This window comes from Ictidomys tridecemlineatus, chromosome 8 (genome assembly GCF_052094955.1).
Source record: "Ictidomys tridecemlineatus isolate mIctTri1 chromosome 8, mIctTri1.hap1, whole genome shotgun sequence".
Taxonomy (NCBI): domain Eukaryota; kingdom Metazoa; phylum Chordata; class Mammalia; order Rodentia; family Sciuridae; genus Ictidomys; species Ictidomys tridecemlineatus.
In genome coordinates, this window is record NC_135484.1 from 31,129,741 (window position 1) to 31,251,852 (window position 122,112).

The 122,112-nt window shown below is 35.9% G+C and overlaps 3 protein-coding genes and 1 long non-coding RNA gene across 5 annotated transcripts; 2 read left to right on the top strand and 2 right to left on the bottom strand.

Annotated features, from left to right (window-relative positions):
• Positions 1 to 12,399: 12,399 nt before the first annotated feature.
• LOC101959252 (trace amine-associated receptor 8b) lies at positions 12,400 to 13,434 on the bottom strand. The gene has a single exon (XM_005329763.2). It carries the CDS (start codon positions 13,432 to 13,434, stop codon positions 12,400 to 12,402), a length of 1,035 nt encoding a protein of 344 aa, XP_005329820.2.
• Positions 13,435 to 31,917: 18,483 nt separating this feature from the next.
• On the bottom strand, positions 31,918 to 32,886 carry LOC101974009 (trace amine-associated receptor 9). Its single transcript, XM_005343080.4, has one exon. The coding sequence runs from the start codon at positions 32,884 to 32,886 to the stop codon at positions 31,918 to 31,920; it is 969 nt and encodes a 322-aa protein (XP_005343137.3).
• Positions 32,887 to 61,838: 28,952 nt separating this feature from the next.
• Positions 61,839 to 109,415, top strand: Stx7 (syntaxin 7). Of its 2 annotated transcripts, none has more exons than XM_005329762.4 (10): positions 61,839 to 61,967; positions 68,987 to 69,137; positions 98,243 to 98,312; positions 100,352 to 100,445; positions 101,267 to 101,404; positions 102,221 to 102,273; positions 102,807 to 102,903; positions 103,790 to 103,862; positions 105,518 to 105,600; positions 108,091 to 109,415. In XM_005329762.4, exons 2-10 carry the CDS (start codon positions 69,053 to 69,055, stop codon positions 108,181 to 108,183), a joined length of 786 nt encoding a protein of 261 aa, XP_005329819.1. In that variant the 5' UTR covers positions 61,839 to 61,967; positions 68,987 to 69,052; the 3' UTR covers positions 108,184 to 109,415. The 2 variants fall into 2 exon arrangements, with proteins under 2 accessions (XP_005329819.1, XP_013215980.1); XM_013360526.4 differs by having other exon boundaries at positions 107,439 to 108,192.
• On the top strand, positions 69,144 to 82,823 carry LOC144366033 (uncharacterized). Its single transcript, XR_013424849.1, has 2 exons — positions 69,144 to 70,930; positions 81,832 to 82,823. It is a non-coding gene; the product is annotated as an uncharacterized LOC144366033 (long non-coding RNA).
• Positions 109,416 to 122,112: the final 12,697 nt, after the last annotated feature.

A 122,112-nucleotide genomic window follows, 5' to 3' on the forward strand; every position in this document is an offset into this window, starting at 1 on the left:
TCTCAGACAAGATAAAGATTTTATTAGGACTTTCAGTCCAGAAGATCCAAATCATTCATTTGTCAATTCCTGTGCTTCAAAAATATGGGAAGGGCTGGCACATGGGAAGTGAAAGAATACAGTAGAGTTCATTAGTAAGATGCTCTTCTCGTGTGCAAGAAAACGAACAAACACAACATGTGAACCGAATTGAAAACAAGGACATATTGGTGTACAGGTTCAGAAGCCACAGTGAAACCCAGGGGTCTGAGTCCTTTAAAGGGTTCTAAAAGTGCTCTATAATTGGGATTCATTTTGATATCTTCATTGGACCTAGCATAATTTGGTAGAGCTCATTCCCCAGTACTTTTTCATACTTCCTGCTCCTCCATCTTGATCCCCTTCCTCTACTCTGTAGGTCTCTCTTGTATTTTTGTGAGATCCTTTTTTAAAAATTCCTTTTCTTTTTCTCACTGTAACTTCCACATCTAAGAGAAAACATTTAATCTTTAACTTTCTGGGTCTGGTTTATTTCACCCACCATAATGTTCTCTAGTTCCATCCATTTGCCAGCAAATGACATAATTACATTCTTCTTTACAGCTGAATAAAACTCCATTGTGTATTTACACCACTTTTTCTTTATACATCTGTCTGTTTATGAGCACCTAGATGGATTTCATAACTTGAATATTGTGTGTTGTGCTGCTATAAATATCAGTATGCATGTATCACTGTAAATATACTAATATTAGTTCTTTTGGTTAAATGCTAAGGAGTGAGATAGCTGGGTCACATGGTGGTTACATTCCTAGTGTTTTGAGGAAATTCCATACGGCTTTCCAAAGTGGTTGTAACAATTTGCATTCCTGCCACATTCTAACCAAAAATTATTGTTATTTGTATTACTGAGATTGCCATTCTAACTGGAGTGAATCCCAATGATGTATGTAATTATAATGCTCTAATTAAAAAATAATAATAGAATGGAGATATGTAGAATAGAGCAAGTGGGTTAGTGGAGAAAGAATTGGAGAGAAAGGAAATGTATTTGGGAAAGAGACTTATAAAATCACATTTTGTGCATTTTAAATATGGCTTAATGAATCCCACTCTAATTCATAATTATGATGCATCAATAAAAAGTTTAAGATAAAACAATAAATTAAAATACCCTATGCGCACAGGAAATAGTACATGGTAACTGTGCATAGTCACTGCATGAATCTTCTCACCTCACAGTGCACATCAAAGGATTATGAAGCAATATGACTTGTCCCAAACTCCACTTATGAATTTTGTTTACAGAAAGTTATTCATCTAGAGACATCTAAGGACACAGATGTACTTCCACAACCAAGAACTGGGCTGAGCTGCCCCATGACTGAATTGTGTGTCCGTGACATTTCTAGTATGACAACAGAATAAAAACCAAAAAATTTATTGTAGAAGATGATTATAATATGGGGGCATTCATGGCTCATAGGAGACAATTTTAAAAGTATCAAGCATCAAATGTGTGCTTTATGTGGAGGGAGACTAAACTAAAATAAACTCACAAATTCAAAATTCACCAAGTCACAACACAATTACAACACATGAAGAAATATAAAGCTTATAAAGAATTAAATCATGTCTTGTGCAGAAAAATGGATTGAACTAGAGGACCTCTTTCTACGTGAAATAATTCAGACACAGAAAGTCAATTTTGCATGTTTTCTCTCATATATGGAAACAAGAAGAGGGTGGAGAAGCAGAAGGTGGAGGAGGAGGGGGACGAGAGAAGGAGAAGGAGAAGAAGAATGACCAGAAAGCAGAAAAAGGATGATCAGGGAAGGGGAAGAGGACCAGGGTGGGGAAAAAAGTGAGAAGTAGGGAGGGTGGATTTGATTAAAGCACAACAAAGGCATGTATAGAATGTCATAGTGAAACCAATTAATTTGCACAATTAATATACAGATATTGACCTGTTGTTTATAATAAAAATATATAATGCTAAAATAAAATAAAAACTAAAAAAACTGAAACATAAAACTTTCCAGAATAAATTGATTTTGCACAAACTTTGACAGAGACAAGTATAACTCCTTGCAAATGTTTTTGAGTAAATCCTTTATTCAAATGCAAATTCCTTGGCACTCAGTGATTGGGATGCCCTGGGTGGAAGCTTGAAGTCTCTATTTTTAATAAGTACTCCCAGAAAATGGAATCCATTCTGATGCTAATAACAGCAGAGGATACTGTGGGGGTGAATAACTTAACTTCTTTGAATTTCCTATTAGAATACTCAATTCAATGTAAAATGCAGCATAGTCCATCACTTGAAATTGATCTGTTTAAATTGTGTATGTCATCATAATTCAATTTGGGCAAATCATATGACTCTAGGAATTTGTGGATGCCTTCAATATTTTCTATTTTATTGGAGTACACATTTTCAAAATAATTTCTAATTATCTTCAGCATTTCTGTAGTGTCTATTGTGATATTTCCTTCTTCATCACAGATATTAGCAATTTGAGTTTTCTCTCTCCTTTTTTTCCTTAACATGGCCACCTGTTTGTCAATTTTATTTATTTTTTCAAGGAATCAACTTTTTATTCTGTCAATTTTTTCAATTGTTTCTTTTGTTTCAATTTCATTGATTTCAGCTCTGATTTTAATTATTTCCAGTCTTCTACTGCTGTTGGTGTTGATTGATTGTTCTTCTTTGTCTAGGGCTTTGAGATGTAATGTTAAGTCATTAATTTGTTGACTTTTTCTTCTTTTGAAGAATGAACTCCATACAATGAATTTTCCTCTTAGTACTGCTTTCACGTGTCCCAGAGAATTTTATACATTATATCTGTGTTTTCATTCACCTCTAAGAATTTTTTAATCTCTTCCTTGATGTCTTTTGCCACCCATTGTTCATTCAGTAGCATGTTATTTAATTGCCAGATGTTGGAGTAGCTTTTATGTTTTATTTTATCATTGATTTCTAATTTCATCCCATTATGATTTGATAGAATGCAAGGTAGTATCTCTACTTTTTAAATATATTCTAAGAGTTGCTTTGTGGCATAATATGTGGTCTATTTTAGAGAAGGATCCATGTGCTGCTGAGAAGAAAGTATATTTGCTTATTGCAGAATGAAATATTCTATATATGTCAGTTAAGTCTAAGTTAGTGATTGTATTATTGAGTTCTATAGCTTCTTTGTTCAGCTTTTGTTTGGAAGATCTATCCAGTGGTGAAAGAAGTGTGTAAAGTCACCCAGAATTGTTGTATTGTGGTCTGTTTGAATCTTGAACTTGAGAATAGTTTGTTTGATGAATGTAGATGCTCCTTTGTTTGCGTAATACCTTCCTTTGCTGATTTTCATTGTTGTTTTTCAATTCTTCTTCATTGCCAAGAATGTTCTATAGAGCAGGCTTTATAGATGTAAATTCTTTTAACTTTTATCATGGTCATCATCAAAACTAAAGCTTAATTTTGCTGGATATAAGATTTTTGGTTGGAATCCATTTTCTTTCAGAGTTTAGTATATGCTGTTCCAGGGTCTTCTGGCTTTGAGGGTCTGGGTTGAAAAATCTCCTGAGATACAAATAGGTTTCCCACTATATATGATTTGATTCCTCTCTTGTGGCCTTTAAGATTCTGTGTGCTAGGCTTTTCATTACAATGTGCTTTGGTGTAGATCTGTTGTAACTTTGTGCATTTGGTGTCCTGTAAGTGTCATGTATTTGATTTTCCAATTTTTTGATTTTCCAATTCATTCTTCATGTTTGGGAAATTATCTCATTGACGAGTTTGTACATTGCTTTGGTTTGAAACTTTGTGCCTTTCTCTATCCCAATAACTCTTAGATTTATTTTGATGCTATCCAATAATTCTTGGATGTTCTGCTCATGGTTTCTTACCATCCTCACTGTGTGATCAACTTTATTTTCCAGATGTTATACTTTTGTCTTCATTATCTGACCTTCTGCCTGTTGAGTGATTTAGTCTGTTGGTGATGCTTTCTATTGAGTTTTTTATTTGGTTCATCATTTCTTTCATTTCAAGTATTTTCTGATTTTTTTTTCAGAATCTCTATCTCTTTTGTGAAGTAATCTTTTGCTACCTGTGTTTGCTCCCTTATTTCTTTGTTGGTATGATTAATGGATGCCTGTATTTGCTCCCTTATTTGTTTATTGGTGTCATCAATTTCGTTGCCTGTATTTTCTCTTTATCTCTTTGTTGGAGTGACCAATTTTTGCCTGTATTTGCTCATTTAGGTCATTCTTTAATTCACAGATCATTTTACTTATGAACATTCTGAACACCTTCTCTGACATTTCATCAACTGCACTGTCCATGGGCTCTATTATTGTAGTATCATGGTTTGTTTGGGACATTTTCCTCCCTTGTTTTTTCATGTTGTCTATGTGATTTCCTTTCTTGCAGAGTGAATCTAAGGTATTACAGTTTCCATCCTATAATCTTGTAATATCTGCACAGATTATCTGTATCTTACCTGCTATTGTGCTTCCAGACCCTGCTGGTGTCCCAAGATGGATGCTACTGCAAACAAATATAGGTGATGGCAGCGAAAGCAGGAGGTAACTTGAGATAGCAGTAGAGGTGCCCCAGGATTGATGCTATGTCTTTCAGAGATGGGACTGATAGGGTGTGCCTTACACTGGCTTGGGGATGCATGCTCCAAGATGCAGCTGCTTCTAAGCCCTGTCTGTTGTCCCAAGGCAGAGGCTACTGTATGGGGAAGGCTATGCAGATGGCTGCAGTGTCTCAAGATCAAAATGGGTTAGACCTGGGCTCCCAGATGTCGGTGAGGTGGGAGGATCCAAACCTACCCTGGGCCCTAGTTCTAATGCAGGTCTGCCAGGCGGGTCTGGATGGGCCTCACACTATGTTCCTACTAAATCAATTCCTAACTCTTCTCAATTTTTCCCTGCTATAAATTGTGGTCAGAAATGAGTTCATACATAAAGGAAAAAGAAGTTCTCTCTACTGAGCAGCTCAGTGAGAAAGTGCCAGTTGTTGATTGCAGAAGCATACCTAAGCTCTACTGCCAGCCTCACCACAAAAGAAGGGGTAAGCCTTCAGATCCCCCATGGAATGTGCAGACACCTCCAAAACCAGAGTCTGCCTCCTTCGAGATAGCAATGTGTTCACTGGCTCTGAGTCTCTGCTCCCCCTGTTCTCACTTCATTGTACCTGGTAACATACATTCCTCAAATAGGGTAAGCGAGGGGATGTGGGGTATCAATATAAGACCTCCTGGAAAATGAGGCATTTCCTTTATATTACAGGATTATTATAAATGAACACAATAGCTTTAATGTTCCCTTCAGCTCAACAAAATTTAAAACAGTGTTCCTCCTGACTCAAGGCCTGTGACCTCTCTTAGAACATTTTGAAAATTTGAAATTCTAAATTCTTTCTCAGCCCCTTTCAGATGTAAAACACTGTAAAAATTTTTTGAAAGATTTACAACCCAGGAATATCTTTCTTGAGGACCTGGAAGCCACTTATCTTATCGAAATGTAAATATCAAGGAAGACATTATCCCTATCTCTCAGTCTCTGTGTAATGAAGGGAAGGAGCTTAACTTCAGAAAGTGCCTCACCCCAAGTTGGAAAGTTACCTCTTATTGTCAAGACAGGAGAAAGCTTACTTTCCTTTTGGTAAGGCCAATCAGCAAACACAGGTGTTCTCACTTCCTCACCCTTAGTTCTCAAAACTCTTCAGCTCTTGGTTTTTGTGAAGTTGAGTTTTTTAGACTGAAATCTGGACTCTCTCCCCTACTGCAATGGTCTTCGATAAAGTGTTTTTAACTTTGTCCAGTGAAGTTTTTTGCTTTGACATAATAAAGATACACTACAATGTTCATCAGCTGGCAATTGCATGCAACAAACACCAGTTCTTAAGATCATTTAACATTAGCATTTGTTTCTTACACATTTAACTAAGATTGAACTGGATTGACACTACTTTAGGCTTCAGTAACTAGTAAAAGGGAGGAGGGTTTCTGTCAGTGTGTTTCATATATCTCATCCTCGTCAGATCTGAGAGAAACCAGAGCATGTGTTAGTGGTGAATGAAGAGATTCAAGCAAGGGAAAAATAATAATAACAAGGTCTTATACACCTGGGCTCAGAACCTGCACACAGTCACTCTTCACTTGGGAAGCTGCAGAGTTATATGACAAAGGGCATATTATAGTTACGGGTGAATAATCCAAAAATTAAAGCAACTACAAAATATTAAGGATTGTGTCCTTTCCTATAATATGCCATAGAAAAATAGGAATCAATGAATGTTTCCCACCTTGCTTGTCACCTGCAGAAAAGACATCACAGTGCCAGATCCTGCCTGCACATTGGGCAAAACAGAGACACTCAGTGAAGCTCATTGTGTCCTGAGTCTTCTGGCCTAAAAGCAGTGGCCAAATTTGACTGCCCTGAGTAGTGAGTGGATCGGTATCTCTTGGTTACCTATAAACTATTGTCAGCAGGTCATTATGCTATTGGTTGAGAAACTCTGCTTTATATATCTAACAGCCTGATGACCCATCAGATTTGGACCAACATTTCCAATAAATTTTATATTTTCTCAACCTATATCTGTTGTTAGCCTTGATATGATGCATTACCATCTTCAAAATGATGTTATTATTTTCTGTATCTTTGTGTATACTCAGAGAGACACTGCTAGAATTAATTGCCCAGAACCCTTTTTAAGAAAGCAGTCTAAACTGCTTAAGCATCCTAGTTTAAGTCACTTTGATCTGGAACATTGATGATATATTCATCAGACAGTTTGAGCAATGGTACCTAGCACATAAGAGGCCTTGATAAGATGTGTGCTTACTACAAGTTTGGAAATAGGCCATATGAAGATTCAGGGGCATCTACTTCAATATAGTTGACAAAGATGTCCTATCCAAATTAAAGGACAAATGATAACATCTTGTATCTCCTCCAGCAAAGAAGGAAGCACAATGCCTAGTAGAACTCTTTAGGATTAGGAAGCAGCATATTCCATACTTAGGAATACCACTCTGGGCTGGGGATGTAGCTCAGTGGTAGAATGCTTGCTTAACATGAGCAAGGCTCTGGAATCAATTCCCCAAACTGGAAAATTTTAGAAAAAGAAGGAGAAGGAGAAGGAGAAGGAAGAAGAAGAAGGAGAAGGAGAAGGAGAAGAAGAAGAAGGAGGAGAAGGAGAAGGAGAAGGAGAAGGAGAAGGAGAAGAAGAAGACCACTCTGTTTCATGCACTGAGTAACAAAATTGTCTGCCAGATTGACGGTGGGGGTTGCGGGGGCGGGGGTGCATTGCTAGAGCAGAAGATGACTCTGCAGTGGAATGAGACTACATATAAAAGGTATGCAAATTGATAATTTTGTGGTGCAATAGTTGTTAGTTGCAGAAAAAGTTGCAGTGTAGTTGTTATGGGAGGCTCCACTGGCAAAACCTAATGCCATTTTCTAGAGTTCTAGAACAAGGCCAGGCTATTTGCAGTGAAGGATAAAACATCTTTTTGAAAGGTGATTCTTGGTGTGCTACTAACCCCAGGTGTGATTGAATACTTGACCATATGACATCAAGTGATTGTGTCTGAAACTGCCCATTTTCAGTGAAATCTTCTCGGATCCTCTCATGGAAATGATACAACTGAGACCAAATGTGAGCAAAGATAGGAAACACACAAAAGCTACATGAGCCCAGATATCATGTTATCTATCACAACTGCACCAACGCTCCTCCATCACACTTTACCTAACCAAAGAGCTTAGTTCAGAAGTGAACTGTCTCATTCTGTGTATGCAAGCCAAAAATGGACAGCAATTTCTTTGCAAATATGCTCAGCATTGGCCTTGAAACAGTGTAGAGAGGGAAAATTTTCCTAGAGATGGAACTTCACTTTCACTATTGGTATTAATGAAAAGTACTAGGAAGTTGTCCCATGAGAATAAATCTTGCCTTCCTAATATTTCACTCCTAGTATTTTATTCTCTATATTAATTCTCTTTGAATGTCTCCTACAATTTCTCTTCTAGTTTTATCCATTACCAATTCAGGAGAGAAACCCTCTGAGAATGGTACATCTTATCGGAATATTTTATTCTTTTTTTTGTTAATTTTATTCATGTAGAAAATTAGCAGCTCATATCACTGGTGAGAAAGGATATAGTACAAACAGGTTGCTCACTACCTGGAATGAAGGGAAGCTCCTAGGAGAGAGTAGAATGTAAAGAATGGACAGGTAGAAGACTTCCAAGTGGCTTGGCCTACTTCACAAATTTAACTAGCATGAATTCTTAGAGGGACCTTATATATTCTTATCTTTGATATGGGCTATAATGCTTAGCTTAGTATTATCCTTGGGAAATTATGATATACTGCCATATGGAGCTCATCCACATGAGCTGTGTGGATGTGGTGTGTGTGTGTGTGTGTGTGTGTGTGTGTGTGTGTCTATACATAGTGTGTGTTTGAACAGAATAAAGCATAAATGTCAATTCCTATGAAGAATAGTCTATTTTATTTTTCTGGAAATATTGGTTTTTCTAACTGGTTCACAATGTCAGTAACACATTGATTTTGAATACAGACTTAGGTCTCAATATCTCAGCTCCAAAATTTAGTACACGAAATCTCTTCAAAGTTTAACTCCTCATTAACAATTTCTTTAGTTGAGCTGGGCATGTAGTTGCATACCTATAATCCCAGCAATTTGGGAAAATTAGGCAGCCTCTCAAAGCCAGCCTCAATAATTTAGCAAGATCCTGTCTTGAAAAAAAAAGGGGCGGGGGGCTGCAGCTGTAGCTTGGTGGTAGAGAGCCACGAGGTTCAATTCCTACTAGTGCAAATAGTAATGATAAAAATAAATAACTCTTTAAATTAATATTAATAAGAAAAACAAGATGTTAATTTTAAGAACAACATAATAGAAATGTATAATAGCCAATTTATACAAATATCATTTCATTTATGTAGATACATATTATCTTTAATATGTATATTTGGATTTATGCTATCTCTCATGGAATTTGTAGTTACATTTTACTTCTCTATGAATTCTGAACTCATCATTGTCTGAATCAGTCAAGAGGCTTTTCAACAGAACCTTGTAGCTTATCCTCTTCAGCTCTGATTACTTTTTAAATTTCTTTTTAGTTGTCAATAGACTTTTATTTTATATATTTATATGTGGTGCTGAGAATTGAACCCAGTAACTCACACTAGGTAGACAATCACTCTACCATTGAATTGTAACCCCAGCCTAGTTTTTATTTCTTATTATCAAAGAAAATATTTTTTATTATCAAAGAAAATATTCTCCAACATTGTATACAATACTCACATTGTCCATTTGACTAACAGAATTACATAACTATGAAAATCAATCTTAACAAGGTAATGTTTTGAAAGTTTCTCAAATAAAACATCCTTATAAAAGTATTTTCACTGAAAACATTTATAAATCATGAAATAAAGAGCATGTAGTAGTGGTTTGTCTATTGGCACTTTGGTCTTCAGCCAAAATTTATGGCTTCATTTTGCATTATAGTAATTGTTACATTAAAACCTCAAAGAGAATGTTTCATTATCATCTCCATCTTATGGGTGAGCAACTAAAATACACAAAAGGTAAGTAACTTTCCAAGGTAGAAGCTAGTGGATGGTGGAGATGGGACTCAAATCCAGGTAGCCTGCTTTTGGATGGTCACTGTGAATCTTTCCATCACGCACAGCCCTTGCAGATGAAAGAAGGTGCTGCTTTTCAAAAAGCCTAGTTTTTTGAAGCTTTCCATGTATAATCCTCACAGTAAATCTCTGAGGGTTCCCTCATGTATTCACACTTCAAATAAGGAGACCCAACATTAGAAAAGTTTATGTGATCTAACATTTTTTTCTTAGAAAGTAAAAAATTACCTTAAATAAAACCTATCAGTAAGCTACAGCTGGAATTTTTATAAGAATTGACTATTAAACATTTTATAATTTAGGAAACCAAATAAAGAATAAATTGGTAGAGTTTTTTTCATGTACAAGTCTAATAGATCATTATTTGACAGGTGCATATAAAGCACTGATACTTAATTTAATTTAAACATAGCCTTATAGACTTAAAAAGTGCAAGGTACTATGCTAGGCATTGAAATAATGAACAAAGACATTCTGGGAATAAAAATACAATAATGCAGCATTTTCAGTTAACCTCAGATTATGATTTATAAAGTACAGAAATGTACCTGTGTATAAGTAAAAATGTTTCCAAATTGTTGCTTATGTACTGCAACATAATTAATTTTTAAATTCAGTATATGGAGAGGGGAAGTAATGAGAAATGTAGGACAAGTAATGCAAAGAAGAAAAACCATAGCATAAACAAGTCCAGAGATCTACCTTGCAAGAGAAGCATCATTCATCAAATTCTATTATAATAGAGTCTTCTGTTAAAATTCATAAATTTTAGTGGTTCTTGTAACAACAAAGTAGCTATGTAACATAATTTATATCACTTCAATAACAATGTCACTATGCTTATAGATCCCATATCATTATAACATCTACTTCAAATATCCACAATAAAATTTATTTTAAAATAGATCATAAAATTAAAGGAAAATATTACTGTAAAAGAAAAGATTTTCTAGGCATCCATAGGCATAAAATTTTCATTTAATACTCATGTCAAATAATTTGATTTTTAAAAAGCATATTACTAACGTGTCTCTGCTTTTTTTGAATACAAATGCAAAGCTGAAATGTCATTCTTTAAGACTGACCTTTAAATTTAAATGGGCTACAGTGGGTCAACAATGAAGAATGAGATATAAGTCAAAAGCCTGATAGCTAAATCAAAACAAGTACAGTATGTTCACAGGTTGTCAAAACATCCTGAGCTCATAAAATCCGATTAATCACCTACTAGGTCATCAGTAATACAATAATACCAAATCAGGAGTGGTATTGAGGAAAAAAAGTGGCTAATTTATATTGTTAAATTGTATGTCTACAAATTTGTAAGGACGAATCTAACTGCAATGTATAATTATAATGCACCAAAAAAATGGTATTTTGAAACAAACAAAGAACAGCCACCTTGGTAGCTCTCTGAAAGAACCTAGATTTTAATGATGATTTAAGAGTATTTTTGTTGTTGTTGTTGCGTTGTTTCTGTTTTTATTTTTTACTATGCAAGGGTTGGCATCCAAGGCCTCATATAAACTAAGCAAACATTCCACCACTTAGGTAAATACCCAGCCCCTTATTCTGTATTTATAACTTGTCATTGATGGGTTATTCACACCTTTACCACTAAATAATTGGTAAAGTTGTCCTAATCCTTAGGGGCAAACTATAGTAATTACTCTGTAACTCCAGTACTTCATTTCAAAAGTTTATAAAAACACACAGAGTTCCACATGGTGTACTAGTTGTTCTTTTAGTACCAACTAATTAAAAAAAACACTGGGATAAAACCTGTTATGAATTAAGAAAGGCTTTAAATAGATTTATCTTTTATTAACCACAACAATCTTGTATTTTTAATAATAGTACATATATGTGAGAGGCACGGCATTTCTATAGCTTCACCACAGACAAAAGAGGATTAATTAATTACCTCTTTGCAACAGTTCTGCAGTCCCCCATTGGCTGAGGCAAACAACTTGGGAACCAAAGCTCACCAAGATTGAGATACCTAGCTCAGTAATTTGTCTCAAGGTCAGATGTTATTTTGAAGAGTCTTGCAGAGTGAAGTTGCTTTCCATCTTTAGCGTGTCCATGGCTGTGCAGTAACTTGATTTGCAGTTGTCAAAGACGTTTACAGCTCATTTGTGTGAATAAATGAGGTTCAGAAGAGAGGAGTGGGACTGTACTAATAGTGCATTTCATTTTGAGGAAAACAGACAAGGACTTTTGACAAAAGACTTCCTTTATAATTAAAACTAACATCCTGCAGGAATACTCACATACCAATGTTTATATTAGAGCAACTCACAATCACCATGTTATGGAACCAACCTAGGTCTCCATCAACAGACGAATGGATAAAGAAAATGTGGTATATATGCATAATGTTGTACTTTATTAAGCCATAAAGTACAACAAAATTATGTCATTTGCTGGGGAAAAGATGAAACTAGAGAGCATCCTCTTAAGCTAAATAAGCCAGACTGCAGAGTCCTATTTTGATCTCCTACCTAGAAGCTAGAGAGACAAATGGAAAAAAGTATCTCATGAAATCTAAGGGAGACCAGTAAGGTAGAGGAAGAAGATCAAGGAGAGAGAGGATGGAAGGAAAAGTTGAAGTACTAGAGACTGAAACTGATCAAATTGTGTTTATTCATGTTGTACATTTAATTTCATCATAAGCACATAATTTTGAAATATCCTTAGCTTTCCTCACTTAGTGCTTAAACTTATTCTGAAAATACACTTATGGTTGATGAACTACCCTTTAAAATTTCTCCACTTAAAATAAGTTTTACGGCTTTTCTAAACCAAGGGTAAAATAAAGCATAAATCAGAGGGTTCATGGCTGAGTTATAATAAGCACACCAACCGCAAATTTCGTAAATGTAGGCCGGAGTGATAAAGCCCATAAAAGCATCAATTAATGCGTCTATTGTGTATGGTAACCATGAGATCAGAAATGCGACCACCGTGACCCCCAGGGTTTTGGCTGCTTTTCTCTCTCTCCTGGCCACTCTGGCTTTGTAACTCTCTGAAGATGATTCTGTTTCGCTACTACCCATACTGGTTTCAATTTTTATAGCTTGCTGTTTAGCTACCACAAAAATCTTACTATATAGAATGACCATAACAAGGGTAGGTATAAAGAATAACAGAAAATCTATCAAAACCCAATCTTGATTGACAACATTTTGACAGCCACCTACACAGTTAAGTGCACTTACTAAGTTTTCCAGACCATCATCACTGATACCTGTGTAAAACACGGCACCACTGTACACCAGGGGTAGGATCCAGGAGATGCAGATGCAAATCCCTGACATAGAAACTGAGAACTTGAAGGGATAGACCAGAGGGTCGGTAACAGCAATGTACCTGTCGATGGAGATGAAGCACAGGTGGAAGAGAGAAGAGTAGCAAAATGCCGCATCACAGCAAGTGTGAAAGGTACAAAATTTGGCTCCAAAGTACCAGCAGCTCTCCACGGACCTGACCATGCTGAAGGGCATCACAGTCACTCCCACCAAAAAGTCAGCACAGGCCAGAGAGGCGATGAGGAAATTGGTTGGAGAGTGCAGCTGCTTGAAGTAGAGAACAGAAGTCATCACTAGCAGGTTTCCCAGCACAGCCAGCACAGCCCCAAAGCCAAACACTGCATAGAGAATCACCCGGGGCCCTGGCGAGTAGGAAGTTTTAATACAGGACCCATTCACATTCTCATAGCAAAGCTGCAAAACTGGTTGGGAAAAGTTGCTGGTCATGTTCTGAAATTTGATGCTTGTGGTATTTCTGCCCTTCTGTGGTAGGAAATATTACTTTTGAGTTGTGAAAACTAAAAAAAAAAAAATACTGCATATCTGAACAACTGCTGGAAATCTTGCCTCAGACTGTATCATTTTTCCATTTTAATTATGAATAAAATTAAAATAAATATTAATATTCACAAAACCATTCTATTTTTATTATACAGTTATTTATCTGTTTCTGTATAAACTTTATGGTTAACCCCAATTCTAGTATAAGTTGCATCAGCCTAGGAATCACATTAAGTGAATAATTGAAGAAATTTTGCTACTCAAATACCTGGTTCTTTATACCTTTGAAGCTCTTACTTCCAAATGTAATTACATGTAATTAAATATTTGAGAAGTTACCCTTTATTAGGCTTCCACCTCCAGGATGTTTTAAGAAATGAGCCAATCAGGTTTACTGATCTTAAATCCCCCATCAAGAAATCCCTACAGTGTAAGGTGTGAATCATGAATGGAAACTTACTGTTGATGGCTATAATTAACAAATTCTTTTGTAAAACATTTTTTACTGTGCTCTGCTACTTTCTAGAAACACTTCTGACTTTCAAAACCAAGAGATTTCACTAAATCCATCTGCCCCAACAAAGCCTAGCTGAATATTTCAAATATTATCTATTTCTTATTTGCAAGACTGTCGCATACTTTGCAAGGCCCCACAAAAAACAAGAATTAATCAGTGAAATATCTCTTTTTCAAAAATGTGGAAAAAAATTTGCCATGAAAATTTGTGAAGTATAAACCCTTTTCTTTTCTTTTATAACCTCTCTTACTTAACCTGCCATGGGGTTAGATATTTGCTATGTAAAGTCCCAACTCCTTGAGTACAAAAGTTTGTGTGGGGCAAGTAAGGACCATCACAGTTGTCTGAATGCCCTACCCTCAGCATGCATGTGACCCACCCACTGCCAGGTTTACCTTTTTTCAGCTGCTGAGCCAATATACCATGGCCAGGATCAGGGGAAAGAAGATGACTCAGGCATCTGCCTTACTCATGGACTTGTCACTAAACCAAAAACAGACAGGTGACCCCCAAGAAACTGCAATCTCCAAACCAGGAAGCACTTGATCCCTGCATTGTGGTGGTAAGAAAATTAGCCTTTGTGCCTAACTGCACCTCTACTAGGGTTTCTAACAGTTATCCTGTTGCTGAGGTAACAGGCATGGGGTTTCCTCACTCTTGTTTCTTCTACTAACAGCCAACTTCTTATGATTACCCTCAAACTTGTCATATAATCTAATACTTCTGAATTTTCACATCCTACCTCATAAACACCTCAGCCAACACCCCCAGATTCCTTTCTACCATTAGAAACTGAAACCAGTACTCGAACCTATTGAATATAAGGTAGAAAATAACCAAACTCATCATTTCTGAGTATAGTGACAAAACTGTAAATGTAAAAATAGAAGGTAACTGATCTTTGGCTGCATGTTGGGTACATTGAGTGCTGTAATATTGATCTCCCCCTTAAAGGGAAGGTATTGGTAACCTGTAGAGACACTAAAGACAATAGGCCAGAAGCTGTAATAACTCATATCTCCACTTGCAAGAGAGGAAGACACATAGACATCATGAAAAAAACAATACAACAATACAATCCATAGATAGTGCAGTAGATGAAATGTCAGAGAAGGAGTTCAGAATATACATAACTAAAATGATTTAGGAATTAAAGAACCACCTAAGTGAGCAGATACAGGCAAAAATTGATCACACCAACAAAGAAATAAGAGAGCAAATACAGGTAGCAAGATATTACTTCAAGAAAAAGAGAGATTCTCAAAAACAAAACAAAACAGAAATCCTTGAAATGAAAGAAACAATAAGCCAAATAAAAAACTCAATAGAAAGCATCACCAATGGACTAGATCACTTGGAAGACAGGATCTCAGACAATGAAGACAAAATATATATTCTTGAAAATAAAGTTGACCTCACAGGGAAGATAGTAAGAACCATGATCAGAATATGCAAGAATAATGGAATAACATCAAAAGTTCAAATTTAAGATTTATTGGGATAGAGAAAGTTTCAGAGATTCAAACCAAAGGAATACACAATATCTTCAATAAAATAGTATAAGAAAATTTCCCAAGCATGAAGAATGAATTGGAAAATCAAATACAAGAGGCCTATAGGAAACCAAATGTACAAAATTACAACAGATCCACACATTATGATGAAAATGCATAGCAAACAGAATAAGGGTAGAATTTTAAAGGCTGCAAGAGAGAAAAATCAGATTACATAAAAGGGAAAACCAATTCAGATCTCAGCAGATTTTTTTAACCTAGACCCTCAAAGCCAGGATATCCTAGAACAACATATATCAAGCTCTAAAAGAAAAAGGATGCCAACAAGGAATCTTATATCCAACAAAATTAAGCCTCAGATTTGATGACAAAATAAAAATCTTCCATGATAAACAAAAGCTAAAAGAATTTGCAACAAGATAGCCTGCATTACAGAATGTTCTTGGCAAAATGTTCCATGAAGAGAAGATTAAAAAAAAATGAAAAATCAACAAAGGGAGGTATTACACTAAAGGAAAAAGTAATCAAAGGAGAAACCAAGTCAAGTTAAATAAAAATAAAAAATAAAAAATGGCTGGAAATATAAATCATGTCTCAATAATAACCCTGAATGTTAATGGTCTAAACTCTCCAATCAAAATACATAGACTAGTCTTTTTTTTAAAAAAAAGACCCAACAATATGCTGCCTCCAAGAGACTCACCTCATAGGAAAAGACATCCACAGACTGATGGTGAAAGGTTAGAAAAATGTCACTCACATGGGCTGCGGAAGCAAGCAGAGGGCTTCAGGCTCATACCAAATAAAGTAGACTTTAAGCTAAAGTTAATCAAAAGAGACTTTTTTAAAAAAGGAAATTTTACACTTCTTAAAGGAACCATACACCAACAAGGCATAACAATAATAAATATACATGCCCCCCAAAATGGAGCATCTACATTCATCAAACAAAATCCTCTCAAGTTCAAGAGTTAAATAGTACACAACACAATAATTCTGTGTGACTTTAACACAATCTTTCACCACTGGATAGATCTTCCAAACAAAAACTGAACAAAGAAATTATAGAACTCAAAAATACAACAATAACTAAGACTTAACAGACATATGTAGAGTATTTCATTCTTCAATGAACAAATAAAGATTGGAGGAAAGATAGGCTTTTCAATAAATGGTGCTGGGAAAACTAGAAATCCACATGTAACAAAATGAAATTAAACCTCTATCTCTTACCATGCACAAAACTCAACTCAAAGTGGATCAAGGACCTAGGAATTAAACAGAGATACTGTGCTGAATGAAAGAAAAAGTAGACTCAAATCTTTATCACTTCAGATTAGGCCCCAACTTCCTTAACAAGACTCTTATATTGCAAGAATTAAAATCAAGAATCAGAAAATAGGATGGATTCAAACTAAAAAGCTTCTTCTCAGCAAAAGAAACAATCAGTGAGGTGAACAGAGAGCCTATAGAATGGGAGCAAATCTTTACCACAAGCACATCAGATAGAGCACTAATCTCTAAGATACATAAATAATTCAAAACCTTTAACATTAAAAAATAAATAAATAACCCAATCAATAAATGGGCCAAGGAACTGAACAGACACTTCTCAGAAGAGGATATATAATCAATCAACCAATATATGAAAAAATGTTCATCATCTCTAGCAATTAGAGAAATGCAAATCACAACTACTCTAAGATTTCATCTCACTCCAGTCAGTATGGCAGCTATTAAGAATACAAACAACAGTAAGTGTTGGAGGGGATATGAGGGAAAGGTACACTCATACCTTGCTGGTGGGACTGCAAATTGGTGCAGCCAATACGGAAAGCAGTATGGAGATTACTTGGAAAACTTGGAATGGAACCACCTTTTGACCAAGCTATCCCACTCCTCGGTTTATACCTGAAGGACTTAAAAACAGCATACTACAGGGACACAGCCCTATCAATGTTTATAGTAGCACAATTCACAATAGCTAAACTGTGGAACCAAACTAGATGCTCTTCAGTAGATGAATGAATAGGGAAATTTTGGTGTGTATACAATGGAATATTACTCAGCATTAAAAGACAATAAAATCATAGCTTTTGCAGGTAAATGGATGGAGTTGGAGAATACAATGCTAACTGAGGTAAGCCAATCCCAAAAAAACAAAGGCCAAATGTTTTCTTTGATATAAGGATTCTGTATCATAATGGTAATGGGGGAAGCATGGGAGGAATGGAAGAACTTCAGATAGGGCAAATGGGAGGGAAAGGAAGGGAGAGAGCATGGGGGAAGAAAAGACAATGTGAATGAGTTAGACATCATTACCCTAAGTACATGTATGAAAACACAAATGGTGTGAAAATACCTTGGTATACAACCAGTGACTTGAAAAATTGTGCCCTATGTGTGTAATATGAAATGAATTGCATTCTGCCATCACATATATCAAATTAGAATAAGTAAATAATTTAATAAAAATAAAATTAAAAAGAAGGAATTTGGGACAGAGGTAGTCAAGTTAGATTTTTTACATTCTGTGGCTTTTGAAATGAGAGGAGTGAATGCAACTGCCTGGTGCACACCTGCTACAGCACTGCAGATGCTAAGACACTTGGTGTTTGTTGACGGGAGCAGAGTGTGCACAGGGAGAACAGAGGGAACTAGAGGAGCACCAACTTCTAAGTTATGCCTGAAAAAGAAAGAGGAGCAAAGAATATATATGGAAAAACAGGAAGTAGACTTCATGGGATGAAAGATACTCTGAAAAATGGAATTGCAAAGAGTATAAAATGTTGTACATGTGTCAAGTTAAATAAAAACAGAGAACCATTGGTTGCCATTCACAATTATATTACTGATGAGACTAATTAAAATTCTATTTACAGAAGGATAGAGGAAGAATCTAGATTGTATTGAGAATGAATGGGTAGAGGTGGAGAGGTGAAGGCAAGTGTTACAGTAGTATATTGTATCCCCCAAAAGTTCATGTGTGATATAATGCAAGAATGTTCAGGGCTGGGGCTGGGGCTAAGTGGTAGAGCAGTTGCCTAGCATGTGTGAGGCACTGGATTTGATTCTCACACTGCATATAAATAAAATAAAGGTTTATTGACACCAATTTTTTTTAAATTAAATGTTCAGAGCCTCGTGCAGTGGTGCATTCCTGTAATCCCAGTGGCTGGGGAGACTAAGGCAAGAGGATCATGAGTTCAAACCCAGCCTCAGTAACTTACCAAGCTCCTAAGCCGCTCAGCAACTCTCAAAATAAAATATAAAAAGGGCTGATGATGTGGCTCAGTGGTTAATGTCCCTGGGTTCAATCCCCAGTACCCCACTCCAAAAAAAAAAACATTCTGAAGTAAAATGATTAGATCATAAGAGCTGTAACCTAATCAGGGAATTAATCCACTTGAATGAATTCACTCGGTGATAACTGTAAGCATGTAGGGTGTGGCTGGAAAATGGGTCAAAGGGGGTGTGCTTTGAGGGTGTGTATTTTGCCCCTATCACCTTGCCCACTGTTTTGTGTGTGCTTGCTTGATATTCTCTCTCTCTCTCTCTCTCTCTCTCTCTCTCTCTCTCTCTCTCATCTGGCTTTCATGTCCTGAGCTGATTTCCTCTGCCACACACTTCTGCCATGACCTTCTGACTCACCTTGGGCCCAGAGTTATGAAGTAGCCCAACCTATCATGGACTAAACCTCTGAAACCATGAATCAAAATAAGCTTTCTTTCTCTGTGTTGTTTTTGTGACGTTTTTTGGGGTTACACCAGAGCCAAACTGACTAAATCAAAAAGTTAGATAATGAACAGAGGCTGATAGTGTTCAACTGTAAGGAGGAAAAAATGTACATAGTACATAGCAAGTGACAAACATTCAGAGAGTTAGTTGCTATGTTTAATTTGTTTTGATTAATTTACCTGTTATTTTATTTTGGGGTGATAAAAAACTAATGGAGAATATGGAATACTGAACTATAATTGAAAATTTTTTTACTTTCAAGCAGAAAACCATTCAGGCACAGATCTAGGCTTTGGGAGACAGTGTATGAGGGAGGAGAAACAGGACAGTTTCTTAAAGCCAAGGAGCCAAGAACTGCCCTTGTCCTATATCAGGAAAGTGAAGTCTCCGAGTGGTGCTGATGGCACTGATAGTTGGGCTTATTGGTTAGGTGAGCATGGAATCCACAGGAGGTTTCTGAAGCTGCCTTGGAACTGTAGCACTGTATTAGTTTCCTATTGCTGCAGTAATAAATGATAGCAAATATAGTGGCCTAAGACAACACAGATGTCTTATGGTCTTACTTGAACAGAGATCTGGAGGTAGGATATTCAAAATGGGTTTCTTGGGACTCAAATCAAAGTGTCAGCATTGCTGCAGTCCTGAGGGAGAACCCGTGTCCTGCCTTTCCTGGCTTCTTGACATTCCTTAACTTGTCATCCCTTCCTTAATCCCAAACTCCAGCTTTAAGTCTCTCTCTGACTCTCATACTCTCTTTTCCAGCCTCAGTAACTTACCATACATTTAGTGACCCTTGTGATGCCACTGGACACACCTGGACAATCTGGGATAATCTCCTTAAATCCTCAACATCATCACATCTGCACTGTCTCCTTTGCCATGTAAGGTAACATATTCACAGGTTCTGTAGACTATGACACCTGGTGTCCTATGGACATTTTCTGGCTACCTCAGGTATCACCTGCCCTGCACTGACATGACATGCACTCCATGGATAATGGTGTCCTACTGCTCCTGCTGTATGCTCCAGCATCTAGGTTGAAGCATCCTATCAGGTAGAGAAGTAAGAAAATTTAGAAGGAGGAACACATCTTATCTCAAGCAAAATTGAAAAACTAAACCTCCATGTTCCTATCTTTTAAGACCAAAATCCCAGTTCAAATGAAAAAGTAAAGATTAGAAAATATATGCAACCAAGTAACAGATGTTTTTCTCTTCTACTTTTACTTCTCAGACAAGATAAAGGTTTTATTAGGACTTTCATTCCTGAAGTTCCAATTCATTCATATGTCAACACCTGTGCTTCAAATATATGGAAAAGGTTGGCATATGAGATGAGGAATAATACAGTAGAGTTCATAAGTAAGATGCTCTTCTCATGTGCAAGAAAACGAACAAACACAACATGTGAGCAGAACTGAAAACAAGGACATTTTGGTGTACAGGTTCAGAAGCAACAGTGAAATCTAGGGTCATCATTCCTTTACTGGGATCTGAAAGTGTCCATAATTAGGATGCTTTATGATATATTCTCTGGACTTAGCATAATTTGGTAGAATTCATTCCCCAGTATTTCTCCATACCCTTCTGCTTCTCTATCTTCATCCCCTTCCTCTACTCTATTGGCCTTCCTTCTTTTTTTGTGAAATTCTTTTTTTTTTAAATTATTTCCCCTCTTTTTTTCTCACTGTAACTTCCACATGTAAGGGAAATCATTTGAACTCTGACTTTCTGGGTCTGGCTTATTTCACTTAGCATAATATTGTCCAGTTCCATCCATTTGCCAGCAAATGACATAATTTTACTCTCCTATATGGCTGAGTAAAAGTCCATTATGTATTCACAACACTGCTTTTTATTCATCTAACTGTTCATGAGTACCTAGATGTGTTCTATAACTTGGCTACTCTGAATTATGCTGCTATAAACATCAGCATGCATGTATAACAAGGATTGAGATAGCTGGGTCATTATGGTGATTCCACTCCTAGTTTTTTGAGGAATCTCCCTACTGCTTTCCAAAGTATTTGTACCAGTTTGAAGTCCCATCACATCCTAACCAGAAATTCCAATGATGTATGTAATTATAATGCAATAATTAAATAATAATGATAGAAGGGAGATATATAGAATATGTAAAATAGAGCAAGCAGATTAGGGGGAGAGAAGAAGGAAGGGAAGATACTGGGTTAGGAGACTTATAAAATCACATTATGTGTATGTTTGAATATAGTATAATGAATGCCACTGTAATGCATAATTATGATGTACCAATAAAAAATTTAAGATAAAATTAAAAAGTTAAAATACCCTGTGCAGACAGGAAATAGTACATGGTGACTGTGCACAGTCAGGCCATGATGCTCCTCACTCACAGCACACATCAAAGGATCCTGAAGCAATATGAATTGTCCCAATTCCACTTATCAATTTGTCTTTCAGAATGCTACTCATCTAGAGACATCTGAGGACACAGATATAACTCCACAACCAGGAACTGGGATGAGCTGCTCCATGACTGAATTGTATATCAGTGGAATTTGCAATATGACAGCAGGACAAGGACCCAAAGCACTATTGTAGAGTACGATTATGATTTGGGGGCATTCACAGCTTATGGGAGACAATTTTGAAACTATCAGGCATCAAATGTGTACTTCATGTGGAGGGAGAATAAAATAAAAATAAAATAAACCCACCGATTCAAAATAAGAAGGCACAACACAATTTCAAAGCACATGAAGTGATATAAAGCTGATAAAGAATTAAATCATGTCAAGTGGAGAAAAATGGATGGAAGTAGGAGACATCTTAATTGAAAGAAGCCAGATGCAGAAAGTCAAGTATTGCATGTTTTCTCATATATATGGAGACAAGACAAAGGAGGTGGAGGAGGAGAAGGACAAGGAGAAGGAGAGGATAAGGATGACGAAAGATGACCTGAAAGTAGAAGGTAGAACAAGAATGATTAGGGGAGGGGAAGAGGACCCAGGAGGGAAAAGAGTGAGAAGCAGGGAAGGATGATTTGATTAAAGCACAACTTACACATGTATATAATGTCATAGTGAAACCTATTAACTTGTGCAATAAATGCACATATATTGAGCTGATTTTTATAATAAAAGAGAAATAAAATGCTAAAATACAGCCAAAAAAATCAATGGTTAAACACAAAAAGAAGAAATTGGTTTTTTTTTTTCAGAAACTTTTACATTGACAAGAGCAACACTTTGGCAATGTTTTTGAGCAAGCCCTTTGTTCAAATGTAGATTCCTTGGCACACAGTGATTGGGGAGGCCTGGGTGGATGCTTGAAATCTCTATTTTTAATAAGTACTTATAGGCAATCTGGTGTTAATAACAGCAGATGACAGTGTAGGGAGAACACTTCATTTGTACTTTCTATTAGAATACTCAATTCGGTGTAAAATGCAGAGTAGCCCAAAAACAAACATTTTCTAAGTTGGGATTTAGTCAAAGACTGCACACATTATTTACTTTTTTTATATTGCACACTATGTTCTTTCTAAATCACTTCCTGTTGTAGTCAGCCTTTTCGTTGTTGTGACTAAAGGATTCGACCAACACGTATGTAGGGGAGGCAAAGTTTATTTGAGGGCTCATAGTTTCAGAGGTCTCAGTCTAGAGAAGGCTGACTCTATTCCTCAGGGCTCCAGGTGAGGCAGAACATCATGGTGGAGTGTGTAGCAGAGGGAAGCAGCTCACATCATGGTGGTCAAGAAGCAGAGAGGTCCCACTTTCCAGATACAATGTGTGTACCCCATAGCCACTCCCCAATTCCCATCCCCTCCAGCCACGCTCTACTATTATAGTAACTCACTGATTAAGCTAAGCCTATAACTCAATCTTTTCTGTTCCAAACCTTCTTGCCTTGTCTCACATGTGAGCTTTTGGGGGATACCACATATAAACCATAATACTTCCTAACTCTTGTCATTTTTTTCCTGCTATAATTTATGTCAAGAAATGAGTCCATGCATAAAGGAAAAAGAAAATTTCTCTAATGAGCAGCTCAGTGAGAAAGTGCCAGTTGTTGATTGCAGAAGCATACCTAAGCTCTACCGCCAGCCTCACCAGAAAAGAAGGGGTAAGCCTTCAGATCCCCCATGGAATGTGCAGACACCTCCATAGCCAGAGTCTGCCTCCTTCGAGATAGCAATGTGTTCACTGGCTCTGAGTCTCTGCTCCCCCTGTTCTCACTTCATTGTACCTGGTAGGATACATTCCTCAGAATAGGGTAAGCGAGGGCACGAGGGCACGTGGGGTATCAATATAAGATCTCCGGGAAAATGAGACATTTCCTTTATATTACAGGATTATTATAAATGAACACAATAGCTTTAATGTTCCCTTCAGCTCAACAAAATTCAAAACAGCATTCCTACTGACTCAAGGCCTGTGACCCTTCTTTTCTTAGAACATTTTGCAAATTTGAAATTCTAAATTCTTTCTCAGCCCCTTTCAGATGGAAAACACTGTAAAAGTTTTTTGAAAGATTTACAATCCAGGAATGTCTTTCTTGAAGACCTAGAAGCCACTTATCTCCCAGTCTCTGTGTAATGAAGGGAAGGAGCCTAACTTCAGAAAGTGCCTCACCCCAAGTTGGAAAGCTACTCCTGTTCTCAAGGTAGGAGAAAGCTTACTTTCCTTTTGGTAAGGCCAATCAGCAAACATAAGTGGCCACAGCCTCCTCACTCTTAGTTCTCAAAAACTTTCCAGCCCTTCATTTTTAATGAGGTTGAGTTCATTAGATGGAGTCTGGCTTCTCTCCCCTACTGCAGTGGTCTTGGATAAGGTGTTCTTTGTCTTTAATTTTGTCCACTGAAATTTTTGCTTTGACATAATAAAAATATACTGCAATGTCCATCAGTTGGTGATTGCATGCAACAAACACCAATTCTTAAGTTCATTTAGCTTTAAGCATTCGTTCCTTGTACATTTAACTAAGACTGAGCTGGATTCATACTACTTTAGGCTTCAGCAACTAGGGAAAAGGAGGAGGAGTTCTGTCAGTGCTACAGTGTGTTTCCTGTATCTCTCATCCTCCTCATATCTGAAAGCAATAAAAACATGTGCTAGAGATAAAGGGAGAGGTTCAAGAAAGCAAACAAAAACAGAAAGGTCTAAACTGGGAATATAGCTCAGTTGATAGAGTGCTTGCCTCATATGCACAAGGCTCTGGGTTCAATCCCCAGCACCATCAAAAAAATAAAAAATAAATAAGGCCTCATAAACCTGGGCTCAGAACCAGCACACAGTCACTATTGTCTTCACTCTTCACTTGGGAAGCTGCAGAGTTATATGACAAAGGGTGTAATTAGAGGGAGTGGTGAATAATCCAAAAATTAAAGCAACTACAAAGTATTAAGAATGTGTCCTTTCCTATAGTATGCTGTAGAAAAGTAGCAAGTAGCAAGCAATGAATGTTGTCCACCTTGCTTGTCACCCGAAGAAGATTCATTGCATTGCCAGATATTGCCTGTACATTGTGCAATCTCAGAAGATACTCAATGAAACTCGTTGTGTCCTGAGTCTTCTGGCCTAAAAGCAGTGGCAAATTTGGCTGCCTTGTGTGGATTAGTATCTCCTGGTTACATGTAAACCATTGTCAGCACGTCATTATGCCATTGGTTGAGAAACTTTGCTTTATATATCTAACAGCCTGATGACCCATCAGATTTGGACCAACATTTCCAAAAAAAAAAAAAAGTTTTATATTTTCTAAACCCATATCCGTTATCAACCTTGATATGATGCATCACCATCCTCAAAATGATGTTATTATTTGCTGCATCTTTGTTCCATACTCAGAGTGACACTGCTAGAATTAATTGCTCAGAGCCCTTTTTAAGAAGGAAGTCTGAACTGCTTAAGCAACCTAGTTTAAATCATATTGATCTGGAACATTGATGACATATTCATCAGGCAGTCTGAGCAAGTGGTACTTAGCACGTAAGAGGCCTTGATAAGATGTGTGCTTACTACAAGTTTGGAAATAGGCCATATGAAGATCCAGGGGCATCTAATTCAATATAGTTGACAAAGATGTCCTATCCCAATTAAAGGACAAATGATAACATCTTGTACTACTAACCCCAGGCGTAGTTGAAGACTTGACCATATGACATCAAGTGATTGTGTCTGAAACTGCCCATTTTTAGTAAATCTTCTCATGGAAATGATACAACTGAGACCAAATGTGAACAAGGCTAGGAGACACACAGGAGCTGCTTGAGACCAGAGGTCATATTATCTACCACTACTGCACAAATGCCCCCCCATCACAATTCAGATATCTGAAGAGCTTTGTTTTCAGATGGGCTGTCTCAATTCTGTGAGTGCAAGCCAAAAATAGACAACAGTTGTACTTCAAACTTGCTGAGCATTGGCCTTGGAAGAGTGAAGATGAAGAAAATTTCCACAGAGCTGGAATTTTGCTTTTTCCTGAGTGATATTAATGAACGACACCAGCAACTTGTCCCATGTGAATAAATCTTCCCTTCCTAAAAGTTCATTCCCAGTTTTTTTATCTTCATATAAATTATATCACTTCTGAATGTCTCCTACAATTTCTCTTCTATTTTCATCCATTACGAACTTAGAAGAAAACCCCTCTGAGAATGGTACATTTTATTGTTAATATTTTCTCTCTTTTTGTTTTGGTTAATTTTATTCATGTAGAAAATTAGAAGCTTATATTACTGGTGAGAAAGGATGTAGCACAAACAGGTTGCTCATGACCTGGAAGGTAGGGGAATAGAAAGTAGAGAATGGGCAGGCAGGGGACTCCCAAATGTGGTTGGCCCGCTTCACATGCTTAACTAGCATGAATCATTAGAGGGACCTTATATATTCTTCTTATCTTTGATATGAGTTATAATGCTTAGCTTAGTATTGTCATTAGGAAATGATGAAATATTTCCCTGTGGCATTAGGCTTGCGCGTGCATGTGTGTGGTATACGTGAGTGTGTAAGTGTGTGTGTGTGTGTGTGTGTGTGTGTGTGTGTGTGTGTGTGTGTGTATGGTGTGTTTGAACAGAATAAGGTATAAATGTCAACTCATATGTAATGTTTGGGAGAGTAGTTTATTACTTCTTCTTTCTGGAAGTACTGGTTTTTCTAACTGTTTCACAATGTTAGTAAAAACATTCATTTTGAGGATAGACATAGATCTCTATATCTCAGCTCCAAAATTTAGTACATGGAATCTCTTCAAAATTTAACTCCTCATTATTAATCACTTTAACTAAGTTGAGTGTGTAGTTGCATGCCTATAATCCCAACGATTTGGGAGACTCAGGAAGGAATATTGCAAGTTCAAGGCCAGCCTCAATAATTTAGCATGATCCTGTTTCAAATAAAAAATAAGCTTGGTGGTAAAGAGCCACTAGCTTCAGTCCCCAGTACTGTAAATAGTAAAGATATTAATAAATAATTACTTTATTAACATTAACAATAAGAAAAACAAGATGCTAATTCTAAGAACCAACATAATAGGAACATAATTTAGGCATTATATACAAATATCCTTTTATATGTATAGATATATGTTAACATTACTATGTATATTTGGATTTATGCTATGTCTCATGGAGATGTATTTATCACTTCCCTATGAAGGATTTATCTTTGAACTCATATCACTGTCTGAATCAGTCAAAAATCTCCTTCAATAGAACCCTGTGGTTTCTCCTTAGCTCTGATTTCTTATTATAAAAGAATATACTCTCCAGTGATGTGTATAATACTCAAATTGTCTATTTGGCTAACAGAATTATGTGATTTCTGAAATTCAATCTTAACAAAGGTATGTTTTGAAAGTTTCTTGAATAAAATATCCTTATAAGAGTCTTTTCACTGAGAATATCTATAAGACATGAAACAAGGAATATGTAGTAGTGGTTTGTTTATTGGTACTTCGGTCTTCAAATTTTATGGTGTCATTTGTATTATGGTCATTGTTACATTAAAATCTCAAAGAGAATTTTCCATTATCATCTCCATCTTATGTGTGAGTAACTCAAATACACATAGGGTAAGTAACTTTCTAAGGTGGAAGCTAGTGGATGGTGGAGGTGGGACTCAAATCCTGGTAGCCTGCTTTTGGATGGTCACTCTGGAACTTTCCATTGTGCACAGCCCTTGCAGATAAAAGAAGATGTTGCTTTTCAAAAATAAACTTGCCAGATATAATCCTCACAGTAAATCTCTGAGGGCTCACTTATGTATTGACACTTCAAATAAGGAGACCCAACATTAAAAATTGTTTATGTGATCTAACACTTTTTCTTAGTAAGTAAAAAATTACATTAGACAAAAGCTATGAGTAAGATAAAGCTGGGCTTTCTCCAAATACTGACTATTAAACATTTTCTACTTTAGAAAACCAAATAAAGAATAAATTAGTAGAGTCTTTTAAATGTAAAAGACTAATAGACCTTTATTTGACAGGTGAAAATAAAGAAGTGATCCTTAATTTAATTAAAAAAATATCCTTATAGACTTAAAAAGTGCAAGGCACAGTGCTAGGTATTGAAATAATGAACAAAGACTTTCTGAGAATAAAAATACAATACATTGTTTTCAATCAACCTCAAATTATGATTTATTAAGTACAGAAGTGTATCTGTTTATAGGTGAACATGTTTCAAAATTGTTAGTTAACTTTTGAATTTAGTCAATGGAGAGGGGAAGTAATGAGGAAATGTAGATCAAAGGATGCAAAAAAGCAAAATCATAGTATAAACAAGGCAGGGGAACTAGTGTGCATGAGGAGTACCATTCATTGAATTCTATTATATTAGTGACTTCTATTAACATTGGCACATTTTAGCGGGTTTTGTAACAACAAAGTAGCTATGTAGCACAATTTACTTCGCTTCAGTAACAATTTCACTATGCTTACGTATCCCATATCGTTATCTCATCAACTTCAAATATACACAATGAAATTTACTTCATAATGAATCATAAAAATAAAAGGAAAAAGTGCTGTAAAAGAACACATTTTCTAGGCACCCAAGGGCATGAAGGTTTCATTTAATGCTCATGTTAAATAATTTGATCTTTAAATTAATATTACTAATGTATCTCTGCTTTTTTGAATACAAATGCAAAGCTGAAATGTCATTCTTTAAGACTGACCTTTAAATGGGCTGCAGTGGGTCAACAATGAAGAATGAGATATAAGTCAAAAGCATGATAGCTAAATAAAAACAAGTACAGTATGTTGACAAGTTGTGAAAACATCCTGAACTCACCAATCCAGTTAGGTCATCAGTAATAATGAACTCTATTATAATAATACCCAATCAGGAGTGCTACTGGGGATCAAAAGTAACAAATTTATATTGTTAAATCGTGTGTACAAATTTGTAATGACAAATCCCACTGTGAAGCATAATTATAATGCACCAACAAAAGTAATGATATTTTGAAACAAACAAACAAAAAATAGTAATGTCCAACCACCTTGGAAGCTCTCTGAGAGAACCTGAAAGTTAGTGATGGTCTATGGTATAGTTTTTGTTTGTTTCTGTTTTTGTTTTTCACTATGCTGGGTTGGCACCCAGGGCCTCACACATGCCAAGCAAACACTCCACCACTGAGCTACACTCCCAGCCCCCTATTCTGTCTTATAAATTGTCATTGATGGTGTATTCACAGCCCTACCACAAAATAATTGGGTAAGTTATCCTAATCCTGACTGAAACTGAGATAAGCCATAGTAATTATACACAGATTTCCACATGATATAGTAGTTGTTCTTTTATTACCTAATTGATAAAACACACATGAACAAAAACTATTATGAGTTAAGAAAGGCTTTAAATAGATTTGTCTTTTATTAATCACAACAATCTTGTATTTTTAATAATAGTACATATATGTGAGAGGCACAGCATCTCCATAGCTAAACCCTGGGCATAAGGTTATTAATGACCTCTTTGCAACAGTTCTGCAGCTTCCCATTGGCTGAGGCAAACATCTTGGGAACCAAAGCTCACCAAGATTGAAATACCTAGCTCAGCAATTTGTCTCAGGTCAGATGTTATTTTGCAGAGTCCTGCAGAGTGAAGTTGCTTTCTATCTTCAGTGTGTCCATGGCTATGCAGGATCTTGGTATGCGACTGGCAAAGATGTTTACAGTTTATTTGTGTGAATAAATGAGGTACAAAAGAGAGGAGTGGTGTTGTACCAATAGTCCAGTCCATTTTGAGGAAAACAGACAAGAACTTTTGACAAAAGACTTCCTTTTATAATTAAAACTAACATACTACAGCAATACATGCATACCAATGTTTATATGAGAGCAACTCACAATCATCAAGTTATAGAACCAACCTAAGTGTCCATCGACAGATGGAAGGGACAGAGAAAACATGGTATATATGCATAATGAAGTATTATTAAGCCACGAAGAAGAACAAAATTATGTGTGGCTTTTTTTGCAGGGAAAATGATGGAACTGGAGAGAATCCTGTTAAGCTAAATAACCCAGGCTGCAAAGTCAAGGGTCTTATTTTTATCTCATATGTAGAAGCTAGAGTGACAAAAGGAAAAAAAATCTCATGAAATTATAAAGGAGCCTAATAGGGTAGAGGAGGAAGATCAAGGAGAGAGAGGAGGGAAGAACAAGGTAAAATACTAGAGACTGAAACTGATCAAATTATGTTTTGTGCATGTGTGAATATGTCACAATGAATCCCAGTACTATGTATCATTATTATGCACCAATAAAAAAATTAAAAAATGACTTACTTCCTTTATGATTGTCTACAAGAACAATACAAAAATAATCAAGAAATTCTAGGCTGGAGAAATGTATTCATTGCTAACTGATACTGATATGATCCTGAAAACATCACTGGTCAGGATTTATTCTCCAGTCAGTTCATCTAAAGATTATATTCCACATAATACAGGTGAACAGAAAACTATATATGTTTAAATTTCTTCAAGTTGCTTTCCCTATTACTTATAAGTGCCAATATAAATTTGTATTTACATTGATGAAAGGAACAGGTATCTTTCAAAGACATTAAAGGGGACAAAATCTTTGAAGGGCTTCTTATGACTCAAGGGGACAAAAGCTTTGAGGGGCTTCTTATGAACTGAGATTAAAATTCTATGATCATTTCAAAGTGGTCATTACACCTGTTCCTGGATGTTATGTTCCGACCACAACAGGTATTCTGCTATGAAAATTTCCATCTTTTATCATATTTTGCTTTTGACTTTTTTTCTCCAAAATATTCTCAGCTCCACTTAAAATATATTAGTGAACAAGTATGAAACAGTGTAATCTTATATAAAGTATTTACAATCTGATTCATCTATAAAATATATAGCATAAAATGTTTGTAGAAGTATTTACTTAGTTACTTTTTCTTCTCATTTCATAAATTAAGCTTGTTACAGAATGGTCTGTGAAAATCATCTATTAAAGAAAGATTTAAGGCAATGATGCAAAGACATAAAATTTGAGCCAGTGATTCAAAGACTTGAGAAGGAAAATCATTGGATTATTAGTTTTCTTTTTCAAAAATTTGCATCTTGAAACATGAAACATATGTTTCTCAACAAAATGAATTAAAATTCTTGTTGATTGGGAGATATATATCTGGTAAGAGAATTGAAACTATTCCTAGAGTGAATGATACCAGTTTGAGCTTTTGCTATCTCAAAACAATCCATTTTTATTTTTGGATCACTTGGTTTTATATGTTTCCAATGCCAAATACAGTGTCTAGTTCAAAGTAAGAACTCACAGGTGAAAATATCATAATTTAAATTGTCCTTGTTAATACAGTTCTGATTTTACTTCTAATTACTAAAAATGAAGTACCGAGATCATCTTTTTATTCATATGTGTCTTTTACAATAATAAATCATGTTCTCCAAAATAATATATTCAATCATAGTAATCACTAAACATGTTCTTTGTGAATGCAGTACCTATAAAATGAGAGGAAGAGCTGCCAAAGTCAGAAAACACAAGGGTGCAAATGCTTTTCAGATGACCTTCAGTTACTAGAAATTTCTACATTCCAGGTCTCCATGAAGTCCTTTTAAGAGTCTCATGCTCTATCAACTGAGCTATCTGGGCACTACAAAGTCTCTTTAGAATAAAAAATGTTTCAAGAATTTATAAACTTGTTACTTACTGTGCACTATATGCTTTAAAGAAGAATTTTGTTCCCAGAAAACTAACTTTCATGTTAAGCAAGAGCTTTTCCCCCCTCTGTGTATTTTGGAAAACTGAACACTGATCATGCAAAGAAGAAATATTACAATGTTTCAAACTATTTGAAGAAACATGTAAGAATTTCAGAGAAGAAAGTGGAAGATCAGTAATCCATAAAAAATACTAAATTAGAAGAAACTTACAATCTTATTCATCTGTCACTAAATTCTACTTGAAGACGACAAACATCTTAGAACAACTGTCAAATGTAAGACCCTCCTACTTGGTCAATAATTACACTTGCCTCTCAAAATCCAAGTATTTATTTTTGCACTTGATCTTAGTTATCTTCGAAATCCCTGTGGTGATCTTTTCAATCTATATCTGCTTCTCCAGAAAATAAGTTAGTTGTTGATGAATCACTCCTTAAGACTCTGCCACTTACAATAAGTTTTATCGCTTTCCTAAACCAGGGGTAAAAAAAAAAGCATATATCAAGGGATTCATAGCTGAATTATAATAAACACACCACACTAGTATCTCATAAACATAGGGGGGAGTTATGAAATTCATATAAGCATCAATCACAGCATCAATAATGTATGGTAGCCAAGAGATAAGAAAGGCTGCCACAGCGATCCCCAATGTTTTAGCAGCCCTTCTTTCTCTTCTCGCTACTCTCTCCTTGTAACTCTCTGAGGATGATTGAGCTTGGCTACCTGTACTTTCTATCTTCCTAGCCTGATGCTTAGCCACCAAAAATATCTTACCATATATAAACACCATGGCAACAGTGGGTAGAAAGAATAGGAGGAAACAAAGCAGAACCCAATTTTGATTCAATGGAGCCTCACAGCCTCCTACACAGGTGAGAGCAACTACTAACTCCTCAATTCCTTCTTCATTGGCTCCAGTATAGAAGATAGAAAAACTATATATGACTGAAAAGAACCAACAGAGAACAATGCATATTGCTGAAACCGACACCGTGAACTTGGTTGGATAGGTCAGAGGATCAGTGACAGCAATATATCTATCAATAGAGATACAGCATAAGTGAAATAAAGAGGCAAAACAGAAAGATGCATCGAAACACGTGTGAAGCTTACAATAGCTCTCCCCAGAGTACCAGCAGCTCTCCACAGACCTCACAGTGCTGAAGGGCATCACCGTCACTCCCACCAAGACGTCCGCACAGGCCAAGGATGCGATCAGGAAGTTGGTGGGTGTATGCAGCTGTTTGAAGTGAAGGATGGCAACAATGACCAGTAAGTTTCCAAACGCAGCCAGTACAGCCACCAAACCCAGGACCGCATACAGGATCACTCGAGGGCCTGGTGAATAAGGGGTCTTAATGTAGGATCCATTCGCATGCTCGTAACAGAGCTCCACAGCTTCATCTTGGGAGAAATTGTTCACCATTGCCTTCTTGCTTGAATTATTTTCAAGTTCCCAAATTCCCAATTTTTTTCAACTTAAAAAAAGAAAGAGATGGCAATTTCCTGGGCTTCTGGGAGGGAAAAATATCTCTAGTTACAGTGAGAACAATTTTATAACAATATTTTTTTTTTGCACATTATCTATAAACTCTTGGCCTTTCTGAAAAGTATTGCTAAGGTTTTAATGCATTCAGAGCAGGAACTTTTTGCAGAAAACCATTAAAGATACAGTCAAAGCATATTGCTAAATAAATGGCTGACAACACACTCAGTCTGTTGTCTATATTACAAAATTTAATTTGTGAATTATCTAAAAAGTTATTTTCTGCCTGTGTCACTTTACCTTTTGAAAAATCTCATCTGTAGCCACCAGAGTTGAAAATAATTAGGCCACCAAACACTGACTTTTATTTCCTGAGCTAGCTCCTCTGAGCAGCCACTTTGGCAGTGACAAATTAGAGTTCTTTTTTTTTTTTTCCTCAAGAAGGAAGAAATTACACCTCCTTCAAATTATAATCTCAAAATCCCTACAGAGCAAGAGTTTACTCATAATCACTTTAAACATAATTTGGGAAACATTTTTTATTGCTTGTAATTTTAGAATTTTGGATTTTTAAATTTCGTTTTTGTTTATTTTTGCTTTGGACAGCTTGAACTGACTTGGAGAAATCTCTTTTTCAAATTGACATTAATCAGTGTTAAAGTATTTCCCAAGCTAATAGCCAGTTTTCAGTGTCCAAAATCGGTAAGAATTTATTAAAACAAGCAATAACTTACACAGTACATCACCTTGGGTCCTTAAAAAGCAGTATAGTTTTAAACCTACTACAGAGTAGTGGGCAGCGATTGGAGTGGGCTGGAGTGGTATTTTAAATTAGCCATGTCCCTGGAAGTGTAGATTCATGCTGTCATCTAAAGTTCAAATAGAGAAATAGGGGCCAAGCTGGTTTCTTTAGACATTTGGTGCTTTTTTTTTTTTTTTAATGAGGTATATAGTCTAAAGAAGATTTTCAGAATCCACCTGACCTGACAGGTGAATAATTTTTACTTTATTTAACTATGAATAAGTGCAACATTGCATCTGAATCTTCAAGCTAGAGACTGGACTACTTTTACTTTTATTTACCCATACCTTGTCTGGAGTCTGCTGAAAGTGCAGGGTACTTGGAAAAGTAATATGTATACACGTAGGTGTGTGAATCTTTATCTCTATCTGTACACTTTTTGGTCATAAATCTATATAGTCTGTGAGTTTTAAATGGTGTGTGTGTGTGTGTGTGTGTGTGTGTGTGTGTGTGTAACATCCCTGGTATCGCAGGCTTCACTAGTCTGTGAGTTTTAAATCAATTCATTTTGACTTGATTTCCTAGTTCATGTTCAAGCTCTCACTGATACGATGGCTCAGAAGTAAGTCTTGTTGCAGTGTCTCCAGGTTGCTCCTGGGGTTCCCCACATGGTGCACCTATGTGTTTCCAAGTTGGTAATGGAATAAAAACATGCTGGTGCCCACATATTCTCTTCTCCTGCATCAGCTTTCCTGATGAGGTCCTCCACATCTCTTGCTTTATTCTCAAGATGACTAAAGGGATCTTACCACTGCCACCATCGGAAGTGCTGGGTTTGAGAGTTTGTGTAAAGGATATTGTCTTCATAAGTCTTGGAAATCCCTGTTTTGCCAGCACCCAATAATAATGCTGTTGCATAAAAGAAAATGACCCCCTCCCTCAGTTCCTTAACACACACACAAACACACACACACACACACACACACACACACCATTTAAAACTTATAGACTATATAAATTTATTACCAAGAAAGTGTACAGATAGAGATACACACCTATGTGTATACATATAACTTTTCCAAGTACCTTGCACTTTCAGCAGGAAAATACCAGCTTTTCATTTCATCAAGTATTCTATAATTTGCCTTTTCATAGAAGCAAAGATAGTTGAGTAGCAATGAGCACTCCTATGATCCATATCTTATTGTTTAATAGTTCTCACCAATGAGAGGAACTAGGGCTTCTCAAAGAAATTATTTGATCCAATGACAGGACAGAAAGGGAGTACATGGAGAAACAAACCATTTTTATGCCTAAAACTTAGAAATATATTCTTTTAAATGTCAGAGCATTTCATAAGGACAATATTGCCAGTGTGAACTTGTAAATCTGGCATAATTTGAGTGCCAAAATAATTGTGGAAAATTTTAAAAATTATAAGCCTTTGGAAAAATGGGAATCAATTAGGCTACACTAATGAGATAGAGAGAGGGAGAGAGAGAGAGAGAGGACAGAGAGAGAGATGGGCATTATAATTTTGGAACAGCACATCAATATTGGTTCAGGCAAAAATCATTAATGAATATTAACTTTGACAAGAATCAGGTATTTGAATGTTAAAGTGTTTCCCAAAGATTGCTTATTTGTTGCAAAAGTAAAAATAGTACCTGCACAGTGGAGAAATAATACCTAGTCTAGAAGACCACAATTAGCATCACTAATGAAGGGTAGATTGGCAAGCATGCCAAGAAGCACATAATATAATGAACATGGTATTCCAGGTAGGTAGGAATAACTTATATCTAATCATAAAGAAATTTCAGACAAAACCCAAGTTGAGAAACTTTCTATTTTTAGAAGTAAGAGAATGGAAGACTGAGGAAATGCTCTTCAAAAATGCCAATGTTATAAAAACTGAAGAACTTTCCCAGAATAAAGGAGACTAAAGGCAAGACAACCAAAAGACATATGTGACCCTAGAATATTACTGGGCCAACTGACCACACCAGAATAGGGATGGTAATTGATGAGGGTATGTATCAATGTTAAGTTACTGAAATATTTGTCTCAACTTACTCCCAGATAATTAAAAAAAAAAAGGTTAAACACACAGACAAAAACAGATACAGAAAACAAATGTTCAAGCACATGGAACTAAATTTTAATAGATGAATCTGGGTAAAGGGAATTTTTAAGTGTGTTTTGTAGGCCTTTGTACATATTGCAGTACGTTTAAAATTATTTCCAAATAAAAACTCCCTTTTCCACGCATCTCATCATCTTCCACTTGTCATTTTGTGCAAGCCACTTTTAACACCACCACCTCATCCCAATAAAACCTTCCCATGAGCAAAAGCTTATTTTCTCTGCCTCATGAACCTCTTCTCTCCCTCATCATTCTAAAGGCAAAAACCCTTAAGATGCAGTGGTGTTTCAATATAACCTACAATTTACATCGCTAAAGCATAAAACTTAATGTCTATATTTGTGGTTTTTCATGTCTTTATGATTTCCATGAAAGCAAAACAAAAAGGACATAAAATTATAGTATATTTGAGTGGCTATCACTACTATTCTACTGATTTTTTCTTCAAAAGCAAGACCCAGTGTGTCCAAAGTAGAATTGTTTCCCTATTTTGTGTGTGAGAGAAAGAATTCTATATTTTAAACAAGTATTTGCTTTCTGTATCCAAGCCCTTCTACTTATCAAACTACAAACAAATAAGTAGATAAATTAAACAATCCACCTGCAAAGTAGGGTTATTCATTAAACATCTGCATATATACTTATTTCTGTTTGTTTTTATCACTATTCCCACACAACTCCAGCCCTCTCTCTACTTAACAAAAAGGAACAGTTGTTAAAAACATTTCTTTCCTACTAGGAACATCTCCATGAATCCCTGAAAGAAAAAGAGGATGTAAACAAATCTGAGGACACCAATCTAGTAAAATAATAAACAAATGGGATGAGGCATTTTCTATTACATTTGTGACTAGGGAAATCATTTTAAAATATAGTGTAAGCTTTGCAACAGAATTCTTTTCTACAGTGTAATTGATTAACTTGAAACACACAAACACAGGAAAATGACCAGCTTTTGTTGAAAAGTTGTTAATAATAATAAATGTCTCCTTTAATTTTTTTTCTTTCTTTTTTAACCTTGATTGATGCTGGAAGTTCTTAGGAAATTGTCCCTCTTAGAGAGCTCTCTGAAAAGTGTACTTCAACTGTGAGAGAAATGTAGTAGATTGTAACGTTACACATAGTATCACATTATAACCATAAACAATCCATTCTTGCCTAGCATAGACCACAGGAATGAGTAAATTGTACAAAAAAAGATTCAGAAAAATCTGTGTAAAATGAAGTAGCTCTGATGGAGCAGTCAAAAGCCTGCACAAGAATACTGTGAATACCTAAGAGGAGGTTGCCCCTCTCCAAAAAATGTTTTAAGTTCATATTGTTGAATTTTTTAAACCTATATTTACCGATCTTAATGATTCCCTACAATTTTCTTGAACAAATTTTGAAGCTTAAGAGAAAAAAATTTAGTGTTCTCAATGAATCCATGCTTTTGAAGAGAAAATAAATTTGAACTCCAAATAGTTTAGAACAGAACTAGCCAATAAAAATTCTGTGATGAAAGAAATGTTCTGTGTTCTGCACTGTTCCAATGTTATTAAGCATGCCTGAGAAACTAAAGCCTTAATTTTAATTAAATTAATTTAAATTTAAATAGTCACGTGGAGCTAGTTGCTACTATATTGGACAGAATAATCTGTGACAAAGGGATTAAAAAATTGCCGAAGTCCGGCTGGGTAAAATAACCTGGAGGTGATAAGCAACTTGAAGGTTGAATCAGGAACTGCTTTATTGCGGAGAAGCAGCGGGTATATATCCCTAACTGATTACACATAGCTTGACTCAATTAGCATCATCCAGTTACAGCAATCAGCCAATAAGGAATCCCCACCATCTTAATGGCGGTGGCGTTGCTTCACAAACCACTCCTCCTGGCAAACTGCCAGGTGCCATCTTGACTTGATTTACCGTCCCCAACAAAAAATAATGAAACTGTCACAATACTTTGACTTAATTTTAAGTTCAGTATAATGGCATAAACTTTGCATAGGTGATTTTGCCTAGCAAAACTTAAATCACTTGCACTGAAAATATCATTTATTACTTTTCAAGGTTTATTTTTTATTTAATAAACACCTTATTATTAAGCAAAATAGTGGTGGGGTGCTTAGTAATACTGATCTCAGAATTGAGAGACCTCATACTCAAATCCTAGTTCGGCAACTTGCATAACTAAATACTTACTCAAAATTCTAAGTTTTAAACATTTGTTCTTGGGTGTGGCAAGGGAAAAATATTTCACAATTGTTTGTTCACACATTATCTTTCTTCTCTCTTTCTAGGGCTGAAATTACATAATGGTAAGCCATTGGCTATTATCTGAATGTTCTCTGAGATGGTTTATTCTTGTTTCAATCATTTTTCTTTCTGTGTCCTTAATATTTGATAATTTGTAGTGATCTGTTGTTAAATTCACTTACCATTTTCTAGGTAGCTTCCATTGGGCTAAATACATCCACAGTATTTCATTTCACATGCTACTAGTTTTCAGTTCCAGAGTTTTATTTGGTGTTTTTATTTCTCTGTTGAAATTTCCTGTATTTGTTCATTGGTAGCTTATTTTGTCTTACCTTATCACAGATGGATAAAATGGCTGCTTTAAAACCTTTTTCTGCTAGTTCCAATGTGTGTGTGACCTTAAGAATGGTCTCAATTGATTTTTTTTTTTCTTGAGAGAGATACCAGAATTCCCTCACCCACTTCACCATGTGAGGACTCACGGACAAGAAAACTGTCTATGAACCATGAAGTGACCCCTCACTAGAACCAGTGGACTTCTCAGAATCCAGAACTGTGAGAAATAAAATTTGAAAGGAAAGTGACCACAACACCCACAACACTCAGAGTAACCAAGAGATCTGTATTGCAGCAGTGCAAAAGAGGAGAGGGGGGGGAGGGGGGAAGAAGAAAGAGAGAGAGCAAGAGAGAGTGGCCTGGCAGAAGGGAGTTTTTAGCACAGTGATTTGATCATACAGTAATTGCTAAGGGTGTCATTGTCTGCCTTCAGGCAGATGGGGCAGGGGTCAGATGTGGGTTTCCGTTGCACCAGATGGGTGGGGGTTGAGTGTTCAGACTTGCCACAAACAGGTGATAAAGGACCAGACATAGGGGGGTTTGAGTACCCGGGTTATCCTGAAGCTAACATTAGTTCAGCCTGCGCATGCTGCAGTCCGGCTGCAGCAAAATAACCTGGGGGGTGACGAAAAACTTGTATAGATTGATACAGCAGGAGTGGGAGCCGTTTAGTGTAGGACAGGAGTGGTATTTATACATTCCACACAGCTTATCTTAATTGACATAAACTAGATACAGCAGTCAACCAATAAGAAATCTCCACACTTAATGGCTCGCTGCCCTGGCGTTACTTCACAAACCACTCCCTCTGGCATTTTGCCAGGCGCCATCCAGACTTGTTTATGGACTTTAACATTTCTCTGGCAAAATGCCAGGTGCCATCCTGACTTGTTTACAAACCCTAACACCTGCAGACAACTTAGTTCAGCCTGACCTGCACCTAACAAAATTCTGTTGTTTGTAAGCCACCCAGACTTTGGTATTCTGTGATAGCCGTTCAAATAGACTAGGATAAAATCCATTTCCTACCCCCTTTGGATTTGTGGATCCCAAGCAAATTTCTTGTCACTGCCTCTAGTTTCTTTCTTTTGGCTAAAAAAAAGAGTGACACAGTGAAGTGATCAGGAGAAATTTTGGAACATATCAAAAGAAATTCCTCACAGTAAATGCATTGGCCCCTCCTCTTGTGCAATCTGTAGCTCATATTGCCCAGCCAACTTGGAGCAGGAAGGAATTCACAAAAGTAGTGAGCAGAAATAGCCTGAAGGACGAGTAGAATGTCCCAGATGAGAGTGAATAAGAAAAGCGGGGAAAGATCTACAGCATCAAGACCAAACTGCAGGCTAAAAATGAAATTAAAGCAGGGTGGGATAGAATTCACCAGAGGTAAGAATATGAGGTAAATGAAAAGTGATCAGTCAAGAGTAATGTGGAAGCCAGAGAGGTCAGTGCTGAGAAGCTTATAAAGTATGACTAATGTGCAGTGTTATCATACTATGACTAAGAGATTGAGCTGGGAATCCTGGAACAAGCCAGAAAAAGTGAAATAATGATTCTGTCCTCACCCCAAATTAATTAACTCTGAAGTGATTTTGGAGGTGCTCAGAATATAATCCTATGTCTATAGAATCAGAATCTCTTATTGTTGGCTTGTTTAGTGACCACACAGACAAAAGGCATCAGAAAATTGCCAGAATTCAATCAAAGTCATTTTAATATTTTTAAAAGTTTAAACACAACCAGATAAGAATATGTAAAGAAGGAAGAAATCAGATTTAAAGGTGTAAAGAGCTAATGATAATGATGATGGTGCATGGCAAGATCTTCCTTTAGAAATGGAATATAAAATTACAAAAAAAACCCCACAAAATTTGGCATGCACATGAAGGCAGAAACAGAAATTACTACTGCCTCTTAGTTTCTACCTAAGTGGAATTTGAATCTGAAAAACTACCTTATTATCAAGCAGCATAGGTGATTCCAATGTATTCAAAAAGTAGGAGCCATTGGTCTAGAACTTCTTAATCCAAATTTATATCTACTTAGTAGGTCAAGAAGATGAAAAGGGAGCACAAAATATTTATTTTTGAATTAGGACCAAAAATTCCATGAGACATATCTGAGTATGTCTGTCGTAGTCTATTCTGGCTGCTGTAACAAAACACCTTAGACTGGGTAATTAAGAAGTAACAGAGATTATTGTTCATATTCTGAAGGCTGGGGAGGCAAAAGCAGATTCAGTGTGTGATGGGGGCTTGTATTTTCATGTATAATGCCTCTGCATCCTCACATGATGGAAAGGGCAAGGATGCTCCCTCAGACTTCTATTATATGGCACTAATTCCATTTATAAGAGAAGAGTTTCTCATGACATAATCATCCCCAAGTCTCCTCCTCTTAGTGCCATCATCTTGGGGTTAGGTTTCAACATGTAAATTTGGGGGAGAAACATACATTTAAACAACAGCAATATCAGGCAATGGCAAATTGTCCAGTGGATTCAGATTTTCAATTTATGTAACAATTGTGCTTTGTAGGTAAAGTAAATGAACACAGATTTATGTTTTCCAATATCTGTTAAAGCAAGCATTAAAATAGAAAATTTGGGGAAATGAAGTATTTCCTAAAATATTACTAAAAAATTACTCCCTAACTTATAAGTCTCTATTTTCAAGCTTTGAGCTTACTATAAAATCAAATTGAGTTTTGTTCACATCTAAAGCTCCAGCCAATGTTGGGAATAGATCTATAATAAATAGTTCTGTAACATATGTCAAGGTAAACAGTGTTTAAAATGTGTATGACAGATTAGGTGTTTTTTTTGTTTTTGGTTCAGGGAGAAAATACCTTCCCTCTTCTCTACTATTCTTTGTCAGGATCAGGAAAATAAGTCCATACTGAATTTAACCCTGGTCTCTTCCAGAATTATTTCATCCAAGGTACTGTCAACTACTAGTTAATACCCTGGCTCCATAGCTAAATGACTTAAATATAAGTTCTGGCTTTGCCATTTATTTGGTAACTTTATGTGGGTCTCTTTACAAATATAATTCAAATAATAATGCCTATTATTTAGTATTTTGTGAGGATGATTCATATTAATGAGTATACTGGTAAATGTAAATAAAGCATTTAATTGACAATCTGGTACAAAGAAAGTTTCTAGAAATAAATTTACTGTTATTCTAAAGGACAACATGCTGGTAAAAAAAATAACATTGATAATATATGCTAAAATAACATGGTTATCAGAAAGTAGGAGGCACCCCAGTTACTTTGGTAGGTACACATATTACAGAGGATGAATGGTAAAATTGAAAAATACAAGAATGTGTCAATTAAAGTCTAGGGGGACTTAGGAGTCTGAGACATATCACAACTCACTCCTAACTGTAAGGACAAATGACTTCAACTGATGTGTACCACCAAAAAATGTCACAACATTTCTCCTCTGCTGCTTTGTCTCTCTGGTGTTGATAGCCTCTTTGGGTGTTCCTGATCACTTGACAATCTAGAAAGAACAATGTATATCAAAACTGATTTATGAATATGCCCACACCTCCCACAAGATGACATCTCTGGCATTATCCTCATTCTCAGAGATTGTCCTGAAGAACTGTGCGGATGGGAAATTCTTCCAGAAAACAGAATTTTTAGTAGTATGGTAGATTTCAACCTACGCTTTGCTTGAAATAAGAGATGTCTTCAGGCATGGATCTGTACAGATGGCCTTTATTGATTTGTCTGGATGATCAGAGTCTTGGAAGGATTCAGACGGAAGTACTGGTGACAAGGAGCAATAACTGGGAGAATTGAGTTGCCACTTGGATAGGAACTGGTATATTTTGGGTAATATAAGAAATTATGTGAAGAGAAAAAGAAGCAATTTTAAATGTAAGTATGGAGGGGGGTAAATATGCTATTTGTAACCAACCTATGTTAATTTAAGTACCCAATATTCAAATATTCTTCCTGTGCATGAAAAAATACCAAGCGAGGGGACATTAGGACCCACATTATAACACTTAGTCTGCTTCTGACATCTTTGCCCCACAAAATGTGTAAATCGTGTAAGGAACTATTCAGAAGCTACAGGCATGATGCCAGCACAGACTGAGTTAGAGATTCTTCACAGCAGCTGTGATGATGCTGTCCCTAGCCCTCGGTGCTAGAGTAGAGCTAAGGTGGAAAGTTCCTGTGGTGGTTTTATAAGAAGATCACTCAGTGATGGTGTTTCCACTTGGTTCCTCTCTGAACCTGGTTATCCTGTCTTTATTTTGAAAATTTGAGGATCTTTCCTACATCTTTCTAATGAGTTAAATTGCTGTCTAAAAAAAAATTGAAAGATGGATTTAATGATGTGAATGGGAAATAATAAAAATTCTAGGATGATTCCTTACAGTCTAGCCTAGATAACCTGGTGGAAGAGACAGTTCGGAAAGGTGGTGGAAAAGGGAAAGGATTTCCAGCTGGAACATGTTAAAGTTGGGATGCCTTTGGGCAATGAAGTGGAGACTGACTAATAAACAAATAGATGTATCTATGTAGAGCTCAAGAAGATTGCAGAGATCGATTTGGAGGCTATAATCTTATATCCATAACTAAATGCCTGAGAATTAAGGGCATTAAGGAATTGGTCATTTATTTTGAACCTACTGTGTTTTAGGCATCTACTAAATGTTGCTACAAAAAATCACTTTTCTCAAGTCACATGTAAATGGATTAAAGTGCTTAAAATTCTACACTATAGTCTAAAAAAATGTTGTGCAAGATTTTGTGTTTATTTTAAGAGACATGAAATAAGTTAGGTATAATAATGGTTTTGGAATTTCTATCATTAGATTCTTTCTTGATCAAAATTTATTGATACAGTATTCTAAAGCACATAGTTCAAATGATGTAGTAGGGTTTTTGTTTGTTTCTTTTGTTTTTTCAACAATTTTAAGTTTTCACTTCCTGACAATGTTCCTTAGTCTTCAGCTAAGACTTGTTTCCTTGATTGAAGAAGATTCCTGTAATAGAAGGTAAAAGTGCAAAGGGGATTGAAATATAGTACAAAAAAATTTTTTTTGGCATTTCTTTAATGTTGTATTATATGGAAGGGTATCTCTATTCTGTTGTGGCCCTCTTCTTTTCCCGTACTCTGCTGTCCCTTAGTGGTCAATCTGAGCAACACTATTCTGAGTTATCAAGAGGACTCCAAAGCTAAACAGGAAAGCCTCTTTAAAATAAGTCCTAAACACTTTGAAAGCGTGCCAGCTGGCTGGCTCGCTCCCTTCCAAGCCACACTTTTATAAAAATCACTCAAAGGAAGGTTTCTGAGCTGTCAATTTTATTGGAGTCACATGAGGCACTAAAGATTTCCTGGTCCCCTACACAGAACATCTCATCTCTAGGTCTGAAGTAAAACTTAAATGCAATTTCCAAATCAAGTACCCCCAATGATTCTAGCATTCCACAGACCACTTTGGGGGCAATATAGTCTCAGGAGAAGTAGTACATTCTAAGAAAGAGGAAGATCTCTAAATTTGGAGTTAGATAAGTCACATGGGTTCATTGCAGTCGCACTTGCTAAACCCCTTCCAGGTGTTTAGATAATCCAGGCATCTAAGCCAGGTGCTAAGAACACAAATAAAAGGGACAGTCCCTGGCCTGAATAAGTTCATAGTCTATTTAGGAGAGGCCAAGTAAATAATTGTAATGCCTTGAGATAAGGGTTCTGAAAAGAGAGGCAGAGCTCTTCTGGGAAGGGGAAGGGAAGGAAGGACCTTGGAAAAACCAAGTTGAAGACATTCATTACCAAACATGTGCCAGTCAGAGAGACTCTGAACTGAGTTAAAACAAATGGCATTCAGGTTTTAAGTTTGTGTGACCTTGCACATATCCCCAAAGTCTCTGAGCTTCGATTTGTCATTTATATAAGGTTATATGAATTCCTTAATCATTTAGTTTTTTTCAAGCATTCTTTACTTTTACCTGATGATGTGTTCCCAGCTTCCAGTCATCACAGTGTGTGTGTGTAATAGGTAAGATGTCAACTGTCAGTTCCAAAGAGTGCTGTTTCATGTTCTTATTCAGCAACATGATCCACATATCTTACACAGAGCAGTTTGCTCTTGGTCCACTACAACATGTTAAGATCTTAAGTGCTCATTAAATTTCAGTGTTTCATTTCAGAACAGATCTCTATAATGATTTTTTGTTTGGTCCTGGCATTGACCATGGAACCTCATTTGAACCTGATTAACATCCAAAGGAAAAAACATGAAATAATGTGAGACCAGGGAAGAAGAGATCCACAGACAGAAAGAGATTGTTGGGAAAAAAAGGATAGAAAACAAAGAAAGGGACAGAGAGGACCAGAGAAAGTGATTCCCCACCACTGCCACCTTCATCTGTCAGTATTTTCCTGCCTTGATAGCCTAGCAACTTAAATGCCCCCTTTCTGTGGGGCTTCCTGAAGTAATGGCACAGTCCATGCCTGGTGTTTGTGTCTTTCCCCGAGGGCTTGCCTGGTGCTAGGTGCTCTTACAAACGGTCTTCATTGTTAACTGAATGAATTGCCATGACTGTGAGAGGCACTAGTATAATTTCTCATTGACATGTGAAAACAGAGTTTCACAAATTTGGAGAAAAAGGGGCAGAATTAGAATTCAAATCTTTTACTCAGCTTCTACACTTATTTGAAGGGAAGGATTTTTTTAAATTCCATTTTTCTTTCTTTTTTAAAATTTTTATTATTGGTTGTTCAAAACATTACATAGGTCTTGACATGTCATATTTCATACACTTGATTCGAGTGGGTTATGAACTCCCATTTTTACCCTGTATACAGATTGCAGAATCACATCGGTTACACATCCACTGTTTTACATATTCCCATACTAGTGACTGTTGTATTCTGCTGCCTTTCCTGTTCTCTAGTATCCCCCTCCCCTTCCCTCCCCTCCCATCTTCTCTCTCTACCCCATCTACTGTAATTCATTTCTCCCCCTTGTTTTTTCCCTTTCCTCTCACTTCCTTTTATATGTAATTTTGTATAACAAATTTCCATGCAATTTGCATGCAATTTCCCTTCTCTCTCCCTTTCCCTCCCACCTTTCGTCCCTGTTTAATGTTAATCTTCTTCTCATGCTCTTCCTCCCTGCTCTGTTCCTAGTTGTTCTCCTTATATCAAAGAAGACATTTGGCATTTGTTTTTTAAGGATTGGCTAGCTTCACTTAGCATAATCTGGTCTAATGCCATCCATTTCCCTGCAAATTCCATGATTTTGTCAATTTTTCGTGCAGAGTAATACTCCATTGTGTATAAATGCCACATTTTTTTATCCATTCATCTATTTAAGGGCATGTAGGTTGGTTCCACAGTCTAGCTATTGTGAATTGTGCTGCTATGAACATCGATGTAGCAGTATCCCTATAGTACGATTTTTAAGGTCTTTAGGGAATAGTCCGAGAAGGGGAATAGCTAGGTCAAATGGTGGTTCCATTCCCAGCTTTCCAAGGAATCTCCATACTGCTTTCCATATTGGCCGCCCCAATTTGCAGTCCCACCAGCAATGTACAAGTGTACCCTTTCCCCCATATCCTCGCCAGCACTTGTTGTTGTTTGACTTCATAATGGCTGCCAATCTTACTGGAGTGAGATGGTATCTTAGGGTGGTTTTGATTTGAATTTCTCTGACTGCTGGAGATGGTGAGCATTTTTCCATGTACTTGTTGATTGATTGTATGTCCTCCTCTGAGAAGTGTCTGTTCAGGTCCTTGGCCCATTTGTTGATTGGGTTATTTGTTATCTTATTGTTTAATTTTTTGAGTTCTTTGTATACTCTGGATATTAGGGCTCTATCTGAAGTGTGAGGAGTAAAAATTTGTTCCCAGGATGTAGGCTCCCTATTTACCTCTCTTATTGTTTCTCTTGCTGAGAAAAAAAACTTTAGTTTGAGTAAGTCTCGTTTGTTGATTCTTGTTATTAATTCTTGTGCTATGGGTGTCCTATTTAGGAATTTGGAGCCTGACCCCAAAATATGTAGATTGGAACCAACTTTTTCTCCTATCAGATGTAGAGTCTCTGATTTGATATCAAGCTCCTTGATCCATTTTGAGTTAACTTTTGTGCATGGCGAGAGAAAGGGATTCAGTTTCATTTTGTTGCATATGGATTTCCAGTTTTCCCAGCACCATTTGTTGAAGATGCTATCCTTCCTCCATTGCATGCTTTTAGCACCTTTATCAAATATAGGATAGTTGTAACTTTGTGAATTGGTCTCTGTGTCCTCTATTCTGTACCATTGGTCCACCTGCCTGTTTTGGTACCAGTACCATGCTGTTTTTGTTACTATTGCTCTGTAGTATAGTTTGAAGTCTGGTATCACTATACCGCCTGATTCACACTTCCTGCTTAGAATTGTTTTTGCTATTCTGGGTCTTCAGTGACTTGTGAATATTAGTAAGACACCAAAAAATTATCACTGATTTAAAGAAGGAAAAAAATAAAGAACTTGAAGGAAGAGTGGTTTAGCAGATTTTGAGGAGAATGTGAATTGATGTTCATCATAACTAGGATTATTTCACGCCTAGTTTCCGATGGTTATCTCCTAAGCTTTAATATGTGTAGTAGTTGATTAACTATTGCAGGAAGCACTTGCATATTTTCAGTATTTTTGCCTTTAAGGATTAAAATAACCTCACCACAAATTGAATCCATGAAAATCAACCTCTGTTCAACTCAAAGAATTACTACTCCAGAGCCAACTATAGCACTGAGCTATGATATTCCCACTCTACCCAACTCCCTGACTCTCCACCTCTCTCTTATTTGCTTTCAATTAGGAGATTAACATCAAAAGGAAAATAACGTGCCTTATATGTTTTCCCCATGTATTTTTTGGAAAGAAAAAAATTGAATGTTCTGGTCTCTGTCTTGTCTCTCTGTCTCTACCAACCTCCCTCCCCCCCCCTCTCTCTATATATATACACACACGTGTATACTTGTGTATTTCAAAAATGGCATCATAATATGTACTTCACATTGTAATTGGATTTTCATGTTTAATATATGGTAGACACATTTGTATATCAATAATACGTTATTTGTTAATATGTAATATTGTATTATACATTTTTATACAATGTGCCAAATAATACACGATTTCACAGATTCCCTCATTTAAACCTCTATTGAGCCTGTAAATTTCAACTTCCCAAGTGAGGAAACTGAGGCACAGAGTAGTTAAGTTATTTGCCCAAGATCACATTTATGATCACTAGAACTGGGTTTAAACCCAGGCAGTCTGACTTAGAGAACACATTCTTCATTACCATACTGTGTTCTATTAACTTTGTTAAATGGCCACATGATATTCCATTGTTATATGTGTGTAAATGTCCTTAATAGGTCTCCTTGGCAGATGTTTATGTTGTTCCCAAATATTGGTTATTTCAAACAATAGTGTGATATGTCATCTCAACACCCTTGACCAAGCATTTTGTCCCTACAATTTTCTAAAGGTGGAGTTGATGGGCTAAGGGTTAGTTTATAACATTTATGAGTTTGCATTAAGGCTATATCAACTTACAGAGCTGCCACAATATAAGAGTATGTTCATTCCCCAACTACCCCTTGTCAACACTAAATATTATCATTCTTTCTCATATTGTCATCTTCTAAACTGACAATGCTAAATTTCACCTGAGCCTCCTTAGAAAATAGTGATGGCTAAAGAAATCCGTCCATGTTTTGTGTCCTCAGAAATGATAATAGCAAAAAACAACCCTTCTTCTAATGACTCAGATAAGACTCACAGAACCCCTTGTTTCCCTATGACAAGACCAAATACAGACCTTCCAAATTCCCTTTCTTTGCTGCATAAATGATTAACTGATTCTGATCTCTTAGTCAATATGAACAAAATGCTTACTAACAAAACTTCAGTAGAGACTGTCTTTGAATTCTGGTCTAACTTCAGCCCAAACCAACAAACAGCCAGCCCCCTGTTAGCCCTTTCTGAGAATAGGGGCTTAGGGGTACAATGTTCTCTGATTTACTGGATGATCTTGTCATGGGTGTGACATCCCACTTCTTGTTTACCCTTCTCAGTAAAAGGAAAATCTTTTGCCTAATCCATAGGACTCTTGCAGATTTTATGATCAAAGTGTTCTCCATATTGCAATAGTCTCTTTCCCCACTGCAAGAACTTTTCAATTAAGAGCTTCTTTACTAAGTCCAGATTTTTTTTTATTTGATAAATCAAATAACAGCATTGAAACAGCTTGTTTTATTTGTATTTAGCTTTTTCTTATTTTCTCCTATTTGCTATTCGAATTAAATCTTTGGTTATGTAAGTTATTTCTTTGTAAAACTTCTTAGATGTGCTCAGTCCCAGGTGCCTCCAAGACTTCAGCCATTTATTCTGAGGAGATTCTAGTTACCAAGGATATTGCCTTATGAAACTTGTGGACCTTTGGCCTCCCTGACACTGAGGCTAGTTTCCACAAAACCTCCATCATGTGCTCTTAGTGAGTCAGAGCAGCGCCAGCACATAGTTCCAAACCAATCAGACCCATAAATGCCATGGCTCCTCTCCCACTATGCACAGTTCTCTTTTTTGGATCTGACTTTCCAGAAACCTGGGAAACACAATTCATCTAAGTCTAGAGCTTTCGATTTGAAAAGGTGTTGTTCTCTTATAGTAAACTCAGTGCTTAAAATAGAGATTCACAAGATAAGAAAAATAAGGGAATATTTAAATGCTTAAAATGCTTTATTTTTCAACTTTTTCTAGAAGTGTAGGGAACTTAATGCCCATTGGAATGCACTTAGATTCCTGAGAATCAAGTAAAGAAAGGAGGCAATGGGTAAATACCTCTCCCTATTCCCCCTTCCCTCACATACCTCTAAATTTTATCCCAAGGCAAAGGGCTTCAGTAAGGCTTGTGTGGAAGATGCCCCAAGTCACTGGTACCAAGTGACTAGACCATAGTTTCTTAAACATATGCCACTGTGTATTTGCTCTTTCTTCTGGTTTCACCTGCCTTTAACCTTGATCTTGCTGTCTTAGGTTTCCTGCAAAATGTTAGTATGTAAAGTGTGTCTTAGGCTTTTATACAAATTGTTTAGTATATTAATTGTTAGTATGTAAAGTGTGCCCTGGCCTACAATTTATGCGAGTTGTTTAGTCTGAGATTTTACTAAATTTACTAGTGTGGTGTTAGTTTTTCTAGAAATAAAGACTAAGGTGAGGAATAAGAGAATTTATAGAATGCACTCAGGATAAGGAAAATAAGGAAAGATCTATCTTATGGGTGGGATGAGGAGAGCTAAGGATGTGATCTAGTGTGGAGACCAGCTTCAGTGAGACCTGTGGGGATGTTCTGGAGAACATTTGTCACCTCAGAATTAGTTCTACTATAAGTCCAGGGGCTGATGTAAATTAATCCTGATTAAGGGATCAATTTACCAAGAAGACGTTACCATCTTAAATGTGTGTACACTTTACAAATGAGCTTTAAAACGTGAAACATTTTTGGCTTATTAAAAAAATTTCCATTTCGTAAACAAACAAACAAACAAAAAAAACATGTGAACCAAATTCCTGATAGAACTAGAAAGAAAAATTCAGCGACATTTCGAGACTTCCTAGTACTAAAGACTCTCTTAGAACTTAAGAGATTCAGAAATGGAATATAAGGGTAAAATCAAGTTATTGTCTCTTAATTACTCTAAAAAGTGAAGGCCTTCAACAAAATAACAAAAATAGAAAAATATATTGTGTTCTTATAGCATATGAGAACACATAATATATACCTAATATGAAGAAAGATGCATATCAATTTTAAAAAGTGGAATAAATTGTTTTTAAAAGAAGTACAGACAACAGTGATGATAAAACACAATGATTTAAAGATTCTTAAGTCCAGGAAATAAAGAAAAAGGAAAAACAAAGAAAAAAATGGAACAAATAGATAATCAGCAGAATGATATACCTTAATTTACACATATCAATAATTCAAATGTGAGTGATCTAAACTAGTTAAAAGATAAAGATTTTAAGATGGAATAAAAAAACAAGACCTGTTCTATTCTGTATATACAGTACCACTGTAAATTCAAAGATGAAGGATAACCATAAAAAGATGAACAAAAAAATATACCTTGAGAACCTTCATCATATGAGAGCTAAAGAGACCAAAATAATACCAAAGTAGGCCTCAGAATGAAGATTATTGTTAGGGATAAAGAGGGACAGATAATGACAAAAGAGTCAATTCTCTGTGAAGATAACAATCCTAAAAATATATACACATAACAAGAGAATTTCAGAACAAGTAAGGCAGAGAGTAGATAAATTCACAGTTACAGTTGAAGATATCAACCCTCTTTTTTGGTAAGTGATGAAGTAAGTAGACAGAAAATTAGTAATATCCCCCAAACACTGTCAACCAACTAACTGCCATTTAAAAAATATTCCATCTAACGCAAAACTCATTCTTTTCTAGTGCACATGAATTATCGTAATTCATATTCTGGGCCTCCAAACAAAACATAACAAATTTAAAAGAATAGAAATTGTTAGGGTCTGGTTGTGAGGTGCCCCACCAAAAGCTCATCTGTGAGATAATGCCAGAAGGTTCAGAGAAGACATGATTGGGTTGTGAGAGTCTTAATCCAAACAGTGAATTAATCCCCTGATAGGGGTTAATTGAATGGTAACTGAAGTGGTAGGGTGTGGCTGGAGGAGGTGGGAATTGGGGTAATGGCTTTGGGGTATATATTTATATCTAGCAAGTGCAGACTTCTCTCTTTGCTTCCCGATCATCGCATGAACTGCTTTCCTCTGCCATACTTTTTGCCATACTCAGCCTCACCTGGAGCCCTGAGGAATGGATCTGGCTTGTCTATGGACTAAGACCTCTGAACTGTGAGCTGTTAAACTTTTCCTTCTCTATAATCTATAATTGTTCTCATTGGGTCTTTTAGTCACAGCAGAACAGAAATCATACAAGTCTCTGACCATACAGAAATGAAATTAAAAATTAAGAAAAAAAAAAGTAACTGAAACACCATGAATATTTGGGAATTAAATGAGACACTTCTTTAAAAAGTTCATGGATCAAAAACACCTCAAGAAATATTTATAAACAGATAGTAAACTAAATGGAAGTGAAAATACAAACGTGTGTAATGCAGCTAAACTATTACTTACATGGAAATACATGGCAATAAATGCTAATATTAGCAAAGAAAGATCTCAAATTAATACCTAAACTTCCAACTGAAGAAACTAGAGAGGGAAAAATGAGCAAGTTAAACTCAACGAAAGAAAAGGAAGGAAGTGATAATAAAGATTACAGTAGAAATCAATATATAATACTTTCAAGGCAGGAAAATAACAGGAAAAAAAATGAAACCGAAAGCTTTAAAAAATAACCAGTCATTCTGATAAATGTCTATGTAGGCTTACCAAGAAAAGAAGGAAAAGAGAGAGAATATGTAAACTACAATATCTAGAATAAAAGAAGAGATAGTGCTATTAATCCCTGAGACTTTAATGGACAAATGAGGGAATACTAGAGATAACATTACACATAAATTCAAAGAATTAAATGAAAAGGACCAATCTTTAAAAGAAGCAAACTACCAAAGCTCACTCAAGAAGAAATAGATGATCTGAATGTTTCCACATTCATTAAAGTGTTTGAATGTGTGGTTAAAAGTCTTCAAAATTTGGGGCTGGGGATGTGGCTCCAGCGGTAACGTAGTCGCCTGGCCTGCTCAGGGCATGGGGTTTGATCCTCAGAACCTCATAAAAATAAAATAAAAATGTTGTGTCCACCAAAAATTGAAAAATAAATATTAAAAATAAAAATTCTCTCTCTCTCTCTCTCTCTCTCTCTCTCTCTCTCTCTCTCTCTCTCTCTTTAAAAAAAGAAAAAGTCTTCAAAATTAAACAAAACAAAAATCCAGGCCCATCTGGTTTTACTGATGAATTCTACCAAACATTTTAGGGAGAAATAATGCCAATTCTACAAAGTATTTTCTAGAAAAGTCCTCAAAAATACAAACACAAAAATTCTTAACCAAGCATTAAATCAAATCCAAAAGCATGTAAGAACCAAGTAGGATTCATCCTAGGAATGTAAGGCTGGCTCAGTATTGGAAAGTTAATATAAATTCACCATATTAGTAGATGAAAAAAAAAACAAACTATACAATCATCTTAATAGATGAAGAAAAAGAATTTTACAAAACTCAGCATAGACTAATGATAAAAATTCTCAGCCAAATCAGGAAAAGGAAACTCCCTTAATAGAGGGAATGTTAAAAATACTATAGCAGACATTCACCTTAGAGGTGAGAAAGGGAATGCTTTCTTCCTAACCCTAGAAACACAGCACAGATGTCCTCTCTCTCTATTACTATTAAGCAACATACTGAAAGTTCTAACTAGATGGACAGCGCAAGAAATCAAAAAAACGCATGTAAATAGAAAAAGAAAAAAACTGTCTTGATTTACAGATTAGTTTTAGATTTTGAGATAGAAGGAAAAAATTCAAGAAACAATTGCAAAAAAAAGTCTCAAGAGATTTGTGAGAAAGCTAGTAGTGTTACTAGATTAGTTTACTAAGATCATGAGACAGATGGACAATATATAAAAGCCAATCATATTCCTGGATATCAGGAATGACCAAGGGGAAGCTTAAGCAAAAACAAGCTACATTTGGGTAGCACGAAAACAAATGAGTAAATTACATATGCCTTTCAAAATATGTGTAGGATCTGTATATTGAGATTTACAAAACACTGAAGAATAAAAAAAGGAAATCTAAATAAATGTAAAGATATACTGTTCATAAATTAAGATTAAATAGTGTTATGGATCAATTCTACCCAGTGGATTCTATAGAGTCAATGCTATCTCAATCAAAATTCCACCAAAATTGTATAGATAGTGACTACCTTTTTCTAAAATTAATGTAGAAAGGACAAGAAACTGAAATAGCAATTCTGAGGTGTGTGTGTGGCAGAATGGTATGAAAACATATTACCTAATTTCAAAATTTACACTAAGGCTTCAGAAATCAAAACAGCATATGTTATAGAAAATACAGACACATGGATGAATTGAACAGAATATAAGGAGTAGAAATAAACACACTATAGAGAAATATAGTCAACAGAGTTTGACAAGAAGTACAAATTTAATGAAGAAAAAATAGTATTTTCAGGAAAGTTGTTGGAATAATTATATATCCACCTGCAAAAAATGATCTTGACACATAGATAACATATTATACAAAAATTAACTCAAAATGAATTGTAGATCTAAGTTTAAAATGCAATACTATAAAACTTTTAGAATAAAATTTAAGAGAAAATCTGAGTTAACTTTGGGTTTGATAATATACAAAATATCATCAAAGGCATGATCCATAGAAGAAAGATTTGGTAAACTGAAGTTTATTCAAATAAAAAAATTATAAGAATGACAAACAGTTCTTGGTTTAAATACAATTTCCTAACAAAAGGAAAAAGAGAACTGTAGTAAAAGGACTTGATTATAAGAATGAAAAGAAAACAATTGGGAGAAAATATTTTCAGATGATACTATTTGATAACAACCCAGAATTATTAAAATTCAACAAAAGGAAGACAATCTAATATTTTTTAAAAAGTGAAAATATCATAATAAACGCTTCAGTAAAGTCACTATGGAAATAAAACTAAAATCACAATGAGATAACACTACACTACATAAAAATGAGAATGAATATTTTAAAAATGATTATATCAAACTGACAAAGATGTAGAGTAACAGAGATCCTCATTCATTGCTGGTAGAAGTACAAAATGATACAGCCACTTTGGAAAACAATGCAGCGGCTTCTTGTAAAATTAAATGCACATTTATGCAAACTAATAACCTCATTTCTAGATATTTATGGAGATGCATTAACAACATATTTTCACCAAAACCTATATAAAGTAATTTATAAAAGTTTTATTCATAATTGCAAAAATTATAAACAACCAATAAGTGAACAGAAAAAATAAGTGGTATTATATTTAAACAATGGAAATACTAATCAGACATAAAAATAACAAACTATTGATTCATACAAAAATGTAGATATATCTTAAATGCATTCTGCTAAGTAAAAGAAGGCAGACTCAAAAGACTATATATTTTAAAGACAGGGGAAAGATTAGAATGTACCTGTGGTACTGGATCAGAGTTAGAAACATCTATATGAACTCATGTTTATTCTCTGTACACAGAATCAAATAAAATTATGGATGTGTGTATACATGAATCTATAAATATACATTTATTTCCTAGCTTTGTCCACTAGGAGATCATAGAAGCAATAATATCCCAGTAATAATAGGAAGGTTAACAACCAGATCTTGGTATAAATATAATTTCCTAACCAAAGCAACAAGGAATCGGTAGTAAAATGACTTGATTCTAGAGCTGAAGCAGGAAAAATAAGGGTAGAAGATAAGCGTAGATCATCTGCTCCAACAAGTAAGGAGTGGAAAATATGGGGTCTGTCTAAAGGACACAGGAATGAACCTGAAAAGAAATCCCAATGACAGAATAATTAGGAAGCAAATTAATTGTAATCTAATGAATAAAATATCTGTAAATCTATGCTGATATAAATAAATGATAGAAAAATAAATTTGGGAGAAGTGACAAATTCTTATAGAATAAAATAGAAAAGCAGCCTTAGAACACAAATGTTAAAATGTGCTGAAGAATGTGAAAATTGGTAGGCAGAACTTTAATGAAAAAAAAGAGTATGTTTATAGTTTCAAAATCTCTCTCCCAAAGTATTGATTTTACTACACTGGTTTCAACATGTGCCCATAAATTTTTAATATTCTTACCAACTTTGTAGGGCTTGCCTCTTCTCCTTTCGATTGTAGATGGAACTTGGTGATTTTGTTTGTTTGTATTTCACTGAGGCTTGAACCCATGGGTTCTTTACCACTAGGTATATCCCCAGTACTTCTTCTTAACTTTTATTTTGAGATAGGGTCTCACTGTTACTAAGGGTTTTGCTAAATTGCTGAGCCTGGCCTGGAACTTCTGACCCTCCTGTCTTAGCTTCCCAAGTTGCTGGTATCATTTTTTTGAATACAGTATGGAAATGGAAAAAAAAACAAAACAGTAAGTTGGTTTTGAAGAAAACTCCATAGACACCACCTTGACTCTATTGATGATGGAGGCTAACATTACCAATAATAGATCATGCTGATACCATGTCCAGGATATAGTGATAAGGGTGAGAACAATTCATCTCTGTGATTTTTTTTTTCCAAAAATCTACAACCCAGCCTAAACATGTGAACACAGACAAGTAATTTTTCAGGGACACCCTGACAAATAAGGAAAGATTAGAAAACCAACATGGTTTGGGAGAAGACAAAGGAAACTACTCTATAAAATGCAATATGTTACGCTGTATTGCAACCCAAATCAGAAAATGGGTATTAGTGAAAAATGAAGGAAGTTCAAGTAAAGTCAGTAGTTCAGTTGATATTACTGTAGCAATGTTAATTGCTTTGTTTTGACAAATGTGCAAATGGTTATATAAGATGTTTACCTTCAGGGTATATGAATGAGATGCAGGAGATAGAACATGCTCATATACAGGATGCTGGGACAGCAAACATAAACTGGGACTGTCTTAGGCAAACTGGACACATAGTCACTCTATTTCACCAGTATAGAGAACTTGGACTTGATTTTGAGAGCGTGTTTCCCATAATGCACATTCCAAAGTCTTCACAGATATGAAATGTAGAAAAGTTCCACTGTCAAATGCATTCAGAAGTTCTGGGTAAAAGAAAGATACAATTGTTTCTTGACTGAACCACTTCTGAAAGCCTTTAATTTATAAACATGATTCCATGAATCTTCACAAATGTCATATGTTTCTCAAACATTTCTTCATTTAAAAAAATCCCCTGATTCCTTATCCCAGCCCACAAAATTTTCCCCACACCAAGCTTTTTTATTTTTTTTTTAATTTTAATTTTTTTCTGGGTATTTTTTTTAATTTTTAAATTTGTTTTAATTAGTAATACATGACAGTAGAATGCGTTTATGCACTTTGATATATCATACATAGGTGGGATATAATTTCTCATTTTTCTGAGCAAACGTTGTAGAATAATAATATCATAATGATCATGCAGTCATATATATATATATATATATATATATTATTACTTTATATATATAAAGTAATAAGGTCTGTTCTGTTCTACTATCCTTCTTATCCCAGCATCACCTCCCCTCCCCTCCCTTCCCTTCCCTCTACCTAATCTAAGGTAATGCTATTCTTCTGTAGTGCCCCCTGCCTTATTGTGAGTTAGCATCTGCATTAGCATCTGCATTTGGTCTTTGGTTTTCTGGGATTGGTTTATTTTGCTTAGCATGATATTCCCTAACTCCATCCATTTACTGGCAAATGCCATAATTTTCATTCTTATGAGTAATAGCTCATTGAAAAAAAAAAATATATATATATATATATACCATATTTTGTTTATCCATTCATCTAAGCTCTTTTATTTTTAAGCAATATATTTTAGGGCATGGTGTGATTGTGGGGATGGTATAAAGCCTGGAGTGCTGGCTTCATATTCATGCTTCAAGCAGTTCAGTAACAACTTTGAGTGAGGATGGTGAAGTAGAGTAGAATTAGATGTACCAGTCACAATGTCTATGGCAGTGGGTCAGGAGACAGACAATGTGGGACAAAGAGGGCTCATATAAACAGCATTTAGGAGGTAAAATTAGAAAAAAAAACTGCTGTGGTTTGAATGTGTCCCCCTAATTTATGAGTTAGAAATCTAATCCTCCAATTTATATGCTAATATATTTGGAGGTGAGGCCTTCAGGAGGAACAGATGAGGCCATGAGGGTGGTGCCCCATGATGGCATTAGTGGCTTTGCAGGAAGAGCTAATGTTTTTTCCATGTGTGGTAGCCTGAGGCCCTGACCAGAAGCCAAGAAGAGGCTGGTGCCACACTCTTGGTCTTCCCAACCTCCAGAATCATAAGCCATAATAAACTTCTCTTCTTTATAAATTACTCAGTCTCATATTTCATTATGGCTACAGAAAATGGACTAAGACACAAAAATACCACTCTGCTATCAACATAGGCTTTCTATGGAATGTCTATGTCTTACCCCATGTTTAAAGGTTAGAGCAAAATCTATCCTAGGCTTAGTGGTTTTTTTTGTTTTTTTTTTTTTTTTGGCACTTGTGTGGTCTTGGAAAACAAGAGACTGCAGAGACATGCAAGGTGCTTAAAATTAAGTTGTAATAAAATTAATTCTTGTCTAGAATTTATGAGCAAATTCCCTGCTTCATTTACTTCTTTTGTGTCACTTATTTCTCTAGTTTCCCACAAAATCACACAGTGATCACTGAAAAAAAAGCTGCTTCTGCTGTTTCCTCCTCCTCCTCCCCTTCCCCCCTTCTCCTTTGACTTCTTCTGATTCAATGACTATTAAATAAATAGGGAATTATTCCCTTCTGCTCACTAGAGTTGATATTCCAGACACAGGTGATACTGCAGCAGGAAGTTCGCCATCATACAGGGAAGAAGTTATATATGAAAATTTTATCTTAGCAGGGTGTGGTGATGCATGCCTGTAATCCCAGCAGCTGGGGAGGCTGAGACAGGAGGATCCAGAGTTCAAAGCCAGACTCAGCAAGAGCGAGGCACTAAGCAACTCAGTGAGACTCTTGTCTCTAAATAAAATACAAAATAGGGCTGGGGATGTGGCTCAGTGGTTGAGTCTCCTTGAGTTCAATCCCCAGTACCTCCTCCCCTACCCCCCAAAACAAAAGCTTTATTTTAGTAAGAAAACAAATATTCTAATAACAATTCACACTCAATGATTTACTTTTGATTGCTCCTTAAAATCTTCCCAAGGAGGCCCATAACCCCCAAATGACTAAATCTGAAGTGCTTTAACCATAGATAATTCACTTCTGCAATTGTAAAAGGATTTGCTTTGCAATAGGTGAATTTATCACTTGTTGATTTAACAACAAATAGACTTAATCACTTGCTGGTAATTATTGAACTCCACTTGGCTCAAGAAATCTTTCTTTATTCCAATGACAGGAAAATACTAAAATGGAATACTATAAATGTTAGAAATGCTTTTGAAATTCACTGATCCTCTGTGTTTCTAAATTTTGCAGGGTTATCTAAACAAAACTTTTTTATTCCATGTGAAAATAAAAGGGAGAAATCATATTCCTAAGTTTTAAAAAGACCAGGAAGGAATTCATTCATGACATGTTGTAAAATAACGACAAATTGGGACAAGCCCAAGGAGCGGGATTAGGACTGCTAGCTTTGGTCCTAGTATAGTCAGTAACTAGCTGGACAACCTGAAGAAGACACCTAGCTTCAGGGTCTTCCATAAGGCATTGTACCTTCCCCTCCTGTAGTCCAGCAGTCCAGCAAAGGTAACACGATGTTTAAAAGTAGCCTAGAGCTCACATAGATGTAAGTTCCTTTTGTGATAGTTACTTGAATGGCTGAGACAGTCTTCCTGAGTTCACCAATATATTCTAATTCTCACATCCAAAGCACAACTTTGTTCTTAAATTACTTTATTTTTTGATAACTGACATTATAGACCATTAATTCCTCTTGAAAAGTTTTTCTTCATTCTCTAATTCACCTTTTCCTGGCTTGTTTTATATTTGTCTGATTCTTCCTATTCATGGTTTTCCTTTCACTGCCCATTTCTTTTTTTTTTAAAGAGAGAATGAGAGAGAGAGAGAGAGAGAGAGAGAGAGAGAGAGAGAATTTTAATATTCATTTATTTTTTTTTTAGTTTTCGGCTGACAACATCTTTGTTTGTATGTGGTGCTGAGGATCGAATCCAGGTCGCACACATGCCAGGCGAGCGCGCTACCGCTTGAGCCACATCCCTAGCCCCACTGCCCATTTCTTAAACACAGATAGTCTGCGACATTCCATACTGAGTTAGTGAGCTCATTTCTTCCCAGAGCTTTAGGCAGGACTCTATCCTGAACTCCAGCTCACATTTTCAAGTGCCAGGAAGACAATTACATGGATCTTTAACATGGATATTTAACATATCTGGTTTCTTAACAATATGTCAAAAGCTAAGTTTATTTTCACTATGTTCTCTCACCTTATCACTACTATACTCATACACAATTGTTGTATTAGCAACTTTAGATCTCAGAAAGCCAGCTACATCATGTTCAGCTCAGTTCCATAAGTCATAAGATTAGGAAATATCTCTTTCATTCACATATCTAGTAGATTTCCAAGTCTTCTTAATGATTTCTCAAGTCAATCTCCACCTTTTCTTCTACAGTGTTTACCTTAGTTCAGTCCATCAAAATCTCTGATGTCGGTTTTTTTTTTAATTGAGGAATGCTATCATTTCAGTGACTTCCTAAGTAGTCTTTCTGCCTTTATCCTCAAATGTTTTTTTCCCTTTAATTTTCCCAACCTCCCCACAGTTTTCTTCATGGTATAGAATTATGAGTACCTCGTACCTTTGCTCAAAATTCTTTAATAGCTCGACTTCTGTAAGGTAGTCATTGAACATGAATAGAGGTTTTTCATTTTAAAAACACTATTTGCCTTTCCAGTCTCCCGTGTCTCTAATCCATATACTATGCTTTATTTAAATAACTTACATAGGAATCCCTAAAAGTTTACACTTGCCTATTGCATTACAACATTTTACATATTGTTTTTTTTTTTTGCCTGAAATATCCTTTTCCATCTTGTATTCAAGTGAAATCTTATACATGTTTAAAAATCCTGTGATACTTCCTCTTCGAAATTGGCCCTGCCCCAAAGTAAGGCATACCCATCTCTAGGTTTCTACTGTGCTTTATCCAAATCTCTATTAGCACATATTACAGTGCCCTAGGAAAGCAACCACTCCTTGAGATCCTTGATGGAAAATACTATAGCCTATTTGTCTTGAAATCTCTGTGCAATGGCAAAGAACCTAGAACATGGAAGGATCCTATTGAGCATTTCCTGAATGAATAATATGGAAGAAAATACTCTAGATTCTGAATTAGTGTATTTGTACCTGTGCTGTTCATAATGATCTGTGTGACCTTGATGTGCTTTGAGGTTTCAGTTTCTTTAATATGTGAAATGAAGAAGTAAACCTAGATTTTCCATTAGGGACTCTCCACCTTTAATTCCTATTATAGAGGTTCAAATATATATAGTGTCTAATCACAGAATTTTTTTAAAATACAAGAATATAAAAAAAGAAACTTCACACAAAAATCTGACTTCTTGTATGTCTTGAAAAAGCAATAAATTTAACTGTATTGGGCCAATATTTCTGTAAGTCCCCAACAGGGACTGGGATATAGCTCAATTATACAGCACTTACCCATCAGGCCCTAGGTTTGGTCCCCAGCACTGGAAACAAAGAAAACCAAACAAACTAAAACAAAAAACAAAAATCCACAATGTTTTTAGTTGAATCACACTGCCTTTAAGGGTGTATGTGCTCTGAATGACCAACATGCCCACTTCTCTCTAGAAGAGGAGCATTTACAGGAGCCAGAGAGTAATTTAGAAGAGCCAGAGAGTAACCCTGACCTTATTAATTTAACTATATGTGTATGCATAAGAGCAAACAATCTATAATTTGCTCATGTAGTACTAAAATATTCTGGTTTTGTTTTTTGTCTAAGTGCATCCGGACTTTTGATATCACATATCATGGTGTTCTTTCAGAAAATATTACCTTAATATAGGCAAAGGCTAAGCCAATACATCTTCTATTTGATTTGTTGGAGTATTTTGTTTCCTTGAAGCAATTGCTGCTTTTCAATTAACAATTACATTATGTTTGAATAATTATCAGTGGAACATTTCTGATCGTTTTCAAACTCCGTGAAAACTATACCCTGCGTTTCAAAGATGACTTGAAATGTACTGGGATGACTTGCATGCACTACGAAAATCTGTCTACCAAGTGAGCACTCGGAGGGGACTCCTCATTTATTCCTTCATAGTTCTTGCTTGGATTCCATATTTGTGTTCGCATTTTAAAATGGAGCTGTGAATACAACCTACTGAGAGTTAAAGGTTAGCAAACAGGATAGGAATGAACTTAAGGGGGGGGGGTGAAGACACGAGTCCAGGGGTTAGCTTCACCGAATAAAGAACGCCACCGCCCTCCATTTCCTCCGCTTCGGTTCTGGTTCTGCACGCAGGCCTTCATCATCTGTACTTCAGGCTTCAAAGAACAGCTGTCTTGGAATTTTGCTGGTACCTCCATTCCTTAGCTTGAAAAGAAGGGGTGGGAAGGGCCGCTGTCACTCAGCCCCACAGGCCAATGGGAGAGAAGTGAGCCCCGCCTCCTTTCCTGGGCTCGACTCCGAGCCTGCGCGCAGGGCGCCCTCTCGCCACCGCCCATCAGCTGAGAATTGTTGCTGGGGGCTCTGGGACTCGGCGGATGACAGTCGCCGCAGGTGGAGGAGGAAGCGGAGGAGGTCGGGGTAAGCCTGGAGAGCGGGCAGAGGTTTTTCATGGCTAGGTTTCCGGGGCACGCAGTGTTCCTGCAGCTGTCGCGCGTTTGTGAGCGTTGCCTGGTGGCCGCCGCCCTGCGGCAGGCTCCCGAGAGGCGAAGGGCCGCGCTGCGGGGGCCCTGGGAGCGCCCGCAGCTGTCCACGCCCCCCACTCGGCGCGGCTGCGCGGCGCGTTCTGTTTTCCCCACACGCTCCGTGGGGCTCAGCAGGGCCGGGCTGGGCGGGTCAGCACGACTGACCGGGTCAGCTCCTCCAGCCCCACAGGCTTCCCCAGCCTGGTCCGCCCCGCCTTCCTCATCGGTCCAGCCTTCACCTTCCCGCCGACACCCTGGTCGCGCAGCAGAGGCCTCTAGGTCCAACCAGTTGCCCTGTTCCTCATTTTAACTCAGGAATTGAAAAAAAAAAAAAAAAAAAAAGCCACTTGTGTTATAGAGGAACCGAAACGCTTATGTAGCAAACGAGCTATTTGCATTTTTTCCGAGGCTCATCGTGTTTGATTTTGTTTGGCTTGATGAATGACAAGCTAACTTTTATTATTATTATTACCTTCTCAGTACATGTCTTTAATAGGTATATAGGTAAAGATCTTTAAAACAAATTCTTTCAAGGATTCCCACCTTCCCACCTTGTTTTCAAGATTACTTAAATTCAGACAAAAAGGAAACAAAAAGAATACCCTTCTGGTCAAATGCTGTCATTTTTTATTTCCTCTCAAATTTCTTATATTTGTTTGGAGACGTGTGTGTGTGTGTGTGTGTGTGTGTGTGTGTGTGTGTGTAAATATGTATATGTGTATTATGTGTATATATATATATACACACATACATATATGAAAATATATACATGTGTGTAAATATATGTATCATTTTGATCACTTCAGATCCTTGTATTCTGATTATGATTTACAGCTTGGCCAGAATTTGAAGGAAAGGAAGTAATCATGAAATGCTGTGCTGTTTGGTAATGTTGGAGGTGGTTCTTTCTTTTGCTCATGTGTGCTCAGTGCCAAATCTGGCAAAGATAGATGCGAATGTTAAATTGTGTCTTGTGATGTGAATGAGCCTTTGGTTTGCAGGCACCTTTGAGAAGCTGGCCTCAGACTTGTGACCAGTTAAGAATTAGGCTGTAGTTCAAAATTTCTGTGGAAATTAATGTGACACTATATTAGTTCATTAAAGTCTGCCTCATTATTCTTTAGATATTTTATTTGTGCTGCTCCTAATTTTGGTTATGATCCCTTACTTAATCTTAGTGCTGGTGACTGAGAAATGAATTATATAAGGATCTGCAGTAAATGTGGGTAAAATTGGCTGTAGTCCCATATAATTTGAAACTTTAATATGTAAAAGTGAAGAAAAATTCTTGGTGCAGTGAACTAAAATCAAATACTGTAGTATGATAGTTCAACCAATTAAAGAACTGAGCTAAAGAATGTACTTCATGTAGTTTGTGTAGAGAATACTCAGTTTGGAGACTGAGCACCCTCATATTCACTGAGCATCCACTATTTACTGGGCTATGGGCCATCTCTCCCCTGTTTGTATTCCAGAGGTAAGAATAGATAATGAACAACATATTAATTGGATCATTTCAAATAGCAATGAGTGTTTTGAGGCAGTAAGTTAGATTGGTGGAGAGTGTGAGGAGTAGTGACTTCTTTTTTCATATCAGGCATCTCTAGCATGTGATCCCACCTTGCTGGGAAAAGGAGCCAGTCACATGGAGATCATGGGATTCGAGCCTTCTAGAGAGAGAATGGCACTCAGAAAGGTTCAGGGCTGCAATAAACCTTTATCATTCAGGTCTAAAAGAAAGCAGTTGATTTCATTGTTTTAGAAATGATATTATTTACCATCAGACTGGGTGTGTGCTTTGAGGAAGTAAGTACATTTGTTTATTCATTCTACAAACATTTATTCAGCATGTACTGTGTAGCTAAATACTGAGAATAGAGCAGGTCCACAAACAGATAAAAACAAAACAACAACAAAAAAAACCTACTTACAAACACACACACACACACACATTTGGGGGCACAGGTGGAGGAAAGTACAGTATTTTATGTCAGTGCTCTTATTGACAAAGTGAAACTAACCACTTCTTTGCCTAGGCCAGATTTTAAAAAAACATGAAGCTTGTGCTTAATGGAAATCTTAAGGATGTTGCAATATGTCCAGTACTAACTGAGGATAGTGTTTGACATTCAAAATTCTGTATTAAAGTTCCCTTTGTTCATTATTGTTCCTTAGAAGCAGTCTTGAGAAACCTCTCTTTATGAGTGTTGTACTTTGATCTTCCCTTCCCCCTTTTCTCTTTATAGTGCTTTTATATCTTCATAGAAAGATAATTATTGAGATGATGAGTTGACCACTGTCCAGCAGAATTTTCTGCAGAAATGGAAATGAAGAATAAATGAGCTATCCAAGCTGCTGGTCACTAGCCACATGAAATTTTTGAACATTTGAAAGGTGGCTGATATGACTTGCATTTGTCTCTTAATTTTCATTTTAACAGTCCACTGACACCAGGAATTCTTAATGGGCTTTCAAAGAGTGCTGTAGTGCATAGCATCTTGGACTGGGACTGGAGATAGTGATGAAATTTGAAAACTAGCATTGACTTAGCCTATATGCAAAGATCGTAAACTTTATATTATAGTTATTTCTGTATCCATTTGTGTGTATTTTTTCACAGTAAAGTTAGTTATTTGGTCTTTTTATTTCTCTTGTCTCATATCTCACATCTCAACAGAGGAGCCTTTTAGGTATCACTTGTTAGTAGAAAAGGAATGTGATGTTCAATTGTTACCTTGATCAACTCATGTTGTCCTAATTTTAGGAGTGAAGATAGCAAAAGTTCATATGGGGCCTACAGAAAGGTGGTAAATTGGCTAATTCAAATTTAATGGGTGCAACTGTCCTTAATTTTGTTATACAGAAAGGTTTATTGTTTTAAGAAAATGAGCTCTAAGATTTAGTCCAAATTTTAGTTTTCTTGTTTATCCTCAACAATTACTTGCTCTCATTATGCTTCAGTTTCTTCATGTGAAAAACCACAATAATTATATATCCTTCATAGACTTGCTATAGGAATTAATGGAAAATGTTAAAAGCATAATGGGTAAGAAATAGGCCTCTTGCAAATTGCTTTTTATTCTTCATTCAAGACTTATCTGGGGTGGTCACGTTTGTATTCTTTGTCTAAGAAGCTCTGGACAATGGAAGAGTAGCAGCTCTTTGGATAAATGAGCCCAGATTGCTCACTAACAGGAACTTTTTAAAATTTAGTTGCAAATTTATTTAGAATTTCAGTTGGGATGATGACAACTGGTTGTCTTGTGTCTAATTGATTCTTTGGAAAGAAGATAGCTACTCTTGAAACACTGAGAATCAAACTGTGAAATATGATGTATTAAGAACTGTGTAATGTTTTGAACGACCAACAATAAAAAAAAATAAAACAGCAAAAAAAAATAAAATAAAATACATTGAAGCACTCAAAAAAAAATAAAAAATAAAGATGTTTTGTCCACCGAAAACTAAAAAAATAAATATTGAAAAATTAAAAAAAAAAAAGACTTAGGCTAGATGTGCATGAGTTTTGACGGTTGAGGAAAATACTACATGAATTAACAGGACTCTGATAATACTCTGTCTGTGGAGAGAGGTAGGTCACAGTTGACTGTGTGGTTGAAGAGTTAAGAGGCAGGCCCTGCACATACATAAGCACATCACACCTTTCCTCTGTGTAGGCTTTAAGGGCATTTCATTCCTGGACATACATTATCTCATTTTGGTCCTGGCAGAAGACCTAGATGATAAGTATCTTGCCCAAGGTCAAATTTCCCATTGCCAATTGCATTGGCAGCTGTACAGGCACTAGGTGAGTTCACTTAGTTTCAAAGACATGTCAACTCTAAACTAAGACAAAGTTAAGAGTATGACTTGGAGATGTGGATGTGATACTCATTCTGTCCATGGTTAAAGTGGGTGGAGGACCTCCCCAAAAGAACACATTAATAACAAATACAACATTTTCTTATTCACAATGTATTTGTGTTAGCTATAAGCCAGTTTTTCTAGAGATTTAGTTGATAAAAGGCAAGGAAGAAAGATGTAATTGAGCGAAAAGAAAATTGTCTTTATCCACATAGTAGAATATTATTTGTCAATTAAAAAAATGAAGTATTGATACATTTCTGCAACATAAATAGCCCTTGAAAACATTGAGAGAAAAAAATCCAGTCACAAGGAACACATATTGTACTATTCCATTAATATGAAATCTCCAGTATAAGCAAAAGACAGAAAATAAATTAGCAATTGCTACTGGTGGGAGCTGTTGGGTAAAATGAGAATAACTACTAGTGGGTGTGAGCTTTCTTTTTAGATTAGTGGAAATATTTGAAAAGTAATATGGTGATGGTTATACAACTTTATATTTTAAAAAAATTAGGTTGTATACTTTAAATGAGTGAATTGTGTGTGAATTATATATTAATAAAGCTCTTATTTTTTAAAAAATGCAGAATCAAGAGATCCATTTGGTAGGATGCTCAGAATAATGTTGGTCTGATTGAATCTGCACATCTGGTCTGTTCTGTAATGGCCCCCAGCTCCTCAGGAGGCTACAGGCACAAGTCCTGAAAGGAAGTTTAATTCTTCTCACCCTGCTGCAGTGGCTCAGGTGTCTGAGTCGAGATTTGAATTCGCCCTTTAATGAAATTGGTTTCAGTTCTACATGTAGGACTTGGTTCAGAAGAGACAAACTGAACCTGTGAAACAAGGAGAATAAAAAGCATCTTGAAGCTCCCAGAACATCAGGTGGCCCAGCACATTCCACAATGCAACAGAAATGCAGGCATGTTCTGCCATGCCATGGATTGGGCAGATCCCTGCTGTTCTACCAGCTCATTCAGTGTTCAGCGCTGTCCCTCAAGACAAAGGCACATGCAGTCCGTCCTCTGTACCCTTGAGCTCCACATCTGTAGATTGAACCAACTGTGTGTAAAAATTATATTGTTTGAATCACATCTGTATAGAACATTTACAGACCTTTCCCCCACCCCATTATTCCTTACACAGTGCAGTATAGCAACTATCTACAGTGCATTTACATTGCATTGGGCATTATAAGTAATCTAGAGATGATTTAAAGTCCAAGAGAAGGTATATATGAGTAATTGCAAATAAACTTTTTTCATAGAAGGGACTTCAGCATCCTCAAAATTTGGCTATCTTTGTAACCTCTTCTCCTCTATTCAAAATCTCCAGTGGTCTTTTTATTGCAATACATTTTGACCAAGCCTGGCATCCAGGGCCCTTCCTATTCTGTGGCATTTGTTCTGTGTGGTAACTTTTAATATGAATCCTGGATTGAATTCCCTCTCCACGAGTGGAAGGGTTTTGTTACCTTGGACCAACTGGTGAATCTTTAAAAGCCACAGATTGCTTACCAATCATTAGACAATCTCTGTGAAAGTCTTCTCATTTCAGATATGTGGTAGATGTTAGGTAGTTCTTCTCTTTTCCTTTCTATCCTGCCTCCCTTTTGTCCAGCCATGAATCATCAGATCCAGGACTGGGCAAGAGCCTCCCCTTCCTTTGGCAAATACTTGAGTCCTTTTCACATGTTGTGGGTCTATCAGCCCTGGTCTTCATGTTCTCACCTTTGTTCTCCATACTAGTAATACCCAACTCTCCGGATCTCATGTTTCTCTTTCATGGATGCTTTCGGAACAAGGGCAATAATAATTTTTCCTTTCTGTGGCCTTTGTCACTTTTGCCGAGCACATGACTTTTTATTGAATTGCATTGTTTTTTGTTGGTTTACCTTAATAATTTTATCCTTTCTCCTAATTGACAAGCTGGATTTGAGTTTTGTATAGGCATTTTTTTTTTTTAGTTTAACTCTTCCTTTGAGGAAGGCCTAAAAGGCTTATATACTTTAATGATTTTAAGTACTCAAATACAGCTGATTTGGATTTAGTATATTATGGTGAAAATATATTCCTAAAGTAGTAATTTCTTGCAACATCAATTAGAAATTCAAATATAATTTACATTTTAAGTATATACAACACATAAACATATGGGTATTAATTTTGGGGGAGTACACAAAGCTTAAATAAAAATAGATAATACCTTGGCTTACTAGTATCTGATGACTTTGCAGTGTTCTGAGGCACACGTAGTGGGGAGATGGATGTAATAGTTGAAATTCTTTGTTTTCACAGTGCTGTGCTCTGTGAATACCCCTTTGCAACTTCCTTTCTAAACCCAGAATGGCATGGTGTGGATTGAAGACAAGAAAGAAGTTCATCTTCCTTTCCTGCTGTAGCAACCTCTTGCTTTGCCTTATATTTTGAGATGCTGACTGCTGGAAGAGAAGAGGAATTCATTCTCCTTGCTGTCAAGAACATGATGAGAAAATTATAGGATATCTTTTCTCTTCTCAGTTGTGTCTCTGCCCTTTCAAAATTTAGTCTTTCCCATGAAAATTGGAAACCCATTAATTATGTGTCCCTGAGCTGCCCCTGTGTATGTTGCATTAGATGCAATGAAGTTTCTGGGAATAGTCCAAAGTCTTGTTTTCTGTTAATAATTACATGCCTAATCCATGCTGAGAGTTGTTTTGAATGTTGGAGAAAGATTAATAGCATGTGGGTCCTGCTTTAGAGTTGCTTGCATTTTCTTTAAGAAGAAATTATACCCAGAAAATACACTTAATCTTTCTTAGATCAAAGAAATTTTCAAAGAGTATGTCCAGTTAGAACCTATTTTAATTGTTAAGCACGTTGAATACAACTTTGTCCCTAAAATTCCAGCCTTGTTTTTTTTGTTTTTTGTTTGTTTGTTCGATAGGCATGAGGGTTTTGCTAATGATGTATCGTGTTGCCAGATTTCAACCCTATAATCTCCCAGATTGATGACTTGGAAAGTGTAAACAAATCACTTTTAAAATACAATTATGTGACTGTGTCTTTCTAGATGACCGATTAGAAAACTGAACAACCAGTCAACATCTGATGAATTTAGTGAGTCAACAAATCAGCCATGTCTTACACTCCAGGAATTGGTGGAGACCCTGCCCAGCTGGCTCAGCGAATCTCTTCCAACATCCAGAAGATCACACAGTGTTGTGAGTTGAGTTTCAAATTGACTTCACTATTTGTTTTCAATTCTTAACTGAACTTAGTGGAGGTTCTTAAAAGGATAATTTCAGCAGTTGTTGGAAGGTGGAGCATTCTTCTAAGGACAGAGTTTAAAGTAATAGAACTCTTTAGAATGAATATAAGAGTTAAGTATAATAGAAGAGATGATACTGCATTTTTCTGAAGAATGCCAGAGCATTCATGATACATTATTTCATTAATGAAATAAAGACTTAAAAGAATGAGAGATACTTGTATTTGTTCTAAAACCATTGGTTCTGTATTAGATTTGAGACTTGCTGACTCAGTTCCATAGATTTGGAATTGAAGAACACTACCAAGAACTCAAGGGATACATATTAAGAATAAGATCTGACTAGCTATTGATTAGGTTAGTTTTATAAAGGCAAATACATGGTGTATAATTAAGAAACAAGGAAGAATTAAGCAGAGTAATCCTTTTTGTGTTGCTATAACAAAATACTGGGAGGGGTAGGTTATTAAGCAAAAAATATTTTTTTGTCTTTTGGTACTGGGCATTGAACCTAGGAATTCTTGACCGCTGAGCTACATCCCTAACCCTTTTTTTTAATCTTTTTTGTATCTTGAACAGTGTCTCACTATGTTACTTAGGGCTTTACTAAACGGCTGAGGCTGGTCTTGAACTTCCAATCCTCTTCTTCTCAATACCCTGGAGCTGCTGCGCCTAGCACACATTAATTATTTAACTCACAGTTTTGTACTTCTAAGAGCATAATATCCACATCTGCTCAGCTTCGGGTGAGATCCATATGGCAGAACGCATCACATGGCAAGAGAGCAAGCCGAGGAAGCCAGTCTTGCTTTAGGAAAGCCCACTGTCATGATGACTACTTTAGTTCCAAGAGAGAAAATAATTAATTCCTCCTAGCAACATAATCACTTCTCAAAGGCACCTCCCAACATTTTGGGGACCAAGCCTCAGCATGCATTTTAGTAGGGATGGACCATGTTCAATCCATAGTACAAAGGATGTTTTAATCTGTTGAGACAGATATTATAGAAGACTCCCCCAAAATTATCCCTTGCTACACTGCTCAGACACTGATTCAATGTGATGTTTTATTAGAAATTATTACTTCTCAGAGTATATGTACAAATTAAAGGAAATCATCTGGTTTGATCCAACAAGATTTTATTTTGTTTTTTTTTTTCCTAAATCACAGCTAAATCATACATTGTGAGTTATTCTAGTCATCTTGCTATCATTGATTTTCCATCAGGGCATTGCCAGAATTCTTTGAGAGTAGGTATTCTTCAGCCTACATCCTTAAGACTACTTCTTATTATCAGAATTTTAACACTGCTGAAATATAAATTCTGTAAATGACTCCATTGTTACTTTATCTAATCATTAACTTCCCAACAGTTAACACTTTACCTGTATGGTTTAAATGAGATGCCAGTATTTTGGAGGCAAAAGGTGTAATTAGATTATGGATGGTTCTACAAAAGTGCCACTGTGTACAGCCATGTAAAATAACCCTTATTCTGACTGGGATTTTTCTTTGCTATTCTTAGAGGAACAAGGAAGTGAATATCCTCGAGTATCATGCTGCCCAGAACAGGCAGTGTAGAAAGGGTCCATTGAGGACTGTTCAGTTTTTCCCAGGGTATCATCACTGATTCTGCCTTCCTCTTCCAGCCTCAGATCTGTTCTGATGGTGGCTACGGAGCCACTCCTTTTTGTGACTTCTCCTGCTGGTTAGAAATGTTGCTGATCTGCATCCAGTGAATCTAGGTACCTGTGTGAAAATTAAGAAAGTTCATAATTTTAATTTATACATGTGGAAAATCAAGACATTTGTGAAGAAAGGAGACCAAAGGCCTCCTTCCAAAAAAATAGGGTATGTCTCCTCTGCTGGCAACACTAAATGTTGTCAGGAATTTGAGGAAGATAATGAGGAGTGACTACAGTGTTCTCAGATTGTAGAAGTAATAAGCACTAGGTGGTGTGAAAGTACATGGATTGGAGACTGTGTGTGAACTGGAACTGCAAGGAGATAAGGGAATCAGGCCACAGTCACTAAGAGCTCAGTTAACATTCATGGCCGGGTTGCTAGCTCTGTGTATGGTTTTACTGTGACCCCCCTCCCCCACCAACTATCCCATGTTTAGAACTGTTAAGAAGACTGGGACCATTAAGTCAAGAGAAAGTACAGTCACCATCCTCGATAAGCAAAGCAATGTCCTGTGTGGAAGCTGTGTGTTCTGTAGGAACATGGGCCTCCACACCTGTTCAGAAGATGCAGGTAGCCAGGACTCAACTGAGAAGGGCTTTCATATAATACACGTTGTTAAGGGATGGGATCACCTCCCTCAGGAAGAGTGAAAGCACTGTTGCTAAGTGAACAGAAACTGTGGCCAGATGCTTCTCAGGTCTGTTAATCAGAGTTTTAAATGCTGGAATAATGGTTCAGACTACATAATTTTTAATTTTGATATTGTCCCCTTTTGTTCAGCAAATAATTCTTTTGACACCTCATACTTGCTAGAAAACTATTTCATACCATTGCAATTTAACAATAAGTAAAATCTATAAGGTCCGATTCTCATGTCGTTTACAGTGGAGTAAGTAGGAACAGGTGATATAAAAAAAATAATGAACAGTTCAATTTCCTATGAAGAAAATATAGTAAAGTAAAAGTGATATGAGAGCAAGTACCTGGCAGAAGCTGCCTTCACTTAGGTAGTCCCTAAATAAGGACAAGGAAGGGCTTGCAGAGAAAAGATATAGGGAAAGAACATTGCAGATGGAGGGAATGGCTAGTATTAAAAACAATAGTGTATTACTCAAATGTTAAGAGTGACTTTATGATACTTGCCAGTAAATGGATGGATCATGCCAAATTAAATAAGCCAGCCCCCCAAAACTAAAGGTTGAATGTTTTCACTGATACGTGGAAATTAACTCTCAATAAGTGGGGAGAGGAGAGGAGTAGATAAGAAATGGGGATGTAGCTCCATGGTAGGATCAAGAGAAGGAAGGGGGAATAAGAAAAGGAAAGACAGTGAAATGAATCTGAAATAATTTCCCTGTATACTATATGAATACACCATAGTGAATCCCACCATTGTGGACATCCACAAGAATGGAGACCTAATCCGAATAAAATACATTCCATGCTTATATAATTATATCAAAATGAATCCTTCTGTCATGTATAACTAAAAATAACCAATTTTTTAAAAAAGAAAATGACCTTTTGATGCTTTTTAAAAAATTCTAAAGCAGTCCAGAGCCTGAGATAGTCAGAACAATGGAGCGAGGGGCAGGGGCAAGGGGAAGATCCAAGCCATGATGTCCAAAGCACAGCACCTGAGGCAAGAGTGGCTGGCTTAGTGGCATACAGTGAGAATTCTAGTGACTTAGGAGGCCAAGGCAGGAGGATCACAAGTTGGGCAAGTCAACAAGGTCCTGTCTTAAAATAAAAAGGATTGGGGATGTAGCTCCATGGTAAAGTGCCCTTGGGTTCAATCCCCAGTACCACAGAAACAGAGTAGCTGGAGAGGAATCAGAGAGGAGGCTGTGTGACTCATGTAGGGCTTTGTAGGCTGTGTGGGGAGTTTAGATTTCATTCTACGAGGGAGTAGAAATTAATTGAAAACTTTTAAGCAGGGGGAAATACAATCAATCTGTGCTTTGGAACTATTACTTTGACTGCTACTTAGGGAGAATAGCCAGAGGATATAGTGGTCATTGTAGAGGTCTGTAGAGAGAGAGAGATGCTGGCTTGTACCAGAGTGATAAAAAGGATGGAAAGAAGCAATGGGTGTATTTTGGAAGCAGAGCCAGTAGGACTTGCTTATGAAAGGGAGTGGTGCTGAGAGAGAGGAGTCAGAGGTGACTCTGTAAGTTCTGCATCGAGCAACTGAGTGAATGGTAGTAAGAATATGTGAAATGGAAGGGACTCATCAAGGAGAGTTCTGTTCTGACCTAGCAAATTTTGAGATGTCTTATGGACATCTTAAGTGATTTATTAGATGTAGTTGAGTGGTAGAGTGCTTGCCTAACATGTGAAAAAAAAGGTCAGTAAGGGAGATAACAAATGGTTTAGGTATATGCCTTTGGAAATCAGAGTGTCATCAGGCATAAGTGGTTATTAAAACCATAAATCTGAAGTAATCCTTAAAGTATGAGTTAAGAGTAAAGGGCTAGAGAACTAACAACTAACAACTGTTAAAGCAGGAGGACAGGGAAAAGCAACACGGGGAATCTGAGAAGACATAACCAGGGAATTAAGAACAAAAAAGAGCATACGGTAGATTACTAGAAATTAAGGAATGTTCAAGAGTGAGGCATCATCTGTGGCTAATGCTACTGAGAAACTAAGATAAAAGCAGAGAATTGGATTCAGCAAACTGCTAACTTTGAAAAGAGTGTTCTCATGTCTATTTTCTAAGTGTAGATTTGCAGAGTTCTGCACACCTCAGCTTTATTGATCTCAAGGTTACACATAGCCACTAGGGAGGCTACAAACCTCTTTAAGCTGTTGTTCACCAAAATTGGGGCTTGCTTTCATTAGAGAGAAAAGGGATGGCTCAATATTTAGTAGCTAGCAGACTCTGCCGTGGGAGTAGAATGAGGGTCAGGGAAGGTGTTACATTTTTCCACCAGAAAAGGAAGATTCTAATGAGAGTATAAGTATAAAACAAATGTATTTGAAGGCCAGAGGGGATTGGGAATGTACTGCTAGTGAGAGATTTGTTTTTATCCACTGTACAAGGCATGGCTGATCTGGATGGAAATGGGTTAAGCAAAGATAGGAGAACTCTCCGGCTGGCCTGTTTTTAAGTGAAATATGAGGGAAAGTCATCAAAAAATTAGAGGGAAAACAGAATTTTATGCAATGGAATGAAAGTTTATAAAATGGAATGTTTTGGAAAGAAAAGAGAGTGCACTGCTTATGGTTGGGAAAGTTGAGACATTGAACATACCAGAGGGAGTGGAAGAGGAGGATTTGACAGACTGAGTACACATTTGAGATTTTTGGGTCATGAATTTAGTGAAACCAGTCACCACTGTGTAATTGTTCTAATTTCTGAGATTCAAAAATATTTAAATGAAGAGAGGTTTAGATTTAGACAGAGCAAACCACTGTTAAAAATCTAGCCCATCATCCAGTACACCTTCCTGGTGAGGACTATGCAAAAACCATGGGGAAGTGAGAAGCAGAAGTGAGAAACTTTAGTTCATTCCCTCCACCCCCAATCTGGTGATGCTAATAATACTGGATGGATGTGATGAATAAAAAGTACTCAGCACCCTGTTTAGACTCTTTTCTTCACGCTAGCATTTTCATCTTCTGAATTCATGTTAGTGCAAATTATTTATTTTGTAGGAGAATCTAAAGATAGGGCATTGTAAGTATAGTAGTTAGTGTGTCAGCATCTGCTCAGCCAAAGCTAAAGGGCTGTAATGAGGAAGTTCACTTTCATCTTGGACTCAATCAGATATATGACAGCTTGTAAAACATCTGAGTTGTATCATTTAGTTTATACCAGAAAACAAAACAGCAGTCAAAAGATTTTTGGTTCTTAGAGAAACCCCTCAAAAACAGTAAGATTGGAATTTTGTTTTCTTTTACCAGTATTGTAATCTGGCAATTCTGTTTGTTCAAGAACAGGATAGAAGAAACAAAGTGGTTTTAAACATAAAAGTTTTTGTTGTTGTTGTTGTTTTTTGCTATATCTGTCTCTTTTTTTTTAATTATCAACTGAGGTGATTTTATTTTTTTTCCATTTTTTTTATTGATTGTTCAAAACATTACAGAGCTCATGATATATCATCTTTCATACATTTGACTCAATTGGGTTTTGAACTCCCCAAATACATAATGCAGACTCACTTCTGTTACATACTCACATTTTTACATAATGGCATATTAGTGACTGTTGTATTCTGCTACCTTTCCTATCCCCTACTATCCCCCCTCCCCTCCCCTTCCCTCCCATCTTCCCTCTCTACCTCCTCTGCTGTTGTTCAATTCTCTCCCCCTTTTTTCCCCCTCCCCCTTGCCTCTCATAACCTCTTATAATTTTGTGTATCACTGAAGGTCTCCTACCATTTCCATATGTTTTCCCTTCTCTCTCCCTTTCTCTCCCCCCATTCGTCTTAGTTTACTGTTAGTCTTTTCCTCATGCTCTTCCTTTCTGTTCTATTCTTAGTGGCTCTCTTTATATCAAAGAAGACATTTGACATTTGTTTTTTAGGGCTTGGCTAGCTTCACTTAGCATAATCTGCTCTAATGCCATCCATTTCCCTGCAAATTCTATGATTTTGTCATTTCTTAGTGCTGCATAATACTCCATTGTGTATAGCTGCCACAATTTTTTTATCCACTCATCTATTGAAGGGCATCTAGGTTGGTTCCACAATCTAGCTATTGTGAATTGTGCTGCTATAATCATTGATGTGGCCGTATCCGTATAGTGCGCTCTTTTAAGGTCCTCAGGAAATAGTCCAAGAAGGGCAATAGCTGGGTCAAATGGTGGATCCATTCCTAGCTTTCCCAGGAATCTCCATACTGCTTTCCAAATTGGCCTCACCATTTTTCAGTCCCACCAGCAGTGTACAAGTGTGCCCTTTTCCCCACATCCTCGCCAACACTTATTGTTGTTTGACTTCATAATGGCTGCCAATCTTACTGGAGTGAAATGGTATCTTAGGGTGGTTTTGATTTGCATTTCTCTGATTGCTAGAGATGGTGAGCATTTTCTCATGTGCTTGTGGATTGATTGTATGTCCTCCTCTGAGAAGTGTCTGTTCAGGTCCTTGGCCCATTTGTTGATTGGGTTATTTGTTATCTTATTGTTTAATTTTTTGAGTTCTTTGTACATTCTGGATATTAGGGCTCTATCTGAGGTGTGAGGGGTAAAAATTTGTTCCCAGGATGTAGGCTCTCTATTTACCTCTTTTACTGTTTCTCTTGCTGAGAAAAAAACTTTTTGTTTAAGTAGGTCCCATTTGTTTATTCTTGTTATTAACTCTTGGGCTACGGGCGTTCTATTAAGGAATTTGGAGCCCGACCCCACAATATGTAGATCGTAGCCAAGTTTTCCTTCTATCAGACGCAGTGTCTCTGTTTTTATATCTAGCTCCTTGATCCATTTTGAGTTAACTTTTGTGGCTGGCGAGAGAAAGGGATTCAATTTCATTTTGTTGCATATGGATTTTCAATTTTCCCAACACCATTTGTTGAAGATGCTATCCTTCCTCCATTGCATGTTTTTAGCCTCTTTGTCAAATATAAGATAGTTGTAACTTTGTGGATTAGTCTCTGTGTCCTCTATTCTGTACCATTGGTCCACCTGCCTGTTTTGGTACCAGTACCATGCTGTTTTTGTTACTATTGCTTTGTAGTACAGTTTGAGCTCTGGTATCTCTATACCTCCAGATTCACACTTCCTGCTTAGAATTGCTTTTGCTATTCTGGGTCTTTTGTTTTTCCATATGAATTTCATGATTGCTTTATCTATTTCTACAAGAAATGCCTTTGGGATTCTGACTGGCATCGCATTAAACCTGTAGAGAACTTTGGGTAATATCGCCATTTTGATGATGTTAGTTCTGCCTATCCATGAACAGGGTACATTTTTCCATCTTCTGAGATCTTCTTCTATCTCTCTCTTTAGGGTTCTGTAGTTTTCATTGTATAAATCTTTCACCTCTTTTGTTAGGTTGATTCCCAAGTATCTTATTTTCTTTGAGGATATTGTGAATGGAGTGGTTTTCCTTATTTCCATTTCAGAGGTTTTGTTGCTGATATACAGGAATGCCTTTGATTTGTGCGTGTTGATTTTATATCCTGCCACTTTGCTGAATTCATTTATTAACTCTAGCAGCTTCTTTGTAGATCCTTTTGGGTCTGTTAAGTATATTATCATGTCATCCACAAATAGCGATAATTTAATTTCTTCTTTTCCTATTTTTATGCCTTTAATTTCTTTTGTCTGTCTAATTGCTCTGGCTAGTACTTCGAGAACTAAATTGAATAGAAGTGGTGATAGAGGACATCCCTTTCTTGTTCCAGATTTTAGAGGGAATGCCTGCAGTTTTTCTCCATTTAGAATGATGCTAGCCTGAGGTTTAGCATATATAGCTTTTACAATGTTGAGGTAAGTTCCTGTTATCCCTAGTTTTTCTAGTGTTTTGAACATAAAGGGATGCTGTATTTTGTCAAATGCTTTTTCTGCATCTATCGAGATGATCATATGGTTCTTGTCTTTAAGCCTATTGATGTGGTGAATAGCATTTATTGATTTCCGTATATTGAACCAGCCTTGCATCCCAGGGATGAATCCTACTTGATCATGGTGCACGAGTTTTCTGATATGTTTTTGTTTTTGTATTCGATTCGCCAGAATTTTATTGAGAATTTTTGCATCCAAGTTCATTAGAGATATTGGTCTGTAGTTTTCTTTCTTTGAAGTGTCTTTGTCTGGTTTTGGGATCAGAGTGATGTTGGCCTCATAGAATGAATTTGGAAGAGCTCCTTCTTTTTCTATTTCTTGAAATAGCTTGAAAAGTATTGGTATTAATTCTTCTTTAAAGGTTTTGTAGAACTCCGCTGTATACCCATCCAGTCCAGGGCTTTTCTTGGTTGGTAGTCTTTTGATGGCTTCTTCTATTTCTTCCTTTGTTATTGGTCTGTTTAAATTGTGTGTGTCTTCCTGTCTCAATCTGGGCAAATCATATGCCTTAAGAAATTTATCGATATCTTCGCTATCTTCTATTTTATTAGAATATAGGGTTTCAAAATACTTTCTAATTATCTTCTGTATTTCTGTAGTGTCTGTTGTGATATTGCCTTTTTCATCCCGTATATTAGTAATTTGAGTTCTCTCTCTTCTTCTTTTTGTTAGCATAGCTAAGGGCTTGTCTATCTTATTTATTTTTTCAAAGAACCAACTTTTAGTTTTGTCAATTTTTTCAATGGTTTTTTTTTGTTTCAGTTTCGTTTATTTCTGCTCTAATTTTAATTATTTCTTGTCTTCTACTACATTTACTGTTGTTTTGTTCTTCCTTTTCTAGGTTTTTGAGGTGTAGTGTGAGTTCATTTATTTGTTGGTTTTTTCTTTTTTTGATGAAAGAACTCCAGGAAATGAATTTCTCTCTTAAAACTACTTTCATTGTGTCCCATAGATTCCGTATAATCATTTGACTCTAAGAATTTTTTTATCTCTTCCTTTATGTCTTCTGTAACCCATTGATCATTCAATAACATATTGTTCATTTTCCATATGGTGTAGGATTTTTCCTTCCTTTTTTTATCATTGATTTCCAATTTCATTCCATTATGCTATACCTGTCTTTGTTAAAGATATTCTAAAGTGCTATGTTTGCATCATTAGTACAGCAATTAAACCATATTGCAGTGATATAACTGAATATATTTAAATTTTATAATTGTTTACATACATATGTAATAGGTATATTTTACATATTATAGATATATGATTATGTTAAAATTATGTAATTACAGAAATTAAAATCATAATTATTATAGATATACACTTATTAAGATAATGCCGGTTTTAAAGAATAAGTTAAAGAACTGTAATGAGCTAGAAGTTTATTTTAGAATTTCTCTGTGGAACATTAAAATGGTTAAGCAAATACTTTTATCCTATGGAAGCACGGACTCTACAGCAGAGTCAGTCAGTTGTTTTTGACATTGTCCTCTCACTGCATAGACATTTTTCTTTATTGCAGGCCGCCCATGGCATGTAGTCATTTTGAAAAAAAATATTTTTAGTTGTAGATGGACACAATACCTTTGCTTTATTTATTTATTTTTATGTGGTGCTGAGTTTCGGACCCAGTGCCTTAAGTGTGATAGGCAAGCACTCTACCCCAGCCTGCATCTCATCCTTCACCCAGTATTCCGGGCAGTCATTCCCAGTAGACTGAAACTGACATGTAAATAAAACTGTTATTCTAGATTTAGAAGATCATCATGCATGTAAGGAATACTTATATTTCATTCCCAAACTCCAGATTGAGATTTTCAAAAGTAACATTTTTGTTAGCAATCTGGAAATAAAATATATAGCTTTCTCTGTCATCCCTCTGAATTTTCTTTGAGACAAACTCCTACCTGTGATATGTAGCATAAAAGTAAGCAAGCCTTTCTGGGTTGAAATGTCTGAGCCTATCATGTGAGTAAACCTCAGAAGAATGTTTTCCCCTGGACCATTCATCCTTGTTCAAACACCAGCAATATAGAAAAATGTCTCTAGAACACACAGAGAGAACTCACATTTTTAAAAGAAGCAGAAGATATGTATTGAAATATGTAACATGTATAAAGTTGGGATTTAAAAAAAAACTTTTAAAAGTAGAAGCATGCTCATATTATGTAGTACACAGATTATTAATGTGTAGTTCAATGAATTATCCATCATAACACCACATATCAAGTAATAGAATATTATGCACCCCAGAAGTCCATTTCATGCTTATATGCCATCCATGCCTTCCAGAACATCCCGACTTTTAACATCATTGATGAATTTCCCTGGCTTTTGAACGTTAATCGTTCAAAAGTGGTATGTTTTACTTTGTATTGGGCTTCATTCTCTCATCGTGTTTGTGGGAATCATCCATTTAGCTGTAGGCCATTAGTTCTCATTTATAGTATTCCACATTCAAATGTACCACAAGCTGTTCTTTCCAATATTTGTGGACATTTGTTGTATTTCTGCTCTTTGATTTATTTTGGTTTTGTTTTTTGCTATTATAAACAGTGCTTCTCTGAACATTCTGTATTTTTCTGTTGCATGTGTGCACTTCAGATTTGAGTGGTTGGGGCATAGGATATATGTTTGATCAGCTTCAGTAGATACAGCAAAAATAGTTTCCTAAAATAGTTGTACCAGGTTGTACTCCCACCAGTCAGTGTATTAGAGTTAAATTGCTCAAAATCCTTGCCAGCTTTTACAGACTAAAATTTTACCCATTTTAGCTATATTTTTATCGCATTGTGGCTTATATTGTAATTCCCTGATTAATCAGAGTTTTGAGAAAGTAAACAAGTTGGGAAATTCAGTGGATAATAGGAAAATTTCTATGTGTGTGGGCACGTTCATTTCCTTAATTGGATCCAAGTAGAATGAGCTTGAATAAGTTGTTCAACTCTCTAGGATATGGTTTTCTTACATATTTTTTCTGTGGGCTGAATTTTGGTCTCTCCAACTTTAACAGAATAGAATTCTAAACAAAATTTTAGAGTCCTGAAAACTCTTTTAACATATGCAGGATTATTACTAAAAGGCCAGATGTCATATCTGGGTCCATGATACATATTTATAAAATTCCACAGTGAAAACAGCCATTTACTAGACCAACTAGAGTTTTCCACCAAGATTTGTGAACTTTTTCTAAGCATTAGGAGATGGGATTGTTGTGAGTACGAAAGTTTCTGGTGCAAATCCTATCAGAATTAATAAAACTATGAATTGTAGAAATTGATGAATAAAAATGAGAATAACTGACTCTAAAATGCAGTCCTTGAGATAAAATTTTCCCATACTTACATGTTATAGTAAGTCTTACTGCTAATGCTCATGAGAATTCCTGCATTTGAGAATTTCTTAAATAATTTGAAAAAGGAGTGACTAAAAGTTAACTGCTAAAAAAAAAATTAAGCAGATCCATCGGTGACATAAAATCTCTGCTTCAGAATTTATGATATAGAAGTTTCTGCTTAATATGTATAATGTATCACATGTTCATCTCTGCATGTTTTCCCTAAAATTTGGGATGTCAGAACTTTCTAGGGAGGCATGAAGTGTAAACTTCAGCCCATGTTATGAATGTTAAGAGAGGTGATTGAAAAACATTTTTGTTAAATGATTTATTTCACTTTTTATTATTTGCCTCCTTCAGAATACAATTACTACTTCAACGCAGTCTAGAACTGAAAAAAAAACACTGTGTTGTTAAGTAGCTTTTCACACTGTGAAAATGCTTTCCCTGTTTTAAGAAAGATCACTTCATGACTTTTGTCTGCTCAAGGTTCTTAGGACTTTGAGATAAAATTAAAAGTCTGTATAAATGTATACCGAGTTCTTCACTTCAGGGTCTGGTGAAGCAGACACTTGTTTTTGCATGTTAACACATGACTGTGCCAAAGGGAAGCTAGCATCATTGACTTCTCTTTTTGGTGAGCTTTTCATTAGTAAGAGTTCCAGTCCTGAGAAGTTAGTGAGTTTACTCATATTTTTTAAAAATATGAGTGAACGTAAGTGCTGTGTCTGACTGAACTGTGTATTTATTCTGGAATAGGGGAGGGGATGTATATCAATGTTTCTTTTTCTTTTTCCTTTCTGTGTTGGTAAAATAAGAATGGAGCTTATACAGGAAATGTGGGGGGAGAGTAAAAATTGCCCCTCCCCTCCTGCAAAATGTCTACTTCTAATGTCGTATATCTGAAAATATTTGGTTGAGTTTATTTTCCCTTCAGGAGAAAAACTCAGTAGCTTTGATTTCATTATTGAAATTTCCCAAGCTTAAGGTGTGGAAATTAATAAATGATCCAAGGCAGTTTGTTTTCTTGGTACTAGGGATAGAACTCAGGGGCACTCAAACACTGAGCCACATCCCCATCTCTAATCTGTACTATTATATATTTTATTTAGAGACAAGGTCTCACTGAGATGCTTAGTGCCTTGCTGTTGCTGAGGCTGGCTTTGAACTCAGGATCTTCGTGCCTCAGCCTCCTGTGCCACTGGGATTATAGGCATGTAACACCGAGGAGCCCAACTCCCAGGGGAGCTGAAGAGTGAAAGTCGTCTTCTTTCCAGTGACTTTTTTTTTTTTTAAATATGAATGAACATAAATGTTGTGTCTGACTGAACTTGAGCAAAACTCTTTGTTTTTTGAATTAAATCTTTTACAGTGTGACTCAGTGGTGCTGCAGGGAACCTTTTCTGACTGCTCCTGTCCGTGAACCATCTTCGTGCCTCCGCCCAGAGCATGAACTTTCATATCCTTGGTCCTAACCCTGAACTCTGACAGTGAGAGTCTTCCCTCCCTACATTTAATGTAAATGCAGATCTCATTTGTCTATGACTCATTTGCCCATCTCTCCATCTCTTCTGTCACCACCCAGAAAGAAGCTGCTGTTACTTCTCTGGAAGCCTACAGCCTCCAAACTGTTCTCCCTCCTTCCATTCTTGCCTGTCTGTAGTCTTTTCTACTTAGTAGCCAAGACATACTTTTAAACCTATCAGTCAGATCATGTCATTCCACAACTTACAACTCAGCAACAGTGCTTGAAACTTACTATCACCTGTGAATCCCAATGTGCGCCCGCGCCCCAGAGCATCCTCCATATCTAATCCCTTCCGCACTCATCATCTCCTACCTCTCTCTTCCTTGCTACTGCCACAGTCTAGCACATAGGCCTTCTTCTTGCTTCATTGCACCCCATGTCCTTTGCACTTACTGTTCCTCTGCTTCACACTTCTCAGATTGTTATGTAACTGGCTCCTTCTTGACATTCAGGCCTCTGAGCAAAAGTCACTTCTTTAGAGATGTCTTCCCTGACCATTATTTTGTTTCCTCCAGTCATTCCTTTTCTCACTAACTTGTTTTGTTTTTATCAGTAAATTAAAGTACTATTATTGTTTGTTTTTTTCCTGTGGTCCTTGCTAAAATGTCAGTGCTTAAATTAAAGGTTTTAATATGTCTTGCCTACAGAAGTATTTACATATTTTTTAGTGAAAAGGAGGTCATACTGTACTTATTTTTGGCTGTTTTCCCCCCTCCATGTCGACTGAATGTTTTTCATTATGTAGATACATCAGACATCATGCAACCAGTCCTTCGTTAATGGACATTTTATGCTAAGACTTCATGTTTAAAAGTTGAGCCTTCCCCACAAATGAACCTCTTAGTTCTACATAGATAAAGTGTAATGCTCATTGTATGACAGAAATCTTTGTATGTATATTTTTCGTTACATTTATTTTTAAGTTATTACAATAATTATTAGTTTTTATCACCTTAAATATAATCTATACTCAGTAGTTGTATTATGGGACTGCTTTTTGTTTATTAAAATACATTTTGTAGTCAGTTGTGTAATGGCAATTCAGCTGCCCTGTGAGCTTACCCCCTTGTATTTGTGGTTGGCTTGGCACTGTTGCAAGAGTCGGACTGCAGAAGTTAGGCATAGCTAGTTAGTTTTGATTTCCTGAAATGACAATTTTTGTCCTCATTTCCTTAATTCTCTTATGTTTTTACTAATCCCTAAGCAATATTTTTATTAAGGAATAATTAATTGCCTTTTATACTATTGCAAACAGGGTTTTTCTTAAGGCAATTGGTTAATTGTTCTGCTTATTAGTTGCTTTGGAAGAACCCAGATGTGCAAAAAATACTGTCCTGTGAGTCCAGGTGCATTTATTTCCCCTGTCTTCCTTCTTGTTCTGGTGACATACCATTATCATTATTTGAAGGAATCATCAGTGGAATAACATATTAATCATACTGAGTGTTGGTCATCGGCACATATGAAGTCAAAGATAATGTGCACAGTCACTGATGAGATCCACTAGTAGTTCACAGTCTAGAAGCCTTCAGCAAGGTCGAGCTTATACCTGTTTAATGTAAGCGCTTGGAGCACTGCCCTCCTGCAGGTGTGGGCAGAAAGTCAGACAGGAGGTCCAGATACATTGGTGAACTTAGTTGTATTGTAATACCTGTACTCCTTGCTTTATTTAAGTCTTTTTCTAGAAGGCATCTAAACTAGTATTTTTTAATGCTTATTTATTTGTGTCCCAGGGATTGAACCCAGGGGCACTTAACCACTGAGCCAGATCCCCAGCCCTTTTATATTTTATTTACAGACACCATCTCACTAGGTTGCCTAGGGCCTCAATAAGTTACTGAGGCTGGCTTTGAACTACCAATCCTCCTGCCTTAGCCTCCTGAGCCTCTGGGATTACAGGTGTATGCCACTACACCCAGCCTGCTCTTTTATTAACTATTCACTCTATTCCTTATATCAGGTATTATGTGTCTTTGTTTTGGTACATTGTTATCTTCCAGTATCTGGTGAGATTTAAAAAAAACAATATATTAGGTTTGGAGCAGTTAAGTCAGTGGCTCAAGTTCATACAATTGTGGGAATGCTAATACTTGAACTCAGGACAGTCTGATTGACAGAGCATTAGGATTTTAAGTTATATCTTATTACGCCCCAGGGATTATTTATGCATTTGTGTTCATTCATTCATTTCATAAGTATTTATGAAGTACCTATGATGTGCCAAGCAGTCTGAATACTAGCAATATCAGTGAATAGGATAAGCAGAAATACCTGTCTTCATGGAATGAGACTTTAGTGAAGGAAGACAGACATAAAATAAGCAAGTCAGTTATATAATATATTAGGGGATATTAAGTATTATGAAACACCACAAAGACCAAAATGTACTTCTCTGCTAGAGAGGGGACTATGTTTATTAAGAGGATATTTGGGGAGTCGGGCTTTACTGAGGAGTTGAAAGTGGAACAGATATTGGAAGGAAATAGGGAAATAAGGAATGGGTCCTGCAGAATTTGAGGGAAGAACATTTTACACGGGAAGAGCATGTACAAGGGCCCCTAGTGGAAGTTCACCAGCTGCACTAGAGGAATGGTTGGGTGGGAGAGTAGGAGCCTGGGTCCAGTTGGGTAGGGCCTTGCAGGACTTACACTTTTAACCTGGACGGAATAAAAATTGGAGCTGATGATGATGGTGTATGAGAAGAGAGGCGTAGTTTTAGATTTGTCAGTAGCCAGGACAGAGGGAGAGGGGCCAGAACAGATATGATGGCAGACTGCAGAATTTTAGTTTAGTCAGAAAGCCCGTGAAGACATGGGAGGTGAGGACAAGAGGCAGGACCAATGTATGGTAGCTGGGTGGTCCATGTGTCCCTGTTAATGATCTGGACATACATGGGATAATAATTTGTGAGTGACCCACATGAAATCAGGATTGTGGATTGAGGTGTAGCTGTTGGTGATGAGAAAGTATCCTGGGAGCGTGTGACTGAGGGAGACAGAGACTTCTGGGGAGAAGTGAGCAAAGAACTAGACCAGGACAGTTGAAGGATTCAGCACCAAGAATTAAGACAGACAGTGGAAGCAATGACAGTGGGCCAGAGCTGTGGTCTCCAGGGTGAGGGCCAAGGCCAGGAAACCAAAATGACCACAGCTGCCCTGGAAGGTGTAGAGGGCCTGGTGCTTTCAGTGTGTCCGTCTGTCTTGTGCTCCTCGTCATTTGGTCTTCATGTCCAAATTCACTTTTCTTTTTCTTTCCTGAGCTCTTCTAATTTCTGCTTCACCCGTGCCTATTATCTATCCATGTCTTCTAGGAGCTCTTTTGTGATCATCCTTTAAAACTTCAATTGTGTCAATTTTTTTTGTGTTTATTTTTAAAGGAAAAAATTTTGTGGGTGTTTTGGGTTATATTTTTTAGTTTATCCACTTTGTGGCAGCCTTGTTCCTGCTGTGTATCCCGTAGGAGTTTTACCACTTCTTCCACACTTTAAAGTGATCTTTTGTGAGGTTGTTATTCCTCTTTTTTATTCAAACGGAATGAGTTTGATTTTCCAGGCAGGAGATTCCTGTGACTCTGCTCAGGCCTCTTTCTGTACTGTCCTCAGGGACTTGATTCTCTCCTCCTATGTTTCTCAGAACCTCACCTGGTGCAGGAGGCTTCCCCCTCCAGTCCTAAAGTCACTCCATTACCTCATGAGTCCCAGAATGCACAGCCACCTCTTTGTAAGGCCTTGCCCTCCTTTTAGAGAAAGGTCACGTCAGCGGTCTGTTGACCTCTTTTCACCTGCCTTGGCAGACTGCCCACTCCTCCTTAGCCCTGCTTCTGTCAGTTCCCCCTCAGGGTGAGATCTTCTCTCTGCTATAGGTTGAGTGTTCCTTATCCAAAATGCTTGGGACCAGCAAGTGTTTCAGATGTCAGACTTTGCATTTTAGTATATCTGTTTACTCTTAAAGAAATACCTTGGGGATGAGGCCCAAGTCAAACATAACGTCATTTATGTTTCATAGACCCCCTTGTACACATAGCCTTCATGTAACTTTATATAATATTTTTAATAATTTTGTGCATGGGCTGGGGATGTAACTCAGTGGTAGAATGCCGGCCTAGCACCCAAAAGGCCCTGGGTTTGATCCCCAGCACTCCACTTGTAGCATCTTGTTGCCACTCAAAAAGTTTTAGATTTTGAGACATTTCAGATTTTGGATTTTCAGATGAGGGAGGCTCAAGCTATAGTGAATGCTGGTGACCGTTTATAGTTCTGTCTCTCACCTCCTTCCCTCTGCAACTCCATTACTCCCTGCCTAACCACCAGGCTTCCTGTTTAGGATCTGCTCTTTTCTTTTCCTTTTGGCCATATTTATATCCCCACATTGGTGATATTTTTCTAATTTTTATAAAAATGTAGTTTTCATGACTGTTCTCCAGCCAGCCCCCTCTGTTCTGTATTGTTTGCAGAGGGAAGATGGGGATAGCGTCAAAAACAAGCTTCTGCCCTGTTACCATGGAAGCAGATATATTCAGTGTTTTAGATACATTTAGATAGTAGTATCTTGGCAGTGAGAACTGATCAGAAATTGGGAATGAGGTAAGGGTTTGAGAATCACTGACACATATACCGAGGCACTTGTGACATGGCTAATCCTCAGCTGCTTTGATAGCAGAATTTTGGGGCCATATAAGGGGTGATGAGAAGGAAGCTCCTGGATGTCCTGGGCCATAGGTGGCACCAGGAGGGCTGCAGAACTGCAAGGTACTTCCCTATCGCCATGTCCCTGCCTGTTTTCTCCTACACAGTTACATTCTGCAGAGGCTGCTGCAGTCTACCTCAGAACAGGTAAACTGAGCAGGTCTGTGTGATAAAATGTGAGCAATGAATATCTTTGCTAAGAGAGACAGGTTGTAATGTCCAGGCCACCTAAAATCCCAGATTATTATTTACACGGTTTTCAGATAACTTGTTTTGTACTTTATTGTAAAGAATCATATCTTCAGATTTAACTATTTAATCTACAATAGGTGTTAAGCTGCCCAAGTTTACATTTTGTTAACGTGTATACTTTTCTGCCTTAGAAGTATCTGGGAAGAAAACCAATGAAAAACTTAAAATAAAGCACATTCTAAATTCAATATTGCTTTACAGAAGTTGAATTTACCTGTAGGGATTCTGAGCTGGGAGTGAAAGCACAATGAACTGGGACTTGGGTCCCTGGAGGAAGAGGCTCCCCAGTGAGCTTCTCCACCCTAGAGTCACACTGTAGAGGATCTGTCTTCACAGTTTGCATCATTGCTTTTGCCCACTAGCAAGATAAGCTTCTTCCTGATCTGGTCACAAGACAGAGCAGGAGATAGCTCATTAAAAAAGGCACAATTATTTTAGTAGCTGCCTTTCAGATCGTCTAGAAAGTGTTTTCACTTGTGAACTGCTTTTGAAAACTTTACTTTTCTTAGTTTTTCTTGATACATGAAATAAGTGAATAAAGTTCATTTGTTTTGTTGTTAATAATTGACTTTTTTGTGTTGATAATTGATTTATTTTCAACTCATTGATATTTTCAAATAATGTATTTTCTTCTACACCTTTTGCTTTTTAATGAACCTGAATTCTAACTCTAAATTTACCAGTAATAGCCTGTTTCATTCTTATAGAGATCTATACTGTTTCCAGAATGTGTATATTCACACATATATCACTTTGTTTAATACTCAAACTCTGATACGGAGAATTTTTGGTAAATGAAGGAAGATTTGAACCTAAACAAAGATATGAGTTTGTTTCTTATGACATTCACTATATGTAACTGCATTATAATAATTATATATGTGTAAATATATGTGTGTGTTTGTAAAACCTGCGCGCGCATGCGCGCGTGCGCGCACACACACACACACACACACACACACACACACACATATACATTCTTTGCTAGAAAGCTTTATTTTTTTAACCAGTGATTGCGCTCAGGGTGCTTAACCACTCAGCCCAAGTCCTTTTTATTTTTTTTTCATTTTTTAAAAATTTTGAGATAGGATCTCACTAAATTGCTTAGGGCCTTGCTAAATTGCTAAGGCTGGCTTTGAATTTGTGATCCTCTTGCCTCAGCCTCCCACACCACTGGGATTACAGGAGTGTTGTTATACCTGACAGCTAGAAATCACTACTCCACTAAATGGCAGCAGACCCACGTGGAACTGAATGGATTTTCCCTGCTGCTGCTGAAGAGCCAGAAATGGAACTGTTTCATTTTGGAGGAAGCAGTAATACCTTTTTAGCATGCCTCAAAAGTAGTGTTTTTTAAAATACTTCTGTTTTGAAAAATGTAATATATTCTTTAAATTTTCTCTCTGAAAGTGAGTAATGGTGAGAATGGGTTCAAAATTGTAGAAAGTGCAAAAATAATTTGTTCATTGTAGTCTCATAAAGGTATATCTTGATTTGAACTTATCTCTGTGAATTAGATAATTTTTTCTTCAAGAATCTGATTACTTCATAGAGATAAAATTAATAGTTCCTTTTATAATTTTAGATTTATTCCTTTATTTTCCTATTTAGTGAATTTTTCTCTTTAACTGAATTTATGTCTGCACATTAGTAGAATATAACTATCCTAAAACTCATATGTAACACCCCAGATAAGATAATGCAACAGAACCATAAAGACCAGACTTTGGGAGAAACTAGGAGGATTATTAGTTTTTTAGATCACCATCCTGCTTGTCGTGTGCCTAGAAACCTCTTGTCTTCCTTTTTCTCGGCTCATTTTTCTCAGACATTTTTACCTTTGTCAACTGGGATATGAGAAAATAGCCTTTGAAACATTTATCTTACTATTCTTACTCTTCCAGATCCTGGAGAATAATGAAATAATGGAGTGGTAATACAGCAACTCGACATAATGAAAAAGTAACTGATTCTGTATCTAAGTTGAAAATTACGGAGATTCAACTCAGTATATGTGCATGTTCAGTGAAAATTTTGCAGCTTGATAAATATTTTAGCAGATAGTGCTAATAATACAATGAGTACTTAGTACATTTAACATATTGAGTCTAGTTCATAAATATAAAGTTAAGTGATTTTTAATAATTCAGGACAGGGAGCAGCCAGTTTTTTCTGTGAAGGGTTAATTACTAAATATTTTATATTTTTAGACATATAGTCTCTTGCATAGTCTTCATTTTGTTAGTGGTATTGATTTGGGTTTTTGTTAAATCCGTAAATATAATACCCATTCTTAGCTTGGAGGACTGTACAAAACTAGGTTGCTGGCTCGTCAGGGTCCGTAATTTGCTGACCCTCATATAGGAAGGTAATGTTAGTCCTGTGTAGAATGATGTCTCTGGTATCTTTAAGTTTTATAAAGCCTGAAGAAAGGGAAGACATTTATCTATTGATTTATTTTAGCTGGACAGAAGGATGCTATGCCCCACTGCTTGGCATGAAATTTACTTGTACATTGTTAATACCTTGAAGATCTAAGATCTAAGCCCAGTTTCTTTAGATGACTAATTCTTAAAGTGAGACACACTTAATTTTTTCTTTGCTTTGGCAACTATCACACACCTGGGATTATAAATAATCTCTTAAAAGACTTTTATTCTCTTTCCTTCAGCACATTGAAAAATATTGTTTGGAAAACCAAAAGGTCTACATTCTAATCCCAGTTCTTCTACAAAGTAGCTACAGTTTCTTGAATATATCAAGAAATTGGAGTATGCTTCCAATTTCTTTGTGAAATAGGATTAAACTAATGCCATATGATATTTTTTCTCAAATTTGATTTGCTGATTTCACCTTTATGTTTCCATAGGGCCTTTATCAGCTGATCAAACAAAGTCTTTAGTTGTTCCTTAAGTGTAGACCTACTCAAGTAAAGAACACTGCCGAATTAATATTCTTGTTAAAAAACCTCCCACTGTTCCTGCCACATAGCAGGCACCCAGTAAACCTTGAGTGAATAGCAAGTGCACATAGTTATTTTTTGGAATTCATCTCTTATTTATGCTTTGTGTTTTAGAAATACATGCCATTTCCTTTTTTAATGTATTCTTATTGTTATACATGATAGTAGAATGCATTTTGACAAGTCATACAAAAATGGAGTATAACTGCTCCTTTTTTTTGGTTGTACATGTTGTAGATTCACACCAGTCATATCATCATATATGTACATAGGATAATAGTGGTCAGTTCATTCTACTATCCTTTTTACCCCCATACCCTCTCCCCTTCCTTCACTCCCTTCTGCCTAATCCAAAGTACCTTTATTCTTCCCTAATGCCCCACCCCTTATTGTAAGTTAGCATCCACATATCAGAGAAAACATTTGACCTTTGGCTTCTAGGGATTGGCTTACTTCACTTAGCAAGATATTCTCTAGCTCCATCCATTACTGGCAAATGCCATAATTTCATTCTTCTTTAAGGGTGAGTCATATTCTGTTTGTGTGTGTGTGTGTGTGTGTGTGTGTAAAATGATGTCTCTGGAATATTTCTGTTTTATAATATCTAAAGAAAGGGAAGACATTTATTCTGCTTGGCCACACACATACACACACGCATACACGCACACACACACACACACACACACACACACCACATTTTTTCTATCTGTTCATCTGTTCATAATATAGCTATTGTGATTTGAGCTGCTATAAACATTGATGTGGCTGTGTTACTGTAGTATGCTGATTTTAAGTCCTTTGGGTATAGACCAATACATGCCATTTCTTACATTAGGTTTAATCTTTCCAATGTTCTACTATGATTCTATTATAAAAATAATAATTGAGAATCAACAGTATGGTAAATTCAGTAGACATAAAAATAAATAAAATATAGTCCTTGCCTTTAAGGAGTTTACCTGTTAGTTGTGGAGACTACTAGGTAGTCTTATATCTTATATCTCAGTATGGTAAAAATGTTTGAATTTCCAAACTGAAGTATTCTGTTTCTAAACTCAATACAAGTACAACCTCCATTTAAGCTTTGCAAATTATACTCTTTTAGGACACCTATATTAGAGGTTCTTTTGTGTTTGGAGCATTTTTATAACATTAATTTTATTTATTGTTACTACCTTCTCTTTGGATATGATTTTGTGACTTTTTTTCTTTCCTTTTACAGATGAGATACTACATGAGTGTAGGGTCTTGTCTTCTGTTTGAATTCATGAGAAGTACCTAGCACTCATTCAATAGATGCATTGTTTTAGGCAATAATGTTGCATTCCTAAGAGTCTTTATTTTATGAGGCATCATGTTATTTAAACAGATTTTTGAATGAAAAATAAGGTTGTGAGCCAAAGTGTTTGATTTGTAAGAAATTTCAATATCTATGCAACCTAAATAATACTGAGTAAATCCAGCTTTTGCTCACTAACTAGTTTGTATATGAGTCTAGTATTTTGTTTTTGTGATAGTTACTACTATGGTCTTTATTAATCACCTGAATTACTTGCAATGAAGGCATACAAAGCTCAGAGACTCTCTTAAAACAGGTTTGTTACTTTAACAACAGTTTTTTTTTTTCTTCCAAAGACTGGTCTGTGATGCTACATTTTATTGGTCATAATAACCAACAAGATCCCAATTTGGGGTATTAATGTGACCAAAAATAGATTGCCTTTATAGTTTATCTCTTTTGTGTCCTACAAATGAACATGTTTCTTCTTTTTCATTCTTAAGCTTAAAAAAAAAAAAACCTTGCTAACTTGCTAATACTCTGTCATACAACCAGAATTCCTCTCCTCTTTCAAAAAAAAAAGAGGAGGGGGACAAACTAAAGAATATTCAGTTTGTCTAGTACAAAGCCTAATGGGTGTTTTTTTAATCCATCTATTATCTTCTTTCAGATTAAACTGCAGTATTCCTTAGCCTGTGAGCTAAACCCCAAGTCAGTGCAGCCACTAACAACACAACCCATAAGAAACAGTAGAGGAAATGGATAGGGAAGTCGACACAGTTAAGATATCTAAATATATACATTGTGAGGCCAGAAAGAAAACAGTCACAGGCTGCAGTGCAGTATTTATTACTAGTTTCTCCTATAGTAATTATAGTAATAACTCGTGCTCCTTTTGTCTTTATTCTGCACTTCAGCTGTTTGGGATAAATCACACATTCAGTCTTGGGTTCTTATTTATTGCTCCTGTTCACATGCTCTGTGGTTCTGATGGTTATGATTGAAAATGGCAGTATTATCAGGTTCCCCCCTTTCCATCTCCTGAGGTTTACATCCCGCTCTTATTTTTGTATGGGCATACCCTTATTTCCTCTTAATAATGACTTAAGTTGACATTATACTACCTTGACCTTAAGTGGCCAGATAGGGTCTTAGCTTCTGCTTCACTGGGGACATAACTACATTCCCATGAGTGTTGTCTCTAAGTCACCTTGAGGTATGGAAGAAAATTATAAATGGGTAATTAGGTGGAATTGTGAAGCATTTTGCTCTACTTTCACCCTTTAGTTCTCAAGTCTAAGCTTTTTTATGGTTATTTGTGAAGTCGCACCTTAGAATGGTTCTTTGAGAATATAAAGATCCTGTAGTGTATGTAGCACATTAGCATCATAAGATTTTTGTTCCCTGGGAGGCATTATAATTGAATCTTCATGGACTATCAAACACTTTTAGAAGTCCAGCAGCTTCTAGATAATGGAGATCAGTGAATCCCTTTGTCCTTAAAACATCCATTATTTTTTTCTCTGTAATTTCTTGATCTGAAGCACTCATGTGTGGGACGTCATTATTGGGATTAATTCGTGGAATTAGGAATGGTAGAGGTGTGGGGGAAGGGTAAAATAAGCATTACAAAAACCCAGAGAAAGTCTGGGTTGTGGCTCAGTTGTAAAGTACTTGCCCAGCATGTGTGAGAATTCGATCCTTAACATGTCATAAAAATAATAATAATAACTAAATAAAACAAAATTATTTTTAAAAAACAGAGTAGCACTATTTCAGTGAGTAAAAAATTCTGCCTCCTCTAAAGTGGAAGGGACATAATCATCTTGCCCCTCAAGAATGGCAGGCACCCTAATCACCAGTATACTTTTGATTGTGATTGCTAAATATTAGTATACAGTAGTGTCAGTAGTCATGTTTGTCTGAGTAAGGAAAGTTGGTGTTCATGAATCTATAGGTGGCTATTATTCCTACAACATAGGTAGTTTATTATGAACAGATACTGTAGGAGCTGGTTAGAGGTGGGCTGACTGACATACTTAGAATGAAATATAGAAAGAAATGCCAACATAGACCATAACACTTAATTCATGGTAGGCAGTTCAGGTCACTTGGTTATCTGGTATATTTTCCTTTATTCCAGGGTTCAATAGCAAGGTACTGAACTAATCCTTATAAAGATAACATGGGCTTGCTAAAGGGAGCATGGTTTGGTAACCAGATTTTAAGGGATTCCTATGGTCTTCCCATTAGAACTTGGCCCTGGTAGTTCAGTGTTCTGACAACTACACAGTCTACCATTGGTCCATCAAGGTCTTTAATGATAGAGCTGCCAAGTGATAGAGCTGCTTTTTCCACTGCTTCAATTTGTTGGGTAACCTTTTCTTTTTGGAGAGGTTAAAGTCAAAACTGGTAACTTTAGGGACATTCAGAAAAGGATTGAAGCTTCGTTAGGTTTTCATTGCTATGACCAAAACACCTTGGATTAGTTTATTTTGGGCTCTTGGTTTTAAAGGTGCCATTCCCACAGTCAGCCTGCTCCACTGTACTGGGCCTGAAGTAAGGCAGAATATCATAGAAGAAAGGTGGTGGAGGAAGCTGCTCAGCTCATGATAGACTGGAAGCAGAAAGGTTGAGATGCCAGAGACAACATATAAACCCCAAAGACATGCCCCCAGTGGCCCCCCTTCCTCCAGTCACACCCCACCTGCTTCTGTTTAGTACCCAGCACAGTAGTTCTTTCAAATTAGTAATCTGTCAGATACATTGATCCACCAATGAGGTTACACCTCACATAATCTAATCATTTTACCTTTGAACATTTCTGAATTTTTTATCACATGAGCTTTTAGGGGATATCTCACATCCAAACCATAACAGGAATAGTGTAAAATATTCTCCCTTTGTACTTGAGAATGCGTAGAAAATACTTTGCAGGAGAATGGTAATGCTAATACAGATTAGTCGACCAAGATTCCTCACTACTGAAACCAGAGTCTCTGTTTTCATAGGATTTATCTTTTTCTTGCTGGCCTGTTTATATCCTTGCACTAATGGCTCATATTGTTTTCTGCTTTTAGGTCCTAAAAGCAGATGTCAGCAGTATATTGGACTAGTGTAAGGTCCCATAGAAGGAGATGTGGTTAATATCCTTGAAAACTAAATTATATTACAGAGAGTGGGTAGGTCTATAACATTGAGATAAGACTGGGAAGGCTCACAGCAGTTTCATTTAAGTCTAGCATATTCCTTTTCACATTCTCTTATTTTTTGGGGGTACAACATTTTTAGGGTACTCCACTGTGTATAAATGCCACATTTTTTTATCTACTCAGCAGTTGTATACAAGGTGCCAGAGATGGCAATGATCTGTTCTAGTAAACAGATCACATTTTGCACTTGGAATCACCATCTGAATTAGCTTTTGCTGTTAGCCATCTGCATCCTCCAGACAGTCCACTTAGATGGGAACTGCAGAGACATCACCACTCCTTGCTCCTTCGCTCCTTTGCAGTGGCATTTCTGAGCAATTGCCTAGGATTAGGTATTGCTCTTAATTTACTGTTTTGTCCAAGTGAGTGTATTTGCTTTGCATCAGTGTGACAAAATACCTGAAATAAAGGACTTCAAAGGAAAAAACACTTAGTTGGGTTCGCAGTTTTAGAGCTTTCAGTCCATGGTTGCCTAGCCCAGTTGGTTTTAGCCTGTGGTGAGGTGGGGTGGTACAACATGGCAGAAGAACATGGAAGAGAAGAGCTGCTCACCTCATGGTGGTCAGCAAGTAGAGGGGTTGGGGGAAGAGAGCAGGGAACAGAATGTATCCTTTGAAGGCATGTTCTCCTTCCTTCCATGAGGCCTCACCTTCTGAGGTTTCTGCCATCTCACAATAGCCCATAAGGTTATTTATAAATCCGGAGTGGATTAATCCATTGAGGGGGTCAGAGCCCTCCTGATCTAATGACCTCCCAAAGGCCCACCTCTGATTGGATACCAAACCTTCAACACATGAACTTTTAAAGACATTTCAAATCCAAATCATAACAGTGACGAATCCCTAAGGACCCCAGGGGTCTCTTCCTTCCTTTAAGAGCTGTTTCTCAGGGAGTATGGGAGAGAACTGGGGACGGGTGAGTATCTGTTGAGAAACTGGGGAAATTACCTTGTAATGGATTTAGGCTCCCACTGCGCCTACCAGAAGCAGTTCTTTCTCCTTACTTCTTAAAGCCTGAATAATTGTATACCATACATTATAGTTATTTTTGTCTTTCCAGTTATCTTTTTCTTTCCAAGACTGATACGATTTTTTTAATCGTTTTTTTGCTATTGAATTTATTCATAAATATGGAAGTTCCTTTGCTTGGTCAGTTTCTACTAGATTTTTAGTCTCTAACTTTTGTTTTTAAGGCTTTTGATTTTGTAGTAACAGCCATACTCATTTCTTTTCCTAATTTTTTACCAATCTGGTAGGTGAAAAGTTGATTATCAGTGGAATTTATGTTTATTTGCCTTTTATAAACTATAAGATTATAACTTTTGTCCATTTTATAATGGAGTTGTTTTCTATTATTAGTTGTAGGAGGTTTTTTTGCATTAGATTTTCATCACAGTCTACAGTTATTTTTCTCCCATGTATACACACACAGGTTATATAATATATATATTTGTAATGTATGTGCATATTTTTCACATAACATTTTAAAATTTTATGTGGTCAAATTTGTCAGAACCTTGATAGTTTTTATTTTATATCTTGTTCAGTTAATATTGTATTCCCAACTCCAAGATCATACATCAGATCACATGAGAAGTACATATTTATATTTACATGTAGTAATTTATTTTCAGTTTTTAATATTTAAATTCATAATTCATTATAAATTTATTTTGCTAGATGATGTGAAATAGGGTTACATAATATGACTTTCTTATAGAAGAAAAACCCTCTAGAATGGAAATAAATATGCCTCTGTTGTATAGAGAGCCATATCACACTTTGTATTATCAACATCTTTTTGTTTTTTAAATAAAAGCTGTAATTCCCATAAGGCATCTCAGGAAAATCTGTTAAGATTGAGAGGGAAATATATAACTGATTATAAGCAGCCACACATTAAACACAACACAGAAAATTTCTCATCCCGCAAAAACAAACTTGATCCCCCCAAAAGCAAGAAGAAATTCCTCTGAATCTAGCAGAATGTTGAATAACTGTAGCTATATACAGTACCTTTTAAATATTTATATTTTCCACTTTAACTTGAAAGCAGTGTTTATTGTCTCATACTCAGTGAACAAAAGTTATCCTGCATGTTGGAATAGTTTATCATTGCCTTGATGCTATAAATAAATAACGACTGTTTAAAGCATTTGGCTTTATAAATAAACTACTCATTTTAAATAAAAACAGTGGGTGGTTTGGATTGTTCTTCTCTAGTTCTTTTGGAAATGAGAAAGTTCTTTAAGATGAATTTTCAACTTATTTCTTCTTGGCATTTTTTATGTATAATATTTATAGAAATATGAATTTGTAAAAAACCTTTTTTTAATTGCAGTGATCATAAGCTTATGAAGTATAGGCCTAACAAAAATATGAATCTCCTAATTTTCATCTTAAATTATGTACATAATCTAAACCTAGAGAAAGGGAAAATTATAGTACAATGAACCGTTCACCTGGGTCCAACAAAAATTGTTGACATTTTTCAACTTTTGTTTAATATATCTCTCTATATATATATCCAGATTTTTCCAGTTTCTACACTGTTTTTTAATGCTTTTTTAAAAATTTAGAATCTAGTAAAAAAAAATTATAGTTCTTTTTGGGTGTTTCAGTCTTTTAGTTCTTTAATTTTAAAAAGCTCCTCTGGAAGTGGGGATGTAGCTCAATGACAGAGCACCTGCTTAGCCTGTGTGAGACCCTGGGTTCAATGACCAGCAACACAGTAAAAATAAAACACTTCACTGCCTTCTTTGTCTTTTTCTTCTTCTTTTGTGATATTGACATTTTTGAAAGTCCAGCCATTTTTCTTGTACATTATCTCACAGTCTAGATTGATCTGATCTCTTCTTCATTATTAGATTCAGGATCAAACTTTTGGCAAGCAAAATACTGAGGTCATATTGTGACTTCTCTCCTGCATCAGGCCAGGAGGTTGACCATGTCTGTGCATCCTGTTCTTGGTGCTAAATTTGATCATGTTTTAAACAACAGATTTATCTATGATGAGGTTATCTTCTAAATGTCATCTGTGTCTTTGATAATTTGAAGTTGAATGAATATCTTCTGATTTTAGTGTCCTTTAATGATCCTTGCCTGAATCAGTTAATATGTAATAATTGAAAAGTGATTTTTTTTCTAATTTTGTCATTCCTTCCTCATTTACAAACTATAATCCATTCACTTTATATTATAATGAAATATGCAGTTGTCATAGTTGCTTGCTTCATGAGTTTTAAGCCTCACAAGTCTATGCCAGTAAAGTTAAGTTAAAGTCTGTGTGGTATTTTATTTATTTGCTGTCCTGAGAGAGTAGGGAAAATATTATTTTTTTGATAATAAATGCAGTTGCACATGTTTACATTCCCACTCAATTTTCTTTCAAAATTAATCCATTTTTTGTTACTAATTAGATTTGAATAAACCACTGATTTTTTCCTTCTCTTCTCAGTGTTGTATATCATTATCTCTTTCCTTTTCTTTTTAAACTGCCAGATTACCTAATTGCTTCTAACTTGATTATTTCTGTAGCCCTAACATTTGTAAATAATAAGAAATAAATAATTTGTAAAAATTACACTTTTATTTTTCATTATAATAGCTGTGGAAATACAGAGGAGCCTAAATCAACTTGGAACACCTCAAGATTCACCTGAATTGAGACAACAGCTGTAAGTATTTAATTAAACAAGAAAAGAAATGAAAAGAAAAGCTATTTCTATTATTATATGGCTCTTGTAGAATGTGTTTACTGGGGAAAAATAGAAAACTAAAAAGATGTCTTTGCAGCCTTATCCAGACCAAGCTATCATGTATTCTTTTTCCCTGTCCAGAAAGGCATATGTTTTTTATTTTAGAGATCTGGCTTATTGTATCAAACCAAAACTTCTTTGGCTAGTTTTTCCTACATTTTTAAAATAGGTTGGTTTCATAGCTTTTGAAAAATTACCCTCCAAGCTCCTCAATTGATGTGATTATTTCCCACAGTCAACAGTCCATGCAGTGACAAGATTTTTACTTGGTTCTGGTACATATCCAGTTATTTGAAGTGTCTCCCCAAAAGTTTATACCTATATCCCTGAATTTCAGAGTGTTAGCATCTGTTAAATGAAAGTTATAATTAAGTTGTGTAATACATGTTCCAGTAAATTAATATGCTCTATGGACAATAATAATATTTGTCTATGACATATTATAGAGTTTACAGTGTTTATACATACCATCTCATCTGAACTATACAAAATTAGAATGAGATAGATTAAAAGAAATACTTCTAGTTTGCTTTTGGGAATTTGATGATTTCCCCAACATTATTCAGAACCTGACTCTAAGTCCTTAATGTTGTTATAGCTACAGATTTCATGTAGCATATATGTAATAAATGATATCTCCAAGTAATAGTACCCACAGAAGGAAAATTACAAATAAGGAGAAATTCAAAGGTAGGTAATAGCAATTAATATTTTTTAAGAAGTGCAACCTGAAAAATTTATACTTGTCTATAATTGATATTTTATTTTTCTGTAATGGATAGCTGTCAGCATGGTAAAAATGCTCCAAATCTAAAATTAAAGTAAAGTGGAATGGAATTGCACAATTCTTAACAGTTATAGTATTAAAATTAGAGTTAATTGTTAAAATTATGAGTATAGAGATATGATTATTATTGTGTCCTTTTGGAACTTTGACCACAATACCATTCCCAAGATTCAAAATTTGGTAGAGATAAAAATAGGTTATAATTCTTGTTGATCCCATACAGATATCTATACTTAGACATATTCTCAGTCTCTCTTTAATGTGGCCAGTCCATGTTTAAAATACATGGCATTATATATGAGAGCACTGATGTTTATAAAGCATCAACTTAATACAGCTTATTTTTTTCAATGTCAAAGTTCTTAAAAATTGTACCTTATAAGCTAGCTAGGAAGATACAGACACAAGTATAATTTACTTCTTTTCTTGTGTTTCATTCCCTTGACAAGAAAATGCTATTACTTTTTCCATATCAAGTTAAATAATAGTAAATTTGTACTATTATTATGTATTTTTCCTTTTTTAAGGTATTTAGAGGATATAAATGTCCATATAAAGAATTAGGAAAGACCACCATGTATGTAAGATGTGGGAAATAAGTCAAAGGCAACAACCAACTTCCCAGGTGTAGGACTCAGAGTAAAGTCTCCTACACTGGGGCTGGGGATTTGGCTCAAGTGGTATCGTGCTTGCCTGGCATGCGAGCGGCCCGGTTTCAATCCTCAGCACCACATACAAACAAAGATGTTGTGTCCGCCAAAAACTAAAAAATAAAACATTAAAAAACTCAAAAAAAAAAAAAAGTCTTCTACACTTTCAGTACCTCAAACATAGAGGACCAGACAACGAGAAATCTCTCTGTCAAATTCCCTCCCCACTGGAGTCATTTGTGTTCCTAAAAGGCTACTGATATTATTTTGCAAGCTTGATTGTCACCTGTAAATGAAGAACTTTTGCTGAATGTTTACCAAAAAGTAGGATCAGAAAATTCTGTTTTGATAGAGAAAATTTAGAACCAGTTTATAAAACTACTTCGAATAGTTTAAATACTTGGTAAAAAGAGATCTTTTCTAAATCTGTTCATCTGCATTGATTCAAGTGGCAGAATTGTAGCTTTAAAAAAAATATATGGGTTCTTTGGCTGTAATGCATGTTTTCTTTCTCACTTTAGGCAACAGAAGCAGCAGTATACTAATCAACTTGCCAAGGAAACAGACAAGTACATAAAAGAGTTTGGAGCTCTACCCACCACCCCCAGTGAACAGGTATCAAGCTTTAAGACACATCGTTGATGTGTTGAATGTGAAAGAAGTCAAAATGATTGTAGGGTCTTTGAACTATGATGCTAGAAAGGAAATGAGGGGACAAAAAATAACTTATTAGAGATTAGTTCATGGAACAGAAAACTGTATTTAATTTCTCAGGTAGTACCTTGTGGTTTAATAAAGCAAAAATTATTGCAATGTAGGAGCCCTGACCCATAATTAAGTAAGTGCCCAGAAAGTGCTTCCTGAGTAATTGCTTCCCAGGCCTTCAGACTGACTCTGTGCATCTCCCACACTTGTTCAAGATGTGAGGTCGCCTAGGGGCACATTTTTATGTCCTTTAATGGAAGTTAAGCTATTACTTAGGTAAGAATAAAAGATTTTATTTACAAAAAAAAAAAAAAAAAAACTACTTGAAAATAACCTCAAAGTCATGACCCAGGTTTTAGCAGCTGTGAAAATCTGAGGTGAGAAATCCAACAGAATGGGCATTTTGCCTTACGGTAAATGCCATTAAAGAGTTTGAATCTCTGCCCACCATCCTCCAGTAAACAGGTATCAAGATACATGGTTTGTGTATTAATGTGAAAGTACTCAAATGCATTGTAGGATCTTTGAACTGTGATTTGAATATTCTGTCAAAATATTATTTGAACATACTGTCAAAGTGTTATTGAGAGTTAATCAGTAAGTCCCTGTAATTGCAGAGAGTGCAAATTTCATGATGAAGTAAAGAGCCAGCCAGTGGTAAAACAACTATTGCAAAATCTGTTGAACTTCACAGCTTGATTCTAGTACACATTTTCCTCCCTTTCTTCCAGCGTCAAAGGAAAATACAAAAGGATCGATTAGTGGCTGAATTTACAACATCACTAACAAACTTTCAGAAGGTCCAGAGACAAGCTGCTGAAAGAGAGAAAGAGTTTGTGGCTCGAGTAAGAGCCAGCTCCAGAGTATCCGTAAGTATTTTTCCTTACGGGTAGAAATATTCTGAAAGAGTCCCATAGAAGCCTGCATTAGCATGATTTTATATATCATAAAGATCTGTGAATATCTTGGAGATCTACATTTGAATGTTTATTTTCAGGCTTTTCTGCTCTATTTTTAAGAAGATTGTGGGTTATGTATTTTTGTGGTTGTTTTGTTCATGCCGTAGAGCAACAGATTACAGATCATATAAAATTATAGAAACATATTTTGTCAAAAAAGATTAGCAGTTGAATCCTGTAGTGTTTTCATAGTGACTTGATCTGAAGCTTCCCATTGTGTACATGCTAATGTAGGTAGTACTTTACTCCTGCATTGTTTAAAAATAATATTGGAGGTGAACAGAACGAATGTACTATAGAAATACTGAAAACCAGTATGATCCTGGAGAAAATAAATGAAAATATGATTTAAGGTGGAATATTGAGTTAGTCTAATTTTAAAATCTAATTTTAACTGAAACCATCACAAGTTGTTTTGTTATTCTTTAATATAGAGGTTCCACAATTATATTAAATTTTAACTAAGTAATATTTATTATTTTGCCTTTGAGAATATTTAATGAATTTCTTCCTTACCAACTTTCATTACTACTTGAAGCAGTTGGCCTAGAATATTGGAACAAGAACTTTTCTTTCTCTCCTTCCTTACAAACACACACACACACACAGAGAGAAAACCCATATACATAAATAAATTTAGATTATTTTAAGGGAAAACGTTGAGTTTTTTCCTTGTCTGTGATTTCTTTGATCTTTCTTAATCCAGTCTATTACTAAATTATGCAGGGCACATTTCCTGAGGACGGCTCAAAAGAAAGGAATCTTGTATCCTGGGAAAGGTAAAAAAAAAAAAAAAAAAAAAAAAAAAACAGTTTATAGATAAAAATATAATTTTTAAAATTTTATACATTATAGTTCCTAGTAGAATGCTTTCAATATATGATAACACAAATATCCTACATTATTTATAAATTGAAAACAGTAAATTGAAAAAAATTTCCAAATAAGTATTTATAAAGCATTTATTATAAAATATGTAAAATAATTACCCAAATAAATATTTATTGATGTAATTATTAGTATAAATTTTTCTTTTATATGAGGTTTTAGTTGGCTAAAAAGAAACCCAGTTGCCAAATACAGCTTTCAAAAATAAAATAATAAATCTAAAATCATATAAGATAAAATAATGAGTAGAATGAAAAATGACTATAATTTGAGTTAATATGGCTATTGTTTTTTTAACACTTTTAAAAATGAGCAATGCTGTGACTTTGAAGAATGAGGTATCCTATTTAGTGTTTCTTAAATAGAAAATAAGCCCCATTATTTTGAATGTCAGTTCATATATATATTCTTTTCTTTTTATTAGCCAAACACAGCCTCCAGTGCAAGTGCAAGATGAAGAAATCACAGAGGATGACCTCCGCCTTATTCATGAGAGAGAGTCTTCTATCAGGCAGCTTGAAGTAAGCTTCACATCACAGAGTTGGGCTGCTGCATTAGTTGATGCTCAGAGTGCTTAGATAATGCTGGGGAAAGGTCAAGATTGAAACATTTACTGAAGTTTTCCTTCATCAAGACAACTACAGTCTGTTGAGGGCCTCCTATGTGCTAGTCCCTGTATTATAATTTCTTCATGTTCATTATCTTATTTAGAAGTCCTCATTAAGCTCCCTGAACTAGTTAGTTAATTATATCATTATCATTGCCATTTTACAGATGGGAAAAGTAAGACCCATAATGAATATGTAAATTGCCTCACCTGCTTAAATAAAATATTTAAACTTTACTCCTAAATTGAGCAAACTGATAGTTATATATTGAAGATAAGTAAATTTATAACTTTATTTTCTAATAAATTTACTTCTTTATCCAGTAAGTAAAATTTATAACTTGACTAATCCATTGCATATTTAAATTTATTAATGTGAGGCTTTAAATTTATATTAAATTTAAAGTTTTATTCTTTTAAATTATCCAATTGATATATATTTTTGCTAAAAATATGTCATGAGAATATTTACTCTTCAAAGCAGGTACTGCTTTGATAATAAAAATATCAGATTGCATAAAATGTATCTTGAAATCCACAGCCCTTCTTTTATTATAGATCTTTCATTTCCATACTGCCTCACTTCCTATTTTTAATGTTGCAACCTTAGAGACATAGTAGCTGTTGTTCAGTCTTTTTAGATGTGATTGCTTGTAATAAAATATTTCCTGATGTTAAATCTAAGTGCATTATTGCCTATGTTTGAATATTGATTTGGATATTTTTAAAAAATTCTTCCCTTTATAGATTGGTAGCTAAATTTTATATATTACATAATTATATATGTCTTTTTGTCTTAGGCTGATATTATGGATATTAATGAAATATTTAAAGATTTGGGAATGATGATTCATGAACAGGGAGACGTGATAGGTAAGCCCTACTCTTGCAGACATAATGGGGTGGGTGTAAGTAAGTTACATGTAATTTACCTGTAGTAACTTTCTCCACAAAAGAAATCTGCTTACATTTTTTTTCTCCGTGGATTCCCTGGAATCAAAAGCATAACCTCTACAACAAAGTGTCACCCTTGATCTCATCCAAAACAGACCTCTTGTTGTGAAAGTAGTTGAAATGATCAGCTTCATTTATTTCAGAAGCCCCAAATTAATCAGGGCTTACTGCTTCTGAGACCATAGAAGGCACCATGTAACATCATTCCAGTTTATTTCCAAAGCCTCTCTTTTCAGACTTATCTCAAGTTAATTCTTATCATGCCTTGGAACTTTAGGGCTACTTAGGGCATTTGTAATTGTGCATGCTGTCTTGTCTTCTGGCCTATAGAGAATAGGCAGCCATTTGCCTGATCATGCTAATAGCTTTTGGTATGTTCATTTCAGTAGATTATTTAGATACCAAGATTTTTTTAAAAGAATCATTTTTAAGTTGCCAAAACTCCTTGTAAGTTTAGATATAATACTTCTTCACCTAAGTTGTAATTATCAACATTGATCCAGGATCCTGATCATTTTTACATTTTGAAATATGGTGCCTATGTATAAAGATATATTTAGTGTTTTCCTGGATTTGGTTCAATTGAAATACTTGCACCATTAGTTTAACATAAATATTATTTGTTCATTCTTACTCTCCTCTGTAATCACAGGATAACATTAAAAAAAAAAAACCAATTTAGTCATTCATCCAGTGAATGTTTATTGAGCACTATGCCCAGGCACAAATTTAGGCATTTAGTATTCAGCTGAAATTAAACAGCAGATAAAAAGTCCTGCCATTATGGATCTTATGTTTGGGGGAAAGAGACAGTTTTAAAAACGTAAAAGCAAAGTAAGTAAATGGTGATAAGTAGTATGGGAAAAATAAGGGTAGGATAGGGTGATGGGACTGCTGGAATCAGCACAGAGGTGGGCTGATTATGGCTACAGAGCAAATGACAGTTTTCAGTCTCTGAAAGTAGATTTCAAATTTTAAAGTAGATTTGGTTTACAAAGATAAGGGAATAAGAAACTGAAAAACATTAAGGACTAACATGATAATTTGATAACAAAATATATGTATATTAGAGACCAGACTTTAGCATTTGGGTCGTTTTTGTTGTTGTTGTTGCCCTATAAGGAAATGATATTCTTTGGAAAGTCAAGGTACTATCTTTTTCCCCAAGTGATGAAAATCTTTGGTAGTAGGAAGAAGAGGTTTGATCTCCTGCTTTGCATACTGGTCTTGAGATAGAACAAGCATTGGACCTTGAGACTGAGACAGGCCCTTTTTACTGACACTGATTTGATAAGGTCAGGGTGATAGTTCTTTTGGGGGCCTTCCAATTAGAACTGGAGTTGTATTAAAATGAGGACAATCAGGGTTCTTTTGTTCAAAATTTTTTTGTATTGCTTGGACTAACTGAGAAATAATATAGGAAGAATTATAGCAACATAAAAAGTTCAACTTTATGATAAACTACTATTCACCTTTGAAGAATAAGCATATGTATTCATATTTTGAATGAAAATGGAGCATCAGTATGTTTTTAACAGTTTTATGTGTGTGTGTGTGTGCGTTTTATTTTAAAGATAGCATAGAAGCCAACGTAGAAACTGCAGAGGTACACGTTCAGCAGGCGAACCAGCAGCTGTCAAGGGCAGCAAATTATCAGGTAATGTTAACTATGATAGATTTTCTAAAATCTTGAAAGAGAGAGAGAGAGAGAGAGAGAGAGAGAGAGAGAGAGAGAATGAATGAGAATCACACATAGAGAGATCAGTCATGTTTAGAGTGACTATAGATGTTAATTTTTAAATCTCATGGATTTAAAATTTTAAATCTCATGAAGCTGGAAATATGCTAGGCAGTTTAAAATTGGTTTTCACCTGGATATGCTCAGGGTTGAACCAGAGGTACTGTGATCCGCAAGGGTAGTGGTAAAAGTTTAGTGTTAAGAGTTCTGATTGTGGCAGTATACAGCTCCAAGCTTTCTAGTGGTCATCTCTAAGATCATTGTGACATTCCAACCCAGAACCCTCCATTTCTCACTCTTCCCTTTTATCTTTTCTTTCTTGTTGTCGGTGGCAATTTGGGTTAATGGTGGAGATGCTTGTCCTAGAAAGATTGCTTCTGATCCTAATAATAATTTTATTAGCTTGGAGTGTTGTTATTCATTAGATATTAGATATTATCCACATTCTGCCCTTCTCCAGGAATGAATGTATTTCTTTATTGAATCAGAATCCATATTTATGTGTCAAATATAAGTTGTGTCATCTATACAAATATTAGGACCATGAACTAATAATGTATCATATTATACTTAAACTTTTTATATTTAACAAGTATAATGCCAGGCTTGGGGCAACCCCTAAATAGCACAATAGCATTTGATTTCTCTTTTAGAGCCCAGTTTTTTTTCTTGTCATGATAATTATCATTTTTCTCAGATCTTGTTACTTTCTTATAAAATACCTAAGATACTTTCAACTTCTTAGACATTTTAAACCTTTCTCACTTAGCAGTTGCCTTTCATGTCACTGCCATTTTTACACAGGACAAATCACTGTATAAGTGACATGGAAAGAACAGCGAAGCTGTATGTAGATTGCTGAGGAAAATTGTGATAGCCAATCGTATTTGCTGTCAGTGTCTCCGATTTACCATTGTGTGTATAATTCAGATCTGCAGCTCAGCAGCATCTCCTGATGTGGACTTTAGATGTCTCTCATGAATAGTTGAATCACATACACACAGGGTAATCTGTAAATACCAGAGGTCTTTTGGAGCTATTAGCGCATAACTGCTGAAACAGTGTAGAACAGGATTCATCGGTGACTAGATTTATGTTGTTTTGTTTTGCTTTTGGATTTTTCCTCCTTACTTTCCCTCTTCCTTGTGGAAGGTCAAGCCTACATGCACCCTGGGGGAAAGGCACATGTCTTCCCAGGCTGCACTCCAACTCTGAGAGCTGCCTCCAGGCTTCATTCCCACAGGTCTCAAAGGGGTAACACGTGGCTAGACTGCCCAGGTGTTGAGAAAGGAGCTAGCTTTCCTATCATTCCACTTGGAAGCCTGGTATTAAACTTATGCCCTGCAAACCTTGGTGCTTCTAAATGGTTGGCTAGAAGCATGAACATAGAACTTTGAGCATAAAGAAAGTTGATAAATGCTCTTTATCATCCAAGGACTTCATTCCCCAACATTAGAGGAAGTACCTCTGGGCACCAAATGAACCATGGTGGAAAGCCCAGGTGACTGAGACAAGGTGATACATGGGTCTGTAACCAAGTAGAGTCTGGGAGAAATATTTATGCCTGATTGATATCAAAACTTCAGAAAATTGTGTTTAACATATAAAGAAGGCACAATTGAATATTTAATATGTGAAATACTAAAAGAATTTATATTTGTCAGGGAAATTTCAGAGTCTGACATGTATTGTTTTGTAAATGTTATAGTACTGCTAATTGACACAAAGTACATTTACAAATTTTCCTACTTTGTAAGAAAAAGGATTCCTGCATGTTGGTGTGAGATGCACAGCCATTAAAGAAATTCAGAAATCTACAGCAGAGCCAGGAATGAAGAATGGAACAAAATTCTTAACTTCTGTATTTTGAATGACAACTTATAATTTTGTTAGATCTTCGGTGTTTTATTTGTGTGTTGAGATTTGGAATATAATTTCCATTAATATTAAAGAATGGGAACAATTTTGCAAACTAATAAATTTACTATAGGAAAAATTGCCAAACATTTATGCTTGCTGATTGATATTTTCAGAGAACTCATATTTTAGAGCAGCTATTTGATATAAATTTTTTTAAATGTATAAGCTTTTAAGCTGTTCTTTGTTTTCATTTATAGGTAACCTGTTATCTCTCAACTCTGTAACTTTTTTAAGCCCAACCACGTGCCCAGAAAAAATGACTGACATTTAAAAATTTCTCCCTGATTTATAGCATTAATTCAGTAATATTTTTTGAAATAATAGTGCCATATGTGTTGTAGAGATTTTTGAGAAACAAAACACAGCCAGAAATTTGAGGTCAATAAACTGTTATTGATTTTACTCTTGAAATGAACCAAATTATCTTCAGTTGCCATAGAGACACCCCACTGAGTCTTTAAACATGTTTTTTTGTTTTTGCACCTGCAGCGCAAATCCAGAAAAACCCTGTGCATCATCATTTTTATCCTTGTCATTGGAGCTTTGATTATCGGTGTCATCATATGGAGATTGACAAGCTAAAATTAAAAAGGAATACACCATTGCACTACATTGTCTAAATTATGTAGGAAGATCCTGTAATCATGTTTTTATTATTATTTTAAAGTTCTTGCATTAAGGATGGTTCTCATACTTATTTTTATTGGCAGGGAGCTCCTTTAGATTAAATCTGATATTTTCTAATACTGAAACTTTTTCTAAATATTGCTGGTGAAACTTCCATACTTTTTGATTTAATAATTGTTAGTTTTCTGCCCACATTGTATATACCTTGCATTTATAATTTATTTACTCTATTTGACTCAGTTTTAGAATTAGTACATTTAAAGGTATATTACTCTGTTCATATCTGTCACTGTATAAAATGCACTTGATTTATGATATTTTGATTAAAAAATCTCAAATTTAATTTTGATTTTGGCCAGCAGAGGAAATAATTCTGGAGAATTTACATAATTAACCTATCATTTTATGGGGTTGTTTTTCTAGTTCACAACAGCACAATTTCTCAATTTCATTGTTATTGTTGGATTTCTTTTAAGACCCTTGGTTTCTGTGAATAAAATCAATGAATAATGTCTTTCAATCTCTCATGTATCTGATGTGTATATATTAAGCATTTGCTATAGATTGCATAGTGAAAATACTGAGGATAGATTGTTTTCACATCCCGTCTATTTAAGTCTGATGTCTACTAGGGAAAGTGTAATTACTCTAAATGTCGGACATAATTTGGAGGAAAGGTATGGAAAATCCTTACTAATATCTATTCTGATTTGTTTTAAAGATTTCTACTTGTTATTCCACTCAGCTTTCTTAATGCTGTCTGGTTTTGTGGGTAATTATCTCCTTTCCTTGTATCCTATAGAATAAGGGTTATATATGTATTTTAGGGTCAAAATTACTTTTAGGAAGTAACTTCCCACCGTTGTTGATTTTGATCACCTAAAACTTAAAATTTATTGTTTATGTTGAATTCCATTTTATACCACTATTCATCAGATAAGGAATTGGATGTTTGCCAGTTAACTCACTTGCCTTTTCTAATCAATGTTGTTTTAATGCACTAATCTGAATACTGTAAAGAGGATTCTCTTAGTTTATAGTATTTTATAATGTTCTTATTATAGCAGTTTGGTAGTGAAGACAGTGTTTACTATGACAGCTCTGAGACTTCAAATAAGAACAAACAAAATATTATGTAACTAAGTAGATTGTATCCTTGCAAACAAATAAAGCTGATTTCAAAGGTCTTTGGGGTAAGTTTATTTTATGGGGATTCTGTGTCCAAGAGACTCACACTTCCCTTATACTTTTGGTGCTGTCCTCACTGAACTGTCAACACTGGAGATGTAAACCACATACCCTGTAGCCATTCCATTCTGCATCTTTTGGGATTACCCAGTTGACTTGAAGTTTTTTTGGGGGGAATCTTGAACAGTTTCATCACTAATAAGTAGAAGCAACTTTGCCCTCAGCAAAACTCAGTTCTTTCCATGAAAAGACTCTACAGAGAACTTGTTGGTGAGTGATTGGAACTTTTAGACTTTGTGTTGCTTTAGTCAACAGGGTGGGTGATGTCAGGAAAATTTATACAAATACCATCTATTCCGGTGGTCAGCACAGTCCCACGAGGCCTGCTGAACATGGTCTTTCTTTACTAATGAATAGAAGCACACACTCTGTTTCATGCATTACCCTACAGTCTTATAACTATATAAAGTCTCAGTGCATCCACATGTCAGTTTTTACCAGTTATACTTGAAAAATGCTTATTCTCATACAGGCCAACCACCTTTATTTCCCTTTACTTCATGGTAAGTTCTCAATAACACCAAAAGCACTTATAATATTTTAGCCAGGCATGGTGGTATATGTTTATAATCCCAACAGCTTGGGAAACTGAGGCAGGAAGATTACAGATTCAAAGCCAGCCTCAGCTACTTAGCAAGGCCCTAAGCAATTTGGCAAGACCCTGTCTGAAAATCCAAAAAATGGGGCAATGACTCTGTGGTTAAGTGCCCCTAGTACCAAAATAAATTAATTAAAAAATTAAAATGAATATTTTAGCATAATTTTGGTATATTTAAGATATAATTATTTATAAATAATTTTAATTTTAACTGAACACTTATTAGTGATTTAAAACAGGAACTTTAGTATCTTTTTTATAAATTTATTCTGATTATGTGTATATAACAGCAGAATGCATTTTGATTCATTGTACACAATTGCAGCACAACTTTTCATTTCTCTGATTGTACACCACGTAGCATCATACCATATGTGCAGTCATACATGTTCCTAGGATAATAATGTCCATCACATTCTACCATCTTTCCTGCCCTCACACCCACTCTCTTTCTCTCCCTCTACTTTGCCCAAAGTTCCTCCTTTTGTCCCATGCCCCCCCCCATCCCCGCCATTATGGATCAGCATCCACTTACCAGAGAGAACATTCAGCTTTTGGTTTGGGGAGATTGGCTTATTCACTCAGCATGATATTCCCCAACTCCATCTATTTTCTGCAAATACCATAATTTTATTCTCTTTTAATGCTATGTAATATTCCATTGTATATATATATATATATATATATATATATATATATATATATATATATATATATATATATACCACAGTTTCTTTATCCATTCATCTGTTGAAGGACATCTAGGTTGCTTCCACAATTTAGCTACTTTGAATTGAGCTGCTATAAAATTGATGTGACTATGTTACTATAGAATGCTGATTTTAAGTCCTTTGGGTGTGAACTGAGGGGTGGGAGAGCTAGGTCAACTAGTGATTCCATTCCAAGTTTTCTAAGGAATTTCCATACTCCTTTCCAGATTGGTTGCACCAATTTGCAGTCCCACTAGCAATGTATGAGCGTGCCTTCTCCCCCACATCCTCACTAACATTTATTTTTGCTTGTATTCTTGATAACTCCCATTCTGACTAGCATGAGATGAAATATTAGACTAATTTGAACATTTTTTCATTTATTTGTTGATCAATTGTATATCTTCCGAAAAGTTTCTGTTCAGCTCCTTAGCCTATTTATTGATTGGAATGTTTGTTTTTGTGGTGTTAAGTGTTTTGAGTTCTTTATACTGGAGTGCTCTATCTGATGTGCCTGTGGCAAAAATTTGCACCTAAAATATAAACTCTCTGTTTACCTCATTGATTGTTTCTTTTGCTGAGAAGAAGCTTTTTAATTTGAATCCATACCATTTATTGATTCTTATTTTTATTTCTTACACTTAAGGAGTCTTGTTAAGGAAGTCAGAGTCTAATCTGACATGATGAAGATTTAGACCTACTTTTTCCTCTATTAGGCACAGGGTTTCTGATCTAATTCTTAGGTCCTTGATCCACTTTGAGTTGAGTTTTGTGCATGGTGAGAGAGATAGGGGTTTAGTTTAATTTTGCTGCATATGGATTTCCAGTTCTCCCAGCACCATTTGTTGAAGAAGCTTTCTTTTCTCCACTGTATGTTTTCAGCTCCTTTGTCTAGTGTGAGATAACGTTGCTTATGTGGTTTTGTCTCTGTGTCTTCTATTCTGTACCATTGGTCTACTTGTCTATTTTGGTGCCACTACCATGCTATTTTTATTAATGTAGCTTTGTGGTATGGTATTGTAATGCCTCCTGCTTCCCTCTTCTTGTTAAGGATTTCTTTGGCTATCTCTTTGGTTATTCTGGGTCTCTTATTTTTCCAAGTGAATTTCAAGATTACTTTTTCTATTTCTATAAGGAATGATGTTGGGATTTTAATTGGAATCATATTGAATCTGTATAGCGCTTTGGGTAGTATGGCCATTTTGACAAAATTAATTTTTCCTATCCAAGAGCATAGGAGATCTTTCCATCTTCTAAGGTCTTGTTTAATTTCTTTCTATAATGTTCTATAGTTTTCATTGTAGAGATCTTTCACCTCTTCTGTTGACTCCCACGTTTTTGTTGTTGTTGTTTTTTAAGGCTATTGTGAATAGAGTAGTTTTCCTAATTTCTCTTTCAGAGGATTCATCACTAATATATATAAAAGTAATTGATTTATGAGTATTGATTTTATACCCTGCTACTTTGCTGAATTCATTTATTAATTCAGGAAGTTTTCTGGTGGAGTTTTTTGGATACTCTAAGTATAGAATCATGTCATCATTAAATAATGATAGTTTGAATTCTTCTTTTCCTGTTTGTATCCCTTTAATTTCTTTTCTCTAATTGCTCTAGATAGGCTAGAGTTTCAAGTACTATGTTGAATAGAAATGGTGAAAGAAGGCATCCCTGTCTTGTTCCAGTTTTTAGAGGGAATGCTTCCAATTGTTGTCCACTTAGAATGATGTTGGCCTTGGGTTTAGCATAGATAGTTTTACAATGTTGAGGTATGTTACTACTATCCCTAGTTATTCTAGTGTTTTGAACATGCTGTATTTTGTCAAATGATTTCTCTCATATTTTGTCATATGATTATATCAATTGATATAATGACATGATTCTTTAAGTTTATTGATGTGATAAATTATGTTTATTGATTTCCATATGTTGAACCAATCTTAAATCCCTGGAATGAACCCCATTTAATCATAGTGCACTATTTTTTTAAATATGTTTTTGTATGTGATTTGCCAGATTTTTAATGAGAATTTTTGCATCAATATTCACCAAGGATATTGGTCTAAAATTTTCATTCCTTAATATGTCTCTGCCTGGTTTTGGTATCAGGATGATATTAGCTTCATAGAATGGGTTTGGAAGGGTTCCCTCCTTTTCTATTTCATAGAATAATTCGAGAAGTACTGGTATTAGTTCTTCTTTGTAGGTCTTATAGAGCTCAGCTGTAAATTGTCTGGTCCTGGGCTTTTCTTGGTTGGTAGACTTGTGATTGCATCTCCTATTTCGTTGCTTGAGATTGATGTGTTTAAATTGTGTATGTCCTCTTGATTCAGTTTGGGTTGATCATATGCCTCTAGAAATTTGTCAGTGTCTTCAAGGTTTTTTATTTTGCTGGATTAAATGTTTTCAAAATAGTTTCTAATTGTCTTTTATATTTCAGTAGTGTCTGTTTTTCCTTTTTCATCCTGAATTTTAGTGATTTGAGTTTTCTTTTCCCTTCTTTTCATTGGGGTAGCTAAGTGTTTGTCAATTTTATTTATTTTTTTCAAAGAACCAGCTTTTTGTTTTGTCAATTTTTTTGAATTGTTTCTTCAATTTCAGTTTCAATTCCATTGATTTCTCCCTGATTTTAATTATTTCCTGTAGCTTCTATTTTTTTATTATTTTAGCATTGATTTCTAATTTCATTCCATTATGGTCAAATACAGTGCAGGGTAGTATCTCTATTTATTTATTTTAAATCTTTTTTTAATATATATTTGCTAAGACTTGCCTTGTAGCATAACATATGGTCTGTTTGGATAAGGATCCATGTGCTGTTGAGAAGAAAGTGTATTTGCTCATTGCTAGAGGGAACATTCTATATATATCTGTTAATTCTAGCTTATTAATTATCTTATTATGTTCTATAGTTTCTCTAATTAGTTTTTGTTTGGAAGATCTATCCAGTGGTGAGAGAGGTATATTAACGTCACACAGTATTATTGTGTTGTGGTCAATTTGGTTCTTGTAGTTGAGAAGGGTTTGTTTGATATACATAGATGCCTCATTGTTTGGGGTATAGGTATTTATGATTGTTATGTCTTGTTGATGCATGAATCCCTTAAGCAGTATGAAATGGACTTCTTTATCCCTTTTCACTAGCTTTTGTTTGAAGATCCACTTAATCTGATTTGAAGATGAAAACCCCTGCTTATTTACATGGTCCATGTGAGTGGTATGTTTTTCCCACCCTTTCACCTTCAGTCTGTGGTTGTCTTTTTCTGTGAGATGAGTCTCTTGAAGGCTGCATATTGTTGGGTCTTTTTCTAAATTCAGCCTATCAATCAATCTATGTCTTTTAATTGATAAGGTTAGGCCATTCACGTTCAGGGTTATAATTAAAATATGATTTGTATTCCAGGTCACTTTGGTTTATTTTTGGTTTTTAACTTGACTTGGTTTCTCCTTTGATCGGCCTTTCCTTTAGTGTAGTTCCTTCCTTTGCTGATTTTCATTGTTGTTTTTCATTTCCTCCTGGAATATTTTGCTGAGAGTTCTCTGTAGTGCAGGCTTTCTCGCTGGAAATTCTTTTAACTTTTGTTTATCATGAAAAGTTTTTATTTTGTCATCAAATCTAAAGCTTAATTTGCTCCACTCACATGGACCATCTAAATAAGCAGGGGTTTCTATCCTCAGATAAAGTGGAGTTCAAACCAAAGCTAGTGAAAAAGGATAAAGAAGGACATTTTCACATCCATTTTCTTTCAGAGCTTGGTATATGTTGTTCCAGGGTCTCCTAGCTTTGAGGGTCTGGGTTGAAAAAAATCTCCTAAGATACAAATTGGTCTCCCCCTATATGTGATCTGATTCCTCTCTCATGGCCTTTAAGATTCTATCCTTATTCTGTATGCTAGGCATTTTCATTATAATGTACCTTGGTATAGATCTGTTGTAATTTTGTATATTTGGTGTTCTGTAAGCCTCTTACATTTGATTTTTCAATTCATTCTTCATGTTTGAGAAATTTTCTGATAGTATTTCATTGAAGAGATTGGACATTCCTTTGGTTTGAATCTCTATGCCTTCCTCTATTGCAATAAATCTTAGATTTGGTCTTTTGATACTGTCCCATAATTTTTGGATGTTCTGTTCATAGTTTCTTGCCATCTTCACTGTGTGATCAACTTTGTTTTCAAGATCATATATTTTGTCTTCATTATCTGACGTTCTGTCTTCCAAGTGATCTAATCTGTTGGTGATGCTTTCTATTGAGTTTTTTATTTGGTTTATTATTTCCTTCATTTCAAGGATTTCTGATTTTTTTTCCAGAATCTCTCTCTCTTTCTTGAATTAATCTTTTGCTACCTGTATTTGCTCCCTGTATTTGCTCTCTTTGTTGGAGAATTTTTGCCTTATTTCACTTAACTCAGTATTTAATTCATAGATCATTTTAATTATGTATGTTCTGAACTCCTTCTCTGACATTTCATCAACTGCACCGTCCATGGATTCTATTATTGTAGTATCTTGATTTGTTGGGGCACTTTTCTCCCTTGTTTTTTCATGATTTCTATGTGTCTCCCTTTCTTGCAGTGTGGATTTGAGGTATTACAGTTTCTACCCTATAATCTTGTAGTGTCCCTACAGATTACCCGTATCTCTCCTTGGTATTGGACTCCTGGTCCCCGGCCATTGTTCCACGATAAATGCTACTGCAACTAAAGGTGGTGGTAGCAATAGTGGAGATAACTCAGGATAGCAGTGAGGGTGTCCCAAGATGGCTGCAACCACTTTCAGAGTTGAGGCTGAAAGGGTGGGCTGGCCTATTCAGAGATGCAGCTGCCTCCAGACTCTATCTGTTGTCCCAAGTTGGAGGCTGCTGCATGGAGAGGGCTATGGCAGTGGCTGCAGTGTCCCAGGATGGAGGTGGGCTAGACCTGGGCTCCAGTGTCCCAAGATGGAGGTGAGTTAGGCCTGGGCTCTGGCATGGGTCTTGTCTTGCTTTCTATGGAAAACAATTTTGAGGGAAAATTTGACACAAAAATCTTTGGAACACAAAAAGAGTACTCTTGATTAGCAAAAAAAAAAAAAAAAAAAAAAAAAAGTGAAAACAAAATAGCCAAATAAAAGGATTCTTGAAGTTTTTAAGTCAATTTTAGAATTTGTGTGAAAGGTGTAGGTTGCACTATGGAAAACAGAGATGTTTTTGTGACTGGACAACATGGCTGAGTCTGATTCAAACTGAAGAAGTTTCCTCATCAAGTGACGTGTTCATTTCAGTATGCTTGCAAGGCATCCTTGAAAAACACAGATCAAGATTATCCTGCCTCTTAAATCAAATGGAAGTGTAGCATTCTTTGACTGTTGTATGGGTTATTAAATACTATGATAATGTTTCAATTTTGCAAAGTGATTTATGGTAAAAGAATAACTAGTGCCATTTAGACAGAGTACAATATTTTTTCAGTAGGAATGGGCTTATGTTAAAAAAAAAAAGTATAGCTACAGATGCAGATGGAGTCCAGCCTAAAAGAGCAAACCATGGATACAGTGTCTGGAGTGGGGTCCACTCAGCACGCTAGGTGCCCCAGCAGTACCTGCATCAGAAACCAATAACACTGTTCCTTGAAGAGGGTGTCATGGGCTGTTCATTGTCTTCCCTGCTTTTGTTCAAGATGGCTAAATCATATGTAAAAAGTTGTGTTTTGGATATTAATCTTTTTAAACAAATCTATTATGAAAATAAAAATGACTTTGGAGACATCCTAGTGCATGAAACAGGTCTTTGTAGTTAGTGTAATTTTTATTTGTTAATGTAGAAAAATTAATGTCATAGTAAAAAAGTAAAACCTATATAAAGAGAATAGTTACTGTCCCCTTTAATAGCTAAGAGTGATTTACAAGACTAGCTTATTTCACTTTTATTATTTGAAAGTCAAAATTGAATGTATTTTTTAGATGCAATCAGATTGCTGCAATATAAAGTTTCAGAATAGGATACAGGAACTTCATTGGGTAAGTTGAATGACATTTCAGTTCACTTAAATGTGATGAAAATTCCTTGTTAGTTGTAAGTGAAGAACATCTTTCTTTCCTATAAAAATATATTTCACAATTCAGTTAATAAAAACAAATTAACTTATAAATCCAAGACTTCTGCAATCTACCATAAGATTTAAAGCAGCTTAACCTTTTAGCAAGGAAATGCATTTAATCAAAATTTACACCTACAGATGTCTGAAAATGCTATAGCTTGCCACCTTGGCAAAATTCACAACGTCTCTACTTAGGTGCCCTCACATAGTTCATAGATCAATGAAGAGAAAATCATTTCTCCACATACTTAGGAATCTGTATCCTCAGAATACTGTGACCCTAGAAATAGGAAAGAAATTGTCTGGATGCTAAACATGGAGTTGTTTTCCTTCAGCTGGATTTTCCAGTTAGTAGATTCCATGAAGCACACAACTCATGCATCACGTTAACAAGATAGGACATTTTTTGCCTCAGTGCTGATTTAAATGCTTTCAATATTTCAGTCAGGAAAACAGAATTCACTTTATTTGCAAGCATAAAGCATTTTAATGTAGGAAATTAGAAGTTTCTAGTTATCAAATGAGGCAGAAGATGTCTGTTGCACTGAGAGTGAATCTCAGGAGCCCCTGCTCTGAGTCTTCCGAACATAGAGAAGTTCTTGCAGTCTTGGCATGCGGCCCAGATGTGTCCAGGAGCCCTGACCAGCCAGCCTGCTGTTAACAGCACCAATGCAGGTGAAACGCAAGAGATTTGGAAGCTGCTGTGAAGACCCTCTCACCTACCTGCCCACACTTTTGCCTGTTGTGGCATCTGAGGATGGAGATGGAGTCCATCCTGTCCTTTTCTCTGCCTTCCAAATCTCATGGAAACTCCTCCTCTCACTGCCAACCCTAACTTAGAATCAGACAGAGAAGATGATTCTGGGAAATGTAGTTTCTGTTTTCCCTGCAATGCAGAGGATACTACAGCCTGCCATGGTAATGAAGCAAACACTGTGATGTACAGAGAGAACAAATCAAGAAATGAACTCTCTTCCATTAGGTATTCTGTGATGAAAATTAGGACTGCATCTAGATGGTAAGTGGGTCAATTTTTCTGACCACACTAAGATGAATATAGTTAAGACTGGAGCCCCCGTACCCACCAGTTTCCTTTCTATCTCCCTTGCTTTGTACCTACTCTCCCTCCTATAGTAATTGCTCAATAAATACTGAACTTAATTTAGCACTTATCTGGGGCCAGCTTTTTTCCAGGCTGCTACATGCTTGGGTACATAGAGTTTAAGAGTGAACTGGAAGAATATGGTCCTTGCCCTCAGGGAGCTTACATTTGGCAGTTGTCATATGAAAAGCTCTAATTAGAAGAAAAATGACCATTGGGAAAGCAAGAAAAGGGATGTGTGAGGATGGAGTCCCCCTGTTTATCTTGTTATACACTCACCAAGTAACTGAATCTAATTTTCTTTTCTCAATTAACAGACTAATAGAAAATCAATAGTTTTCTTAAAAGAAGCTACTCATTTGAGTGATGATCTCTGTGTAATATGTCCAAAAGAAAATGTTCTCCTTGAGGCTGTAGTTGGATAAGAGCTGGGGTGCCTTGAGAGTCAGCAGGTCTGACATTTATGAGACATTCACAGTTATTGCTGCCAATAGAGAGCAGAGAATTAGAAATAAGGGAGAGAAAGGAGTTTGAAATCTAAGCTAGGCATGGTGGTGCAAGTCAGGAGCCTGAGGCAGGAGAATCAGGTTCAGTGCCAGCCTGTGCAATTTATCAAGGCTCTATCTCACAAATAAAATAATTTGTGGATATAGTTTATTTGGTAGAGTGCTTGCCTAGCCTGCATGAGGCCCTGGATTCAATCTCTAGCACTAGGGATGGGGGTGGGGAGCATTTCATCAGAATGCATTTGAATAAAATGTACCTTAAAATGTTTGTGATTTAATCTTATCCTGTCCCTTAGCAATTTTTAATGAAAATGGAATATAGAGAAAATCCTCTTAATGGTTCATACTAACACTTTTTTCCCCCATAATTCAAATACTGTATCAACCTGCCCATTCTTCATTTGGTTAACATGAAAATGAAGCAATATCATACTTTTCTCTAAATTATCCTAACTTTAAATGCATAAATTGAACTAAATAACTAACACACTAAATAAGATTTTATATACACTATTGCTCCTGGCAAATTTTTAAGAGGTTAGTCACCTAATTACTCAGAGTGGGATTCTGAAGGTTTTGTGTAGATGGTGTTTCTGCTTAAAATGGAAGTGGTGGGAGGCAAAACCAGATTTCCTGCATGGTCATTACATGCATAACACCCCTCCTTGTTTCAGAGGGAGTCTTCTAGAACTGAACTGAGTTTTTAAATAAATGTGAAAAGGCATTAATTCCCACATTGGCCAACCCCAAGTACAAAATTTTAAGCGTTTACTGTAAGTACTGTTGGACAGTAGTTGCTAACTCTAATACCTATTAGCTTTGGCAGATAATTTAGAAATGTAATTACTTAGCCTCAACTAGGATTGATTTGTACCTAGTTTCACTTTCTAATGCCCAGTGAAAGTTTTTATCAGCAGTTTAGTGGTATGCCTGAAATACTGCACTAAGACCAAAAAGAAAGAATTATTTTTCTAGAAACCAGGGAGTTAAAATACCCAAGAGTTAAGGTACCGTCTTTTGCCTTTTTAATAATTTTTCTAGATAAAGATTTGACAGTGAAAAGCTTTCATATCAAAGCTGATCTTTCTGTCAGTAACGAGTCCGGAAACATGCCAAATTTTAGTGGGGAATAAGTCATATTTTATTGCATTCTTTTTCCAAACCTAGATGCTATGTTCATTTTTACTTCATTTCAAGGTGTTTCCAAGTGAGTCTGACCAGTCTGACCTCTTTCCTGCCAAATAGAATGTTTCAAGCTCCCTAAAGATTAGCTTGGTTTTAATATTTATTACTAGTTCAAAGTGGGGAGTATACCAAGATTTAACAAGATAACCTTTGTCATATTCATTTTAGTTCTACCCTGGATGATTAGGGCATTTCTTACTCAAAATTAGGGCCTTTCCTGTTTTTTTTTTTTTTTTTCATTTCTTTTCCTGATCTGTGGTCAAACATTTTTCTTAGTACTTCAGAAAGTTTTTAATGATGTATTAAGCTTTCTTAGGTCTGGAACTGAGGCAAGTGACCATTACTTTCCTTTGGAGTGGCATGGATGTTTGTAATAAAGAGCCCATTCTCTATAATGTGTAAAATATATTTAATGCTGATATTTAATGCTAACTTTGATTTCAGATAACTAGATTCTTGTAAGTTGTAAGAAACAATACAGATGTCTTATATACCCTCCATGCTTTTTCTCCCAAAGTATCTTAGAAAAGTATAGTCCAGTATCACAATAAAGATACTGACATAGATCCAGTCAAGAGAAATTTTTCACATAGAACCTTTTCCTGCACAGGGATCCCTCATGTTGCTTTTGTAACCATAACCACTTTGCTCTCATCCCTATCCACGCCTTGATCTTTGGCAACCATAATCTGTTCACTTTTTTTTTCCATCTCAACAATGTCATACACCTGGAGTCATGGTAGCCTTTTGGGATTGATTTCTCATTCAGCATAATTCTCTGGAGATTTTTCCGAATTGCTGAGTATACTGAGTCCATCTGTATTCCCTGGGAGTACTGATCCATGGTATGGACATACAACACTTCACTGAACTATTTACCTGCTGAGAGGTATCTGGTCAATTATTTGCTATTATGAAAAAAAAAATACTATAAACATTTGTGCACAGGTTTTTGTGGAGCATGGTCTCCATTTCTTTAGGATAAATGTCTAGCAGTGCAGTTGTTGCATCATATGGTTGTTGAATGTTTAGTTTTTTAAGAAATTGCCAAAATTACTGGTTTCCAAAGTAACTGTACTGTTTTACATTCCCTTATGAGTGATTTAGTTTCTTCCTTGTACAACAGCCTTTGGTGGTATCATTATTGTTTATTTTAGTCATTCTGATAGGTATATAGTGATAACTGTGATTTTGATTTCATTAATGGTTAATAATGTTGAACATATTGTCTATTGCTTATTTGCCAACCATATTTCTTCTCTAGTTACATATTTCTTCATATCTTTTTCCCCTTTTTCTAATTGAACTTTGTTTAGTTGTTTTGAGATGTCAGTTAAAAAAAAAACATGTATTCTACTTGCCAGTCCTTTATTGCATACGTAATTTGCAAATATTTTCTCCCAGCCGGTAGCATGTCTTTTATACTCTCAATGGAGTGTTCTGCAGAGCAAAAATATTTACTTTTGATGAAGTCCAATTTAACAATTTTTCTTTTTGAGTCATGCTTCTGGTATCAAAAACTCTTTGCCTGACTCTGATTCCCCAAAATTTTCTCTTTTATGTTCTTTTTAAAAGTATCATAGTTTTCCATTACTTTTAAGTGCAGGTGCATTTTGAGTTAAATATGTATGAAATGTGATATTTAGGTTGAAGATCTTTTTTTTTTTTTGGTTACGGATGTCCTGTTGCTCCAGCACCACTTTTTTCCCTGATACTAGAGATGAACCAGGGACACTGTACCAGAGAGCTACATTTCCAGTTCTTTTTGTATTTTACTTTGAGACAGATCTCACAAAGTTGCCCAGATTGGCCATAAACTTGCAATCTTCCTGCCTCAGCATCCCCAGTCATTGGGATTTCAGGTACCTGCCCATGGTACTGGCTGCCCCGGCACCGTATTTTCTTCATTGAATAGTTTTTGTTCCTCTGTCAAAATCATTTGGGCAAAAATGACATAATGATAAAAGGTGAGTTGAACATTTTTGTGGGTGTGTAGCTATGTGCTCCCTTGTGCTACATTGATCTATACATCTACCTCCACCAATACCAGTCTTGATTACTATAACTAATAAGTTTTGAAATCAAACAAACTGTTTGCTTCTACTTTGTTATGATTTGTGTCTTTAATGTCCCCTGAAAAGCTTACATTTTGAAAACATGGTCCCCAGTAAAGCAGAGTTTGAGAAGTGGGACTTTTAGGATGATTAGGTCACACAGACAGTTACTTTATCAAGAGATTAGCTCATTTGATAGTAATAATGTGAAGGGGTAGTAACTGTGGGCATTGTGAGCTGGGAATAGAGGAAGAAAGTCACTGGGGGCATGTCCTTGGACTTGTCAGTGTTTTGTTGATTTTCTCTCTTGTTTTAATGTTTCCAATTTTATTGATTTCTGCTTATTATGTCTGCATTTGCTTTCCCATGGGTTACCTGAACATTTTTTTAGAATTACATTTTAATGG

Excerpts from the sequence above, each read along its gene's own strand:
- LOC101959252 (XM_005329763.2), bottom strand. The coding sequence starts at position 13,434 with ATGACCAGCAACTTTTCCCAACCAGTTTTGCAGCTTTGCTATGAGAAT.
- LOC101974009 (XM_005343080.4), bottom strand. The coding sequence starts at position 32,886 with ATGGTGAACAATTTCTCCCAAGATGAAGCTGTGGAGCTCTGTTACGAG.
- Stx7 (XM_005329762.4), top strand. The coding sequence starts at position 69,053 with ATGTCTTACACTCCAGGAATTGGTGGAGACCCTGCCCAGCTGGCTCAG. Across the intron at positions 98,313-100,351 it reads CCTGAATTGAGACAACAGCT|GCAACAGAAGCAGCAGTATA; the intron begins GTAAGTATTTAA and ends TTCTCACTTTAG. Across the intron at positions 105,601-108,090 it reads CAAGGGCAGCAAATTATCAG|CGCAAATCCAGAAAAACCCT; the intron begins GTAATGTTAACT and ends TTGCACCTGCAG.